Source organism: Oculina patagonica, chromosome 12 (assembly GCF_052425735.1).
Source record: "Oculina patagonica isolate OP01 chromosome 12, crgOcupat, whole genome shotgun sequence".
Classification (NCBI taxonomy): domain Eukaryota; kingdom Metazoa; phylum Cnidaria; class Anthozoa; order Scleractinia; family Oculinidae; genus Oculina; species Oculina patagonica.
In genome coordinates this window covers 1,825,863-1,966,625 of record NC_135769.1, presented here as the reverse complement: position 1 = coordinate 1,966,625, position 140,763 = coordinate 1,825,863, and the positions used below count along the sequence as shown (strand labels likewise).

Here is a 140,763-nt window from a genome sequence, read left to right as displayed (position 1 = left end):
GGCTGCTACATCGCCCTTCAAATAACGTGCTATAGCTCCTTTTAAATTTGCTAAAAATAATAACAAATTCCCTGAAAAAAGCGAGGATTCCTTAATTAATGACGATGTTTCATTCAATTGGCACCTACCAACCAATCTTCACCCCTTTTCTGAAATCTAAACTCTCTGTTAGTTTTCTACCATGTGCCATAAATAATATATGTTTATAGTGGTCATGCACTTAGCTTCATATCTCAACGAGATAGCTAGTTTACTGCATGCCACTGAAACAGAGGAAACAAATAATTTTAAATGAACATAACAAGGTTAAAAATCCCAACTGGCAGGAGGCAAACCAGTTGGCTATATACAAAGCGTGGTCGAGGATTTGAACTCGGGACAACCGAGAAACAAATCCAGCTAGTGGCAGAGGCAGGTCTTGAACCGGGGACCTTCGGATTACAATACCAGCGCCCCAAACCACTCGGCCACGCATACCAAACAGAACTGCATTCTAAAGCATAATTTGTTTTTCATCTTGAAATGAGGCTTGATTTGATTTTTTCACTTTCAATCAGCCCCAGCCGGTTGACGGGAACAAGTCAATTCGCATCAATTTGAGTGACGAGTTTGCTGCCGCCCTAAGAGGCTGTTTCCAAGATGGCGCATGGCAAGGAATAGATGTCCGCTGCTCTCAGCAGGAGGAGTACCGCACCCCGCACGGTTCTTACGTGCCCGAACGCTCGCAATCTTCCGCGGGATCATTGCATCAGCGGGTGCAGGCCCATGAACGCTATTATGACTCGGTTCCTGAACAAGAGACATAAGCGTGCTTAAAAATTCGCCCTCGTCTGAACGGTAGCTAGGTATATTGTCAATCGCTGGAACAAGCGCCTTAGTTTTTACTATGCAATAATTAAGTAAATTTGTTAGTCGCTAGTACACCGAATGTTGTGACGTCAGCACGGCGCAATGAGGATAAGTTAGTTGCTTAGTGACTTCTGTGGTGTTAAAAATTGAGCTTAGAAAATTGTCGGAAATGGGACATCACCAAATAACAAGCACCTATTCGAAATGGTTGGACACATATAGTGGTATTCAGTTGCAAGCAAAGTAACCAATTATTTGCCGAGAAAAGTAACTCCACTGTAACTGATGGCTCGCCACTGACAAGATATGATGTTTTGTGAGAATCGAGTTCAGTATTTGCTGTACCATTCGATCAGTAAGCTCTTTTGTGGAAAGTGGCCAAAGAATTTGCGCGCGTTCTCTCTGCTTTGTCGCTGTCACTGTCTTTGCAGTGACAGTGACAGACTCAGTTTGGTGGTAATTTGAAAAGATGACTATCAGAGTACCCATAACTTCAATGAAATCTGCTATCCACGGCGAACGCCGGTCACTCAGAGCAAAGATTTTTAATGTAGAGGTTTGATTGAAATTAGACAATTTTTGATAGTTAGGACTGAGTGGAAGTATTTTTTGTTTAGATGCTTTGCGATGCATGGCACTGACTTAGGTAATCATAAAAAAAGTTTTTATTTACATTAGGTATAGGTCTTCACAATTTAAAATACAAGGCCAATACTATAAAAATAGAATAAGGCCGATTTAATGGCCAGCTAGTAAATTGGACTAGTAAAACTAGTGCTCTTCAACCAGTGAAGAGGGTATACAAAATACCTCTAGTTTATGTTTTCGCGTGTTTTGTTATACAAGTAGATTTCTCGACGTCGATACATCAAGTGTGTATCAAAATTAAAAAGTATATATATTCTTATAAGAAAAAACCATTTTTTTCAACTCTTTCTTAATCGAAAGTAAAAACATTGGTGGCTGCATGGCCTGCATGCCTGGCCGAGTATGACAAAATCGTACAAAATCAAACGTTTTGGGCTTGGCCCTTCATAAGTGGATAACTGTATGTTGTCAATGACCTAAACTATTGTTCAAGATCTGGTACTATAACAATATATACAAGGTATAAGAAAGTGAATCTCTCGAAGCAAGGAGTAGGGAAATTCCAGTAAAATTCTTTAACGAGATTCAGGATACCCCCAATCCCGGCTGGTGCAAATTCAGTTAGTCTGCCAAAGTGAGCTCGTATCTGGGCTGCAAAGCCCTTCGTTAGTGGCAGATCAGTAGATGGTTTTATTTTATTAGTTTAAGCTTACGATTTCTCACATTTCTGTGTGTTTGCTTATTTTATATCAATCACATTGCAACGAGCATTATAGTTTTCCTTCTTTATCCGTCCGACAGATGTGATTTATTTCGCGCTAACTATCATCAGTGGGCCGGACTTGGAACTGGATATGTTTTCCAGCGTCGCTTCGAGTGGAGTACACACTGAAGGATGGCTATCTCGGACAGCTGCTTATACGCATGTCCCTAGGTCTGCACTGCTTTCTTGGGTTTCTAGGGTTGGAGCACAAGCATCGCAACTGACACCTAAAATGGACAAAAATGAGTTACAACTGGGTAAAAAGTTCGCTTTCAAATTTGAACTTAACCAGTTAAGCACATTATTTGAAAACAAAATATGGAACGGTAGTTAATAAATATTTCACGAATATAAATGACAAACTCTCAAAGACTTATAGGCACAATGTCGTTAACGCGTTTCTGGCCATTTCAAGTTTTCAGTAAATTGAAATTAAATTGCGTCAGATGTCTAAAAGGTGAATTCGTCATCTCTATATAGAGTTTTAATTGCACGCCAGTATTTGTAGAATAAAATTTTGTTGTTCTTGTAAAATACTCGCAGTAATTTGACTGATATACCTTCTTTTGACAACGTTTCCAATGCTTCAGAACATCCTTCAAGGCGCAAAGCATGGCACAGCTTTTTGGTGGTAGCGTTCTGAGTGAGAGGACTTCTCGACCACGCTAAAAGACCCTGATAGCATTTTTCTTCAACCTTGTTGTAATTCTCTTCCAAATTTTCAATGGCTACTTCCCCTGTGCCCAGATTTCGCAGAACTTTCTTCCATTTCGCTCCAACCTGTGCGCAAATGCAATGGCAGTGTTCCTGTGTTACTTGTTCGCTGGCGCTGCCCAGTGACGAGAAGAAATGGTTGGAAGATTCTGATACTTTGGCTGGTGAATCTACAAGAAATAAACATTTAAACCATCATCATTTTTTAAGCACTGACACTATGCAGACTATGAACTAAGGTATTTTGGTGTTTGCATTCTTGTTGTTTCTCACGGGCCGAACACAGCAAGCCAATGTGCAACATCCGCTCCAAAGTATCACATAAAAAGAATCGAATCCATGAGAACGCATATGTAGATCTCAATTATACCTGAATACGCCACCGCAAGTAAAAATTAATAACTTCTTAAGAGGGACCTGGAGAGGTAAAATGGGAACTGGGACTTCGGCCTATTTTTCTAAGAAAATGGGATTAGAGTCACTGGGACTGGAAATGACAAGCAAAAAACAATGAAACTGGAAATGTGATTTGGAAACATTTGGGAAAACAATACGCTGGGAAATGGGATTTGAGCAAAATGTTTGGGCTGGTAAATGGGATTTATACCACCTCCCCCCCCCCCTCCCTTCAGGACCCTCTCTTTATCCACATATATCAGCTCAGAACGAACACTGAGTTCTATATGAAAGGTTAAACTTTTAATCGGGCCACATGCAGAAATAATTTTACTGACTTATTTTCATGTGACAAAAGCCGTGTGGCTCACCTGGGCAGTGCTCATCCTGACTGTGGATGCCCTCATCTTCCTCTCGCAGTACCGACATGGTGCCTGCTCTTGTCACACAGGTGCTGCTGGAGGGTGTTTCACTTCCACTGCTTTCTACTGAAAATCGACGGGTCTGAAAATTGAAATGCGTCATGATCAATCAATTAGCTGGAATAAATATTATTGCCCAGGAAGATTTATTAGTAAATACAAGGACTCATAATACTAAAAAATTAAACATGCGCAAAGCAAGACCGTTTCTATTCCCCCATCATAGATTCAACCCAGGAATCTGTTTTATCTGAAAGCCAGTCACCACCACCACCGCATTCGTATTTATTTACTTTATACGTAAAAGTAAGAAATAGCGCTTTATCTAGCCTGCGTGCAGACATCTCGAGACAAAGGTTAAGTCTGCGTCGAGCCAAGTGTTCCATACAGGCCGGAGCTTATCCTGGTTTTTGTAGCATGAAGCGACAAGGAGTATTTCTATTCCCCCTGGATGGGATGCTAGTCCATCGCAGGGTTACCACCCAGCATTAGTTCAACGGTACCCATTTATACACCTGGGTGGAGAGAGGCACTATGAGAGTAAAGTATCTTGCCCAAGAACGCAACACATTGACCCCGGCCAGGCTCGAGCCCGGACCGCTCGATCCGAAGTCTAGCGCGCTAACCATTAGGCCACCGCGCCTCCCACCTGATTGCAAGTAACGCTTCAAATTACGGCTACAGTACGACTGCTTTACGTCTGCCTTACGGCTGCTGTTCTTTACTTTACCTGTCTGAGTAAGAATCCTGGATTAAGATTGATCGTGTGTTCTGGGGTGTGGTCTTCTTGCTGAAACTTCAAGTTGCATGAAAATACATCCACAGCTTGACCTATTGCCTTTGGTTTCACTGTGAACTCGCACGAGGTATGGGAACGAAATCCGTTCCGATAGGCCGTCTCGTAGGTGTATGTCTACAAGTAACAAAAAAATAATGAACCAGATTAAAAATTGGTTGTCAAGAAAACGAAATAATTCGTAGAAGATTTAAGAGCAAGTTTGTAGAAGAATCGAACAAAAATTGTTTTTTGCGGCAATTCTTAAAATACAGGGATTTCGCTCATCTTCTGCATGAAGGTAGTCCTTATTAAAACTAAAAACGTTATGTTGTTTTTTTCTTCAAATAGTTCTATTTTTCCGAGAAAAACGAAATTTTCGATTTGACATCCAGACTCGTCTAGACTCGATTGAGAGGGTACAAATTGGGTTGAAAATTGACCATTTTCAATCGATTCGTATGTCAAAACCATCACGCGCAGAAAAAAATAAATACAACCGGTCTATTGCATGACTCTTCCTTATCTAAATAAGCATAGTTTCAAGAGTTTTGGTTTAATCTAATTATTTTACGGTAAACAAAACCAGACTATTCTCACGCGAAATGAAAGTCGGTCGGTCAAAAGAATCGTCATTTTCACTATGTGCCTTATCTCAGAATTCCTTGAGATAAATATATTTCAACTGTAGAAGGATGATACTTTCAAAATATTTAAAGTTTTGTCTGGGTAAATGATTAAGCACTTGTCAAAAAATTATTCAAAATCGTACAAAAACGACACAAAATCACGCAAGCTTTCGAATGCGTGACCAAACGTATTACCACCGTATTTGTTCTTTAAATCAATTTAGTCGCAACACTAGCAATACCAAGGCATAAATCATAATAAATATGTTCACCTTTGCTTGATTATGATATCCTGTTCCATGCAATACGTTTTTTCCTGTCATTTCTTTAATGGCTTCCCGTTCAGTTCACATGCCGCTTGTCGAATCCGTCTGCGACTGGTGAATTTGAAGCAACCACCGATACGAGTTTAACCAAATATGTATCGTCATGATTAACAAGCCCTTTTTGTGTTACTTGGTTAAGCCATATTTCAGGTTATAGCCGGCAAAGCGTTTTCGATAAGCCACTTTGCAGTGCCCGTTGGCACCATTATTATTCGAAGTGAAGTATAAATTTGCATACTTTCGAGACAAGCGTGACAGTTTTTTATACTTAGGGGGTGGGGTGAGGAAGGGTCTTAAATTTTTAGATGAATCAAATGTTTGAAAACGTTTGGGGATGAATTGTCACAAACTAATACCGTATTTTACATGGGGATGTAAAAGAATTTCACAACGTCAAACCTGACCCCACGGGAACAAGGATACCAGTTTTCTGGAATATGACATTTGATATTTCTTTCCTACATCTCTATCTCCTTTAAGGCCGATTTACACGGTACGATTTTGTCGCATGCGACATGCTTACGACAGGCCTACGACATGACTTAGAAGTTGTAGGTTTGATTTACACGACACAATTCGTGTCGTAGCCTGTCTTAAGCATATCGCAAGCATGCCGCATGCGACAAAATCGTACCGTGTAAATCGGCCTTTAGAAGTCTTCCCTTTACTGTGATAAGCAATCTCGTGAGGAACTTTGCATGTACTGGAACTTTTTCGCCATCCAATTCCAAGCTCGGATCGATGAAAGGGACAGATAGTAAAAGCGCTAACATCCTGTTGCTTGTTAAAGATACCTGGTGTTAATGGCGAACAGGAAGTTATTCTCCTTAGAGCATGCTCTAAGGAGAATAAGTTCCTGTTCGCCATTAACACCAGCAAAAGACCATAGGGACTTATGATTTTCTATATCCTTGTAACATGAGCAAAGGGACCTCGGTTATTAATTTACTTTTATCGCGTCGATCATACGAGCAAGGACTGCCAACTATCGTTTTAAAAGAACAAGAAACTTCCATGAGACACCAAGTGCAGCGAGAACATGTGGAGTTTCCAACAGTTCACCAGACAACTGAAGGAAAAAGCACTTTACGGGGACTGTGTTGTGCCGGTTGCTCCACAAATGGTTCGTGAGAAAAAAGAAATCATTCAAACATCTATAATCGAGTTTAATAAATTACATTAGTCTCGTCTCCTAAAAGTAAACAACGTGAATTCTCGCACACACAAGGTCAATTATTTTACTTTGTTGTTTTGGAGAATAATGAAGTACATAACTGAATTATATGGTTTTTATAGAAGGAGCAACCAGCAATTAGTAGATTATAGACTACTACCAAACCGGGAACGAGAAGCAAACGACTTTTAGAAAGTCTAACTTTAATAGATTACAACACTCTTTCCTGACAGTGGCTTTTTGTCAATACTTTTACGGTTTTTCTCTCTTTGATTTTGACGATGGCGTAAGCAGAACTTATAAGTAAAGTAAATCACGTAGCAAATACGAGTTTGTGACAATTCATCCCCAAACGTTTTCAAACCATTGATTCATCTAAAAATTTACGACCCTTCCTCACCCCACCCCCTAAGTATAAAAAACTGTCACGCTTGTCTCGAAAGTATGCAAATTTATACTTCACTTCGAATAATAACGGTGCCAACAGGCACTGCAAAGTGGCTTATCGAAAACGCTTTGCCGGCTATAACCTGAAATATGGCTTAATCAAGTAACACAAAAAGGGCTTGTTAATCATGACGATACATATTTGGTTAAACTCGTATCGGTGGTTGCTTCAAATTCACCAGTCGCAGACGGATTCGACAAGCGGCATGCGAACTGAACGGGAAGCCATTGAAGTAATGACAGGAAAACGTATTGCATGGGACAGGATATCATAATCAAGCAAAGGTGAACATATTTATTATGATTTATGCCTTGGTATTGCTAGTGTTGCGACTAAATTGATTTAAAGAACAAATACGGTGGTAATACGTTTGGTCACGCATTCGAAAGCTTGCGTGATTTTGTGTCGTTTTTGTACGATTTTGAATAATTTTTTGACAAGTGCTTAATCATTTACCCAGACAAAACTTTAAATATTTTGAAAGTATCATCCTTCTACAGTTGAAATATATTTATCTCAAGGAATTCTGAGATAAGGCACATAGTGAAAATGACGATTCTTTTGACCGACCGACTTTCATTTCGCGTGAGAATAGTCTGGTTTTGTTTACCGTAAAATAATTAGATTAAACCAAAACTCTTGAAACTATGCTTATTTAGATAAGGAAGAGTCATGCAATAGACCGGTTGTATTTATTTTTTTCTGCGCGTGATGGTTTTGACATACGAATCGATTGAAAATGGTCAATTTTCAACCCAATTTGTACCCTCTCAATCGAGTCTAGACGAGTCTAGATGTCAAATTAAAAAAAATCGTTTTTCTCAGAAAAATAAAAATATTTGAAGAAAAAAACAACATAACGTTTTTAGTTTTAATAAGGACTACCTTCATGCAAAGGATAAGCGAACAATTTTTCATAGCATTACCGGACGTTGTCGGATTCTTCTACAAATCTCCTCTTAAACAACAAATCGTGTGAGGTAGCACTGTAGACTGAAGAATGTCAAACAACACCAACTGACGTCAAGGAATCTGTCTCCTAGCCTGCAGAGCAGGCGTTTTCTGTGGGCGCGCGTAGTATTAGTTCGCGATCGAGTAGATTCGCCGCCATGTTGGATGAGGGCGCCAGGGCAGAGAGAGTTTTCTGCCTCACTCCTACAACCCTAGGACACGTTTCTCCTATCCCCAATCCTCTCTCGAGTAAGAATCCAAGATGGCGCCCGATCAAAATGCATTCGAATGTGCCCACGAAATACGCCTGCTTTGCAGGCTATCTGTCTCCCTATAGCTCAGTGGTTAGGGATTCTAGCCATTCTCGTCCCAAGAGCCGCTTGTCCCTCTTAGCCGGCGAAGCCTGTGCACTAAAAACTTATGGCTCTGGGGACATATGATTTGATTGGCTGGATTTCAACAAAAAGGAACAGCCAATAAAATAAACCGTTTAAAACCCTTTGTTATACAAGAGTTTGAAACGATTGATTTAATTAGCTAGCCATTTGAAACACCCTTTGTTAAAATCTAACAATCAAGTCATGTGTTCCCATAGACTTGCCACAAGTCGACGTCACGAGTTTTCACAGTGAATAAGCTGGCGAAGCGAGCCTTTTAGGTCGCGAAGCGGCCGTGCGAGTGACGAAGTCGTGAGAGGTGGGGTTCTCCCAGAGCCACTTGTTACTTGTGCACAGTCTTCGCCGGCTAAGAGGAATAAGCAGCTCTGGGGATGAGAATGGGAATCTGACTGGTATGCGGAATAAGGTCATGGGTTCGATTCACGTCGAGGAGTCAGATTTTTTTTCTTCTTTTCCTACGCTGGTAACAACAGAAAATTACATCTTTCTAGATACCATTTGTCATTGCGGCTGTCCCTGTAGTTGTTGTTGGTCTTCTTCAATTAATAAAGTAATGTTTACCTGTGTACTGGGAGTGTTGTGCATTATCCATCCTTCTTCAAGATCAGTGAGTTGAACAGTTACATCCTTGGAATCATTGTACATTTTGAAGGGTACCTCATTCGCCTGCTTCGATCCAGAGAACAGATCTTTTTCTTTCGCCTTTACTCGCTTGTTAACATGAAATAAACAATAAAAGAAAACTGTTAAACTTTGTTCTGATTGAATTGCTTGAGTTGACAATTTTTATGGTTTTCCATCAAATTGCGAAAAAAGAAACGATAAAATCCGACAATCCTTTGTTTATCCTCGTTAATTTTGACTAGCGTTCAACGTCATGTAAGACACCATGTAACGACCCTCCGAAAGTAGCCACTTCAGACGAGACCGCTGCTGATCTTTTGCATGTATACTTATAATGTGTGCAAAGCGCGTGGGCTGCAAAACAGAGCCCTATCAATGCGCGAATTGAATTAGCTAACCTCAGGAGCCTGCTAACCTTCAATCAGTCGGGAGAATAAGTGCCAGTTTTGGCAAATCTTCGTTGAAGCACTCGAAGAATTTCCGAATTATTTCATCCAATCAAAAACTAGCGCGAGCGCTCACGAGTACTCCGAAAGCCGTCGCGCGTATAAATACGTCATGTTGCTTCAGTAGCAACTTCTGGGACGAAAATCTTAAGCTCAGTCACTTCTAGAAAAAGTGACTTCGCCAGCAACTGGCACTTGTTTCCCCGACTCGATAGTAATCTCCTAAATCGCGCAGAAGGGAATGATGAGTAGTAGTGTAGAAGAAGAAGCATCACCACTTATCTCGGGAGTAAAACCGGAAAAATATGACAGAAACTATGATGTACTTATCACAGTACGAAATTTGACGATCACTTTTACGTGGGATTTTACCCCAAATCCTAACATGTATATGTCCGCACTGTTAGCTGCTAAAACCCCTACCTTCTTAGAATCCTCGTTGTCACTGTAGATGTAAAATCTGAAGCAGATAGTATCAAGTTCTGGATTCGGTTTGCTGTAAAAAACTGTGGCTCGTTTCCTCTTTGGCCCGCCACAAGCAAATATGCACCAGATAGAGAAGGTCTTGGTTTTAATGTGAACGGAGTCTTTTTTCACCGTGAACCAAGATTTGGACTGGCAGTTTTTCTCCGATGCTGAGGGGACCTTCTCCCACTTGAGCTGACCTAAAGTTCGTCAATTAATGACAGTCGGTCAAAAATCTTTAGGACACTTGGGACACCACCCAGTGACAAATAACTCTTAATTTAATTTTCCCATCCCTCTACTAGAGATAGAATAGATTGAAGAAAATCAATATTGAACTGGGGTCGGGTAGAGGAAAGTAAAGAAAAGGATTATAAGTCAGCAAAAATTTGAAGTTTTTTAAGAGTTTTGATTGGAAGCTTTGCCGCGAAGCCGTTACTTAAACACAGATTTGTTTCAAGGCATGTAATCGTCTTTTGCAAACAACGGCAACATCCAGGCTACAAAAAATAGCTCAAAAGGGTTCAGTGCTACTTGACATTGTTTTTTCTTTTAAAAAAATGTTTTTTGTAGTCTTGCTCGTCCACATAGAGATATTAAGCTTAATAAAGAAACCCGTAGATGCAACGAAAAGTAAATTACCGTCGACAGCATAGTTCCCACATCTGTAAACAGATACCGATTCCTTCTTAACCTCGTCCAAATACAGGCAGTGTGGGACAATTATCTCCACCGGCTTCAGCAGGTTAATGTTCTCGGGTCCACAGTGAATCACTGGTGCAATAAGAGTCCTATCGGGTGTTTCCGGGATATCCCGTAACAGTGTTGTTTCATCGTAGACAACACGGTAGAAGAAACGCTGGTTAACTCCCTCGGGGACTGTCCCACTATCAACGTTGATAATGATATTAGAGTCTGGAGCCGACAACTTGCCGCCCGAGTTCGTGAACGTGGTCTCTGCTTGTGTGATAAACTTCGGGTACGGTCTGTAAGAGTACAGAAACAAGTCATTTTGTGAGTCATACTTGTTATGTCATATCATGTGACGTGATGTACCGACATGTCATGTCACTTCACTTCACATGACGTACCTTCAGTCATGTCATGTCATTGCCATGTCATTTCACGTCAGTTCACGTCATGTCATGTCATGTCATGTCATGTCATGTCATGTCATGTCATGTCATGTCATGTCATGTAGTGTATTGCCATTTGCTTAGTTTTACGGAATACAGAGGTGAATTCCACCGTCTTGAAAGTTAAAATGGCGCGCGCTTTTAATACAGTTTACACTGTTGTGTGTGCAAGAGAATCAAGTGCCAATACATTTCCTTATATTCACCTTGTGAATATTCTGTTGAACCGATCCTCTTAACTGTTAAAATTGAGTGATGAAATCGTGCTGGGAAGCTTACCATACCCCATCCCGCGCCTTATACATACAAAGCCCCCCATATGGGAGCCATCCTACCCCTGCCCCCGGTGGCGCATCTTTTTGTCCATTCATTTGTGAATCTTCCCGAGGTATATACAATTTGTTATTAAAATTTTCCGAAATATGCTCGAGATCGAAGTTTTGGCACAAAAACACTGGAAACCGATTATGGAGAAATCCAAGCCTGTCATCAGTGGAAACATGATATAAAAAGAAAAGACATAAATATATTTCACAACTGAGACGTTTATGTGTCAATTTGAGAGACATACCGTATGGTACCGTCGAGTCCTCCCCTTATATTAAAAACTTCAAACACCGAAGGCGTAGTATGATGAACATCTGCCACAATTGTCCGTTCAGATGGTAGGAAGGTGTGTAGAGTTTGGTTGTTGGAGTTGGGTGGTGAATCCTCTGATTCATGCTCAACTGTGACACTCACTGTCCATGGTGGTGCATGGTTTGCAGGGATTTCAGGATTCTGTAAAATCGTTACAAACAATAAAAAGCTTATAGATACTCAATGGAGAAGTCGTGTACAGGGCCGTAACCAGACCTTTAATAGACGAGGCAAAATCTTGCTAGTGGGTTCTGGGGGCAAACCCTCCAGAAAATTTTGAAATCTAGAAGCTATGAATCTCTTTCAGAGACATTTTTCATGAGGTGTTTCTTGAGAAAAATCAATCTTGTTCAGCTGGGGACTATTTTTCCAAAAAAACATATTCTGGTTTTAATCTTGGGTAAAAATTAAGACGAGGCAAGTGCCTCGTCTTGCCTCGTGCTAGTTACGGCACTGGTCGTGTAGTTATTTAACCTGCAGCAATAGCAAAGGCCAGTGTTCACCTACGGCGCAAATGACAGTGACTATGGAATCCTTAATTGACCTTATTTTGTCTTATAATAATAATAATCAACTTTATTTATAGAGGGTGAACACATAACAGTAAAAAACTGACAAACCAGTGGCCCTCTAATATGAAATACAATCAAGAACTAAAAATAATGCTAAAAATCTAACAATCCAAAATTACAAAATTTAGTTAAAAATACGCTATAATATAAAAACTAGGTAAAAATTACTCTAAAATGACGAAATTGATAAACAAACAAGTGCAATCACTGGACCTCACCTTGTTCCCAATGGGAACAGGTATTACATAACTGGTGTTATCTGAACTATACGAACGATGAGCGTATGCAGATTTTTTCACTCTGATGATGATCGAACAGATTGAAAACGTTTAGCATCAATTTTAACAGCTTTTACCTTAAGTTTTATTTTTAACCTTTTATCGGCGAAATGTATATATGATATAAAAGAATTAACTAAAAAGTAATCTTAACAAAAACTAAGTAAGTCTTAATCTTAACATTCTCTCTGTCAACTGCCAAACTGGCGGCCGCAACGATTCTTACTTTACACGTTTTGACTTTTTTTTTTATCCACTCACTTATTTAATCTGGGTGTTTGAGTTCATCGATGTGTTTTTTTTTTACATTACGAAAAACTGGTATATTAATGTTCCAATACGAAACGTTCGTATTTATCCCTCGATAGATTCAACCCTTTAGTAAAATGCCTTAATTATCGTCACCTGTTTGCTTAATAGTGTATTCATAATGTAGGGGGAAATGAGAAGTTTATCAATGTCGTTTATGAAGGGAGACGGGACTGTCATGGACCAAACAAAAAACCATTGGGTACAGTAATCACCTGATCTGCGTACACTCCCGCAATACTTGACACGGAAGTTCCATCACAACAGTTAGATGGCGTTGGACAACGGGGACGTCTGCATTTTGGCCGGGGACATTTGAAGAAGCACGCTGTATTGAAAAACCATAAAAAATGTTGAGCTTGCGGTTTTCGACAGTGAGGTTGCTAAGTTGTCTGACGTATCTACTGTGGTTCAAGATAACATTTGGTAAAATCTGGTATTGTATGTATGGATGATGAGTATAAAACGAAGGAAATAACCAGATTGCACCAAGGGTTAAAATCGAGCCTCGTCATATTCACCGACACTAACGTGACAACCTCTTGCGTGACAAGATTATATTTGTACGTGCATGGAACGTGGGTGGATCCGCACAGCCAGGGTAGTCAACTAGAGAATTCGCGGTTTCTAAAGCATCAACAGGCCAGAGTGAAGCCACATGTACATTACCTGTACATCTGTAGGATTCTGGTCTATTGCAGTTTTAATTATTCTTCAGGATATTTTTCAGCTTGTCCCAAGCAACAATAAATTTGTTTAGTTAAACTTCCTATTATCAGCAGAGGGATTGGGACTTTGGCCATGGCCATCACTAGACATATAATTAGTCTAAATGTCCTGCACTTCACTCATGTAGAGTACATGCCTTTATTGCAGTTTTCAGTGAAATGCGAACTCTGAAATTCGAAATTCAACCAACGATTGCGTTTTTCGCTGCCGTCAATCATAATTATGGCGACTGCCAACGAACCATGACAAACAGAAACAAACAAACTGGATCGAAATCTACCAATCACAATCAAGAGACGTGACCTTTTGACCCGGTTGAAGTGAACTTCTGTTTCCCGAGAGGTCAGATCAGATGATTGACGACAGCAAAAAGCATAAACCGTTGGTCGAGGATTGAATTTCAGAGTTCGTATTTCACTGAAAACCCCAATAATTGTCGGGTACAGATTTGTTTTGCTAAGCATTTAATCATTGAATTAAGACCTCACCTTTGTGTTCCCTGAACTGTCTCCATCGAATGCCAACTGCTATAACAGCCAAGACTATCCCAACTCCGGTCGCTACCACAATAATTCCCCAACGTGAATCACGAGAAGACTTAGATCTGCTCCTATCTCTGTCCACTAGAAATGGCATCTCATCAGAATGTTCAACTTCAGTTCCTGTAAAGAAAGTTTTATGACCGCCTTAAGTTGTTAAGTGCAGCTCAACTAACTCAGTGTTTAAGCTAATATGCCAAAACCACTGAAGTTGCGAGTTTTGAGCGAACAAATTACACCCTTCCCCCCAATAAATTCAGTTTTTAATTCTTCTACTCAGATCAAAAATCATTTATAGCAAGAAGACTTTCCTAGCCTTCAGATTGTTTTACAGGAAGCGAAAGAAACACATCTCTCCCCCAGTTTTCGCGCGGCTATTTTTCCATTCGGTTTTTGCGCTTCTCCGTGGACGTTCCAAAGAAACGTTTTGTAGACCGAAAAAGGTTATCTCCAGGCCCCAGTTGTTTAAAGGGTGGATAACGCTATCCACCGATAAATCACTATCCGGTGGATAGCAAAGTATGTTTTGTAAGCACTTATCCACTGGATAGCGATTTATCCCGTGGATAGCGTTATCCACCCTTTGAACAACTGGGCCCAGGATATCACCTATTATTATTCAACACATGCGCGCGCTGCCCATATATGGTCAAAATGTTAACGTTATCTGTCATCCGTACATAACAAATATATCCTGCGATATACGTAGTTTGCGAAAATTCCTCCGAAATCTTGTAAAGCGCTGCATAATTACAGTTTTTCTATCTGAAAAATGTGTTTCTTTGACAATTTGTTGAATAATAAAACAATTATCCTGCTCAATCTTGCGGAATATCGTCTGATTTTAGCCAACTCGGCCTACGGCCTCGTCGGCTAAGTATCAGGCGATATTCCGCGCGATTTCGCAAGATAATTGTTAAATAAAGGACATCAAGTGCTCTGAAATATTTCAAAGGGGCTTCCGTATTAAATAAAATTTATGTGGGCGAGATGTACGTCCTTAAAGGGGCTAGATCACGGTTTTTTTTGGGAACATCTATTTATTTTCGTTAATTAAGAGCTGTAGCAAAAGTCATTTATTGGCAAAACCACTGCCACATAACAAAAAGGGATGATTTTCGAGAACTGTAAATGACACTTTCATACAAATTGAGACAAACTTGAAAAAAGTCGGGCCGACGTTTTTCAAGTTTATCCGAACGCGATCCGTTTTAATCTTCTCGAATTTTGCCCATCCGTGCCCCTTTATGGCCATTATGTGTTTCTTTTGAGTTATTCCAGAGTTTTAAGAAGTTGTTGTGATATTTCAGTTAATTCTATGACTTGCTGGTCAGTCCCAAAAATTGCCCAAAATTGACATAGCCCTTTAACTTGGCGCTAAAATAGAGAAGTATCTCCTCACCGCTTAAGGTATGCGGAGTAATCCCCGTGCTATGTTTTTCGACCATTCCCCGGGAATTCATATTGAACACGTCTACATGTTCATCGGGTGGCGAGACAGACGAGTTTCCTCGGGGTTTCAATGAGATTGCCATTCTTGTCCTGTTTAGGTTAACGCTCCTCCGTGTAGTATGTCTGGGGCTGGGAATATTGCCATCATCTCCTTGCATTCCATAGCTGGATGGTTCTTCTGTGTTGGTGTCCAATTCAGGCTTTGTTGTCGGCTCTGGACGCTGTTCCTTGGGCGGAGACTCGACTTCGGCAGGCATAGTTGGAGTGAGTGACGGGTTAATCGATGTCTGCTCTCCGATAATCGACTTCGATGAGATCTCTACAGACAAGCTCGAGGGAACGTAAATCACTGGATGGGATCGGAGTGTCCTCTGAGGTGATGCGCCATTTGCCTTTTTTGAGAATGAGCTTGAAGGTGTTGGCTTAACTGAGGGGTACCCAGGATACCTGACGGTCGCTTTTGGAGGATTTTCATCCACTGTCTGTTTATGTTGATGCTTGGATTTTCTTTCGCCATCTGGCCATGGTTGCTCCACTTCTATAATCGTCATGGAACCTTTGGCGTTTTCATTTTCTTGACTCTTATTGAAGATCGAGAGATCTATTTATGAAGCAGATGTTACCAATTAATGCACCATAAGAAATGGTATTGAATATAAACAGGATACAATAATGAGCATACGGCGAGATTGTTTCTCGTCAAGAAAAGGTTCCTTCCCTGTCTGAATATTTACAAAAAACGTGGTTACAGTTGGCAGCAAGTTAAAGTCCCAGATTAAAAGCATTGACAGCTCTGCCCATCGACTGCCAACGACAATGTATATCTAAGCAATATAAGGAGGGGTTCTTTGTTTTCTGTCTCTTCCGTCTACTTAATTATACCCCAACTAAGAGCTAACACTCGAAACGTCAGCTTTCCGAATTTATCGAAATAATCGTACCTTCAATTTCGCCTTCGTTACATTCTATGTTGGCATAACCGGGCGTGTATCCCTTTGCAACAGAGCACTTCTCACAAACAGTGTCCCTTGTTCTTTCACAAGGCTTCAACACCACAAAGCCTGGACCACACTTGCTGCATTCTTTGCATACGACATTTGAAGTTGGAGTACATGGCTGCAACTCAAATTCGTCGTCCATGCAGCTGTAGCATGGCCGGCAACTACTTCGGCGGGAGTGGTTCTCTGAGTAAGTCCCTTCCACGCACGGTACGCAACGAGATTTTCCATTTTGTGGGCAGAAGGTTGAAAATCCAGGTGGGCACTTTTCGCATGAAAGTAAGGACGGCGTAGGAGAAAGATATGGGTCTGTACCACCAAGTGACTGCACAGATATAATGGGTAAAACAGTAGAACAGGGTTAGATGATACATTCCTGGTATAAACAACTGTTCATCTTAATTTAAAGTGGTGTTATTTCCTGAAAAAAAAAGCCTGCAATAGCTACCAGTCGTCAGACCGGTTGCAAGATTCCTGGTGCGCGTATTGCAGACGCTTCGCATTTCGTCTCCTAACCCATCCTCGTCTCCATAGCCCTTTTCGTTTCTCTTAACCGGCAGGGCCTTGGCACGAGAGCCTAGGATTCTAGATTCTAAGACTTCTGGTCTTCATGTATACAGTCATGATGTTTCAAGAGAATGTATAAGAAAGTCGTTACGTTTCTTACTTTCGTTCAAGAATTCTTTCTTTCAAACAGCCAATCAAACTGAATTCGAATAAATTCAAAAATCCCATGTCCCCAGAGCCCATCGTTTCTCGTGCCAAGGCTTCGCCGGCTGATAAGGAACGAGAATGCTCCTAACCATCAATCGCCACGCTCTCTGTTTCCTCCTTGAAAAGGGAACTGGTGACTAGGCATCCACTTAAACGGGAAGAAACTGTGCAGCGAAAGCGAAGGCCTGGTGAGGAGCGGATTGGCAACGCGGAACTAAGGAGTACGTGCCTTTGCACATGCAGCGAGACTTTCGATTTCTATTTGAAGAGTATTTTTTGTCCCACCGGAAACCACAGAATGAAATTGTTTGATTCATTCTTCTTAAGACTGTCAAACTTACTTGTACGAAAACTTAAGAAAAGTTCATCAACACATAATATTGCAATGCCTGGCTGTGATGAATAACTCTTTGAGTATTGTAATGTCCAATGTTTTAAAAAACTATTTTAAAGCTACTAACGTTATATCAGCTTGGTTAAGTCTTGTTACTTAATCTGTTGCTTAAAAACGGGATGTTTTGTAAACGTTATTTTTGGCTACAAGGCACATGTTGTTCTCCGTGATTTACGACGCAATTAATTCAGCATAAAACAACAGACGTCACTATGAGGCTCTGTGGTGTAAATCCCACAAAACTGTTAAGTTTATTCTGCAGAGCCTCGTAGAATTTAAATATATGGAAATTGGGCTATTACCGTGTTTACACAGCAAAATCGATCAAATCTAAGCCCCTGTCGAAGGTAGAGAAAACGAGCTTAGAAAATAAAGGAACTGTCGTTGCTGTTCAAACGTGTTCTGAAGTGTTCTGAATTTGGACTTTTAAAATCAATAGAGAGAAAAAATGTAAAGCAATATAGTTAATTGAAAGCGGTAGTCGAAAATTTGCATGTGTTTGACACAAGTATTAGCCATGCGTAACCAAAAGACACCTTTGACCGTTTCAGTTTGCATTTTGATCAGTATGGAAAGGATGTAATGTTGTTTGAGTTTAAAGTAATTTAATTTATTTTCCATTTATCGAAACTTCGATTCTAACTGAGCTCTTTATTTACGGTAATCACACTTGTGAAATCATATATTAAAAATTAATTTATGTTCAAATCAGTTAGAATGTGTACAGGAAGTTGTTCGGTTGAAGTGACCTATTAACGGCAGTCACAACAATAAAGCAGTGTTTTGATGTTTCGATTTCGATTTCAATGGATGATTTAAAGGACCACTGAATTTCTATTATGCCCGTTTTTTCAACGAAAAATGCGATAGTCGACCTCTTTAAGATGTCTCAAAACTTACAAACTAAATATTATAACTCTCAAGACTGGAACAACTGAAACCATTTAAACATTTTATACGCTGGTCCACATGTAATTCACCCCGCTTTTAGTAACTTTAGCTTGTAATTATTTCTCTTCGAAACAAACATGTACATTTCTTGTCCGTTTCAGGATCGCGTGATCTTGTGTGATTACGCGTGCAGCACGAAGAAATGTAGTGACAGTGCTTCGCGGAAGGCAATTTCGACACGGAAGATAAAATGGGTTGACTAATATACTTCCATTAGCGAACAAATCATTTGCGGTGATTTTATTACAGTGGAAATAATAAAGTCCATTGTACTCAATAATCTTTCGGTCGATCTAAATAACGCGATTCGAGCTGATTCGAGTTGCGAATGTCCCGGGGAACGTGCGCCCCATTCACAGGGCGCGATGATCAAGGCGACGCGATGTCGAATTTCAAGAGACTTCACGCTCTACAGACAAACACGGTTCTTGAGGAGACAAGTTTTGTAAACAGGACCAGTATACGCAAAGAAGCCAATAGAAGATATATAAATATCAAAACTGTTTGAAAATACTTACGAAGACTGAGTGTATTGCCATCAAACTGAATAACAAAGGCAAAATCTCATGCGCCATGTTGTTGCAGCTCAGAGCCTTTAGCCTTTTGCTCCAAGATCGTGCTGCACACGTAGTCAGCTGAGCACACGTACACTCACTATACACACGTGCACGCAACCCTCCTTTCGATTCCTTGGCGCCGTTTCCCAGGTTTAAGTGCTTTGGTGTTTCAGCAGTAAAATGCAGTTGTATAAGAATAAGTTTGGGTCAACAATTGTATTTACGCATTGAGGCTGTCCGGAAAGGGGTTTTCGGGGGTTTCCCATGAATGATGTAATGGTATTTTCCCGGTACGGTGTGGGGGGCAACTCAAAAAGAGGCTCTGCCCCAATCTCCAAACCCTTACTTTTATATAAGCTCGTTTCACAGAAAAGGCAACCCGTTCATGTTTCATAATCATTGTCAAAAATTGATACTGGTTAACCGAAGCATATCTCATGACACGATGACTGTTTGTGTTTGAGAACTTAGGCCTCAGTCTCACCCGCAAAAGTACAAAAAAATCGTCCTGTCTTATCAAAGTAGCCCACTTGCAAACCTGTGGCCGTTTGCCTATCTGAAGAACAGCTAAAAAAACCGGAAAGGCTGACCGTACGTTAGGAACCGTGAACTGAACTTTATTTTTGTTATCGTACTTAAACATTGTTACAAAATTGCTTGCCCCGCCACCGTTAGGCGGTTTGCACTATTAGAGAGGTTAAGCATGACGTTTACTTTTCCCCCGAACGGCAAAAATTCAACTTCTACCGTCTGCCGTTTGGCGTTCGTACGCGAAAATGAGTTGTTTTTTGTTCGTTGTGAATGAGGGTTTTTTCCCTATTTTTATGAGGGATTAATTTTAGAATTCGATATAAAAGCCCTGGGAACGACGTTGTATTGTAATTTCCGGCCCTTACAATATTTCGTCAGGCACGGCCTGACTTTATCTGTAGAGATATATCGCACCAAATGTTATTTGGTAAAAGAAGACCACATTTTTTATCTGAAAATTGGTCGAGATTTGGGGAACTGGCGGGACACTCCTACCAAATATTAAAAGCCGGTTGATTCTGTTAATTCTCTTTACTGGCGTCATACATTCCTTTTAATAACTAACGTGAATTTGCAAGGACTACCGTGACAAAATAGAAGTACCGGATCCTCTCACTGTAGAGGATCTAATCAGCTATAACTAAATTACCAATAATGAAAAATTGCAAGGCCGATTCAATACAGTCCTTTATACCATGCCATAGAAAATACAGCCAATCAGAATACAGGAAAGCCGTTGTATATTCGACGGTATTCAACCCAACCTTCCCATCGTGCGCTGCGATTGTATTCTCGACGAAATTTAGTAAGCGTATTTTCTATGGCATGGTATAAAATAGTTACACAACACTTTCTCGTGGTATACTATGGAATATCCCACTTGTCACTTGTATTTTCTTGGTATACACACTCGCCTAAAGGCTCGTGTGTATAAGGCGAGTGTGTATACCGAGAAAATACAAGTGACTCGTGGGATATTCCATAGTATACCACTCGAAAGCGTTGCATAACTAGTATATACCGTTGAATCGGCCTTGCAATTTTTTCTTTATTCCTTTTAATGACCTTTAATGTTAATTAGTTCTGGGAATTTGGCGGTACATAAGGACAATTACTTCTAGTTGATAGTTTCCTTTATTCTCATCACCTACCTGTTTGACACTGTATTGACGCTGCAAGGAGAAATTGCATATTGATCACTCCTGAGAGTCAGAAAGTTAAGCACCCGTACCCTTACCGATTGGAGCTGGAGACTAGTCTGCTGCGTGACCACGCCTTTTAAATCCAAGATGGCCGGCGCGCTCCCCGGGGAGCCCGTTTCGTCTCGTTCTTTTTCTTTGTTTGTCCTTGTGAATCGTTTAATCGAGCTTTATCCTTATTACCAAAGTACAACAATGATGTAATTTCTCGCACAAAAGGACTTTATCTCATTGCCTCTCGCCCACTAGCGCGTGACTTTGCTTTGTGTGATCGATGACCATATATGGTTGGGTAATAGAAGCCGACGAAGTGTCAAAGCCACGGCCTAAAAGCATTCTGTACCACTCTGTTCTGCAACACCGTGTAGTCAGCAAGTAGAAAGACGTTTCTCGCCTTTGCTGACCTTAATTTGCAGATCCCGAGAAAAGATGGACTTCATTCGCCTGGCTACAGTCATTTCGAGCATCGTTCTTGCTGGTAAGGGTTTGTTTGTGGTTATGCTTCGCTTCAATGCACTTTCCACTTCCTTCAGCTCAATTTCGCAGACTGAAATACACTCGGCCGCCGTTCTCATTTCCCTTTTGACTGTAATGCTAAGCAAAACTGACGCAGCGATTTTGTAATGCAAACGAGTTCGTGTAAAAAATGTTTTAAGATTCAGTGTTTTGTGAATAGAACCTTCGTAAGCTTTGGAATTTGTTCTTTAAAAAACATGAAATCCCGTGGGAAAGATTACCGGCCCATACAATCATACGTAATCTTACACTTAATTAAACTAGTAATAGTTCTCACTATAAAGCTGCCCCCGCCTTTTTATAATTTGTTTTTTCTCGCCTTTAATTATTAATGCCGATGGACTGCACAATTAGGCTTCTTTTTTACTGTGTCATGCGGAATTTCTTGTTGTGTGACACCGTTGCGTCCTAAAAATATTCACAAGTTCAAGTTGAATTATATTACCTAGCGCGCGGAAATAACACCTAGCGGAAATAACACATAACACATTATTCGTGATGATAACACACAAGCTTTTTCCCGGGCTTATAACATTCAAAATAAACTTACAATAATTTCCAGGCCAAAAAGCCTAAAAAATTCCACGAGTAACAAAATATGGCACATTCAAAGATTCGAGAAAACAACCCACTCTTTGGATCAAATAATCTGACAGTTTGTTAGCGATACGAATTACGTTGTACCTTGTACTACATGACAAAGTTCACGCGTTTGTTTATTACTCGTTGTAACTTGTAAGATGTATACGATACAACAAACCTCCGAAAGCAAACCTTACAAATGTAACGCTTGGAACATAGGTAGCCGGCACGTAGCCAAGAACACGAAACCAATTGCTCGAAATCTTTCGACGTATTACTAACATTTGCTTCAAATATCACTTAACACAACCAAAGCAGAGAAACCGCTCGAACAAATCTGTGAACACGCGTAGGCCAAATCCGGAAAACAAAACGCTGCTAGCAGATGGCGAAGCTCGAAACGCGAAGGTGACCAAACGCGACCTCGTGGTTGCAAGTACCCGACACCACCGTGCGCGCTTGCTAAAATATTACCCGTCACGACCGTGCGCGCCTAGGTTTGTCAAATCGAGAATGCTTCGCCCATTACAAACACATTTCTTACTTTTTCAACAAATATTCTTTGTCCTTGTATGTATACACGCGGGGAGTCCTAGGGTGCCTCCTCGGGTTTTGGCCTCTGGGCCAAAACCCTGCGGGGGCAATTAAGCTTATTCCAGTTTCTGTGCTTCACACTCAATGGCAGTCATGAATAGAACGAACTCACAAAATTGTTAGCATATTAAATTAATAAATGCCATACAGGGTTTTATTAAAAACTCGCCATGGTATGTTGCAATTCCTGAGTTTTTATTGGTTTACAGGCCATAGTATATGAGCTCATATACCAAGGACCACAAATATGGTAGGTTTACCTGTCAGCAAGAACAGCCAGGGAGCTCAAATACTGCTATTCTTTGGGTGTTTTTAATAAAACAATTATTCTAATTGGCTTGTTGGATATGAGATAGTTATAGCCAACTCGACGTTATGCACCATGTTGGCTATCTATCATCTCATATCCAACACACGCTCATGGAATAATTGAAGGGCTCGCTGCAAAAAGGGCGGTAGTGATTTTCCCTTGAAATGGACATTATCGAAACAGCTCCAAATTTCGCATGCAGATTTGTTTACGTGTGCTTAACACTGTCCTGTGTTTCATTTTGTTGTTCTTTCCTTCGTTTTTGAAAAATAACGTATGCAAAAAAAAAAAGATTTTGTAACTTACATTGTCCACAGTAATCTAGCACTAGACATTTTTCCATGCATCGCGTGTTCAAATCTTGCCTCGAGGCACTTTATTACAGTCGTCCAGGATGTAAAAACAGCTTTTCAGAAACCAACTTTGCTGACCGCCATGTTTGTCATATTTCATTTGCTCCCAGGCGGTGGCAGCGAGGGACTGGGACTGGCTATTCTATTGTGACGTCTTAAGTCACATGACATTGTTAGTGGTTTAAGAACAGAGAACAAAAATGGCACCTTTCTCGGGAAAATAAACTACTGGTTCGTTCGAGCGCTAGTGCATCCGCTTGGCGGTTGAAGGACATCATTAAGTCTGAAAACCCGTAAGTCCCAAAGCATTTCTCGAAGAAATGAGAGATGTTCGGCCTTTGTTTTGTACAATAGTGCCCTTTAGCGCTTGAGAGAGAAAGTTGTTTGACAAAGACCGGCGGAGCCAAGCCGTAATAAAGTCTACAACACAGGCTGATCTCTTGTCAGGAACTATGTCAGCGTGAGTTTTGCAGTGTCCGCTTGGGTGCTGCCGCGACAAAGTTGCTGAGAAGTGATGCAGGGCACCTTTCCTTACAAATTTTTTTTTCTGTGCCTCATTAAATATTCATCACTCAATCATTCAATCGATTCGTGCAAGCGAAAACCTCAGAAGCTTATCTTGTTTTCGCGGGATTTTGTAGATGTGTGATGATGTGAGCAGTGGAGATAGAAGTGAGAGCAAGCCAGTGGCACTTAACTGAAAGCAAAACTAGTATAAAGTGAAGACACCAGCAAACGTATTCAATCAATCAGTCTATCACAACAATCAATCTTTATTTCACTTTCACCTCAAATTACAGCTAATAGTAACAGATTAAAATAGTCTTTGCCCGAGACAACAAAAAGCAGCTAACCGCAAGCAGACTGCAGTGAAAGCTAGCCGCAAGCAAACTGGCGTGAAAGCTTACTGCACGAAAAGCGCGATCTAAGTGTTAAGGCTGACTCTGATCCTAAACTTAACTTGAAATGCTAACGATCTCGCTAACCCTATCCCTTATCCTTGGGGTTAAGCTTTTCGTTAGGGTTAGGCCCTTAACCCTAAATTTGAAATGAAACCCTAGTTTCAAACCTTTTGGGGTTAGGGTTAAGCTTGTTCGCTAGGGTTAAGCTTTTGCGTTAGGGCTAAGGCTGTAGCCCTAACTTGAATCTCTAACCCCAACCCGAGGCCTTGGGGATAGCTTTTGCGTTAGGGCTAGGCCTGTAATCCCAAAACTTTAGCTGGTTCCATTGTTTTGAGGAACAAAAGGTTTCCTTTGTTTATCATTTGTGAAAGAAAAGTCCTAAAGACGCCGCCAGCAAAAACCTTGTCTTTTGCATGTTTAATTTTTCGAAAACGAAGGAAAGACCAGCGAAATAAAACGCAGGACAATGTTTAGCACATGTAAACAAACTCACATGCGAAATTTGGAGTTGTTTTGTCCATGTTTGTTTTCAGCCAAAATCACTACCGCCCTTTTTGCAGCGAGCCCTTCAATTGTTAAATACGGCAGAGCTATATTCTGTGTCCTCGCAGAGGGTCTGGATATGGGGTGTAATAACTGTTGATTGTATATGTTGAACTGTCAGCTTAAAAAAATTATGAGTTGTTGTGTAATGCTTGAATAATTGTTGTGTTTGCAGTGCTTTTAAGTCCCACAGCAGTTGGAGGTAAGTCTGTGTTTGTTTTGATTTGTTAACTTCATAATTAGGGTATAAGCAGAAGTGGAGGACAGCCTATGTAAACAGCATGGGGGATGGGGAGAGGGAACTGGCTGGAAACTTGTTGTGTATTTTAGGGTTTAGGGGTTAGCTTTTAGGGTTTTTGGTACCATGCTATCATGTAGGGTGTAATTTCAGCTTTTCACAGTTTTTCACAGTTGCTACATACATGCTTATACCTGCCAACTCTCACGCCTTAGGCGTGAGTCTCACGCCTTAGGCGTGAGTCTCACGCCTGCGAGTTGAAAACTTCGATCTCACGCCAACTCACGCTTACGAACCAATTTCTTACGCCTAGTTGAAAAATGTGAGTTGTTACAACCATAACCGACAAACTTTCCCAAAATATCTAAACACAAACCAATGTGAGAAACGAGAAATCCATGTAAAATGAGTAAATGATGATACTTTCCCCGAAATCTCAGATTTTTGACAAGAAAAGCATTGGGAACGAGGTTGTCTTTAGCAAAACACGTCCACGGACTGGGATCGGGATATGTTCGAAATGTCTTCGGAATACTTCGGACGTCTTCGGAAAACTTCGGACATGGTTGTATCATCTTCGCAAATCCTGGCACTCGCTGGATTAAAATCTCACGCCTTTGACTCAGAAAAGATTGGCAGGTATACATGCTGTATTTCGTGCATTTACCTCCTTAGTAAATCAATAGGAATCATATGAAGAAATTATTATATAGTAATTATTTTTGCCAAGAAAAGAAAACGACCCTTCTGGGCTATGGCTATTCACTGGCCAGTGTCATACACAGTTATGTCACTGATCAATAAATAAAGTCTGAGTATATGAGTTCCTTGTATGATAAAAATGGGCTTGAACCATTCACTCTAACATGGATCCTTGTGCCATGTACCTTATTCTTACTAATTTTCGCGAGTACTAATTTTTGCGATTTTCCGATTTCAAAATAATCGCAAAATTTAATATCCGTGAAAAAAACATTGTGCGAAGTTTAAACATGCGAAAATTAAAACAATAACCGTATTACAGCAAGGCGTCCAAATGTGTGACCACTTTTAATTTATCACATCTTTCGTGCAGTATCAAATCAGAAGTCAACTCAGCTATCCACGGCTTTTGAGGATCGGGTAAAAAGTGGTCACAAGGCGAACTATCAAAAAATAACAAATATTCAATGTTTGGAACTGCAACTACATGTCTTACCTTGAAAATATCTTTTCGTCCTTTTTTGACTAGCACCCTCGCTCTGATTATTGTTTTCTTCAGGTTATAAATCGTCCTAAACCTCTTTAGTACAATCACCAAAGTTTCCGCTTGCAGGGTCCAACTTTGCATGTTTCCAGTTATTCCTATGTCTTTGAGGACTGATCCATAAAAACACTGACAAAATCGCGAAATTTAATACACTTTTGCTCTAATTTTTCTTGCAATCGCGAAAATTCATATACTTGCAAAATTCGGCTCCCGATTTTTCACCAAATTAAGTAGTTACGCGCAAAAATTAATAAGAATAAGGTAGGTTTTCTCTTTTCAGAATTCATTATATATAATTATGAGACAAAGTAAAGATGTAGGTACTGTACTTTCAATAGAAAGGAGGGGGGCAAAAAATCTTTTGGCTGTTTAAGTCTCATATTTTGCAGTTATATAGGGGTGGGGTGGGAAAGATAGAAGCACTCACTGGCTTTTCAAGCCCCTTCCCTGCATGGTGTTCAAGTAGATCTGCCACAGGCACTATTGGCTTAATAAAATCCGCTTTTCTCAGATGATACCAACTGCTGCACACAGTTGAACATCCCATCAGAATGTCACTTTCTTTGTGGAGTTGGGAGTCAGCCATTTTGGACAATAACAAGGTGGAGGTGTACACATAAGTACTATGCTCAAGTGGCCACATGTAAAGTCAAGAATAAAATCAGTAAGTACCGGGTATGTCAAATTATGTACATGATTACTAGCTCATTGATGGAGTTTATTAATAATTGTATTTTTAATTTAATTTGATATATGGAGGTGCAGTGGACTAATGGTTAATGCGCCTGGACTCCAGATCGAGCCGTCAGGATTCCAGCCCTGGCTGGGACATGTGTTGTGTTCTTGGGCAAGACATTTTACTCTTATAGTGCCTCTATTTACCCAGGTGTATGAATGGGTTCCAGCAAATTTAATGCTGGTGGTAACCCCAAAATGGACTAGTAAGGTCCCATTTAAGAGGGAGTAGAAATACGCTTAATCACATTATAAGCTCTGGCCTGTTGGGCCACTAGACTTGTACTACCGAATTAGGCAGACTGTTTTTTCAGAGCTGCACGAAACAGTTGCCGTTGGCGACAAAGACGTGTGTTTTGGGTCACATGGGTTACAGCTGTCAAATGAAAAGGTAAACGCACGTGAGCACATTCCTTTGCTCCTTGTAGAACACAATTTTGAAACGAACGGACCCATGACTCGGTACCAATCGGCTATTTCCTTAAACTGCCCTCGAAAATAACCCCATGCAGGGTCCCCTCCTTCAGCTATAATGCAATCGACTACGGTATGCTGCCTCGTAGGCTGTACTTTTTCCACGGATAAAAGACCTTCCCTTGCTATTAATAGAAAAGCCCGCCAACTCTCTTGCCTCAGGAATGTGAAGGAATGTGATCGCGTGCGCATACCAATGTGGCGTTAGTTTAAATCATGTGGGCTTAATTCAAAGACGAGTCTCGCCAACGGCAACTGTTTTGCGCGTCTCCGAAAAAACAGTCTACCTAATTCGGTAGTATGTAGACTTTACCCCCTTTTACCTGATGTAGTTTAAATGTATTTTTAATTTCATGGAAAGTTGAAATAATTTTTTTTAAAGTTTGTTTAACACCACAAAATTTTGGTTATAACAGAACTTTGGACCATAACATTTTTTCATACTTAATACTGGGTAGAGATAGGTATCAAGGTTTTAGAGTTAGTGTAGACTTGTACAGAGACACAGCACAGTGACCTAGGTCCAGGCCAAGGACCTGGGGGGGGGGGGTACTCCCTATAATGGCCTATACGGGGAGGCTCCGTCCGAAAGGGGTACCTTTTTCAGGCTTCAGGTATATAAAAGGGTAGGGATTTCAAAAGTTTAGGTATACGGAAGGGTATGGAAATCTGTCATTTAGGTTTTCGAAAGGGCCTTTAATTAAAATATTTTGAACAGATGCAATTTATGGCTGTATTATTTCAATTTATTAAGCGCTACATGAAAATGACAAGAAAACGTCATGTTTTAAGCCTATACCATGACTTTCAGGTATACGAAAGGGGTAAGGATAAGGGTATAGGGTAGGGGTAGAGCGGGGCGGGCCTCCCCATACAAAACGTTTTTGAGTACCCCCGGGGCCAAGGATCAATTCTGGAGCAGAAGTCTGATCAATAGTTATGCCCTAGTAGGCACAGAAATTTAAATATGGCTTTAAATATCTAGCGTCATAAAGTTTACATATGATACTACCTGTAGTGCTCTACACTGTCACAGTATTTTTACATATGTAACGTCAACTTGTTTTTAATCATCTTTTTTATCAGATTATGTGAAACTGTTTGGCCAACAGCTGACTCAGTCGTAAGTATTATTATCTGTAAAAGAAATGAAAAATTTCATGATAAAACTGTGATCCCTCTCAGCTCCTCTAGTCTTATATTCACTATTTGTATACGTAATGTAGTTCACAATTGAAATTAATAGTTATTTTGTGCCTTTAATGTTGTACAAAAAATTGTAACTTCAGGTTCTTAAGACAGTGTTAAAACAATAAATTATGACCTCATCTGTGCATTTGACCTTTGTTTGAAAAAAAAAACAGTTTATAAGTAAGTTTTTCTTTTCAAAGCATATCAACTGCAATAAATTTTATCAAGCGTACAATGTATGTTAAATAAAGGAACTCTTGTGCAGCTGCATCAATATGATAAAATCTGCACAAAATAATGCATAATGTGCAATAACATCTCAATTAAAAGAAGTTTTTATTTTTATCTTGTAAAACCAGGATAAAAGAAGGCTTTGAAAAACTTAGTGCAGAGCTCCAGGCAAAACTATCAGATGCAAAGGAGTTTGCAAAAGCCACTATTGAGGAGCTCAAAAAAGTTCCTCAGGACCTGCTTTCGTCACTACAAGTATGTGCACATGTCTTACTAGACATCCCTTGATAAATCATGTCCCCTCTACCCTCCCCCTCCTACCCCCCCCCCCTAAACAATCTAGTCTGATCTGTCGGGATATTTTATTCTTTGCATTTTGGAACACTGTCTCAAGTGTTTGATATATCTTCTCAATTGAAAAAAAAACTACATAGTAAACAGATAAGTAAAACAGATAAGTAAAATCGTAAAAATCTATGCTAACATGTATTAAGCTTAGCATCAAGAAAACCTGCCAGGCTTTCCTGTCGCAAAGCATTTCAATACAAATGGCCACACTATTCAAGATGTACAAGTCCGTAGCATCATGTTCTGCGATGGGAACAAACAACAAAAATGTCAGGAAAAGCGACTCATCTTCAATCTGTGCACAATTCAGCCGTGCTGACTGAATGTTAGTCATCGGGCGCTCATCGCGTTAGCAGCTTGCATTGGAACTTTAACTCTTTTTTCCTGGCCTTAGCAAATTGCTCAACGAAACAGCAACTTCACTTCCACTGATAAAGGGCTAAGCTCGAAACGTCTGGAAGCATATATTGAACTAATAAGACCAGATATCCCCCCAAACCTCTTTCATGGTTATGATCTTCTTTGTTTTAACTCGATGAATTATTAATGAGTTTGAGAAGAATTAATAAAAAATGTTTTGTTTCTGTTGCTTTGCAGGAAAGTTTAAGTGGCATGACAAGCAGCCAGTTTGATGGAATTATTGATCGACTCACCACATTCACATCACAGAATCTAAAGAAGCTCATCTCACACATGAACCTGGATGCATTTTTTGATAATGTTGATAAAGTTGCTGTAAGTTTGATTGACCTCAATGCTGCTAATAAATAGAGGATATTACATGGTTGCGCGGAGATATGAAATTTATCTTCGAGTGTTCAAATCGATATCTCACGAGTGAGTGCAGCGAACGAGTGGGATATTGATTTGAACACGAGAAGATCAATTTCATATCTCCAAGCAACCATGTAATATTCTGTTTATTATATAAACCTACTAATTACGATGTTTTTGACAATTTTCCGAAGATTTCCGACCATTTTCCGAAGATTTCCGAAGATTTGCGAAATATTGTCCGAAGGTCGTACGAATGTTTCCGAACATTTTCCGAAAATTTCCAAAGATATCCGAAGATTACCGAAGATTGTCGAGGAAGATCCGAAGATGTTTCGACTTAATATCGAGTTACTTTTGCTCATTCAGCATTGAAACAGGGCAAACTTGTCAGAAAATGTTTCGAAATCGATATCTTCACATGTGAAGAAAACATGTTATTTTCACGTGTGAAGATATGATTTTTTCGCGCGAAAGATTTCCTGGTATTTCACTGATGTTTATATAATAATTTGATTTATCTACACCTTTAACTAAAAAATAATAATATCTAGATGTACAGTTGACCCCTATTAAGGGGCCACCTTTGGGGAAATGGTAAGTGGGCGCTTTGCAGGAGGTGGCTGCTTAATATGAGTTCGCAGAAATTAGCATAAACAAAAGACAACTCAGAAGTGGGCTTGTTAATTTTAGGAACATTAAATGCCTTCATGTAACCCAGTGTAAGAAAATCTTTTTAGGGGATTAAGTTTAACTTAATAAGAAGAACTTGAAATATCACTCATCACTTTGTAACTTTATCTTTTTTAGAGCAAGGTCTGGGATCGTGAGCAAATGGCTGCCCTTAACCAAGCTGCATATCGTAAATTTGGTGCCAGTATTAATCAGTGGTCAGCCAAGGCCCTAGAAACTTTGAAGCGGCTACTGGCTGGATTTGAACCCAGTGAACTGGCGGAGCTGGTTGGAGATGTCTTTGATCAGGGGTAATTATAAGGCTGTTTACATGACAGAAAAATTTGGGTAGGGACCCATCAAAAATGGTCTGGACCCAACCATTTTTGTAGAGAAACAGTAAAGCTGTTGCCTCTGGGCCCGCGACAACAAGACTGTTCCTCAGTCTACAAAAATGGTGGGGTATGGACTGATTTTGTTTTGGGTGAATACATTGAACTCTCTCTTAAACGAACACCATTAGGACCGGCTCCAACTGTCTGTTTTAGAGAGGTGTCCATCTTACAGGGAGTTTAGTTATGGTAAAATGACTGAAAAACGGCAGAGGAAGGACCAACACCAGGTGTCCGTCTTATGGAGGTATCCATTAAGGGAGAGTTAATTGAACCCAAATTTTTCTGTCATGTTCACTGTAAATGGTTTTTATCGCTTCACTATAAGCTTGGGTATGATTTGATTGATTGTCTCAATAATAATTATGTTAATTTCATTTTTATTTATATAAATTCTTTCTTTTTTATTTTAATAAAATAATGTATTGTTTTGTCAGTGTGAGCTATATTTGCAAGGCAAAATTTGATCGAGACCAGAAGTCTGCCCTTATGATCCCGGCTAAAAAGGCTTTTGGTGAAGTGGACAAGTGGGATGACAAAGTGCTTGGAAGTTTGTGTAATCTGCTGGAGGCACTGCCTGTTAGGGACATCTTGAAGCTTGCATCTGATGTGGTAAGTACAGCAGCATAATTTGTTTATTGGAATAATAATAATTTCTGTCAATGAATTTCAGAGCAACAGAAATTAAACTTTTTTTCTGTTACTCTGTGTATTTTTGCGTGCTTTGGGTAGTTTTTACCATCATTCGCATCAATTTTGATACCTGACTTCAGAAATCAAAACACCCGCGGAAATGTTTCCAAGATTTCTGTCAATCAAAGTTTGAAGGGGTTTTCTGACAACATTTCTCGCAAGCGACCGCGAAAGTGAACTGACAATAAAAAATTTTTATTCCCTGGCCAAAACTCCTTAAACTGTTTTTAACAGGTGCAGATAAAAAACATTTTGCAGCTTAGTTGTCAAAAAGGGCTTTGTCTTGCTAAACTGTTGGAATAAACACCATAAAAAAGGTACAGAACTTTTATGTTCAGCAAGCCACTGATAAACGTATTGCAAAATTTCATCTGCCACTGTCGGCTTTGTATAAAAATTTTTTTTTGTAAAGATCTGTAAACCGTTTAGTTTCATTTGGTTTCCAAATGCAAAAGCCTTGAAATTGAATTAAGAACCTCAAATAAATCTTAATGTCTTTGCTGTGTAATAAAGTTGAATTTGACCAAGTTTCTGTAGTCTTCTGTCGGCATAAAATTTATTGATCACCGGTTAAACTTAATGATTGCTCATGCAAAACGTCATTTTAATCTTTGATTGACAGAAATCTTGGAAACGTTTCTGCGGGTGTTTTCATTTCTGAGGTTGCATATCAATGCAAATGGTGGAAAAGGCCATAAGTGAACAATATTATATTATATTATATTATATCTTATTATTCAACACATGCGCGCGCTGCCCATATATGGTCAAAATGTTAACGATATCTGTCATCCGTACATAACAGATATCCTGCGGTATACGTAGGTTGCGAAGATTCGTCCGAAATCTTGTAAAGCGCTGCATAATTACCGTTTTTCTTTCTGCAAAATGTGTTTCGTTGACAATTTGTCGAATAATAAAACAATTATTCTGCTCAAACTTGCGGAATATCGTCTGATTTTAGCCAACTCGGCCTACGGCCTCGTCGGCTAAGTATCAGGCGATATTCCGCGCGATTTCGCAGGATAATTGTTAAATATTATATTATATTATATTATATTATATTATATTATATTATATTATATTATATTATATTATATTATATTATATTATATTATATTATATTATATTATATTATATTATATTATATTATATTATATTATATTATATTATATTATATTATATTATATTATATTATATTATATTATATTATATTATATTATATATTATATTCAGTTGTCCTCAAAGAGGCTTTGTGTGCCTACTGGTGTAAGGACTGGGCAGGGGGAGAGGGACTAGATATAAGAAAGAAATATCTAAAGGTCCATGTGCCAGATGAGAAAGTGGTCTTGGGTCAAAAAAGCCAGTAAAATCAGCTGCCTTTCCCAATAAAAAATAACAAAAAACCTCTGTTGGTTCATTTTCTTTGACAGGTAACCAAGGCCATTGATGCGCTGGTAAAGAATGACTTCACCTTCCCTCAAGCCAAAGCCATCATTGCTAAGCTGAAGGAACAGTGGAAGGATGTGAAGACTTGGAGTGGTCCACAGTTACAAAAACTTGGAAAACTGCTCAAAGACTTCAGTGTGCAGGACCTCAAGTCCTTGTCAAAGGAACAGTACCAGGTAAGTGGTTTAATCGATATAGCTGTATATAGCTGTATATTACCAAAAGCTAAATAGTTCAATTCTCAATTCAGTTTTGCAGTTTCATCACGGAAGTCTTTCTTGACTTTAACTCGGCTGGTTGAGAAACAGTTACATGCACTGTAACTGTCAAATACTATCAAAAACTAAAAATTTAATTATCCTGCCTGCTAAAAGTGATTAAAAAATGATCATGAAGTTGGATGAAACCCTAGTGTGTGACCATTCATGTGGTGCTGTTTATTGTGCTGTTCAAAATAGGTTTTTTTAAGACTAGGTCAAACCAAAGTATTGAGCAGTATTTTCATGTGCTATACAGTCAACTCTCGCCTTGTGGACACCCCGCTATTACGGACAAAATCCAGATCCCGGCGAAACCTATAGAGGGTTGACTGGAAATGACTCTCGCTATTACTCTTTCATGGTACCAACATGGCAGTTTTTATTGTTTTGACTCTCGATAAAACGGACACCATGAACTTCTCATATAACATAATTATGTAAGATTGTAGTCTGTCTGTCAAAAGACTTCTGGAATGTTTAGTTCTGGATCAATTCCTTTCAGTAACAATACAAAAGACTTTGCCTTTTCACTTAAGCTTGGCTTTTTCCTTTAAGACTCCTTAGAAAATGTCAGAAAGGTCAAACCCACATCCTTCATTCCCAATGACTACTTAGCTGTTTCACCACTGTTGAAAAGCGCGCTCGTCATAGTCTATATTATTTAACCCATGTTAATGGCACTTTTCCCCCTAACATTCCACTTTTGCGGACTCTTGCTATTACGGACAGTAATCGGAGCCCTGAGCATGTCTGCTATAAGAGAGTTGACTGTACATGGTTGCTCTAAACTGTGGAGTCTGGATACCCAAAATATGTGTACTGGAAGGTTAATCAGACTTTTACCAAGCCATGTTGTAACTGTTTGACTGGTTTGCGTCATGTTGTCTTGTAGGCCATTAAGGATATTGTCAGTCAGCTGAAGCTTGATGCAGGACAGCTGAGAGTGTTAGCAGTAAAAGCAAAGGAACTGCTAGGTTCTCCAGACAAGTGGAACAAAGACAACGTCAAGGAACTTGGAAATCTGGTTGCAGGGCTTCTGCCATCTGAACTCAAACAGATTGGAGCACAAGTCATGAAGGATTCTTTACAGTATCTGAAGGAGGTCGACTTAAATCTTGATCAGGTATAGCTCAGTTTGTTAGTGTTTTATTTTTAAATCCAAGTAATTTACTCATGTATGTGTTATGAAACAAGTGGCACAGTTCGAGTAGTTGTACTGTGTTGTAAGAAGTTTCTTATAATTTAGTAATACTAGCATTTAAAGTTTTTTCCTAAGTTTCGTCTTATAAGATTTAATATCTTTTTCATTCAGGCTCAAGAGATTGTGGAAAAGCTGAAGGATTCTATTGATGTAAGTAAAGTGCTGATATAGAGAATCGAGCTATGTTAAGCATGACTAATTGAAAAGTTCTAGCTTCTTTTTATTTCTAAGAATTCTTCACGTGTTAACACTTGGCAAAGTTCAAGTAACACTTATTAATACACGAACGTGAAAATAAGAGTAGTACCTGGAGTGAGGTACTTAAAGGGGTGTTGTTTTACCAATATTCCGTGCTGTATGTGCTTATTACAAATGCTAAATTTCATTTTATTTACATGAGAGGTGAAAAATTATTTTTGTGTATTTTGCAGCTGTCCCAGCTGAAGAAAGAGGACGTGGTGGCTCTTGCAAAATCGATTGATGGCTTCTTGTCTTCAGATATCGGCAAGATGGCTCAAGTGGTAGTCGTTGCTGCTTTCCCTAAAATGAAGATTGTTAAAGACACTGCTATGCCGATTCTAAGACTATTTATTAAAATGGTAAAGGCTATTGCAATTGTACACACTTTTTTCCCCTTTGCAATTTCTACTTAGCGTCATCTCAATTTGCTTACCAATTAGTACTCTCGCACAGTTATAAAACAAAACTTCAAAAAAGCATTCACTTCTAAGGGTAGACGTGCAGTATCAGATTTTGCGCCGCCTCTCTCCCCCCCCCCCCCCCCCCCCGGGGGACTCCCATATGAAAGAAACAGGAATGCTTTTCGTCTGGCTTAGGGGTGTAAATTTCGTGTTTTAGTCTCACTTACGGTGTTCCGGGCAAAATACCAATATTTTTAGCCGTCATAGTCTCGTTTAGGGTTGCACACAAAGAAATATACGAATACAAGTTCTATTTTTTAGTGTTTTGGTATCTTTAAGAGGTTATAAAAGGCTTGAGCCACGCCAAGATTGGTCATTCCCGTCCCTTTCACATGGGAGTCCCTGCGGGATTTTGCGCGGGCATTTTTAAACTCGCGCTAGATCTCCAAGGGTGAGGCTTGCCTCTTTTACTAATGAAGATGCTATTTGGAGAAGTGCGGTTAGTAAGAGTGCATGAAAAACGCTTTGACAAACGCTTATTATAAGTTAGCTGATAAAATTTCCGCTATAACTTGAAAAACATCTTTTACTGTAGTTACAACTGTTTGTACATTGCGCGTTTTAAAACTCGTTTTATCTCCCCGAAAGTCATGATCGCAGACGGATCGCAGATAGGCCTTTCTCGATTATGCTAGCATTTTTTTCGGCATTTTTTGGGAAAACGAGCATTTTTTTCGTTTTTTCTTCAAAAAAGAATTGCTAGCATTTTTTGTCACTTTTCATGACTGTGATCCAGATTTTCAGCACTCAGAACTCAGAAGGATAAATAATCCTAAAGTTTCACAATTTTGATTACATAATTTGATTGTTTTCTGTCTGTTTCGACTGTTTGTGCGTTGTGTTACTTGTGTTTGTGTTGTGTTACTTGTGTGTGTGTTTTTTTATTTTTTTATTTTTTTTTCATTTTTTATTTTTTATAAACAAACAATTATTAAGTATCACCTGTTGTTGATATTAGCATATAATGTGAGAGTTTGTACGTTTTGTTTGAAATAAAACAAAGCATTTTTTGGAATTCAAGTGGCATTTTTTAAGGAAATCAGGCATTATTTTAGCATTTTTTGGCTTTATGCGAGAATTTCTAGTAGCATTAAATGCCAGTTTTACTAGCATAATCGAGAAAGGCCTAATCGCAGACGGTTGCTCGTAATTGCCTTGCTGGGAACATTACAAATGTTTCGTGCGATTTCGTGGTAATCATGAAACAACTGATTTGTTTTACTTCACAGTACCAGAAAAATCCGTCAGGTCTCAAGAACATTGCACAGCTTGGTCAGTTTGCTTTTGCTCTCAGTCGTGGAGAAGTTGATGCTGAAAGCGTGGATAACGTAATTAATAACCTGGATGAACTGGGACTTGTTCCTTGGGATAAAACTCAGGTAAGTCAGCTTTTTGGTTTATGAGAGACAGCTAGCCTGCGAATACAGCCGTCTCTTATCGCTCCCGCGACTGTGTGTGAAAAGTGACGAGAAGCGGCTGTATTCGCAGGCTAAGAGACAGCCGGATTACATGTTTGTTCATAGTACTCCCTGGCTTCCACCGTCCCAGGCATGTAAACAAATGAATATACCGTATATTCTCGATTTAACACCCCCTAGCGTTTATTGCAAACTTGGCCTGGTGGAGCCGGCGTTAATTTGACTTCTGCAGTTTGTTCAAGCCTGAAATTTATAACCAAGGGTTTTCATTCATTATTTTTGAAGCGATATATTTTGCCATTTTTCCTAAAGCTCTACACCTCAAATAAATGCTTGAGGGGCTATTTACCACTTTACCTTAGAGGCCGGCGTTTATTTGGAGCCCGGAGTTTAATCGAGAAAATGCGGTACAGACGGTACAGTATATGTAAATGTTAGAGCGGCCATTCTAAGTTTCGTTTCCTCGAAATCCTGTATGGCATGCGGAAGGATGTTACATTTTCCACCCGGATTAATATGCTCTAAAAGTGACATAATGTACGTACACTTTTCTCTCTGTCCTCTCAGGCTCTAACTCTTGTCAAGAAGATCAGGACAAAATGGGGCGACTTCAACGCGACTGATGCAGATGATTCCGATTCACCAAGTTGGGGATTTTTGAACATGAAGAAACTTGGACGCATTGCTCTTGGTATTGCTAAGGAGGAACTGCGTGATTTGCCCATCCGGGGAATTGAAGACGTCATCGACGTGTTGGGACGGGAAAAAGACTGGGACCGAGGACAGGTGGGTAACATTTTTTATGGTTCCCAATCCCCCGCTTTCCACTAATCCGGTTATTTTTCCTTTCAAGATTCTTATGGTGTTAACACGGCTGCGAGAATACTGGGAAATGGAGGATCTTGATTTCTCCAATTTCACTGACGTTGACATCAATTCGCTTGGTACGTTCCTGCGAGGCCTTGCCCAAGAGGAGCTGAAGAAGTTGCCTGAGAAAATCCTACTCACTGCTATCCGTCGGCTGGGAGAGGCAACTGGGTTACCAGAAGATAAACTGAAAGCAAGAGCTTACTTGGCCGTGGAGCTGTTTAAGGTTAAGTCTGATGTCTCTTTGTGACTTTTAATTGAAATGTGATGTTATTGTTCCATGGTCTTTCATTAGAGGTTTTGAATACTTGTATATTTTTCATCTCTCTGTGTTCGTTTTTCCACTGTATGCTGGCCACTGCATGTCCTATAAAAATCTGTTTTTTTTCTGGAAGGCAGCACACAGCGGTTAAACGCCGCGCGCGTGCGAGGTTCCTGTGCATTCCCGCCAAAGTCTTAAATTTTCCGAAAGCTTGCGCTTTAAAGCCAAAAGTTAACGCTGTCCCTGGGAAGTTAAGGTTTATACGCTGCTTATGGATGGGAAAACTGACAATTGATCTCCACTGAGTTTCCCAGCTTGAAATTTTCTTTCACCGTTCTATTTCTATCACAATTTCTTTCAAAAGTTTGCACACTCTCGAGTCAAATTCTTAGAAAAGTTCGAGGCGCCGAAAACCGGGCGTAACGTCAATTTTTGCGTTTGACCGCTGTGAAGGAAGGCGGAGAATTTAAAGTAGCCACGTTCCGATGAATTACACGTGCCGGAGCTGTTGGCTCTTTGATTGGCTAAGACTGAGTTTGGAAAACCAATTAAAAGACTGTTTAAAAATAGCGAATGTTTGAATGACTGCAATTCAATACACGGCTTGAACGTTTGAAAAATAAAATCGTTGGATAATGAGTCTTTTATGTTAAATTTTAAATGTAGCATCACGGAACACACTACAGTCATTTTGAAAATAATTTTTGTTTTTTAAGGTTACCGAGCACAAAACTTGAGTTAATAAAACCCGAAAAGTTACTTACCGGATAGCCAACGAAAGCAAAGAATTGTGAATTTTCGAATGCGTGTAGAAAATTGAAGGCGCCCGTTTCTGGATACAGAGAGCACGTTGTAAAACAGTAACAGTGAACTTTATTTTTGTAATTATTGACTGAGTGTGCTGTTATTGTTTCCATGTTAGAATCAGACAGGAGTTGATATACTGAACTCTTCTCATATTGAAGACCTTGGTTCGCTTGTGGCCGGACTTGACAGAAAAACCCTGCGAAAAATAGCCAAAGATGCGTTTATTGACAATCTCTACAGCATCGCTCGAGCGAAAGGATACGACGTGAAAAAACTCGAGGAGATAGCCAAGTTGGCTAAACAACACTTTGAAAAGAGGTTAGTGTAAATGTGTCTCGTTCTGAAAACGTTTTTTGTTTTTGCGACGTGTAGAGATGTCTTTAAAGGGACTGTCTCACGGATTTGAGCCAAATTTAGGCGTCGCAAATGACAATCAAATTTTGTAAAGTATAAAAATAACCTCTCAAAACACTAAAGGAACATTTCAATTACACAGCAAGTACAAAAGAAGGTCCGGATGGCCAAAAGTGAGGAAGATTGAAACGGATTGCAATATGGGTGTTTGAAATATTGTTGGGCTGAACAGTTTTCAAAGTTAGTCTCGTTTGCTTGTAACATTAAATTATAACGCCCGGGAGACACATTTGGTTGCAATGAAACTATGGTTTTGTCATTTGGATCCATGGGAGTAATTTCTTTACAAACTTAAGTTTCAGAGCAAGTATTTGGCGAAACTTAACAAAATAAACTTAACTCAGCCGTGACACAGTCCCTTTAAATGAGAGTAAACCTCGAAATAACAGATTTCGTAGGTCGAAAAACACCAACGAATTAATTCATTTGAGTCGAATTTTTAATTTAAAAAATAAAAATATACTTTTGTTTTCTGACAGTGATGTTGCTGAGTGGATTGGTGACCAGTGGCGCGATCTCGGCCCAGCCGCGTTGGGCCTGGATCCAAGTGACCTTGAACGTATTAACCTGGGCTCTCTCGATGAAATGCTCGACGAATTCGGAACGTTCAACTTCAGCAAGTCCCAAGCCAAGGCTCTTATAAAGGCGGCGAAGAATGCATGGGACGAAAGTGGTAAGAACTGGTTTGATCACTGAAGTTTTTTCTTATATCGTTGTGATATTTCCGAAGACGAGATACCTTATTATAGTAAATTAACGCACCCCTAAATTAAGGACTTTGAAATAAACGCGAATTGGAGGGAAAATTGTTTCTTAAAGAAAGGAAATTAACGCAAAGGACGGGACAATTTTTCAAAATGAAGGTTGTGATGTTAAAGATATTTTGGCTGCTGTATCGCTCTTCTGAAAGCAAGAATAAACTGTAAATATTGCAGATGACATATCTTTAAAGCTTTTACATTGTAATAGACTGAAAAATGGTGTACAGAGAAGAGAAGGATATTGTTTCCTAGTTTCTATATGTGTTCGGATAGTATCCGGCATTTAGAATGAAATTAAGGTCTTGGAAATTAACGCTTCACTTAACGCTCACAAAAAATAACGCGACTTAAATTAACGCGAATTTTTTATAATTCGCGTTAATTTCATGGAGGGCTAATTAGGGATTTCTGTTTTGATTTGCATCACAGATGCCGGGAAGTGGACTGGGCAGAAGTTGCGTCAGCTTGGCTCTCTGGTGAAGGGCCTGGATATATCTGATATCAAGAAGCTTGGTAAAGAAGCGTTTGAAGAGGCCGTTGGGGTCTGGGGAAAATATCTAGACGTTGACATGGAAACGCTGGAAGCCTTAGCAGAAAAGGCAAAGGAAGTAAGGCCAGAAATTGAGTAATGTTTAAATGTTTTAATCCGCTTCCATCGTACTAAGTGTTAGTCATCCGTTGTTGTTTTTTGCATCTTTGTAAAGGCTTCGTACATTTTCTTCATTATTTCGAAGGTTGGTACGTAGTTAGTGTCATAGTTGCCTCATATTGCACGCCGTGCCCCTCAAAATAAATCCAGATTGAACGGGCGTTTACCTTTTTGTGTTTATGTACAAATCTTTGATTGACATATAACGTTCTCTCTGTTTGCTTTCTCGTAGCATTTGACTAATGGAGACATCTCTAAGCTCACGGCGCAACTGGCCAAGAGGTTAGGACGCGTGGTACTGGGCCTGACACCAGACGACTTAGAGAAGCTGAAGCTTGACAACATCGATATAATTGCCGCACTTGGAAAATGGAAGGACTGGAGTAAAGATCAGGTCTGTGGTGTCTGTTGCTTGTTAAGACTTAATACTGAACAGCCCTTCGTGTACTTTTTTGTTTGATTATTATTATCATAACTGTTTAGTATACAACAGAATCGTCCCATTTCAAATACTCGAGTTAGGGAAGTGGTCAAAACAAGTGTTCTCGTCGAACCCACCTTGACCAGGGGTAGGGGGATTATAGAAGACACTCCCATTCACTGAGCCTGATGGACACATTTTTAGCCTAGTAATTTGAGATGGGGATATTTATATGAGACACCGTCTTTCTGTGATAGGGAATGGTGTACATAAAGACACCATCGGTCTTTCCGTTGAGTGGTGGGTCCTGGCTGTGTACAATCGCCTTTTTCTGCATTTTTTTTTAGTTTTTTATTCCTATAACACCAGGGACGCCGTTTTAAATTTACATATTGCTGAAGAAGGCTACAGCAGTAGCCGAAACGTCCTGCACATATTTTAAGCCAGTGTCACTTTTCAAAAATTTAATCTTATCATGCCTGGCTACAAACCAGATATTTTTAAAGATCTCTGTAGTGTCTCTGATTGGTTGTTAATCGCACGCTGATATTCTAAACAGCCAATCAAAGACACTGGGATCCCTTGGTGCCAGGTTCACACACGCGTTTGAGTTCTTAGTGTCTTCCATCTCGCATACACTTTCCTCTGTCTTAAATATAATGTTAAATAATCTTCGTATGTCTATTTTTTTCTTCCTAGTTGGAGCGTCTCAAACCAAAAGTTCGGGAATTTTTGAAGCAGGTCAAAGACGACGATGCTTTTATGAGCTTGGGTCAATTAGCTCTTAGTTTAACCAAAGAAGATATTGAGAGGATGTCGCAGACTGCATTCAGGTGCTCATATGCAAAGCTTCAATTTGTATTATACATTTTTAAGTTGTTTGTTTTGTTGTCAAGCGAACCAAATATTTAGTCTGGCGTTTTACGCAAGAAGGTAAACGTATTATAAAGAAGAACTCAGTGAAGCTCAAAATCTACTCAAATCTGCAACAAATTTGGGAAATACAAAATTAACTTTAAGTCCGGACCAAACGAGAAAAAGATTTGATGAGAGTTGACTCTCATGAGAGTATATCAACTCTACATGATATCAACTCTCATCGACTATCATCAACTCGGGCCAAACGAGAAAATACTCTCATCGACTCATGAAAAATTTGAGCACGTTCAAAGTTGATAAGAGCGGATGAGCTCTAGCGCGTGAGAGTCGATGAGAGTGCATGAGAGTTTCTGGCCAAACGAGAGTGAGAGTTCGAACTGTCGCCAACTCTCATCCTCATTTGGCTCAGGCTTTATGTATGTGGCCTTTCCTCAAAACTGCGATGAATAAATGAACTTTGGACTAATTTACAAAATAGAAACAAGATGGAAGGTAACAATAATATTTTCAGCAATATCCAAGGAATCCGCCGGGAAAAATGAGCTCCTTGACGTCTGTACATTTTGCAACCTATTTTCATCCCCGCCGTTACTACAGTCAACTATCTCTCGGACACCGTCGGGACCGGCTCCAACTGTCCGTCTTAGAGAGGTTTCCGTCTTATAGGGAGTTAATTTACAGTAAAATGACTGAAAAACGGCAGGGATGGGACGAACAACAGGTGACCGTCATAAAGAGGTGTCCGTCTTACAGAGGTCCGTTAAGTGAGAGTTGATTATAATGCGTTCCTGTAGTTTGTCATGATCTGTTCTCACATTCAGGTTTTTTATGATGTACAGTCGAACCTCTAATACGGACACCCAAGGGACAGGGAAAGGTCCGCTTTGTGGAGGTGTCCGTATTACAGAGGTAGAGTTTATGGAAATTTTGGTCTGTTTCGGGCCAAGTCAGTGAACTGTCCGTAACAGGGACTATTTGTATTATAGGGGTGTCCGTAAGAAGAGGTCTTACTGTACTCAATTATAAAGCGAAATCGTGTTAAAAGTAGATCTCAGTGTTCCTCTAAGTCTGCGTTGTCATCGCTATTTCTCGCCAGGCTTTTAGCCAGGTGGGAGTCCAGGAGTCCTATGGACGGCCACTTTTCAGAGAAAATATGAATAACTGTATATAGAGGCTTTTTTTTAGCAAATTTAGAAATCTTTAGATACCTTTCCACTCATAACTGCAGAAAAACACCTTGTATACTCCTTAGGCCCTCCTATGGGGACAAAGTCAGGCCTTAGAAAAATTTTGGACTCCCACTTTTTAAATCCTGACTAAAAGCCTGTTTCTCGCGGATGAGAAGCTGACACCTTCCTGGTATTTTTTCAGACTGGCACTCAAACAACTGAGTGAAATCGAGGGCTGGTCAAGCGAGCAACTGAAAGCAATCATTGCTAGAGCTAAGACGGTGTGGGCTCAAGCTGTTAATGAATGGGGCAAGGACCAAGTCAGTGAACTGGGAAAAATACTGAGTAAGTTATGATGTTACTTGTGTTCACAAATCTTCTTATTGGGGCGTTTTTTCAAAGTGACAAATATTGCAATAAGGTCTCTCTTCTGTCCGCTTTTCTGAAAGCGTTCTCATCCTTCTAGTCATTTTTGTTTCTTGCATACTGCTTGATATTAAAAGTATTTCGTATGTGATACATTTGTAAGGGGAAAAATAGCCGCGGCTGTTAAACTAAAGCGCGGGTAAACATTTGTGACAGCGCGGGAAAACACGTGCAACGGCGCGGGAGAACGTATGTAGCTGATGTAAAGCGCGGGAAAACATGTCTAACAATCTCTCTTGAATCCTTTACTTCTCCTCTGGAAGAATAGGGCCTTAGGGCCTGTCTAACAATCACATAAACCAAAATTCAAGTTCTTATTTATCTTATGGGTCTCATCTAGCAGTTACTGCCGAGAGCCTGGAACAGGCTAATTTAGCACACGCCAAAGACTTTTTTTCGAACCAGTTGTGAGGATAGGTATACGCATAAAGAGTTAACACGTGATCACAGTGGGATGTCATTTCAAATCTATTCATAACCAAGTATGACATTCTTTTTTTTACAGAGGCGTTGTCCACCGCTGACATCCCTAAACTGCAGGCTAAAGTGGTTGATGTTATTCCACCAGAAGTATTTGAGGACTTGAGTGTCTCCCAGCTCCAGGTGAAAACCTTTTTTGGGTAAATGTGATACATTACGAAGGGTGGCTTTGTATGGACACCTCTCCTAAGAAGATATTTAGTGGTGGTGCTACCTAAACACAAACACTACATTTTGACTTCTCACATGGGGGCACTTCTGTTCTTTAAAGTGTTCACATACAGAATCTTGTACTTACTTAAGGCAAGCATATATGTAAGAGTGCAATCTCCCTCTAACGACGCTTTTTGGAGCTTTGGTAAGAGTGTACTTCCGTTTTATTAGACCGACCATAAACAAAACCGGAAGTCGCCCCGCAAATCTTCTCGCATGTTTATAACTTCACCGTCTGTACAGTAGTAATTTGGAATCCTGGACATTATCTCCTTCCTAGGCCTTTTCAGCTGATCAGTACAAAGCCATGCTGACTCCTCAAGTCCAAGCCATCAGCTCGGCAAAAAGGGAAAGTCTGTCAATGGCTCAGCAAGACGCCATTAAGAGTGTGATAGATAGTGACCCAGATGAAGAGGATCCTTGGGGCCCGGATGAAGATGATGACGATGACGACGATTGCTCAGGTACCCCTCCCACTCAAAAAATATTTAGTAGATTCCGAAAATGTTGTGATGCTGTAGTAGTTACAATCAAACCAGGTCAAGTTTTTCAGGCCAAAAACAAAAGTTGAATTTGTTTTCATCCTTCCTTTTCACTATTCACATGGAAAGAACAATATTCAAAATAACACCGCCGATCCACCGATTTTGATTGAATTACACCCGCTTTCAGTGCTATGTGCATAGCAGCTTTCTATCGACATCCATCTTTCGACGTGCTAAACAAACAACACGGATAAAAATCCGGCAATCACAGCCCAATAGCATGACCTTCTGAACTTATAGACTCATTTGCATGAAACTAACACCTGTATGCATCGGTTTTAAATGGCTCGTTTTAAACAGCACGTTGAAAGACGATGACAAAAGATGGATGTAGAAAGACAGCTATGCACGTCAGGTAACACTGAAAGCAGGGGTAATGACCCGTCAGGTACGTGAAAATTGGACAGGCTCCTGTAAATAAGTTCGCGAGAAAGGTATTTACCAGGGTAGCTTAATTTTTAATTCTTTTCGGTTGTTTGTTTTTCTTTAGGAAATACGTGCTCTGGTTCCAGTCACGTGACTGTTACGTTTGCCAGCCTGATGGTTGCTCCAGTTGGATTGTTGCTGCGCTAAAACGCCCATGACGTCACCGTTATGTACTTAAAGCCCTCAGATCAAAATTAACTTTTATTCATCCTATTTAATTCAACCTGGCTTAATCGACTTGTTTTGTCTGATGGTCCATTGCAAAGACGTGAAAGGACTGGGACGACTGACTAACAAATTCAAATGAAAGAGTCTCCTAAATGTTAGTAACACAAACAAGTTTGCAAACGTTGGAAGCTTGAAAAATAAAAGCTGCCATTGGAAGAAAGGCCAAAAAATTATAAGGAACCTCTGCAATTTTTACAAGCCTGCCATTTCATTTTCTTTTAGCTGAGAAAACTCTCAAACTTGGGTTGCTTGTAGCAACACCGGGCAACATTTCACTTGACTGGTGGAGCTTTTTGTAATCAATTTTACATACTTGTCTCCTGTCCTCTCAGGTTTTTACAATGGGCTTTACGTTGCGTTGTCGAGCATATTGATTGTCAGCAAAGCGAGTTTCATTTGCTAAGCTGTTCTTTAGCCTCCTTTCCACACCACACTTTTCAAGTTATCCAAAATAGATTGTCTGTACGTCTGAAAAGCAATTCCAGTGGTTTAAATTGGAAGTTACGGCTCGGAAACGCCCCAAGGCGCCGGTTACGAAAATTTGCTGCCTTTTTGTGGGCTTTGGATGTGTTTTCAAATGATTGTGCTTAATATATCAAGGTTTGTATATCATTAGTATTATGATCAGCTTTTTGTATGCGCGTTGGTAATATAGAATGAAAAGAGAAGAAAAAAACAAAAGAAAAAAATTGGCGCTTTTTATCACTTACACGAGAACGATAAATGTGAAATGAAGGTACCGTAAACTACGAAAATAAGCCCCTTGCGAATTACAAGACAATCCCTTCCGAAATAGGTTGATTTTTCCTTATGAGTATTTTATTCCATTTTAAGCCTCAAACTGTAGAGCCTGTTTTGAATCAACTATCTATACAGTATCGTGAGATCTGTGACGTTCATTTAGCGACTTAAGAGCTTGTTTTTGTGTGTGAGTTCCATATCGTTTAGTTTAGTGACGTTAGATTTTTTTTTCATGAGCCGAATACCTTTGAAACGGTCATATTGAATGAACATTTAACGCAATGGGCTTATTTCTGGGCGTTTGCGGTGTTGTGGACGAACACGCTTTAAGAATTACTTTAGTGAAACCTTTTACCAGGGTACAATATATAATTTGTAAACTTTAAGGGAAGTATGATTGAGATGGGGTTTAATATACGATACACCATGTATTTTTTTTTTTTTTTTTTTTTTTTTTTTTTTTTTTTTTTTTTTTTTTTTTTTTTTTTTTTTTTTTGTGGTTTTTTATTATTTTTTTAAAAAAAGGAAAAAATCTTCCCTTTTTTTTCCTTTTTTTATAACCAACCAAATAATGCCGAAAATTTCATGTAAAAAGTATAATCACTATTTATCAATTTATTACGAAAATGAAAATGGTTTCTGTCGATTTCCTCGTTATATAAGTGTAAGACAATCATTTCAATAGGATTAATTACAATTGAGAGAGCTTTACAAAATATATAATGAATCATTTGTTAATTGTTTACACGCTATTTATGAATCCAGATGAAAGAATGAAACAATGTAGTATTTTTATATCAAATTCTTGAATATACATAACATAAATACCAACATTTTGTAATTTACTCAGGAATAAATATTTACCTAACAGTGGTTGTCGATTTTTATTGCGAATTGTGTAAACACAGCGAGTTAACACAGTTAATGTTCTTTTTGGAACTCGTAGAAGCATTGGAAGTGTTAACCTTTCTTATAAAGCCATAAAGATTCTTATCACTTAGAACTCTACTAGTAATCATTTTGAGAATTTGTATCAGAATGCAGTTGAACTTCGTACGGCTGCTTAGACCTCAGATTTTACAGCCGACTTGTTCCCAGTATCTCTCATCTTACAGGCCCAGGGAATGAGCTTCCCTAGTTCCCAGGGTCTCTTCTCTTTCCTGCTCCAGGGGTAGGGAAAAACAAAGAAGCTGGGATCGAGGTTGAATCTAGCCTGCGAGCAGGCATACCTTGGGGCACGCGCGAGTGGTGAGCGTCGCGATCGGCTGACGCCGCTCCCGTGTAGCTCTCGTGCGTGCCCCAAGGCGAGCCTGCTCGCAGGCTAGGTTGAATCACGTAAAATTATCTTCCTACACTCTACAAAGAGATGGAACAGGGATCAATGCTTTTACTCGGACAGCAGAATTCAAGAAATCGGACCACTTGAGCGCGGTGCCTTCACCCGCCCTACATGATTTCGATAGCTGTTCGATCTCTGTATCGGACAATTCGTCGTTCCACAGATTATAATTTGTCAGCAGACCCTTAAAGGACTGCACAGCATCGAAGCCACCACCAAGGCGATCTTGGTCTTGTCCTAGCACCAGAACACCGCCTCCTTCAATCTGGTGCCCAGTCTGAAATCCGGTTCCTAACTTTTGCAAGACGCCATCTTTGTACATTTTCCACAAGCCCCCAGTGGCGCACCACGATGCACATATGTGGTGCCATTTGCCATCGTTAGCAAAGAACGAATATGTCCTGTAGGCAAAATAAAAAGCAAAATTCGAAACGAGATTAGGACTTTCCACAAGTTGCTCGGGATTTTCCAAAAAGTTGCTTCTGATAATAAATGTTGCTCGAAAGTTGCTCCAAAAAAATCCGAAACGCTGCTTCAAATCAAGAGAATTTCTCTAAATATATACTTATTTCCCTTTTAGGGTATGATTCCTAAGCAGTTTTATGCAATTTTACAGCAAAATAATTATCTAAATAACATATTAAGGGGAAAATTTGTTAAATAACAGGCATTTCTTTAACTGAGAAAAATCGTGAAAATGTCGATGACGTCATGTTTGCTGCCGAGTTTTGTAATGTTTAAACGCAGAATGAGCTGAAAGTTGAAACGTCTTCAAATGTTTCTCGAAAATCTTCGGAAAACGTCGTATATCTTCGGAAACGTTCGTAACGTCTTTGAACAACACTCGGATAATCTCCGGAGCGGGACGGCTGTACACAGGCTAGAAATTCCTCAAAATGCAACAAGTTTCTCGAGAGGAAAAATGTTGCTCGAAGGGGAAAAAGTTGCTCGAAGTATGAAAAGTTGCCAAAAAGATGCCGAGCAACTTGTGGAAAGCCCTACACGAGATCTGTATACATGAAATCAGACAATTAATCAGTTTATCGTTAGGAAACGATTCGCCCTTCTTACTTCTTATATTAATACTATGACAGCGGCTTATATAATTATATCGAGAAAAATTTTCATTCTCATTTCACGACCGTAGACCCTGTTTTGCGTTTCGTGTCATAATAGTTCTGATGACCAGTTACAAAGCGGTATTATACCGAAAAATGCAAATTGCAAAGGAGAGCCGTTTTTATCTGCATTCTACTTGCAAACTTATTTATTACCTATTTATATACGAAGACGTTACTAAGTAAATATACGGGAAAGTTGGATGGGGTGGAGGGCTTATGTCCGGGGGGGGGGGGGGATATGACGGGCCCATATAAAGGTGGAGTATTGATTTAGAATTGAGAAGGGAGGAATAATTTTTTTGGGGGGGCGGGGGGTTTTTGGGGTAAAAAAAAAAAGAAACGGGGAAGAGGAGAAAAAAAAATAAGAGAGAAGAAGACCCCAAAAATGGAGAAAAAATTGCGAGACACGCAGTTTTTGAAGGACCATTCACCACCCCTATATAAACCAGGCCGGCTTGTAAGGGTTGGCGGGCGGGGGTAAATCTGACATTTCACGGTATGCGCTTAAAAAACGCAACCCTTCGAATTTCAGACGTTGCCATGGTAATCAACTTTTACGTTATTGGTATCTCATTTGTTCATTCTTTTTTGAATTCACAAGCCGAGCGAAAAGCCACCTAGTGGAAGTATTGTGAATAAAGCAAACGAAAACGAAACAAATCAGCATTTATGTACCTTCCTTCTCCCGCAACCATCAGAGTAAAGCCCGAAGTGCTGTAATCAAGAAGCACTTCATTGCTTTTAGCAATTGACAGAGCGTAGCTGAACAGAGTTCCTTGAGGTTCGGTTGATTGCATCCACAGACACAACGTTAACTTTCCACCTAAAGGTTTCATGTCAGTGATGAAGAGACCGTGTTCAACTCCTTTGTTGGGAAAATGTAAGTCGAAGTCTAAAAGAGGCAAGAGAAAAACATTTCATCTTACTTAGGTGGCTAATGAGGTACATTCGTGAGGAGGACAGGGTTGGGATGGCGGGGGGAGGGGGTGGGGCAGTACATGTTCTCTTGATCCCTTCAGGTCCGAAAATCGGACCGGATCCGTTCCGGACCGGTCCCATGTAAACATAGCCTAAAAACGTTGCATTTTCCCTCTTGTTCGCCATTAATAATTTCAATTAAATTGCTCTCTTATGCGCCAAGTTACCAAAACGTTCGCTTGTTCCCTTAAAATCATAATCCAACAATATTCCTTGTTCTCTTGAATTAGATGGTCCCATATTTCCCAATTGGCCAAGAATTGGCTCTCCCTTGAAGTCAGTACATCTTTTCCACTATTACAATGTGCTCATAGTTTGCTAACTCAGATGTAGTATAGTCTCTTTAGCTGTCCTTATCTGGGTCCTACGGAAAATTATTTTAATTTGTATTGTGTAAACAGGAAAGTTCAAATAGACGAAGGACATAAATGAATATTAGGAACGGACTATTCAATATTATTATTGAGAATATTAAATTATTATTAATCGTCCACTATTATATTAGAACGGGAAGAAAATTAAGCAAGCCCCACCTTTTTACTAAGGGGGGGGGGGGCTGGGCACTGCCAAAAAAAATCTTCGCAAGAAGAGTTATGAAAAAACTAGCCCCGCTAACGGGAAACTCAGGCTGCCCCCCTACTAACAGGCTAGAGTTTATGCTTGTAAAGAAAATTTTTGCGAAGGTACCAATGCTAAAAGAAACTCCTTACAAATACTAACGGAAAAAATTTACTTAGAGGAATTAATCCGAATTACTGTGTTTTAAAAAGCTGTCATTAAATCTGCGGTTTTGTATTTTTTACCTATCTTCTGTTCAAAGGGCTGGCTAGCAACGGGGAAACGGAAAGCAGACATAAGTTGAACATGCTTCATACCTGACAGTGGAGGCAGTATATCGCCATTGATGTAACCAAAGAAAATACCAAGGAAAACAAAGGTAATATTACTGTCGACATCTTGAAGTTTTCTTCGCCCTGTGTGCGGAAAAAAGCACGTTGTTTAATTTCCGCTTTCTTTTATATGGTAAACTGCTTCAACTTATTTAAAATTAGTGAGAAGTGTTCTGCACTGATCTTCTTTAAAAACGGTTCAAGTCTCATGCAAAACTCGACGATATTTAGAGCGCGTTCGTTTGGGAATATTCCGGAATAAAAATGTTTTCCGGAATGTATTCCGAGCCGGAGTGGAGATTCACGTATTCCGGAATAGGAAGAGCAGCCAAACGAACGCTAAGTCGCATTGTTCCAATTATTCTTATTCCGGATTGATCGCAAACGAACGCGCCCTTAGGCCGCCTAGCCCGACTACAAGTTAAAATTCCCGTTTTGTAAAAATACTTTTCTTCAAAAACACGTACGTTTAGGGTTTTATAAGATAACTCGACAAAGCTAAAAGGTATTTGAAACACTTTATTATAAGCACTGAAAGAAAGAAGAGACTGAATGACATGCAACGTGAGTTAGCCACACTGCGCGCGCTGCTTATCGCAAAATATTTTAGCTAAACAGCAAAATAGACTCAAACTGACTCTTTTTTACTGGACATTTCAAACTGTGGCATTTCAACTGACTTTTGTCAATCTATACAGATTAAGCAACGCAGATAAATCAAATTCTAAGAATAAAAATTTATTATAACTTTGAAAATTGCATAACCGTTAGAATTCGCTTTTTGTGCTCTAAATCTTGGCAAATTATGGTGACGGACAATACCACTGAGGCAAAAAGTTGCTTGTGGTAAGTCACTTGTATTATCGTAAAGCCAAAACAAGCGAAATAAACTGAATTACAGGAAAAATATCTGACTTACCATCGGAAAAATGAGAACCGCTCGAAACTTGATCGTTATTTGCAGGCTCGACTCTCCAGGCTCACGACAGCTTCGCGTCAGCAGTTTGCACGCGCGAAAGCACGCGCGAGCGTACGCGCAATCGACAGCAATCCTTTTGGCCAGCAGCATAAAAAACGTTGACTTCCGGGAGGCTTAGGAGGCTTAATCTGAATGGCTGCAGTAAAAGGAGGAGGACGATTTTTTGCCAAAAACAATAACAACTATGAAACAAATTCTTTTTTTTGTGTGCGTATTCAACTTTTGAGCGGGTCGAATGTTTTGATGAGTCAGTTAACACCAAAAATTAAAAATTGACATGATAACAATAAAAAGCCGTGAGCATGCTAAAGAGAACAAAATAGAACTGAATTTCTCTATTTGCATATAAAAGCCACCGTAAAAAAATCGCTTGACTGACCCTCGGACGCACTTTCCTCAAGAATAATCGGAAACCGGGTTTAAGACATTAGAAATCAGAAAAAAACTAGCGTATACATAAAATTAATGCTAACGTTTTACAATTCCCCCGACAGTAAATATTTTTTTCTCTTTTCACAATAACAGCGGTTGCAGTTGGCATTTATTGCCAGTTGGGCCATCCCAATAAAATGTTTCGTTTTCCATCGCCCGACCGACCCATTTTTTTTCGAAAAGTAAAAAAAAAATTCCAGATTCAAAAGTCAAAGAAGCAAGTTCTTCAATTTACAAGCACACGATCTTGTTTTATTAACAACAATTGGTATGATGTGATGTCTTTGTCTTTAATAAATATCGATACTTCGTTATTTATAGACTGTTGAGGAAAAACGAACGAAAAGGCTTTTTTAATTAGCAGCCCGGCCTTTTCTGGAACCCAGAACCCTTCAAGTGTTCATTCTTTTTTTCTTTTTTTTGACACACCGACCGACCCACCATCACAAGAGACGGGGCGATGGAAAAAAAGCCATATAAAAACTCAACAAAATCCAACATATTTCGTTAAGATTTTTGTCAACTCGTAGAAAGGACCATCAACTGGTGGAATACTATAAGTAACTCCTCCGCTGGGAATCCTTGAAACTCGAGAAGCTCGAAGAATCCGAATCAGAAAACAGAATACAGTTCGCATGTTCATCTGCCATCAGTCAGATTTTCAGCGCAGAATCTTGTAAACTTCTTTTCTAAATGTTCGGTTCACGACTGAAATAATCCACGGATTTATAACGCTGCTCAATAAACCCAATGCAGTGCAAGTCAAAGCTAAAGTTCTGTCAATCTCGTGCCAGGCGTATGCAGTGTTCATGACGATTTCAGTGACAAATACTGGAATCCAACATAAAACGTAAACAAATACGATTACAAACATGGTTCGTGTCATTTTAAGTTCTGCTGCTCTTAAGGATAAACCCGATCCGTGAAGTTCAGGGTTTTGCATAGTCGACGCGACATTGATTTGGTGACGTCTGACATGATGGAAGATCCTCGCGTAAAAAAAATATAAAAATTGAGATTGGTATCATTATAAAGCCAGCGGTCGAAGCGTAATTCGCCAGGTGCGACAGAATTACTGAATCCTTTACAGGAGCCGTGTACAACACACAGGTCACTTTGAAGGGATGGAAGTAAAATGAAAATAGTTTGAATGCATAGAAGGCGAGCATTGTCCCAAAAACTACAAGCCATATTGAAATGACAAACATAAATGTCGATTTATAAGAAAAAATTACACGGTATTTCTCTGGTTTTACAACACAGTAATACCGATTTACAGCAATCAACGCCATTAGATAGAGCGAAACGCCTACAAGGGCATACATCGCCACTGCTTGAAATTTGCAGACAGCTTCGCCAAACAGCCATCGGCCTGTCATGAGAACAGCGAGGATAAACGGCGCGACAACAGAGCAAGTAAGTACGTCGGATATAACCAGGGCGACCACAGCGATGTTGGTAGCTTTTGAACGAAGAGACGTGTTTCTGAAGACTGCTAAACAAACGCAGACATTTCCAGTCAAGCCTGTAATTGCGAAGACGAGAAAGATAAATGACTCAACAACCACTGTAATCGTTCCGCGAGATCGTAGTTCTCTTTCCAGCGCGGTGAAAACATCCAGACTTTGATTAAGATCTTTTTATTACGTAATCAGACTAGCTGATCGTCCAAGGAAATTGGCACCTCTTATCTTAGAACCTCTTACGTTCACAATCAGGCTACAACTACAGAAGCTTTTTAAGCTCAGTAGCTTTTAAATCCAACTGAATGCTTTTAAACCCAGTGTTACAGTGGGCAATGCAATGAAACAATTCTCTTTCTTGTTCAGCTGCTACTCTTAAAATGTTCTCTTAACTTGAAGCAGTTTGCAAAGGAAATTAATTAAAAATCGCGTTTTGTTTACCTCGGCTCTGGACAATATGTCCCAACAAAAAAGATCAATAATAATCACAACTATATTGCAACCGTATTTTATTGCCAACTTAGCACTATACAATATATCTCAGTCAGAGAGATTTTAATTGCATCGCTCCCGCAAACAAAATGCTTCAAATAGAGCTCCATGCATGTGATAAAAACTAAAAATTAAAACAAGATACAATGAGAATGAAAATTAAACTAGGTACAATATGAATAAAACCAACCACAGAAATTGCTTTTATGGGAAAATTCCTGATGGTGTACTATATTTGTGGAGAAGGCTTAAATTATATTCACTGCACGCGACGAAAACAATACAAACGGTACCAAATTTAAATTACATGTAGACGATTTTGTACTTTCTCGGCTGTTAACTATTCCAGGAGCGTCGTTTTAATTTAAAACATTTCGCTAACATCACGAATGAAAACAATAAAGAGAAAATAACCTTTTATATGAGTAGGAAAACATCATGCAAGAAAACTTTTCAAGGCCTGTCAGTGAAGTTAGGACCCAGTTCTCCTGCTATTCGGATGCTATTTTTCTTACGTCATGTTGACGTGTCAAACAAGTAAATAAATTAGCAGCAAAATGTAATTTAAAAAACTCTTGCCACGTATCTAACAATTTACTTTTCAATACATGATACTCATAGGCGTACGAGGCGGGGGGGCGAGGGGGGCTGCAGCCCCCCCAGTGCCGAAATTTTTTCGGGCAAAATGCTTAGAATTCGGGCAACAAGCCTAGAGAAAAAAAGAAAATAAGCCGAAAAATCTCAACATAACGTTCAAAACGAATCACACCAACAGAAAAAGTATTGGAAATACACCGAACTTTGTGATTCAAAAGTCCAAATTTCTCATTCATCTGCTTTCGTTTCCTCTCGCAAATTGCTATAATCATCTTTGATTTTTCTCGCAAATTCTGCATGACCCCTCAGTTTGATTCAGTTGCAATCAGCTTTTCCATAGTTTGAGCGTTTACGCGCGGTGGATCCAGTGTAAGACTTTGAAACAAAGCTGTTACAATGCGATGAAGTTAATGCTTTTGACTCAAGTTCTCAAGACTAGCTAAAAACTTTCAACGAAATGTTTTGACCATTCATCCCTTAATGTTTCACACGCTTTTGTTTAACTTTCAAGTGGGGGAAAAACAATGTAAATTGGCTCCCCAAAATAATACTTTAATTTTTGTTGAACTAGAGTGAATAAATAAAATATTTCCGAAGAAAAGGATAAAGTGCATTAAACTCTTCGGGCAACGGAATTAATCAAAGGACTTCAAGCAAGCAGGCTAGTTAAGGTTTGTACACAACTATTTAAATGCCGTTTTTGTCGTCCATTTTATATGCCTCAGTTATTCGGTTTTAACCCATGACATTTTTTTTCGGGCAATAAGGTCTCCGCCCCCCCAGGTCCGAAGGTGCCCGTACGCCTATGATGATACTTTGGATAGAACTTTTCTTGCCTTGCAGCTTTTCTTTAAAAAAAATCGCGGAAACAACTTTCTTTTGCCTAGGGCAAGCTTTCGTAAGATGCCGCTAACAAAGCAAAAGTCAAACAAAAGTCTCTTAGCACCAAGGTTATTTTGTAACCTTAAAAAAACAAACTTCCTACACATCAGTTAAACTTTTTTCGTTCACTTCTCAGTAGTTTTACATGTAATTTGACTTCGAATTCTTGTCAACGACCTCCATACTTTCAGATCAACTCAGTTGTACAATTTGTGTTCGATCAGGCTGTTTCATGCCTGCGTACACAAAAATATTTTTGCCTGCTAATATAACAATATGCCGACTTAGGGCTGATCCGCACTAGCGACAAGTCTGTTTTTATAAGTCGCAGTGATTGACAGAATTTGTCAAACAAGTCACATCGCCAGTGCGGACGCAATTTCGTAACGCGACAAGATTGTGCTGCGGCGAGCAAACTTCAAAGCTTCCGTCGGCTTGCTTCCGAGGCACGCCATTAGCGACAAACCAAGTTAAAATAACAACTTTTGTATGCATAAGAAGAACTAAATGTCAAATAAACGCAATGGAGTGCAGCATTAAATAAAAGTTAAGGCTTTTACGCTTTCGCGCCTTTTTCACGCAACGCTTTCTTCATGCTGGAAATTTCTGCCCTAGCAGAGCGGGTTTCGAAAAAGAAAAACGCCGTTATATGCAGCCATTATACCCTCCATTATCCAGTCAGCTGAAGAGAAATGCTATCTGAAACTGAAGTGTGTGATGCCACGAAAAAATATTAAAGAGCAAGAACGCCAGAATAATCGATATTTAGTTGCTTGAATTGGTGGTTGTCCATGGTTGAAACTCTAGTGGGCCCGACGTAAGGTAAAGCGTCACTGGCACGCTTTCACGTTCGTTTTTCAACTTGTTCTTGAAATGAACAACCAGTTGTAATGAAGTTGTCATTTACTTCAATACATGTGTGTACTGCAAGTGCGGATCAAAAATTGCTACGATGTTGTCGCGGTCATATTACGTGACGCGCCATGCTCGCAACAACAAACAACTTTGTCGCTAGTGCGGATCGGCCCTTAATTAAAGTACTTGAAAATGTTCAGTGTACAATAGTATATGCATTAGAAGATAGTTCATTTGTTATTTCATTCAAAAACAAAAACCAAGTCGTGTTAATCCAATTAAAATCTGCATGCATAGATCATAGCTTGGAAAAACGAGCTACCAGTTTTCGCCAAACGATCTGACCTCTTCCATAGAGGTAAGTCTGCATAACTCAGTGAATAACTTTTTAAGTATTCCGGCCGTTTTTTCAACACTATAAACTATCTGTAACGTAAACGAATCAGCAATTTACACACAATGATTTGTACAACGCAGCAAAATACATGAAACATCGGTTTTTGTGCAATATAATAACTAGTTTGAAAGGAATTTCAAAACACTCAGTATCTTATCTCGAATGTCATTACACCGGCGGAATATTTTCTTAATACTGGCCATATGAACAATACCTTCATCGCGTTTGGAATCCTAATGGCGAACGGTCTGTTAACTGGCTACATTCTGTGCATGATATATGGCGTGAAATATACAGAGACATGAAACACTCAACTCAGCACAATCATTGCATAGGTATCGTCATCAAGTGTATTTATGTCTCATTCTCAGTGGTAAAAACTATGCAAAACTACCCAATTAACTCTGTTCAAGCTGCTCCAAGTTATACTGATTAGATAATCTTTGGAAGCTTTTAATTTTCGGAAGAATTTAGCTCTTTGCATAGCTACAGTAATATACATACCTACCGAGTACAGTAATTAACAAAATGCCTTTGCTTCCGAACAATCAAAATTTCTCGATCCTGGTCCGATAATATTTATATTACAAACAGCCGTGCAAGTGCAGTCATGTTTTCAGTCAATTTACGCTAATTATATAATTATTATTAACGTGTTAACGAAAACAACAGAAATTAATTAGTAAATAAACCCCTTCAGGCGGCTGGTATATCGGAGGATAATGCCCGAGGCTGAAAGATTGTCGAAAAATGAACAGTTGGCCGAGAAGCGTAGCTTCGAGGGCAACTGTGAAATTTTGAGGACAATCTTTCAGCCAAGGGCATTATCCTCCAATATACCAGCAAGCCAGAAAGGGGTTTATTTATTTTATAACCCTCCGATTAATTTCTTCATCGCGCTTTATCGCCAGTAAATTTATAGGAAAAAACCTACGTAATAAACCCGGTGTAACTGTGGTTGAAACAAATGTAAGTTGATTGGTTTACGTAGTTTTATAACTGTAAATTCATTAAAAGTTAGAATTGAATAAGGTAAACTTCATTCGTTTGTTTTGTGTTTGCCTACAAAATCGGGCGACGGATATCAAATCGGACGGGGTATATTTAACAATTATCCTGCGAAATCGCGCGGAATATCGCCTGATACTTAGCCGACGAGGCCGTAGGCCGAGTTGGCTAAAATCAGACGATATTCCGCAAGATTGAGCAGGATAATTGTTTTATTATTCAACAAATCGTCAACGAAACACATTTTGTAGAAAGAAAAACTGTAATTATGGACCGCTTTACAAGATTTCGGACGAATCTTCCCAACCTACGTATATCGCAGGATATCTGTTATGTACGGATGACAGATATCGTTAACATTTTGACCATATTTGGGCAGCGCGCGCATGTGTTGAATAATAATCGCTGATACCCGTCGTCCGATTTTGTGCCACGTGATGCGTTGTGTCCAATGAGCGCGCGCGAAAATTAATCGGTGGGTTATAAGTTAAAATATCCCTTGAACAATATATGGATTGAGAGTGATCTTCGCACTTTTTCGACAATTAAAGCTGCCAGTTGCAAATTTAAAGGAACCTTGAAATGCTTTAAATTTCTCAGTTTTTTCTGAAACTTCTGTTTATTTTTGTAGTTGGCCTAATGGTTAGCGTGCTGGGCTCCGGATCGAGCTGGTTCGAGCCTGGCCGCTGGGTCATTGTGTTGTGTTCTTGGGCAAGACACTTTACTCTCATGGTGCCTCTCTCCACGCAGGTGTATAAATGGGTACCAGTGAACTAATGCTGCAATGGACTAGCATCCCATCCAAGCGGGAGTAGAGATACTCCTAGTCACTTCATGCTACAGAAACCGGGATAAGCTACCCCAACATTGTTGATTTCTAATTTTGTATTTAGTAAGAGTTCCGAACATTATTTAGTGACGATACATGGTATGTATCAACAGATTAACTTACTCAGTCAACCCCAGTTCCCTGTCCTATCGATTCCCCTTTACGTAATTAATTATAAGACACGTGACTAATCTCCATACTCCAAAGATAGACGATGCCAGAGGCAGCAAGAGAAAGGGGCAGCCCGTGTTCACCAAAAGAACTCACTGATGATGACAAAAAACTTGTCAGAGAGACCTGGAGAGAAGCAGCCAAACCAGAAGTCCAAGCAGGACAAAAATTATTTCGAAAGTAAGTTTAACAGCTGACTTTCTCGGCAAATCTTCAATGTTTGGGAAATGACCGAAGGCTGGCCATGCGATTAACCCTTTACGCTCCGATAACACCATCTCACGTACCTTTCTTTATAGTACTAGACGGAAGAATTTGTCTAACTTGATCACTTCCTTAATTTATGTAGTTCGTATGCTTAATAATGCGGTGTTGATATTCTTGATGAGAAGTTACCGTGCTCATCGCAATCTTAGTGCAAGTCGAGTGCAAGGGTTAACATGATTACTTAAATATGACAGTCAAGATCTCTTTATAAACAATTATTTAAACAACTGCAGGGGAACTAAGTGAAAAAGAAACACCTTTCATGGTAGAGCCGTAAGAAAAGTGCTTTTCACTCTGAGCTGCTGGTGTTGATCAAAATAGCAACGACCCTCTTTCGCAACAAAGCGGAACCAAAATAGACTTCCTGTCCCCCAGAGAAAAGAAGATTACGAAAGCTTTTGAAAGCATTGTCTAGCTCATTCAAGACGCCAGACTTGTTTTCGTTAAATCCACGACCTACAGAAACTAAACATCCACATATGGAATTGCGGTTGCAAAACATGCCAGGCAGATAAAATTCCTTTCCGTTTGAAGCTGCTACCTTATCGTTTAATACGATAATGAGGTCTGGAGGTCAAAGGAGTAATTTACTTTAGTATAATTTAAGATAAGAACTCTGCTTCAAAACTAAATGGATTTGAAAAGACTATTGCTGAAAAATGGCTTGGACTGAAATTAGACGCATGTATAAGTTCCTCAACCTTAGGTGGCTCTGGGTGGTGCCATCGAGCCAATGGGTGAAATCTTATTTTTTAGTAATTGAAATTAAGTGTGGCCATTCAAAATGAAATCTGTGGAGCAGTACTTTTATGTGGTGCTCTTGTGGTGCAAAATGTAATTCTAGAAAATTCTGAACTCCTGGGTGGTAAGCGAAGGATTTCTCTCGCTAATAGCAATGTTTATTTAGCGACTAATCACGAAAGATTCGACAGGTAATGTCGCAATAAACTTGAGAGGTTAATGTTAGATGAAAACAAAAACTATATCAATGAATAATCTGTACCTAATAGCTAAGAATTCAATATACCAAACAGCTGTTTTAGTGAGGATAATTAAAAAGATAATTGCTCATAACCTTGTTAACATGATCAATATAAAATCCTATAAAATGTCTGCGGAATGTCTGATTTTTGTGATGAGCACTGAGGGACATTGGCGGTTTTTGTTGGTTCTCGTCCTTGCTCCGAGGGCTTTCTTCGGGTTCTCTGGTTTTCCTCTCTCCCCAAAAACCTAACACTTCTAAATTCTAATTCGATCGGGAATACACGGTCTCACAAGTATAACCCGGCTAAGGCTCAAACCAGGACTACTCGATCCGGAGTCCAGCGCGCTAACCATACGGCCACTGCACCCCAACCCCCTCCCCCCTTACGCGTGTCCAGTTGGCTATATGTATTTTCTTTATCCGCATTCGCCACCATAACAGGTTTTTTTGAGTTCAGAATTCTTTCTTCGCTTTTTTTTTTGTCACCGTTCTACCAGATTCTTGTTTATTTTTATTTCAGGATATTTCAAATTTCTCCCGATGCTCTAAGTTATTTCTCCAACCCAAATGTGGAGAGTGACGAATTCCAGGCTCACATCACTCTGGTCATGAGCACGCTAGACAAAGCTGTACAAAATCTGGACGACTTGACCGAGCTCTTGCCCGCTCTTGAGAGACTGGGAGCAATTCACGCCAACATGGGAATCAAGAAAGAACAGTTTGGCGTAAGTATCGCAGGCTCGCTTCCGAGACAATAGATAAACCACGTTTTCAAAAGCCTTATCATCAAATCACATAATTCGTAAAATGAATCGCTGAAGGACGAAATCATTCGTTTGGGCCAGGGGAACGCGTGTGAAGTATTCAAAGAAGACAAAGATCTTCCGTTGCTTTCTTTCCAAATAATAACACAAGCACTCAACAGCACTCCAACATTTGTACATGTCACATGAGCATGACGTCATGTGTACCATCTTGCACCCAGTCAATTCTCTGACATGGCAGTTTCTAAGCAATAAACTGTTGTGATTAATTAAACAACTGTTTGTAAAAGCATTTAATGAATTATCGTAGTAATTGGGAAAGATCCTTTATTAAAATTGTACGTTTTTTCTGCAAAAGCTTGGACGATCAAACGGTCATGATAGTTGATGAGAGTTCCAACTATTACGCGCGTTTGAACACGAACTATCATGCACTATCATCAACTATCACCAACTATCATGCAGTTTGGACGTGCTCAAATTCGACATGATAGTTGATGATAGTTTTTACCGTTTGATCGCGGGGATATGATAGTGCATGACAGTTTATTGGTCAGCGGTTTAGCCAAAGACGGGCTCAATCCAAGATTCATGGCTGCCGCAAAGGAAATTCTATCGTTCGGTGAAGAAGAAAATCGAAATTTAGATTAATATTTGGACTAAAGTGAAGCTGAAAACGAGAAAGTGAGTGGGAAGAAGAAGAGTAAAAACAATGTCGAGAAAGCACTGAAGATATCACTGCCAGAAGCAAGAGATGGCGTGAAAGTATCGAAAACAAGGGAAAAAAACATGAAAACGTTTTTTGCACCGAGTGATAGTGGTGTTGAGAACTGCGCGAAATGCGCGAGCGCATTGCGTGATTTCGACAAACTATCGTCAACTATCATGGAGCGTTTGATCGCAAACATGATAGTCAATATGATAGTGAATGACAGTTGGAAGTAGCGAACTATCATCAACTATCATGACCGTTTGATCGAGGCTTTAAGCAAGTTGAACTTGCGACTACTTGCGTTACCGTTTGGCCAGGGCTTGTTTCTATTTTAAAAACGACTGGCGATCAAGAATACTGTCCATACTTACTAAGTTGGGGACACTGAATTTTTGTGTTATAAATTGCAGGTAGTGAAGGAAGCGTTGCTGTTCACACTTTCTCAGGAACTAAAGGACCTCTTCAGTGAGAAGTGTCATAAGGCCTGGGCACTAACATTTGACATTTTGGCGGATGCTATGGCTCTGGGAATGGCTGTTTAGTTACGGAAACAAGATTAAACCTGCAAAACCTGATTGGGGGATAACGTACAATTTTGAAAGCCCCCATAATGACCTTTCGAAGGAACCACCGATTAGTAATAGTAATTCCCAAACACATCGCAGACTACTTTAATGAAACAATCATTTCTGATTTTCTCAGAGAAAAATGGTCCATTTTTCTTCATTCATGCAGATGAACTTTTTCTATCTAGAAATTTGAAACACGTGAACACTAAGCTAAAAAAATATATATATTTTTTCCTTTTACTTCTCTGTTGCATACAGAATTTGGTCAGCTGATAGCAACCATCCAAGAGCTAATACACCCGAAAGGAACGACCTTGCTTCTTTCGAACGGGATTACAAGATATAGGTTGTTTCGACAGCACTTGTAAAATACATCAATCGATATTTACAATTCATACATGCAGGATGTACTTGCGAGCACATGAAAGTCGTGTTAAATTATACCAATTTCTTAGATAAGCTATTACAAGGAGAAATAATTATTCTGCTAAGAATGCATCAGTTATGACTTTGCTATTATAATACATATCTCCTAAACAGATACTGAGTCGTGGCACATTTGTAAGTTCGTTCTACTATAACTTAATTCTGATCAAAGCATTAGGGGTTAGCGAACACTAGAATTAGAATTCATTTGTTAATAGTTTCTACTGATGTAAAACTGATTGGCAAAGTTCTCGACGTCGATAGAACTGAAACGTAGATTGGTTTAGGGCACACCATTTTAAAGATCTCCAATAAATCGCTGCTTCAAACTAACATTTGCACAGGCGTAATAAAATCAGTCTTGAAATGAAGGTGAGCTGATTGTCCAGAGTGACTTCATATAACAATCAACCAATTATCTCTCTGAAAAGTCCAGTTTCTTCTCTGTGAGTTCAAATGACGTCATTTCTACATCCGGGGACGTTGAGAGGTCAGGCGATACGACTGACATGGGCGATGAAGCGTGAGATGACGGGGAAGCTCGACGAAGTGGTCTGACCTAGGAAATATCAAGTTAAATAGTTTCTTATTGATTGTTATTATGTAAAAAACAAAAAACAAAAACAAACAAAAAACACAAGAGAGTGTGTTTCATCACATTTCCATACACTGAGAAGAAAGTTGAAAATACGACGAACTTCGAGGCGTTTGGAAATGTGATGAAACGCTGTCTTGAGTGTTTGATTTATCTTCTTAATCGAAACTAACACTACGGAGAAAACGGTGAAATAAAATCCTAGAAATCCAAACTACCGTCATGGTTCTGCCTTCCTTTGTTTTAACTTGATGAATCATTCATGAGGATTAAAGCCTCGCTTCTAAATGTCACTGGCAAGTCAAGTTTTTTTTTTTTATAATTAAATCTAGTGCATGATCTTCTGCACGCACTGCAGACCTACATTTATGAGCTCTACGAGTTTATTGTCTCACCTGAGAGCGCCTCAACGGGGTAGGGGTATTGAACACCTTGAAGGCGTGTTGATTCTTGGCAGAACTGAAGAGCAATGCAAATAAATGATCAGAAAATTTCAGCCGTATCGTATACACAAAAATAAGAAAATAAACAGTTTTTGACAATAGTTACCTTTTCACCAGACTGTGAGGAGAAGGGCATTTCGCCTTTAAAGAACAAACAAGAAGATTCATTAGTAACGGCAAATAAAACTATATGAATTTTTATAACATTATGACATTTTGATGGCTAACCTCAAGCCACCTATGCAACTTTGGCGACCATTTGGCTTTCTAAAACCTACTGAAGATTATTTTCCCTAGATCGTCGCAAGAAGTACTTCGGAGTTTCTCAAAAGGTAACATGGAAACTTTTTACGCTTTCTCCTTGTTATGGTATCAATTTGTCTTTTGTCTATCTGAAAACAAGTCCTCGGGCAAGTTTCATGATTTGCATTAAAATGAAGATGCAGATGAAACGGTACTTTCATATGAATGGTTTCGCACGTATAGCGCGCCATAGCGGACAAAAATACTTGTTTTAATTCAAATACAGCTTCTGTTTTCCATTTATATCTTGTTATACCACATCTAAAACTTGTTTTCCAAATGTATCACTTGATGTTCCATTCATTTAAATACAGATGCAGATAAAACATTCTTTCATATCAATGGTTATAATCATATATAATCAAAGATTTATATAGCGCCATATCCATGGCTCATGGCGCTTTACAGTAAAAATATTATTAAAAAGTGAAATTTACTTAAAAAATTTACATCAGTGATAAAAGGAAATACTAACAAATAAAATAGCTAAGCTGTAAAAATGGAAATAAAAACTAAGAATCATTAAAACCTTTAATGAAAAACTAACTCATTAACTAACTAACTAACTTAACTAATTAACTGACTAACTAGCTGTCTAACTGAACTATATAATTTACTGGTTAACTGACTAACTAAAAGTCTAATTATAAAATTTGTTAAAAAGGTATGTCTTTATACAAGTCTTAAAATCTGATAGCGAGGCGCTCTCTCTTATATAGTTCAGGAGAGAGTTCCATAGGCTAGGTGCTACAAAAGAAAAGCACCTTTGGCCATAGCTTACTAACTTCAGATTTCGCACTAGGAGTCGCTTTCACACAGAGGCAACAGGCAACTTGTTATCATTGTGTTCCCTGAGCGATGCACTGTTATGTCAATTTTACTCACCCCCACCGGTGTTCGTCGTCCTGCTAACCGTGGACTTCTCCTCACAGGACTACCCAGAGTTCCCTGCGGACACACCACGTGACGTCTTCGTAACACATCTTTCCCATTGTTTGACCTTCTCCGGGACGCCTTATTTGGCTGACGTCTGGATCGTACTAAGGGTCTCCTGGGACTACCTGTTAAACAAGTTATGGCTAAGTATGACGTCATTTTTGCGCAATGGTTTTCGATTAGCATCACGATTCACACATAAGCTTAAAGGAGAAGTTCACTCCAGAATGGCCATTTATTTTCTTTACGCCAATAAAAAGTTTATACAAAGATACGTTATCCACCAAAATTTCAGCCTCCAACGTGCGCTATAACCCTACGAAATCTTTCTTTGAAGTAGCCCAAAACTTGACAACTGAACGCCGCCATCTTGGAGCTGGTAATGTATGCGTGACGTCAAAGAGCTCAGCCTGAAGTCTGGCGGGGAAATTTAAATACTCGAAACTCCTTATTTCTTTGTATTGGCTTTTGTTTGTCAAAATGTCTGTTTGTGCAGCACCATTTTGCTCACACAGAGCTCCAAGAAATACAAAAAGAGGTGTTTATTTTCACCGTCTTCCAATATTTAAAAGAACAATTGCTCAAAAGCGGACAAAAATATTTGTGTGTTTCGAAAACTATGTGGAAGACTGCTTCAAAGTAGATCAGAGATGCAGTCTCCGGCGTGGAAATACCCACAAAAGATAGAAAAAGCCAGACGCAATATAAAAACAATTTTTAGGAAGTCTTCTTCTGTACCTCCCTTCAAACGACATGCAAGCGAAAGGAGGCGAAAGAATAAGAAAAGAATGGAGGTTAGTCATTTTGCTTACCGTGTTTTCTCAAATCAAACACCTCCGGCGTTTATTTCAAACTTGGCGGGGTCCGGTGTTTATTAACGAAGTGCAATTTTTTGTAACTTTTTCAGTCCCAAGAACCACGATTTTTCTCGTCGTCCCGGCCGACAAACTGCTCTTGGGTCTCCGAGGATGATTTTTACCAACGTAACAGTATTGCATACGGCACGTGCATGTTGCAATCAAGATTTGTTACAAACCGAACTGCAGAACATAAACAACTAATGAGTCCATAAACGGCAATGTCGCCAACATCCTCCGCAGTTATAAACGTTCACTGTTATAAACAACAGTGCGTCAGTCATGACAACACGAACGCGAACATTGCTGTTTCATTTTGTTTACAGCATCCATCCTAGTTATTTTACGCCGGACTTTCCTTAAACATTATAAAAAAAACTACCAAAGAAGCAAACCGTACCAGTTTGTCGTAGCAGTCCTATTTAAGAGAATATATTTACTTGTTAGCTCGACCGCAAATAAACGCCGGAACCTCGATCAAACGTCCCCGGCGTTTATTTAAAAGTTAGCATTTTTGACTCGACGTTTATTAATACGAAGCCGGAGTTTAATCGGTGACCCGCGTTTAATCGAGCAAATACGACGACGGCAAATAATTACAGCATGAACAAAAATTGACTTAAATTGGCAACAACACTTCTCAGAATAGAAATAACAAAACGGGCTAAGTTGTTAAAAATTTTGGATGCAATGACTGGGTTGTACATGTAAATAAATATAGAAGGAGAAAAAGACAGAGAAAAAGATACAAACAAGTAATAAATAAGTTAAAATTTTGCTTGATCTAAAATGAAATAATTCAAACATTTCTAGCTCAGTCAGTTAACTACAAAAATGACATAAAGTTCACTTTGGGAGTTGCGATCTTATATTTGATCAAGAAGAGTTTCTCTGGGAAGTCCTCCCTGAAATCAACTAAAAAGTGAAATAACATAAACGCATCAAAATGTTGGTTGGTATTGCTCCTGGCTCTTTCTTTTTTGTGTGTGGGTATTTTCACGTAGGAGACTGTATCTGTGATCTTCTTAAAAGCAGTCTCCCGTATAGCTTTCGGAACACACAATTATTTGTGTTCGCTTTGGCAGTAATTTTTCGTCCCTACTCATTCTTATTGAGTAATTTTTCTTTTAGATATTGAAAGACGGCGAAAAGATTTTTGTATCTCATTTGTATTTTGACAAACAAACGCTACTACAAAGAAACAAGGAGTTTCGACTATTAACATTTTCCCGCTAAACTTCAGGCTGAGCTCTTTGACGTCACGCATACATTACCAGGCTCCAAAATGGCGGCGTTCAGTTGTCGAGTTTTGGGCTACTTCAAAGAAAGATTTCGCAGGGTTATAGCGCACGTTGGAGGCTGAAATTTTGGTGAATAACATATCTTTGTATAAACTTTTTATTGGCGTGAAGAAAATAAATGACCATTCTGGAGTGAACTTTTCCTTTAAGTTCACAAATCGCCAAAATTTGCAAACAAAACTTCGTAAGTGCCAAATATTGACTTTTTTTAGTTAGTCTTGAAGAAAGCAAATTTAACTTGCCGAAACGGCGATTTCAAAACAATTTTAACGTCGGTAGTCAGTAGAATCACGAAAAACCGAAAAACAGAGAATTTTTCGATTTTAAAGATGACAGGTGAAAGTTTCAGAGATACAGTTAAAATTTCATGACTACCATATTTCTTTATATAACCTCCCTGCGGAAGCAAAAATTTGAAATAATCGACCCCCTCCCCTCCCCTAAAATCTTAGACATCTTAGAAACTGTTATGTAAGCAAAAATGTCTGGCTCTAGCAGCCGAATATTTGATGTTCGACACAGGTTCCCCATAAATTCCTTCTTTTCAAGCAATCATCGGCTTACAAAACAATTTCCTTTCTTTGACTTCCCAGATCTGGATTCCAAGACTTTTCTGTGACTGCATTAACCCTTCCATTTACATTGTGTTAGCCTGAGTTTAAAATGATGTCAATTTATCAAACAAAATCGTTCTACAGTACAGATATGTCATAGTTATCGAACCTCTTCCATTCGGTGTTCTCCCTGCCGCTGAACAACATAACGCAGGCATCAGTACATCCGGGCTCTGGCCGCTGACGACTGTAAATGTGGTCATCTCTATATCATTGGTTGTGAATTTAATTTCGGGCTCTTCTTTGGATGAAAACAACCCAATGACGCGTTGAAAAAAAGGACGGTTCAGCCAGGTCTGTAAGAAAAAAAATCAAACAGATAACGGATCACCCAAAGTAGCAAACTTAAAAAATTATTTCTATCCTCTATCCTCCCGTCGGGAACTCAGATTTTTCTTTGCCCTATCTCGTGATAACTGAATTTCAATTTTTCTCATAAATGTTGGTGTTACCCGCTGGAAGTAGGGAGCGAACGATAACGGAGGACTTTTTTTGGATCGTGGGAAAATCCTAAGGATTTGGCGGTATTTTTCCGTTCATTTTTTTTACATTAATTTACGTTTCAATTTGGATCAATTTCGTCCGCTCTCAATATCCAATACAGTCGTCTCATGTTTTTTAGTTGATAAAGTTCTTTTATTATTATTGTTCATCTCCGAAAGGATATCGGGAAGTGGGGGAGGAACGGGGAGAGTGGGCTCAATTCGTTTTCTTGTAAGAATGGTGTATCACGTCTACCTTGAGAAGGTTGGTTGCTGAGTGTTCGTTGCTTCTTTCTCGTGTTTTCTGCATTGCAATCATTCAAACTTCTTTTAATTCTCTTAGCTGTGGAGATTAAATGGTTCTTCGTTAGGAAAAATGATCATTACCCTAATCATTACCATAAGATTCCTAATCGCTAAAACAACCGTGAATGCGTAAACTGACAATAACCGGAATTTGAAACGGGCTTCTATTTCGATTTGTTTTAAACGTCGCCCTGATTATAAACCAGACATTTTATCCACACTCGCCCCTCTGAAAGTTATCGTTAAAACCCTTCTCGACAAGTGCATGATGCTTAAGTTATTTAGCCCAAACAAATCATTGTTTCATAAATAGAAAGCCAAATAAATAGACTTGCACACATTAACGCAAAGACTTGCGACGAGGCGAAACTTCCCACCCTTGTATTATTCGCGCGGTTATTTTGTGAAATTTACCTTGCCGATTTTCCTTTTCTTCGTCAATCACAGCTTGAGTTGAGTCAATTTCCCACTTCAGGATCGGTTTCACTTTCCAAATCGCTGCAACAAGCTTTTCACGAGTTATCCTAAGTAAAGATAGGCAAGAATGAAAACACAATTACGCTGTACAAAAATACTTTGTAAGCGATGTAAGGCAATCCCTTCATTATAGATTTCACATCAAATTTAAGAGTAATGTATCATTCTGACAGGGATGTCGCCAAGGGACGGCTGCCGGCTAATTTAACCGGCTAAAATAGAACTTAAATCTGGCTGAAATTTCACATGATTTCAAACAAACCCTTAGTTAAACTTTTAGAGCTGCTGTCAAGGCCAGAAAAGCCAGCTGGGCTTGTTAGCTATATCCCTGCATTCATTATTTACCAATGTCAATGTACTTACAGACTTGCTGGAGGACGCAGTAAAATTGGCAACACTTGCGCTATTTCCGTCAACGGAAGAATCTCAACTAAAAAATGAATATAAGTAAGCTTGTAAACATGATAGATCGCTTTTGTAATTACTTTTGTATGTTTGTATGTTATGTACTACTGTGCGCGGTCATTCAGTTCAGAGCATAGCACACTGAAAAACAGGACACCCGTACCACTAACTCAGTAACGTAATACACAAAGAAACAAACCTGAAAGAACGTCCAGCAGTGCGAGGGCGACTTGAAAGATCACCGACATACCTGTGAACAAAATCCGATTTACCCTTGAGTTGGACGAAAATCTGGTTGAGAACACCACTTTTTAAGGCTAGGAGCACTGTTTGCCTTGTTTGTCTACACCGTCCAATCCTAAAGAGCGTTGCTCAGTAATTGCAAACGGTGAAAATTGCCTCTACAACTAGCTCACTTGCCTCGCGTTACTGAAAGAAAACTTGCCTGAAAAAGAAAGAAAGAACTGTACCTTCCAACAGAAGCAGGTCCCATATGGTGAGCACGGCGTCCCAACAAGGGAGGGATGTGAACAGGGCCATAAACCAGGGCGTCAGGTACATCAGCGGCGACACACCTTGGGCCTCCTAAAAAAAGGACCATGACATATCTGTTAAATATGCTGTCGAAATGACAAAGATAAATGTCACATTCTGATCAACCTAGCAGTTCCAGCATCCAGTTGTAATTTACTTTACCAAATGTTTGTATAGCTTGGCTCGTCTCTGTCTCATTAGTCTTTCAAAAACTGCTGCGTGCCTCTGAATTCTACAAACAAAATTAAACAAAGGATGAATTATGATATAGCGTCGAGTTTGTTGTCTCGCTACACAAGAATCGCCTGAAAGCAAAAGTCGATTTCAAAATTTAAACACAAAGCTTCCGAAGAGTTCATTAACTAATCTATGGTCAATATAAGCAACTAAAAGTAACAAGGGTTTTATGATCAGCTAGCAAGCTGTGCAACTCGCCGCAAGGACATCAAAAGTGGCGTTCAATTAATTTTGCCCGCAGATCATAAGGCAATAAAAAACTTTCAAGAGCAAGCCATCGTATTCACAGCTTTCAAATCGAATTGCGACTTTTGATACGAGAATTTTGTCACTTGAAACCCTTCCCGATAAGAGAATCTTGTTTCTTGATACAAGAATCTCGTTTCAAGATACAAGAATCCCGTTTCTTGATACAAGAATCTCGTTTCAAGATACAAGAATCCCGTTTCTTGATACAAGAATCTCGTTTCTTGATACAAGAATCTCGTTTCTTGATACAAGAATCTCGTTTAAAGATACAAGAATCCCGTTTCTTGATACAAGAATCTCGTTTCTTGATACAAGAATCTCGGTTCTTGATACAAAAATCTCGTTTCAAGATACAAGAATCTCGTTTCTTGATACAAGAATCCCGTTTCTTGATACAAGAATCCCGTTTCTTGATACAAGAATCCCGTTTCTTGATACTAGAATCCCGTTTCTTGATACAAGAATCTCGTTTCAAGATACAAGAATCGCGTTTCTTGATACAAGAATCGCGTTTCTTGATACAAGAATCTCGTTTCAAGATACAAGAATCGCGTTTCTTGATACAAGAATCCCGTTTCTTGATACAAGAATCGCGTTTCTTAATACAAGAATCTCGTTTCAAGATACAAGAATCCCGTTTCTTGATACAAGAATCTCGTTTCTTGATACAATAATCCCGTTTCTTGATACAAGAATCTTGTTTCTTGATACAAGAATCGCGTTTCTTGATACAAGAATCGCGTTTCTTGATACAAGAATCCCGTTTCTTGATACAAGAATCGCGTTTCTTAATACAAGAATCTCGTTTCAAGATACAAGAATCCCGTTTCTTGATACAAGAATCTCGTTTCTTGATACAATAATCCCGTTTCTTGATACAAGAATCTCGTTTCTTGATACAAGAATCCCGTTTCTTGATACAAGAATCCCGTTTCTTGATACAAGAATCCCGTTTCTTGATACAAGAATCCCGTTTCTTGATACAAGAATTGCATTTCTTGATACAAGAATCCCGTTTCTTGATGCAAGAATCTCGTTTCTTGATAAATCGCGTCTCTTGATACAAGAATCTCGTTTCTTGATACAAGAATCCCGTTTCTTAATACGAGAATCCCGTTTCTTGATACAAGAATCGCGTTTCTTAATACAAGAATCTCGTTTCAAGATACAAGAATCCCGTTTCTTGACACAAAAATCGTGTTTTTCGGTTCGAGAATCGCTTTTCTCGGTGCGAGAATCGCGTTTCTTGATAGGGTAGTAAACTTTTTTTTTCAGCGACAGTGTGAATGTACTTGCGTGGATCACCAGAAAAAGTGTACAATCAAGAGAGGTGTCCTCTTATGGGAGGTAACAAAATAAATGTAGTTTTAAATGTTTCATTGTCTTTGGAACTCACTTGCCCAGAGAATCGTTAAAATAGCCAGCTAAGTACTTTGGTCTTTCAAACATGGACACAAGACACCAAAAGGATTCCTGGAAAAAGGAACGAGAAAAAATAAAAAAAAATAATTATACATTGAATGTCTGCAACTATACCATTTTCCTTTCATTTATTTTTGAAAGTGTGCTATTAATACATGTAATAGTTTTTATCAGTCCAAATTTCAAATATCTTTTTTAGAAAACTTTCCCGTTAAGCAGATAATCAGTTCTTCCTTACCAAATCAAAACTTTGGGTGTTTTGCACCGTATAAATTTCCTGTCACAAAATTTTCGTTACTTCTCAAATTGTGTATTGGTAGGATACTTAACAAAAACTGTACTACAATTGTCTAATGATATCATGTTGTGCAGGGTAAATAAGTGCTCAGTCTCCTAGGTTTGGAATGGCCAGTCACTGTCAGTCATGTAATGAAGAACAGGTAAAATAAAGATATCACGTAACCTACATTGTACACACAGTCATACATTGCAGTCATACCTCTTCTTCCATATTCATAAGAAACATGCCAGCGATGTAGGACATGCCTGAAGAAATTAAAAACAAAAAACATGATGTTGCAGGTCGGTCAGTCGGTCATTGGACATTGGCCGACCAAAATTTGTTCATGTCCGACGAAATCCCAAGTGTGGTCAGACATGATGTCCAGACAATTTTTTGACGGTAAATCATTTTACGGAAACAATGAATAAAATTAAACCTTTTGTTTTTAGTGATGTCCAACCAAAATTTGTTGTCCGACCATGATGGTGTCTTAGTAAGACTTATGTCCTTTCAAGTAAAAAAAATTATTTGCAGTCCTGTGTTGATTCACTACATGTTCTAGAAGAACTTAGGCAAGTTTTTATTTCTCATTACATGTACATCTGGTTATGCATCTCAGCATAAAGAATAAAGGTTCAGAACAAGATGGATAATTTCTTATTATTCCCTCCACTGCTCCTTCCTCCCTCTGTAAGGCAGGAAGGGCGTGTATGACTGCAAGTCCCCAACACCCTATCCTCCCACAGAGACTTTCTTTGGGCTCATCTTACAGTCTTTCTTCCCCCACACAAATGAGGGAGAATAATGGCATGATAGGCCAAAAGATCATTTGCACAAGAGGCTTTACGGCCCCATCCTACACTCTTGAGCCTGTTTCTTCTCTTTCATTAATAGCGACTCGATTCCAATTTCTGTCAGTTATAACAATACTTAAAATAATGTACATTGAACGTCTAGATGAAGATTTTCTAATTATCATCACCTGACTGCTTTGTGGCGTATGGATATTGTCAGGAGAAATAGTATATTTCTGATCACATTAATATCAGTGCAGCCACATAGAAATTTTACATGGTTACCTTGGCAATATGACACTTGCGGATTGTACATTGCATAAACTGCTAGAACTCTAAACAGGGCTGCACGTCCTTCTTTTCCTTCGTTGGTCCCTTCTATAAACATCTTATGGCTTGGAAAAGATCTGTCTGGGGTAATTAAATGAAAATAATGTTTTCCTGGCTGTTAAATAATACATCTTTCACATTTCTGATAGAGTGTGCTATCACTGAGCAAACAGGTACATGTATGTGATGTTAAGGTGGTTGAATTAAGTTTCCGCGCACTCTTTAGATTCAGTGGTAATGCAAGTCTGAGTGCGCATGCTCAAGGCTTGGAGAATAGCAAAATTTAAGTGCTGCATGTGCGCAGTTGATCGAAAAGTTGTGATCGGGCGTTTTATTGCCCTACCAGAAAGGCGTGATTCCTAGCAAACCATTCTTAGATTTTAAGGAAATTTTGCAAGACTGTACTTTAGAAAGCAAGAAAACTGCTGATTACGAAAAGGAATTTTTAGATTTGGGGTTATTTTGGCCTAGAAAATTGGACGTAAAGTTTAGCTGTGCTTTTATCAGATATAAAGACACTCATTAAACATTAATTTCTTCTGTATTTTCTTTATGAATTATTAATGAGTTTTTAATGATTTATAATTAGCTGTGTTGCCATGGTAATGCATCATGGTCTAAAGTGGCATGCAAAAATTACAAATGCAGCACTTAGTGTACATGTATCTTGCTTACTTGCCAATTTTGAGCTCATTTGCTGCAACCGTTTGGTCATGAGTGCAAAATAAAGGATACCATATAGCCAGTAGGTACTTCAAAGATTGGAAAACTGTGTTCAGCCACCTTAACCAATGCGTGTTAACATTTCACATTGTGCTTTAAAATAACCTTTCTACTTAAGGAAACCTGAAATAATATTTGGGCTTTTTAGGTAGAAAATATTTAAAAATACCAAAAATAAATGAAAATATAGACTAAGTAACAAGGATGGTTAAGGAAGTTTGAGATTAACACACAAGCTACAAACGATAAACCAAAAAAAAACAGTAAGGCTGCACGTACATTTCTCAAAATGTGCTATTCATGATGTCAAGCTCCTTTGAGGGAAAGGTAAGGGGAGAGGTTGAATATATTTCCAGCCAGTTTACTCACCGATATCTAACATGATTTGCCTGAAGACAGAGATCTGTTTTTGAAGCTTCGTTTTCCACTGTCTTGTCATGATAGCTGTATCAGGGCTATCTATGATATTTTCTTTATCATTGTCAATCAGTGACCCTATCATTGTATGAATTAAAATATTAAAAAATATTCACCGGTTGTAAAATAATAATGTTGGAACAATGGACTCTGGAACTCTTGAAGTGTTATAACCAGCCGTGTCATGGGTATCATGAACAGATTTCTGTGGCCCACAGGACTCGCCTGCCATTGAGCCAAGTGGCCCTACAGGAAAATCCACTAGCCCTGGGCTATTGGACAGGACTTTCTTTACTGTACATGCTACTCTTCTACATTTGATATTGATTATTATGGATTGTACACCAAAAAAAGACATTCTTTACTACACCTCGGCCTTAAAAGTATTTTTTCCCTTACCAACAATCTGCCCCAGTCTTGAAATACAGTTGGTTCCTCCATATTCACTCACTCCCAAGTCAACAAGCAGTTGTCGAATCTCAGTTAAGCAGGCCTATGCATGCAAAAAACAACAAAAAACCCCAAAATATTATTACAATGTAGAGTTCGTTCATCTAGAGCTTCCCACTTCAACACCACATTGGATAGTATCATGATATTTACAGCGTACCTGGTAATCAAAAGAGGAGATAACTTTGATAGCCTGACTTCCAATCATCTTGTTCCAAACCTGTCCTCTCATATCATCTGGTATTCCCAGTTTTATGAACCGCCGCACCTGCACGATTAACAAAATAAATAAATAAAAATAAATAAATAAATAAATAAAAAAAGTTATATAAAGACCTATATGAATACATCAAACATGATTGGAAACAGAAAAAGTGTCTACGTATACTAGGAGACATTTATAGTGTCTTGATGTTCCAAATTATCATACATGAACATATACACCTACTTTAAGGCTAATTTGTGGCATAAATAAACTATTTTCCAACATAAGGTTATCATTGGCATTTCTGAGCACTGTTTACCTTACCTGCTTTGGAGAAAAGAGCTGATTTTCTTCCCAATTTTCAAGCATCTTTGACCAAAATGCTCTTCTTTTGGAACATTCTTCATCTGAAGGTTTGCTTAAAATGAAGAAGGTTAAATGGAATTAAAGGTTATAAGTTAATTACGCAGCACAACATTTTAAACGGTAGGTGTTGAACATTCAACGGCCTTCTGTTTAATTTATTATAATAAATTTATAAACACGATTCAATGTTACATGTAACACCAGTCGCAACAAATTTTGTTCAGCTCAACAACTGTATATGACAAAAACACATATAAACATTATCACTTTCTTACCTGTATTCATGAGTTCTGCAATCTTCTTCTGCAAATTCTGATCCTGGATTGTACACAGCAAAGCCATAGCGATCGTAAAACGATACATGACCAACACGCACGTCATCTGTAGCCACCGCCATTTTCGTGTCGGAGTGTAGTTTATGAGCTTTTGAAAGCTTGTTCGTTACTGTAAACTTTCTTATTCCCAATATTCCATAACAGGAAAAGGAATGGCTTTCTTTCTGGAGGGTGCAGCGGCTAAAAAATCTTTATCATGAGTAATTTAGCTTCGTTTCATTCGTACCAAAGACACCAACACATTTCGAAACACATTTGAAAACAACCGCCTTTGCCGTGAGTGAGGACTGGGTCGAGCAAAATTAGTTACCAGTGCCTTTTACCCACCCGGCCACCAGCGGCCTCGGAGGTTTTCTTTGTTCTCTTTTACTGTCTTTTCCTCTTTTTTTCAAACCGTTTGAGTCACGATGCGGCGACAATAGTAGAAGTTTATAACAGTTTATAACAGCTGGCGGTGGTGGAGGTTTTCTTTGTTCTCCGGTTTCTCAAATGTGAGCTGCGAAGCTCGCCGCCATGCCGCGCCAAGCGGCAACAACATACCAGTACGGAAAGACGACCGTCGCTGGCGGCGGCATAGCCAGCGGCGGTTTTATTTGCGCAGCGGCGGTGCGATAGTACCTTTCGTGAATTCGCCGTCATTACTGTGTCATCACGCGAGAAACCTGACAGCTACCAAGGCAACCTCCGGTAAAATCTATTAATCTGATTAATTTTACTACGTTCTGATAATTGTCTGGTTACCTGCGCTCAATTTCATCTCCGCTAGCTAAAGAGACTGCACCACAATTCAAACGAAAACCAACTTCGACTCACGGAAGAGCCTATCTGATTATTGACACGACATATCCCATGCTGATGACTAGATAAAATAGAACTACAGATCTTCTGTGCGAATCTCTGATCGACTGTTGCAAAGTTACGGATTTTCTTGCGCAAAGGACTGAATGAATCTTAGAGGCTTGTACGCATGTCTGCGGAGCAAAGTTACTAATTTAAGATTTTATGGCTCGAATCTCACACGACCTTCTCGTCGGTAAAGAATTAAGTGATCGAAGAGAGACCTATGTTTCTCTGCTATTCTTTGGTTCTTTCTTACTCGTTCGCCATTTTCTGTTTGCGCGTTTTTTTTTTGTCTATTATTAACAGACTATCGTTTCATTCCCCTCTGCTCATGCGCGCTTTATGACTACGCCTGACCAGGCCTCTCCGGTTGCCGCTCGTCTGAAAGCTCACACCCCCTCGGAGTGTTAGGGCCTGTTTACATGGAAGGCGGGTGCCCCGGCTAACCGAGTTACCCGGCTAACCGAGCTACCCTGGGCGAGCCAACCTTTCATACGTTTCTTAAGAAAACGTACTGAAGCCTTTACATGCTAGAAGGGTAACCCGCCTTGCCGGGGCACTCGGTCTACTTGCCCGGGGCACCCTTCTAGGCGGGACAGCTTTTTGCCATGTAAACGGTTATGACCGAGCTATCCCGGCTTGCCGGGATAGGTTTTCGCGCGTGTTTTTGAACTAAATTTGAAGTAAATGGCATAAAATGTATATATTCTGGACCCAAACAGTGCTATTTGATCAAAATTAGTTTTATCGGTCGGCTGGAAAATATTTCTTTGAGCAACAGCTAATTAATTCGAAATTTTCGTTGGAATGATTATCCTAATTCACGACACAACAAATTTAATTTCAATTTGACAGCCAAATACTGTTGAATTTCGATTGAATTTCGCCAGAAATGAACGCAGTAAATTTCTGAGAACTTGCACATCAAATTAAAATAGGTTTGAAGACGAAAAGCCTTGATTATTCAGTAAAAAGTCATATTTTTCTTCAATCATTTGGAGCTACAATGTTTTCCCACACCGTGTCACGCTTCAATGACGTTGTCTCATCTCGGGTAGAAGGGCTGTGAATTCTGCATGTAAAGGCGGGCTAGGTTTTATCTCTTCTAGCCGGGTAACTCGGTTAGCCGGGGCACCCTCCCTCCATGTAAACAGGCCCTTAAAAAATGCCCTACCCTACTTCGCTGTGTTTTGTTACCCACCGCGCGCGCGCTCTGACTATGACGTCATGAATTGAAATTGGCGTAACAAACCTTCATTAGTAAACAGTTAATTTGTTAACATAACCCGTTACACGAAGCTTCTTTCTTTCTCGTAAAAGTTTACACTTTTTTCTAGTTGTTCACGATGCTTTCGCCTTTTAACACAACAAATCTAATAACATATCAAGATCCCAAACATATGCCAGGGTAAGTAATGTATAATAACTAAAAGGAAAAAAAACTTTACGCGTAGCTAGTTTTCACTTGAGCGTCGAAAGTAATTCGCGTTTGCATTGGTTTTGCATAACTACGCTCAGGGATCGGTTTAAAACTCTCGTGCCACTTTCCCAGCCAATCAGAAGTAAACCAAAACAGATCGCGACTCGCTTGCGCACGTTTTTCCGCGCTTCGTGCCGGTTACATGCATTTGCCTCGAGTTTTGATTGGTTTACTGGATTGTCTGTGCTCTCAGTGATTGGCTAGGGTGATAAATATGGTTTTGGTTTTACGACACTCAATTGAAAATTGCTCTATTGACCAATCCTAAATCAATGATATCTTTCCAGATATGCAGGCTACTGTCCTCAAGCAAAATTCTGGCATTACGGCGACACATTTGGCAACACAACAGCGAAATGCTTTCAGGAGAGGCGAACAGCTAAGCTGAATAGCAGCGTGATGAGGCAGCCTGGGACGAGCGGAGATGGAAGGCCTGAATTCCCCACAGTGTACTCCAATAAACCCGACCTTGTTCTCGCTGCCAGAGCGAAAACAAGGGAAAGATGGCGCAATGCTAAGAAATACTCGTTGTTCAACGAGCACGAAAGAGGACGAGAAGTAAAAATATTTGACCAGGTACTAAATTCTCCTTCCTGTTTTAGTCCTTTTTAATTGACAAACGCGCAACAAATGCAGGTACAGTCGAGCTTTACACATGACCACTAAAAACTGCACGACCCTTTAAAAAGAATTACATTGACTTTTTTTTACTTCTGAAATAATACACCTATAATAGGAAACCGTGGACACTTGCACTCTTAAATTTCATTGCGGTTAACCTAACTCAAGTAGTGAGATAGTATTCGAATTTTAATACACCTGGGAATGGTTTAGACTACCTTTTTGTTTGTTTGAAGTTTCGCCTGAAGCATAAGTGTGATGCTAATACTTTCAGAGAAAATGAGTTCAGAACGTCAAATCTAGCGAACCAACCAATCGGATTACGAGTGACTTGATTGTAATTTTTTAATTATGTGATTTCCTTCCACTCCGTATTTTGATAATTTTAAGCTTGCCCAGAGCCATCGTGATCATTACATGGATAGAGGTGGCACAGTGCAAAGAGTTGAGCGTTTTGTTATCCCACGAAAACAAGGGTAAGTGGCGAATTTCAATTAAGGATGATATAAACTGCGATTCATGTTGTTGATAATTATAATGAATTTACATTATTATTTACGTGTGGAGCCGTCTCAAATCAGCCTGGTCTAGAATTTCAATGTACTGAGCGAAATCCCTTTCTTGTTTTGGCGAATCTGTCTTGGTTAGAAGCACTCTAAACGATTTGCTCCCTCGCTATTCTCCTTCCCGCCACCCCTCGTGCATGCTTCCCTGAAAGACAAGATAGACTACTGAGGACAAGAAAACTCAAAACAAGAATAGCGCAAGCACTCTTGATGAATCTCGGTTACTTATCACATTTCCATGAAATTGTCATGTATGTTGCTTAACAGCGTGTCTGACAAAAAACGCGGGCTCAATCCATTCTCCCGCAGATAGAGCAGTTTTCAATTGAGTGTCGTAAAACCAAAACCAAAGTAATCACTCTAGCCAATCACAAAGGACGCAAAAAATCCAGTAAACCAATCAAAACTTGAAGCAAATACATGTAGCCAGCACGAAGCGCGGGATAATTTGCGTGAGCAAGTCACAATTGGTTTTGGTTTTACTTCTGATTGGCTGAGAAAGTGGCGCGAGAGTTTTAAACCAATCACTGCGCGTACTAATGCAAAACCAATGGAAACGCGAATTACTTTCAACACTCAAGTGAAAACCGCTCTAGTATTGCGACTGAAAGAAATACAGTTATTATTCTCTAGATCGACAAACTGTATTGTTAAACGCAAACCCTTTGTATTGAAACATAATGTTTCCTCTTTTTTTTGTAGACTGAAGTTCACAGACAAGAACAACTTTCTTAGCAACGGCGTGAAAATAAGTTGTCCCTTGTGTGGAAAACTTGTAGAAACAGACAACAGGAACTGTACAGCGCATCACGGGCTCCCTGTCAAAATGAGCCCCCCTTCAACATGCACCTGGAGGGACCGGGCAATGAGGGATGTGTACTTTGAGAAGAGATGAAATGCAAAACCTCCCTGGCCCATGCGCATGCGCACATATATATATATATATGATCTGGATTGACGGCCGGCCCAAACGCAAGTTAAAACGAGACTTAGCAGAAAGTTCTGGTTGTCGTTGTTGTATTTATTGTTCTAAAATCATGTCTTAATGTTACTTACTGCCTGGCCTCCAAATATAATACCTTGGTTTTTAAGCTTGAAATCGGCTGTTGAAATACGAAGTTTTCTCACTGTTCTCTCATTGCAGTTTAGTAAATGTATTTTTTCGAAAAAATTACAAAAAGTTGTACTTTATAACCGTAATTAAACTGAATACAGCAAACAAATAAACAACGCCGTCTTAGCACTCGTCTGACATTAAATTCACACTAGAGCGGTTTTTACTTGGGTATCAAAAGAATTTCGCATTCGCTTTGGTTTTTGATTTACTCATCCAATCAGAGGTAAAACCAAAACCGATCGTGATTCCTTCGCACACGTTTTCCCGCGCTTCGTGCCGGCTACATGCATGTCTTTGCCTTGAGTTTTATTGGTTCACTGGATTGTTACCAGTGTTCTTTGTGATTTGGTAGAGTGATAACTTTGGTTTTGGTTTTATGGCACTCAATTAAAAAGCGCACTTTATAACAGCGCGGCCGAACTCCACGCATACTGAATATGATTAATGCTGAATCTGGCCGGCTCCCGGTGGCTGCAGCTTAGTCTCAGGGCTTCATCTCTACGGCGAACATAAAGCACGAACAAGATCCCAGGAAAGAGCGAGTCTTCATCATTTACGTAGAAATCATGACGTCACGAGCTATTGAGACGAGAGCGACTGGGTAATGTGGGTATTAGACTAGGTTGGACGCATTCGTTCTCAAGACGCATTCAGAATAGGGCGGACAGGCGGTCATGGTTCATTTCATAGGTTTTTAAACTACCGCTGGTCTTTCTGTTCGTCGCTTCAAGACCTTTAAGCCCTGGCCAAACGGTAACGCAAGTGGACGCAAGTAGTCGCAAGTTCAACTTGCGTACAAACTTGCGTTGGGTGGCCAAATTGACTCGCAAGTGTACGCAAGTTGTCAAAGAATCCATTTAAATGCTATTGCGCGCGCTGCAATTATTACAGTATTTGAAGTAAGCAGCAAAACTTGCGTTGACTTGCGTTGGGTGGCCAAACGGTGAAAAACTTGCGTTGACTTGCGTGCAAATTTGATCTCGACCAAAGTGAATGCAAGTCATCGCAAGTCAACGCAAGTGCACGCAAGTCCTGGCCAAACGGAGACGCAAGTAAACGCAAGTGGCAAACTTGCGTCCACTTGCATCTCCGTTTGGCCAGGACTTTAGAATGTGAATCATCTTAACCCTACACTAATAAGGCGGCTGCTTCGTGGATAATGACCATTGATGTTAAAGGCGATTCCGGCATACCTAACAGCAGTAGATGCTGACCGGAAGTACGGCGAGCCTGTGTCGCCGCACCAACTGTTACATATCTTATAGCAGTTTGTATAACCGGAAATGAAGAAGCCAGAGTAAAAATGTGTATCACAGATCAGTAACTGATATTCATAACTTGTGTCTGCTACGCCCTTCCCAAGCCACCGTGCTGGTAATTGTGCTCCGTAATTTTCCGCGGCTATAAGAGTGGAATTCAGTTTGTAGGTAAAGAAGGCTTTTTGTCCTGTTGCCTCGTCCACAAAAAGAATCTCGCGAAACTGCAAGCAAAGAAAAATATATTTAAAACAGGCAACTTAGCTACAGTTATGCTCTTATTAGGCCTAAAGCGAGCTCTTGTTTAATTCCCTTAATTTTTCCTAAGGTCCGCTTCTTCATCTTTCTTGTTTTTAATTTTTCAATTATTGAACAAAGACGGTTAAATTCCAAAATGCCGAAAAATAACACTGTTGTGCTGCGCTGGCGAGCAAAAGAAGCATGTACTCTAAGTTGAACGATTTTCAGATTATACCCCCGGGAACGAAAACAGAAGTGAGCAGTCGAGAAGGCACTTTAAATGATTAAGAACCCAACTGAGACAACGAGGAATATAAATTGGGATAGTTAATTTTCATAAACACAATCACATTAGTGTTTTAAAATTAATAGCTTTTACAAAAGGCTCTCCCCGGCCTGTTAGTATAAAGATCTGGTGCAAGATTAGATGTCGCGAAGTTAGGTTTCACAACATGGAAGTTAGGAATATTCTTGAAGCCAAAAAACACATGAAAAAACAAGAAACCTGCACTGAACAAAAGACATTAACGTTTACCGGAATGTTGTTACAGTCAGTTCTGTAACCATTTGTTCCATAAGGCAGACTCGCGTCATACGTCACTTCCGCTTTTGGATTGACTATGTTATTGGTTGAGTAGCACATTGTCCATCCCCCGCTAAATGACGTCATATCACAGTATGCCCAGAACGTGTTGAGCCTGCTATCAGGCTGTATGCGGTACATTCCATCGGGAGCATGCGGAACTACCCTCTTAATGTCTTGGCAGCTTTTTCCTTAATTGTAGGAGGAAAAGTACACATTGTGAGTAGTGATAAAAGAGACTTGTTAGGCACTTAGCATAAGAACGTGGGTTAGTGCAGTAAAGTTGCATTCGACGGAAGCTGGCCCGCAGTGCCGGAGATTATCTCAGCAGTTTCTTTAGCATTAAGCGACAAGGGTACTCCCCCTGGTTGGATGCTTGTCCATTACAGGGTTACCACATAATTTCATTTTATCAGGTTGCCCCACTTGGGTGGAGAAAGGCACTGTGAGAGGTTATTGTCTTGCCCTGGAACACACATGCAGTGTGGAGGTCATGCAGTGACCCCGGCTGGCGTTGGAACCCCTCCCCCCCGGGGGGGGGGCGCTTGATCCGGTGATTAACACGTTAACCATAAGACCACTGTGTCTCCTACACTGAGAAAGTGAATAAGCCAATGAATGAACATCGACCCTGAAGTATTGCTTCAGGTTTTAATTGAATATTTAAATAATTTCTTCAGATTTTTTTTGTTTAGCATGTTAAGATTTACCTGTTATAAAGCAGTTTTCGTTACTGTCAAACGGGCGACAACCCTAAATAGAAAAACAAAAAGAATATTAAAAACAAACACCTTCTAGGAACCTAGTGGCCGTGTTCAGCGTCACGTGACATGCATTGCTTCCGGCGCAGGTATTAAAAAAACTATTGCAATAAATCTGTTACACGATTACTACTTTCCAATAAGTCATAAACGGCCGCTTAAGGACTTTCGAGTTCTGACCAACTTATTCAAGTGATTTTGCTAGAATTGATATATGTAAACATAAAGCCGCCATTTTCTATTTCTTTTTATTAAAGTAAGAGAGAAACCTGAAGTAATGTCATTTGTGTTTACATTGCCTCGTAATTTCAATTATAAAAGCTTATAAAATTTAATTTCTGACAGTTTAAAAGACTATTAGAACGGTATGCATCACAATAAATTAAATATCCTATTACACTCCAATTGCAGGTGTCAAATTCACTGAACTGTCTGTTTATATGCATAGGCCGGGCTACAAATAACGACGATATAACTTCCCTTAGCAAACATTCAGTTCAAACACATTAAAAGACAATTTCTTTCTGCAAATATTAAATTTGCAGTTGCTAAATTGCATCTTATCACCTGTCTCAAGGGATGGCAGAGAAACCTTTGGGTTCTTCCTTTAACGAATGATCTACAACTTAATGAAATGCTTTTAAGAAAAAAAAAACAAAATATACCTTATTGTTACTTATTTTCGCGGGACTTAATTTTCGCGACTTTGAAAATATCGCGAAATTAAAGACCCCAAAATTGTTTTAGCGTTACTGACGTATTTTTTTGCTTTATCGCGAAAATTAAGTCCCGCGAAATATACCCGTTCCATTTTCGCGAAATTAAGTTCCCGCGAAAATAAGTAACAATAATTTGAAACTAAGCTTAGACTTATTTTGCAAATGCTTTATAAAATCATCTAATTTACCTTAAGAAAGGTCAAGAAAATGACGCCCTCCTGGTCGTGAAACTTTGTATTTTCGTGGACGACGGAGCTGTTATGCTTGTTCAGTTCACAAGTTCCTTTGTCGTCGTTGTTGGTCGATACCTTAAAGTTTGCAGAAGAACACCACTCGTTTCTCATACATTGTTGGCCGCATGATAACAAACTGGGAGATTCAAACCGTTTGACAACGTGCCCCTCAAGGCGCTTATTTTCTCGCGTTGTAAAGTATGACGAACGGGAAAGCGTGGAGCTCGCAGTTGTGTCAGCAGCGACAACGAGAAAGTATAGCATGCCTTGGAACATGGTAAATAACATATAAACGGTTGCATTCTCCATCATTGACAGAAGCCAGTATTGAAAGTGAAGTTTCACTTATGGCTTTACTGACGTTCTTATTAGTATTCATTACTTCTGATGAGCCTGCGGTAATTGTGCTGTATAATGAGAAGCCATGATTGGTCAATTTTAGTCGGAAGTGCTCGGTAGTCTTAAGAAATCATCGTTAATTTTAAATTTGAAAGGATTTACTGATGCACAGAAAAAAAAAATGAAATAACAGCTTTTACAGCTGAAACCCCAATATCGTAAGCAGAGTTGAGGAGCATCTGTCTCTAAATATAAACAATCCTTAGGCAGGACGAACATTCGAATTTTCTCTTCTGCAAAAAAACCTTTAGGTGAGCTGTTATCAAAAACATTGCCTCATTGAACTTACTTTTCCCTTGATGGGGTTTATTTTTATGACAAATATGAAATAAAGCCGCGCACGACTACCATGCAAGTCAGAAAAAGCCGGGAGGGAAGGGTGGGTAGGATGGATCCTGCTCATCCTGCCATCTTGATTGAACTGTGGTCTTAACGGATCTTTTGTGAACAAGAACGTCGTGAGGCTTACAGTAAACCAACGAGATATGTGTGAAATTGAAAAATAAGCCACTTAAAACAGACGCATTTCAGCGCAATCGAGTCGCATTGTATTAAAATTGCATTGTGTTGATATCAACAGTTTTAAATACAAATTCATTTTCGCCAGCTTAGTCGCCGGCTTGTTTTTTTTTGTTTTTGTGAAACCGTGACAAACACTACATTGCAGCCGATTGCAACTTTTGACGTCACGTTGCCTGATGTGATATGTTTACAGCAAATACTCCCGTGTTTCATTTTGTCAATAAAGAACACATCCTTTCTGAAACATCTATTCAGACTCAAAACATCCAGTTGAAGTTAACAGAAAAACTGAAATTTTTGTTCACAGATGAAATATGTTGCCAAAAAATAACCAAGGTTTTAGTCTAGAATTATTAATTCGTCGTCTTCATCTGATTCGACAATGTGAGCTGTTGTCGAAAGTTTTGCGCGTTTGGCACAACTGACGAAGTCCTCATAGTCATCGTCGACAATTTCCGAATTATCGATTGACTCTCTGGTACTCTTTTTGTCAGGCTCCATCGTGTTTTTCTTGCTCAATGCACCTTTCTTTCCTGCCATGTTTGATGAATCCAGTGATCTCTTGCTTGTCTTCTGTTTGACCTAAAGAATTCAAAAGAATACAGATTAACGTAATTTATTGAAAATATTACACGGTGGCGAGAAGATGTGAATTTTATGTTCGAGTGGCCAAAACAATATCTCACGAGTCAGCGCAGCTCACTCGTGAGATATTGTTTTGGCCACGAGAACAGAAAAATTATATCTTTGAGCCAACGTGTAATGTTCTTTTTGTTATATAGAAAATCTACAGAAGTGTCGAAAACACAAACCTTTATAAACTCTTGCATTTTGGCGGCTGGAATTTCTTTATTATCTCTTCTTTGGTCTACTTTGTAAGAAACTCCTTGAATTGTTTTGAGTCATGTTAATTTTTCTTCTTCATGTTTGTACTTCTCTACTCCTTAGCGAACTATTGTTAGTCGGCTTCAGTGAACTAAACTTCTTTACCACTCACCATCTTCCAACCGGCTTTTGGCAGAATTTAACAGCCGTGCAATGGCGCGAAAATGAAGTCATCGATATTCTTGCTAATGGGGATATGGAAAATACGCCACACGGTCCCGGATGTAATTTCGTATGGATTTCATCAGTTTGCACTTTGGTAGGGATTGGTGACGAGCTATTGTTTGTTCTCTATGCCCCAGGTTCTGGACCGTCATTTACAAATCCAACTAACCTTCTTGAAACGAGAATCCACTTTGAAATCCATGAATACCTTTTTACCAGCTTTCTGTACCAGCTTCGCCTTAGGACCAGGCAAAAGATAGCTTATGGTTGAATAAGGAGTGAAGTGAAAATCCTCTCGCAACACACCTTCCAACAACAAATTAACTATCACTCGTTCACAGTCTTCGCGGGAAAGATCTGGGGCCTTGACGTCACGCATGCGCAGGCTTGTTTGTCCCTTGCCGCACCAGGCGTCTACAAGTTTAATGGCCGTAACTCGTTCTGAAAGAGACGCTGCTTGCTGCAGAATCTTGAGGACATCTTGGCAGTAATTCGTTATGTCACGGGTTTCAAAAGGAGAAGAACCTGTACCGAAAAAAGAGAGATGTCACGGATTTTAATTGATTTTTGAATAGCAAAAATTTATATTTGTGTCACAGGAAACCTAAAAATAACAGTCCATTTTTATTAAAAATTGCGCAACATTAGAGCACTGAAACTGTTAACGAGCATCTTTGGCTGCGGATGGCTCGGATGGAAACGGATTGCAATTTGAGAAAGTTAGGCAAACGTTTTCAAGTTGTTTCCGCGCGTTTTTGAATTATCGATATTTATAGCCATAGCTTGATTTCTATACGCAAATTAAGATTATATATTCCCTAAGATGTCCATGGGGGAGTGGTCAATTAAGTATATTATTATTATTATTATTATTATTATTATTATTATTATTATTATTATTATTATTATTATTATTATTATGTTTATGTAGCGTTTAGTTGCCTACCACTAATTTCAGAACAGTTTAAACCAAAAATCTGCAAATCCCCGTGACATAGTCCCTTTAATATTTTAACATGTCACTATAAATTTGATTGACGCCTCTTACCATCTAATTGGTCAGCGGTGTTTTTGCAGTTGTCACACATCTTGTGGCATTCAGCTGGGTTCCAGGACTCGCCAAAATGTCGGCCAATGAGAGCACGCCGGCAGGTTTTCTGTTGTTGGCAGTAAGCTAACATTCCGTATAGATTCTCCAAACCTGTAAAAAGAAGCACGACGAAAAAACAAGAAATGAGAAGTTTGCAGCTATCAGTATGGAAAGATGTTTGCAAGCTTTACCCTTTCACTCCCGAATTTTCTCCAAAAAAAGAACTTTTACAACCGTTAAACTGAATTTTTGGTGCTATGATCCAGAATTTCCCTTAACTTTGCGAGAAAAGTACTTTTTCACACTGCAGCAACCTTTTGATAAAGATTCCATGTAAAATGGATCGTGTTTTTCTTTGATTAGCTGTGTCAGAATGCAACCGATTTACAAAGTGAACAGGCTTGTGAAAAGGTCATCTTAGCTGTATCAGATTCTTATCACAAAAATCCACTGACGGACAAAATGATGACGTCACAAGTGGTTCAATGACTGCGCCTCCAATTAGCGCGTTTGGGAGTGAAAGGTAATGCAAGAGTTCTGCGTGAAATTTAACAATCTTTTCCTCTTGCACCTTTCATTTCAACTTTAACTTGCCTGTTTGCTCTGTGAAGACCATAGTACTTTGCTGAAAGACATCAAATGGTCGATAGAACAAAATACAGTGAGATTCTTTGTCATCTCGCCCCGCACGCCCGCTTTCTTGATAGAAATTCTCCATAGATTTGCTCAGGGAATGATGTATTACGAAGCGCACATCAGGCTTATCAATACCCATTCCAAATGCCACTGTGGCTACCACCACCTAATAAATAAAACAAAAAAAAAATAAATTTAATATAATTAGAGGGGAAGCCACATCACCCCTAGCTGGTTTTCATGGGGGTCCTCTATTCACTGGGAGGTCGAATGTTGGTTTTTCAGGAGGGGGAAAAACTGGAGTACCCGGAGAAAAAAAGTCAGAAGTAAGGAAATAACCAACAACAGACTCGACACACTAATGGCACACGGCCATAAACGAACATGGAAATCTACTTTTACTATACAACCAGAGTAGCTTGCCGCCACTAAGGACTTATTTAGAATTAATTAAAACGAAACTCCAGGTTACTTGTATCGCATTACTTGTCCAGGCTCTATGTACTTCACTGCGAGACTGGCCATCAAGATCACCATGGTAACATGCTGCCTTAATTCCACGCGACATTAGACTTGAGGCAATGGTTACTGATTCCTTCCGAGAGAAACAATACACAATGCCTGAAAATGAAGAAAAGACCAATGTTAGCTGTAGCAGAAGTGGGGCTTCCCCAGACTCACAGGTCTGCAATGCGTGCATAAGGCTAGCAAGATCTCTCTGGATGCACTGCATGCCTACAAAGCTAGTAAATAATTGCAGCATTTCAGCATGTAAAATGGTGGAGATGAAGTCAAGAACAAAACAAGATCCAAATAAAACTGGGCAATTAAATAACATTATAAGGCACAAGTTGAAATAGTAATAAGAGACTACCTGACTGCCCAGAAAACTTCTGTGTCAACAGTTTCTGAATTTCATCCATACACTCATCATGCTTTGATGGTTTGTGTCGAACCTTAATAGCATGTGTTAGGAAAACAAAAACGGTATTACAAAATGAGAAATACAGTATTTACTGTAGACTACAATAATGATGGAAGTGTCAAGAGACTTTTTTTTATGTGTGTTTTACACATATCTGTAATATATGTACCCTATACAAAAACTACTTACAATGTGTAGTCATGATGTAATGTATATAAATAATTCATATATGAACTGCGGATGTATGGAGTGATGATCATCGCAGGATTGCTTAATGGAATTCACTGGGATGATCATCACTCTCTCAGTCTCCCGTTCATTTTTCCCTCTCCTCCTCTCCCTCACATACCTGCTCCCAGTGTCTTCATCTCAGGCGCACTTCCGGTCACCCCCGAGCCATTCTTCACTCGATCATTCACTCTCAGTGTAGTCAGTTGTAAACACACACCGTAACGTACTTGCATATACATGTATGGTGCAAATATTCTTAAAAAATTTCATCTCCCCAAATCAGTGTTGTGGTTGGGATTCACTTGCACAATCCTTCCCAGCTACACAACACAGAGGATATGCGATAATCTGATAATTATCTTTAAATGTAGTCTCGGGAAATGTTGCTATTCTCAAAAAGTGTCTAAACTACATTATTTTAATAAATAATAAACAATAATAATAATATTAATAAAACCTTTATTTGAGTGTCAATACTGAAATAGCAGTAATAAAACCACTAAATGGGGACACTTTAAAAGAAAAAAACTTTAAAGAAACATGGAAAATTTTAAGCACAGTGATGAATGATTAAGATGAAATTTTCAATTTTTTATGAACTTGAACGTGAGCAAGGGACAAAAAAAATCTGAGTCCCCGATGGGAATTGAATCCATTGCTTTCCAGATTTGGTTGGGTGCTCTAACCACTGAGGTATAAGAGACTCGTGGTGAGCTGGCCATCCAGTATCTAGGAGCCATGATGGGTTCGATTCCTGTTGGGGACTCAGATTTTTTTCTTTGTCCCACACTTGTGACAATCATATTATTTGAACATTTTCATCTTTACTGCATTATTTTAGTTTTGATGTTGTTTGAAGTACATAATTGAGGACTGAGAGGGTTTGCAAAATTTATGTAAATAATAACTGCTTGAAAATGGAAGATGTAAATTACATTCAATAAAGAACATGTAAATAAGATCAGTTCAAACCTCATAGAACAAGTTAGGTCTATTGAAAGATGCTTTGAAGAGCACACAGTCTTCCTGGAGGCCAAGAATCTTCTTGACATCATCAACAACTTTTGTTGTTGCTGTAGCTGTGAGTCCCAGGATAGGAACCCCTGGGAACTGACGCTTTAGAATCCCAAGGATTTTGTAATCAGGTCGGAAGTCATGGCCCCACTGACTTGTGCAGTGAACTTCATCAATTACAATTCGTGACAATCTACCACCTATCACATAATGGAAAAAGAGAGTCTAAAAAATTATGTTTAAAAGATGGAAACTTTACTATTTGGGGGTACCGTATTTTCTCAAATAAGCGCCCCCGGCTTTTTTCCTTGGCTTCGTGCCCGGCGTTTTTTGAGCCGGCGTTTTCGGGGCCTGGCGTTTTCCTCTTTCTCCTTTCTTTTTGTTCCTCTTCACCAGCGCAGTTTGTCGGTGGATTGTTTTCTCTTCTCTCCCCGTGTTCCTGGGTATCTGATTCCCGTCACTCGTGTTCGGTTGTGACACAATTTTTCTTGTTGCTTGACCTCATCGCCGGCCTCAACCGCCCCCGGCATTTTTTACTGCATTTTGCCCGGCGTTTATACGAGGCCGGTGTTTATCGATTATTTGGAAGTGTGCCCCATTTTCTCCTTTGTCTTTTAATAGAATCTAGGACAGACCTCTTTGCTCCTATTATTACATGTAACCCTCTCTCTAGTCACCCCACCAGCAAAATGATGCAAGGTTTGTTTGCCTTCTAGTTTTTTTTAAGCAAAGATGACACTTTCCAAGCCTTGGAAAAGACATTGAATCTCCAAGAGACTGGTCATTATGGGAAAAAAATTGAAACAGCAAGACCCATGAAATGTGACTGAATTGGGAGACATGTACTTCTCGGGACCACTCGCCATTCCTTCCCGACCAGCCCAAGTATCTAACAGTTGTATATTGTGGTTTAATTTTACCCTTGGTGCAATCTCGTTATTTCCGTTGTTTTATATTCTTTATCATACAATACCAGTGGGTCAATTATTCTCTTGCTGTTTGGCGGTTAAAGCCAATTTTAAGTGTCAGTTTGCCGGATCAAGAAATTGTGTTGGTTTTAGTCTTTAGGAGAAAAGGAAAGCCTTTTGCAGTCTAGGTAGAACAAAATATGGTGGTTTGCGGAATGTACAATCCCCTATAATGAGCCCCCCCCCCCCCCAGGGTAAATTCACGACAAGGAAAATGGCCAAACTGTATCAAGGGTAAAATGGAACCACAGCATACTAATAGGGACTATTCGCGACAAATTTCGACAACCCTTTTGGAATAAACTTAAATTCTGAAATTTGTGGTAAGCAACTTTCCTTCAATTTACATTACCTTTGAACATCAAAAGGAGCTTGTAACCTTAATTTGAAACAGAAATCGAGCACGGCATAAATATCGAAATTTCAAAGACGAGCAGAAACATTTTGGGAACGCCTTACCAGTGGCAGGGCCTCTATAATAGACCCTCTTACCATACACAGAACTATTATTTTTAGGTTCCCTGCTACACAAATACAAAGTTTGCCTAGGGTCAGAAATCTGTTAAAATCCACGACATAGTCCCTTTAATCTCTTTGATAGTAGCAAACATCTTTCAATGTGACATGATTTTTATACCTTCAAATGTTTTCTCTAGTTTAGCCATAAACCTCTTGCTTTTGGCAATTTTCTCAGGCGTGACATACAACAGTTTCAATTCAGACTGTCTTGTCAACCATGGCCTGGTGAACAGCATTGACTTCGTCTTTGGAGCAATTAGAATTTAAGAAAGAACTGTTAATATTGAGTTCGTTCAGAGCCATAAGCTGGTCCTCTATCAAAGAAATCAATGGTGAAACAACAAGGGTAACTCCTTTTGAAATCACAGCTGGCAGCTGAAAGCACAAGCTCTTTCCACCTCCAGTGGGCATGATCAAAATACAATCGCTCCCCGCCATTGTTGCATTTATGCACTCCAGTTGCAGAGGGCGAAACTTTTTGATCTTGAAGATTTCATCCCTGGCAGTTTCAACTCCTTCAGACCAGGAGAAATTGTTTGTTGACCAATCTTGGCCATTTTCTTTTTTCTGTGCAGAAGAACAAGGCTCCCATGCGTCTAAGCGATTGCAAATTTGTGATTGTATCAGCTCCTTTCTTGACTGAAGAAATTGTTGTCTTTCGAGTAAATGTTCGATTTGCGACTCAATTTCCTTGAGTTCTGTGTCAATTTCGTCCAGCTCTTTAGAAAGTTCCATGACAAGTGAAAAAAGCAAAAATTATACAGGCACCTCGATGGAAATAAAGCAATTTTCACAGTGACCAGAAATGAGACATTTCGTCCGCCATATTGAATTTTATGTTGAATCCGCTGAGGCACAAAACGAGGGCTCGACTTCTTACTCCACAGATTGGCACCAGCCCCTCTCTCTTCATGCTCAAGGGATGTCCGATGGATGTCCACTATGTCCACATTCCACTTAATGTTTTAAACTATTATGGCATGCTATGCTAAGTCGTAATCCTTAAGGCGGGGATATACCCGAATATGAACGGAATTTTAGGAGGTTTAGAGAAGGGGTGAAAAAAAAAATAAATTGAAACACCACCAGACAGTTGACCCCCACGCAAGAGAACTCCAGTTTGTCAGGGGACTGTCTGGTGTCCATCTACCATTTTAATTTTTAAATCACATTAAATCTCCAACTATTCCTTATTTCTCTACATTTTACTAACCCTTTGAGAAAAACTACCTCCTCCCAAACATCCCCCAAAATCACCCAAAAATTTACAAAACACCGCAAAACTGATAGGTTCGAGTTTTGAGCATAGACGTTTTGGATTGTTTGAAATGCGAACGAGATACTCGCATAAAATCAAAGTAAAGCGGTGTACAGAATACAGCCACAATAGAAAAGTTAACTGATGTTGTTTACAAAAAAAGCTTGTTGTATTTAGGCCTCGTACGCAAAATGTACCACTTGAGCAAAATTCGCAAAAAGTCACTGCTGCAGTGACTGTGATACAACGTTCCATTTTGATTTTTTTTAAGAGCCAGCATATTTTTCAATTCTTTGCCTCGATATTATGCTAAAAGGTATCCAACCTATGTGGACATTCCTAGTTATGATTTGACTCGAGAAGTTATAAACTTTTGGAAATATATGCCCATACGGGTGGAGTTTTCCAAACCATCTAATTTTCGTGGTATTCCATTTAGCGAAACTGGCACCGTCCACAAAATTAAAAGAATGCTGATCTTTACAATTTTTTCATTTCCAGCAGCTGATCAAGACATTATTCATTATTTATTTTTTTCTTGTCAGGAGCTTACTGATAGGACTTGAATTCAATTTGTTCAATATCATCAGATTCTTTACAAAAAATAAAACCTATAGAAAAGTAAACCTTGAACCTTGAGTACTATTACCCTTTTTCGTGATAGCGTTACGTTAAGTAAGCAGGACAATCGTCGCAAGATATTATACCAAGTGGGCTCAGACGTCCCCTTCAAGTAAGCATGGACAAAACAGAGCAGTGCTGAAGGCTGTGCCGATAAGTTGACGTGACGTGAACAGGGCTGGACTGTTTTCTTTCTGATCGGTGTGAGCTCATATGCGGGGGAAAGTACTTCGGTCCCGCCAACGACAGTGCGTACAATTCAACACCGTTTGAAGTATTTCGTTCGTGTTTTCTGATAATGACCTCAAAAAGCTTGACCTATCCCATTAAATCCAACCAGCAAAGTGCCACGAAAGACCCATATCATAAAGCGCTTAGTATCAAGGGTGTACGTCATGCATGACCCTCCTAATGTCAAACTGATATATAAGCCTCGCAATATGACGTCAGGAGCGTGGCGCAGGCGTCGCTGAATAGTATTAGTTCGGGCTTTTAGTTTCGTAAATTGGGAAAAATTCTTATTCTTATTTGCTAATTTTTAATTCTTATTTACTGTCTTTTTATGGATATACTTTGCTTTCTATAGTTTTTAACGTATATCAATTTTGGGTCGGAAGATTACTGGCAATGAGAGGTCACGCAATTTTAGATTCTGTTACATACAGTCACGCTATGTCTGATATATATGGACACGGTATGTTTAAAGGGATATTGTCGCCGAGATTTTGTGCTACTTGCAATTGAAAATCCAATGAAAGTGTTTTTATTTATTGGAAATCCACCTACAGTGGCCTTCGCTAGCTAAAACGTACTGTACTAGTCGTGAAAAAGTTGTTTAAAAGTGGTGTGGCCACTGACATGTATTAAATAAAGAAGAAAGTGCCCTAAAACTTAAAAAGGTACGGCCGACGTTTTCAAGTTTGGTAGTGTTTCTTCAGAAGAAAATCACATAAAACCGCCATTAATTATAGCTTATTCACATCTTGGAGATTGAATTTATGCCTTTCTTTTATTTTTCTAACGTTATTTTGTTGATCAAGGAGTGCACCCTTAAAGTTTTTAGCATACTTTACACAAAAAACTTAGAAGGCACTGTCCAAGGAAAGTTCGGTAATAGGCTACTGTTTGCAACTAAAGAAAACACGAAATGAATATTGAGTGCGAATGGTATTTGAAATAGATAGTTTCTACCATTGTCAGTTGCTTTCAATTTTTATCTGGTATCAAATTTTGACTACACACGGGAACTTGTAAACAGAATATGCTATGGCCGGAACATGCAGGTGCAACAAGAGAGAGGAAGGAAGGTGCAGAAGGCAAACAAGGAAAAGGAGCAACATGTCCAAAAATAATAATTTTGAAAGGAAGACTTCCTGCACTGATGAAAATTTACCTTGGGTCTGATATTTTCATAGATACAAAAACATGAGATCATCCCCAGCTACAAACAAACTATAGCTACGGGCAGTATATCTTGGGCTATCGATTTCGTTCAAACGGCTGACAGTCCCAGGTGTATTGAAAACACTTCCATGCAGTAGCCATGACACAAGGTTGTTATATAAATCATACGTCTAAAGATATAAATAACCGCTTTCCATCCTTTAGCTGGTAATATATAGACCATGCAGGAAGGATGATGACGAGGAATATATAAGGCTGGTTCGTTATTTTTCGGTTAAAGTATTGGCCTTTCTCGATCCGTTGTCCGCAACGGACTTAGTTGATGCTGGGCCTTGGTCAGTCAAAATTTTCGCTCTTTCAGTTAAAATAAAAATAGTTTATCGATTGCCAATATTAAAACGGAGGATGCGGAGGTATTGAAGCGGGGAAATTCACGGGAAATTTGTGTAATTTGTTCGTTTTTACTGAGCTAAAAATAATTGAACATTTAGGTATCTAAGTGTCGACGCTTTACAACCCTTGACCGTTTTTCAGAGTGGACCTTCGGTCTTAATTGAAATCACGAGATGCGTAAAAAATAAGTCCGGCAAACTGACGGCAGCGAAGGATTCGGCAAAGGCCTGAATCAAACAGCGTGACCTGTGGAAGCCCTTCAAAATTTAAGTGGTATGTACTCACAAAACTGATAGTCGAAAATCATAACATGATATGTCATCATGATTACTGATCAGTACCCGGGTTAAACACGCAAGAACAAATTTGTATAACAATATAATCAAGAAATAGTCATTTTCTATTTTAGGCTAATAAACTATGTCCTGAACGTTAACTGAGATTTGTAAGATCTTATTTTAGCTAAAAACGGCGTCGTTTAATTAGCATTTCAGACTGGATATTGGCTTTGATCCGGTGTTTTTTTTTTGGGTCTCCCACTTCCACTCGGAACAAGACATGCCATTGGCTCTTAAATCAATAGATAACAGGAACTGTCTTTTTTGGTTACGATGCACGCTAGAAAAAATAGCTCCAGGCAAATTATTTTGTGCCACCTGTGGATAGATTGAGAAGTTGCTTGGTTGGCAATATCAAACAACTGTTAACTCTTTTAAACAGTTTGATTTTTGAATGACAACGGCAGAAATTAAACTCGCGGTCAATATTCTAAAGCAAATTAAATTTTCTGTCTGTTTTCATAGATTTGCTGGAGAATTATTTTATGATCGAGCTAAGCCTGCATGAATGTCTTGCATGAATTTGTTATTAAACGGATTCAGAGAATTTAGAAATAGGTTGAAGGCAAAGAAAAACTTATCAAACAATTCCTTTTGTTCACTAACGTTATTCAACCCGCAAGTTTAAAAGCTCATACTTTGCGGGCAGATTATTATATATAAAGACAGCTACACTCTTGAAGCCGATACTGTATTATTCAAACAATTTATTTGTATAAACCGGCGGAAAATCGCATAAACAGTTTGTTTCTGGTTAGCATATCATGACAACGCTTTTCATAAAGCTTGTGGTCAATATTAAAGAATGTTTTATCAAGTATTTTTACCTTTTTCATTCACGTGCAAATTTCGTGGTCAAAGAAAAGTTCATTCTTGCGATAATTGGTAAAATCAGTAAAAACGGTTGGCAGGAACTTTAGAATTGTTTACCGCTGGGAGTCAGGGTTACCACCCCAAATATGTTGTTCATTTTTAAAATAAACTTTAGACAGTGCTAACGTGGGGGTCAGCTAATCCGATCTGTGTCTGAGCCGCGGAAAAACGTATTTTTGCCATTTGAAGAAACAATTCCTTACCAGTCATAACATAGTTATGTGTCCTTTTTATCACTTGGAAAACATTTTGTACATTCTTCGTTTTTTCTTTATACTAAGAGAAAATGCGTCACCTCATTTTCTCTTGCTTATACACGAATACAAGAAATAGTTTCTATGCTTTTCCTCGCCCTAGCCTCGCATATACTATTATTCTTTATTCTGGCGAGGATTTCTGAAATCCGGTCTACTTTCCCATAAAAAAAGAGATCAGAAAACACCTTTCTTTCATTTGCAACAATGGTATTTTATTTTACATAGTAGCAGTGCTCAACAAAAATTCTAAAGGCACTTTTTTTTCCTTTGACGCAAATTAAGTTACGCTTCAGTAGGATTGTATAGACTGTGTTATACCACCTACGTATATCCTTTTCCGAGTCCGACTCCCGAATTTTCTCTAAACTAAAACTGTGCCTCCTTTGGCAGGTATTTATCATTATTAAAATGCTGTTAGTTTTGTCTCGGTTTAATTATTTTTAACACAATGACATTTATATAGGTTTGGTGGATCTTTTCAGAATGGTGGTCAAAAACCAGCGACTACGCGTTTTCAACAGAGCTTTGCGTGAGCTAGAATTTTTCTCAAATCGCGCGTGACTAATTGCTTCCGCTCATATATTGGGGTCAACTATAACTAACCTATAAACTGAATATGGTGATACGGTGACTTGCGTATTTCATTACATCATCCTTCCGACATATTAGCCCAGAACAATGACCCCTGCTGAGAGGCATCCTTCTCGAAAGAGTATATAAAAGCAAGAGTTAGCTGTTCTTTCAGATGCAACCACTTCACAGCTAGAAGGTGAACACATTGCAAAGAAACGAGAAACGACCCCAGCAGTTACTCACACAAAATGAAAGGAATTTTAATTTTCGCTACAGTCGCTGCTGTCTTAGCTCTGCTTTGGAGAACTGTTCCTGGAGAAAAAGAAGATGCGTGGCTCTCTGAGATAAAACAAGATCTTGCTAAAAGAAGGTTAGACTTTGCGTTTTGACTTGGCGACTGAATTTCCTCAAAGAAGTTCGGAAAAGAGTTAGAGAAATAATTTGTTTAATTCTGTGTCCGCATAAACGGTAGTTTCAGACATTCAGTTCCTTTTGGCTAATTTTTTAAGTCGTTTTTAAATTTTTCGGAAACAGACCATAAATATTTACTTAAATTAACGTTGTTTTGTATGAATTTCTGTTGCAGTTTGTCAGATCTGATTTTCCCGAAGAAATTTGCTGAGCGCGTAAAGCGTTCTGGGAGAGTGAAGCGATGGTGGTGGTGCGGTCCGGATAGAGATCCAAAACTACCTAGCTGTCCTACAGATGATTCTAAGAATAAACAAAGAAGATTGAACTGATTGGCAACGTTCAACCATGATGTAAGTCGCCATATTTGCACACTTATTCTTTCTTAACACTTAAAGGGACTGTGTCACGGATTTTAGCCAAATTTCGGCATGTGAAATGACCATCAAATTCGGTGACTAAGAATAACCTCTTAAAACAGTAAAGGAACATTACAATAACACAGCAAATACAAAATAAGGTACGGATGGCCGAAAGTCATGACGAAGATCGAATTAAATTCTTGTAACTTTAAAGAGAGATACATCTGGTTGTAATGGAGTTATGTTTCATGGCGAGTATTTGGCAAAATTTAATAAAAAAACTTATCTAGATCTCAGCCGTGACACAGTCTCTTTAACTTTCAATCACTAGAATTACAGAGCATCGGTTGAATTCGTGCATAACAACATTTTAACGGACAAATTTTGCACTACCTGATAAAAGAACCGAGAATTGCCAAAATGACAGTAGTCTTCTAAACATTTCATATGAGTGTGTGTAAAATTAAATACACGGCTTTGAACCGTTTGAGGCCGAATTTTACCAAGGATTATTGAAAGAAAGAAATATTATAAATGACTTCGAAGTACGTTAGAAGAGATTGAAGAAAAATGATAATGTAAAATGGTCCTGATATAAAAAAGAGGAATGAAAGAAATTGTAAAAATAACCGTTCTGACAAACAAGGTGTCTAGTTGCTGAATCAACAGATTGAAATACGAAACTGAACTCAAAAGCTGATATAAGAACGACGTCATTCATTTGGAGGAATCCAGTCTAAGCCGGGCCGCAAGAAAAAAATTCTGTCTTCTTCCTTTAGGCTTGGATTAATTCTGCTCGTGTATATTGGACTGTTCATTGCTCTTAAAAAGTATCTGTTGTACTTGTAATTAATTCTGCTCTAACAAAGTTCGTAATTCTGCTCTGCTTATTTGTTTTTTCCTCGTTATAGTCAAACTTTTTTGATTAAGGTAATTGCCCATACTGCGTAAACGCCCCCAAAATAGCGTCTTGTATCCTTATATTCTTCTTGAAATTCTTCCGGCAGAATTTATTCCCAATCAGTATCTGTCACTTCAAAAACTGTTGTACAGCATTTAGAGGTAATAATGTATTGATATAGAACTAAACTTTAACTAATGTTTCTTTTTACAGACGCGGAGATCGTTTGTCGATATTCAAAGTGAAGCAATCCCACGCAAGGGCCGCCGAATTGAACACATTCAGGAAATGACGAGACAAGAAGACGTATAGAATATTTAAGGAACTACATGTTTGTAGCCATAATTTAACTGGATACCTGTATATATTTTGTAAGAGTTTATTTATTTTTGTGACAAGTGTAAGTAGATTTCTATATTTGTATGTGTTGCTATGAGCTATTTATTGAGTATATGTAAAAAAAAAAAACAGAAATAAACAAGATATTGCTAATATCCCTGGCTTCAAGTCGTTTAACGATATTGGTCATTTAAAAATTCGAAAGTTGTAGTTTTAATTCCCTATCCTAAATTTTCAGTGTTCAGTCTACAAAAGCTTCAGTTCCTAGCTGCCGTGCAAGTCTCCCTCCCTTCTGTTTGCTGATAATATATTTTTTTAATTTAAAAAAAAAAGCTAGAAACATAAGATAATAGTGAGCAGCCCGGCCACGAACTTATTCAAAGGGCCAACGCCACAAATGGCACATTAAAACGACATAGTCCTGATTTTCGATTAACTTCGTTGTTCGTCGCCTGTTTCAATCTTCCTGAACTTTATTTAACCATCCTTTTTCCTTTTGGTTTCCTAGTATCTCTTTGAACCGAACTTTATAAGATTGGTCCTTATCGATCTCCATCTCCATGTGAGACATCACGAGGTAGTGATTTTGAAGGGATAACCCGGCATGACCTTATAATTCTTTTAAACTGTCGCTCTAAAATGAGCTGGGTTACGTTCAAAGCCGTCAACTGTTGTAGTACGCCGGAGCATACGTTATTATTTAGAATTTGCATTTCACTCAGGGTTAACAAAAGATTTTAAGATAGTATTCCATTTAAAATAGGGTGAAAGTGGTTAAAGAACAACTGTCTGTCACTAATGGAGAGACAATGAGTTCTAGTAGGTGAATAGATTCTGACTTTTTCGTTGTTGTAAAACGCACTCGTGACAATATTCCAAATACACAGCGGTAACCAGTGAGATCCGCAATCAAAGAATAATGAGTGTATTTAGTTTAAATTAAAACTTAAGACTGACTAAGTCTCTTTCAAAGAGACAATCATGTCAGACGTTGCGTATTCTAGCAACAAACTTTAAATTTGGGCGTGTCTTGATTTCAATAAACAGATAGTAAAAAATCAGATTAATTAATACAAATAACTAAATATATGAAATACCTGACACGAGGACAAAAATAAAAGCGTGGATTATAAATAAAGGCATAGCCTACAGGAATTGTCTCCACATGGCTATACCACAAATAACTAGTTGATTTTTTACTCGTTTTCTCATCATCAATTTCCTAATCGTAGTTACCATCTTTCATTCCTTTTTTTCCATCACTCGTTCAACCAACTGTTAGTTCGATCCCTATGAGGTAGGGGGATTACACCAGTAAATAAAATTAGATAATATAACAAGAATTAATATCCTCTGTTTTCTGCGCAAACTACGATACACTTTATAACATATGCTGAGCTTCTTGTGCGCGAGCGGACAGATGCAACTCTTTTCTTAATAATAATGACAAGGTGGCAACTCTTTCACTAAACGATTTGCACACGCTTTACGAAATTGCTTTGAACTCTTTTCTTTCTCGCCTTTTTGCGACCAAAATCGATACAAAAGAATGCGGATAAATTTTGAATACGCTCACCTGTCTGTTTCCTGAAAAGAGCGTTTTCCAGAGAGAATTTGAGCTCCCTTTTAGATGTTTTCATAATCTCCGAAGTTTGTTTTTGTTTCGGGGGGTATTTAATAATTATTGAAACTAACATTTGATTCTATTTCCTTCATGTCCAAGATAATACAATATGGATCTGTCAATATTTTGGTGTGCGCCCTTGTTTTGTTTAACACGTACGTACGATCGCGGGAACTATTCTTCTGTTTAATTAAACTATTGAATACACTGCCCTTATACAGATTTCTGACTGCTTTATACTTTATACTGCTTAGTTTAATAGTGAACCTGAACCATATATTTTTTATAGCCAATTAACTTTCTGTTCCCTGGGGGTTCTAGAAATTGAGATTCCACTATATATATTGTCTTCTACAGAAAACATTTCTTCATTTACACAAATACCGCATACCGAAAACAAAAGCAGACAGAAGAAAAGGAATGACGTTACTAAAAAAACACTGCATGCTTCTTTCGCTAGCTAGCATGATTTAAAGCTAATAGATGGAAAATTACGCAATAAAACGTGCGTTAAGTCAAGTCATCTTATAACATGTATTATGTTTTCTTGTTATTTTTAAGTTAATTGATATATCATTATTCATGATCAATAGAATAATTTGAATGTGTGTTTGTATATCATTCAGTAGAGAAGTTTGTTTGCTAATCAAAATGAAAACGAGCCACACTTGCTGCTCAAGAGCCAATATTCTCCTGTGCTGTAATAGTGTATGCTATTAATTAACAGTCTTTTCATGCCTTGTAGAAAACAACGCCAGTATTGCTAAGCTATACAATTTAAGACATTACATCATACTCTCCTTTGAAAGGGTGTTAAGGGAACTGCTAGAAAGAATTCGCCTAAATTTTTCAAGATTGTTCGTCATTCAACAGATCCAACCCAATTACCTAATCCATGCTCGTTCGCTAGTTTTTGTACCGTAGTCAGGCACCGAAAAAGCTGAATTAAATTTGAGTTTTTACGCAATTAAAATGCCCGGAGATAGCTTCTTTAAAACTGTCGCAAAAACACAAGAAGACTTAGAGAAAGAGCAATATTCTCTTGCATTTATCAAACTATGTTATGATAATACTAAACCGCTTAAGAAAGGTGAGCTAGCCTTGTTTCCACTGCTGGCATGGTAATATGGAAACCAACACATTAAACAAGTAAAGAAGGAAAAGACTAAATAAACTAACTGTTGCCACCCCCTTCTATTACAAGAGTGACAAGAAATTTGCTGACTAAATAATTATATTTAAGGAAATGTTGTCATGTTGGATGTCTGCTCCAGTAGAGAATTCTTGAACACGATTCATCGTTGGAACTAAATGAATGTCCGTTAAATGCAAGTTATTTTCGGAGTTGGGAGTGAAAATATTTTCCTTATTAGCTGCAAAAATTTGCTATATCAAGTTATCATTACATGCGTCAAGTTCTGAGTCATCTTTTTGGAAATCGCGGTCAGGAACGGTTTGCTTGGATCGTGGATATTGGAAAGTTCCGGAAGCTTCGTGCCAGAAAAATATTTTCTGAATTAACCTTTGACGTGCGAAAACGGAACACCAGAAATAATTTCGCCTTTTAAGCGAAATATTGCTTTGAATTCCTACGTGATGTTTTTAGACAAACACAAAAAAGATAATTTTCTCTTGTTATTAGACGACCGGCAAACATGTTCGATTCTGATATTGCCTGACAGCAAAGGCAATTATTTGAAATTATCTCTCATACGTACGTGATATGAATTGCTTTGAAGAGTCTTAGCGACAAATACAATCAATTGTTTATATACATTTAAAGTCCTGTGTTTAGTTGTTTAACTTTCTATTTATAAGGTTGTAGAATAATGTGTTCTTTTATAGACTTGAGCTTGCAAGTTGAGCCTTCACTATGAATGGTCAGCAATAGGGAGCTATGGCTCGTTAATTACCTCATGTTTTGAATGCGCGCGCAAATATTGAAAGCACAATTGTCTTCCAACACACTCTGTATATGTATACGCATTTTTTTCGGTTTTTGTGTTTCTTGAGAATCTTTGCTAAGGAGGGAAACTTGAAGACAAGATTCTAAACACTAGAACAGACAGTTGGACTGATGGTGGAATCTGGCAGCCGTTCATTAACCATTCGACGTGCCATGCACACTCCCAACCTCCCCCTCCCCCCCCCCCTCCCTAACCATTTATCAAGAAATACCTCACGCGTCTAAATACGCAGGTTGGGTCGTTGTTTGAGCTCATCAGTATTATAATTCTCGTATATTTCTAAAACCTAAACAACCTTAATTTGATAATGCGGGTATCAGTATAAGGATGTTTTTAGGGCGATCAGTGTTTGACATAATAAAAATTTGGTTTGTATCTGATTAAAATCGGTTGGTAAAAAACGTATAAAACTGAATTTTCGGTAACTCTCTGTTACCTTCATCAGAGTTAAAATTGGTTCAGTTTTTTTTTTAAACTCTGATGAAGGTAACAGAGAGTTACCGAAAATTCAGTTTTATACGTTTTTTACCAACCGATTTTAAGATCAGATACAAATTAAACCAAATTTTTATTTAGTATAAGGAATATTATTGTTTCACTGTTAACGCCTAAGAAACGTTGTGGAAGAAAATGATTAGGTAAACCGTCAAATGTGGGTACCAATATGAGTTTTACAAATTATCAGAGAAGAAGGCCTTAAACTATTTTTGGTGGCGACATTTGGCGGGCGAAAAAACTGTTGTGGCTTTCGAAGGAGGGTCCGTAAATCGGCTTACATTTCAAGCACTTAGTGGATTATAATTTTTAAATTTCAAAATGGTCAGCTACCAAGACCCACCCAGAATTAATAAAAGCGATAAGATAACAAGTCTTATATGAAGCTTTATATAAAGAGTTTTTACACGGGCCATTTACCATGACCTTTGTGAAGAAAATCTTGCGATAATGTAACGGCAATGTTAGAGACAGCAGACATATATGCCTGCAAACGTTTATTTTCTTGCTATGTTACCCGAGAAAACCAATTGACTGCTTCTATCAAATGGGAAAGTCTCATAAATTGCACTGAACGCGAAAATATCATGGACAGAAGTACAGTTTATGGCGGAAATGTCGACGACCCTATTTGTCTAGTAACTGTCAAGCATATTATCTATCTTGTCTGTTCCTTTAATCAGTTTGTTTTATCCTGTGCGACTTACGTTACACTGGAAAACTTCTTTTCGAAGTCAAAATCTGTTACGACTCCTCTGAAGTCCGTTTGTCGTAAACTACTGGAAAAAAGAACTTTTTTATTTAGAAGGAAGAAGAAAAGTTTAACGCTGAAGGGGAGGAACTATAAACAAAGGTTGGTTAATTAGAGTAGCATTCATTTGTTTGCTTTGCTGATCGCTTAGTCAGGTAAACTCCTTTAATGCTGTTTCGAGTATGTTTCGTCTGGATGTCGTTCTCTTGTTATATTTTGGGTTTAAAACTTTACACTGAAAGCGCGGAGAGTTCTCTACGTTCATGTGTATATAAATGGACACTGACAAATTATTGGAAAATATTGACGACGAATATACTACAGGAAGCAAAGCATCTCGACCAGGGCGGGGGGGCGAACGTCCTCAGCCCCCTCCCCTGCCGTATACAGAAACTGGAGTATTAAAACGGCTCGCCGTATACGTTAGTCGTTTTATTTGACTTTGGACATAAGCATAGTATACACCGTATTCATCAGTGAAAATCCTCAAAGGAACTGATCTTAAGGTCATGATGAAGACTTTGTGGAGCCCAAAGGCACTGATCCCAATTACGAAATGTCTGGAAAGCACCCTCCCCCCCCCCCCCTCCCTCCCACCTCCCGACTCTTTTCGATAGTTTCCGCAAAATTTCAAAAGCATCATAAGTAGCTTTTTACAAACTACAGGTTAATCACAGATTTTGACTTAAAACTACCTAAACGTAAAGGATACATTTTCCAACAAATCACAGTACATTATGTTGCATGCAGTTTTAATCTGCAAACGGATCTGCCTCAATTTCCTTTAGCCCACAGGAAGAATGTTATCAACCGCTGAATCGACATTTATGTGGAAGTGCAATTTCCGGCTTTTGGCTAAAGTTAAATATTTTAAATGCTACTGAGATACTAGTGAGAAACGTCTGAACTGATAATTTTTAGTGTGCCTCCAAACTGGAAGTGTTTGTTCAGTTTCGGACTTTCCTCAGATTTTAGAAGTCAATCCATTTTGAGCGCTGGTCAGGAATTTCCTTGAGACCCTTGAGCTATTTTGCTGAAGTTAATTTTCAGTTTGATCTTTCTTCAGCTTGTTCTGCTAATTTTCGCGATTCGATCTCAGTGCTTTTAATCTTTGGGAGGTCTTATTTAAGAGGATTGCAATGAACGTTTCACATTTTTTGCGCTGTACCGGCGAAACGGCAAGTCTCTGTAAAATCAAATTAAACTACCGGTAAGTCTCCGAATGGTCCTGTGAAAATAGTAATAATAAGGCTGTAGAGCTAGTCCCAAACCTAAGGAAAATGAGGAGCTAATAAATCTAGCGGTCTGGTTTCGGCAGCATAAAACGATGATTATGATCTATTTACGATTAAGGACATTACTAATTCCTTGTATTTGGATACGTCCAGCGTAGGTAAAGGTAGCCCCACCCCCTTCCAGGTAGGTAGGTAGGTAGGTAGGTAGGTAGGTAGGTAGGTAGGTAGGTAGGTAGGTAGGTAGGTAGGTAGGTAGGTAGGTAGGTAAAATATAGGTAAAGCCCGCTGTCGAGCCAAGGGACTAATCAGGCCGGATCTTATCCCGGTTTCTACAGCAATGAGCGGCTAGGCGTTTCTTTTTCTCCTTCCTAGATGAGATGCATGTCCATATATAGCAGGGCTGCCTCCAGCAGTAAATTCGCCGGTACCAATTTATACACCTGGGTGTGGAGATAGGTACTATGAGACAAAAGTGTCTTGTCCAAGAACACAACGCAGTGTCCAGGCCAGGGCTCGAACCCGCGAAGTCCGGCGCACTCGGCTAACCATTAGGCCACTGCAGCCCTCCTTAGGAAAAATATGCCTGTTCATTATTGCATGTGCGAACACAAAAAAAAATAACTCTAACAATACAAGTTATCAGCTAGATGAGGTAAAAACTTTCACTCTAACTAAGAGAGTCGAAGCTAGTTGGTAGGCGACAAGCACTCAAGCCGTAGGTGTACATAAGCAAGGGGAAAGGGGGGGCCCCCCCCCCCCTTTAATACCTTAAAAAAATTTTTTAAAAAAAAAAAATAAAAATTACCAATATATAAACCCCCCCCTTTAAAAAAAACCCCGGGCGCCCCCAAAATAAGAAGACCCCCCCCGTATAACACGTACAAAGAAGGATTCAGTGTAGGTAGGTAGGTTACGTCAAGGGCCCATTAACCCCAGTTATTAATAGTTTGCAAGGATAGCAAGCTACAGTTCTTCATTGCAAGACAAGCTCAGTAAAGAACAGACTTAACACAGCTAGGAAAACTAACTAGTAGGCCCGCGCTAGTCTGTTGTGAAAACAGTTAAGAATGAAGAATCTGGAAAATCAACAACAAACATTTTATATTTAGAAGCTTAAATAAACAGAAAATCGCCTGAGATAAAGAAAATAAGAAGATTTTCTGATAAGGGTCGCCAAACGTTAAACGCACAGTTTGATTATGATAAAAATAGTTCATTGATGAATATGCCTCTTCTTAATCAAGTGCGAGATAAAATCGGCAAACAGTTATCGCTTAATAGGTGATTTTTAGTCGTCATTTCCTTCGAACTTTCTACACTATACTGTGTAGTGAGATCTAGAACTGTAAAGTTTGCTAAAAGCGGTATCCTTTGGTGTTTAAGTGGGGTTAAGATAAAGCGCCGAAGAACTTGAACACCTTTGAAGTTGTGCCAAGCTTTTAAGATCAAACCCTAAAGTACTTCAATCAAATCAGAGATAAACTTGAAACTTGAAAGCGGACTGGGCTCTGGTCTATTATTTTCCAATTAACAGCTCAATAGCATTTTTTTTACAAAATCTTGCCCAGATTTTCAAACAAGCTCGTCCATTTCTGAAAAGGCTAGGTCACAGTCAGGAAGAATTTAAAAACAAATTGTACTGGAACTTAAGGGTACAAAGTAATTAAAGCATGAGTACATTAAACGAAAATAAGTCTATAGTCTGTGTGCGACTTTGGGGTCAGATGTGAACGTACTCAATTATCGAACTTTCGGCGAAAATATCTACTTATCTCACCGTTTTAATATTCATGAGTTCTTAGGTCTAGCAGCCGTAATCAATCATGAAAGATGACGTTTGAAAAGAGACACGGAACCTAGATTTTCAAATTTTCACATCTTAAATTACTTTTTAATATGTTTTAAAGTCCTTATATCTTTTAACAGGCACCTGATGAGTTAATATACAAGTGGTATATGGTGAAACCGGCAATTTGCAACGAATTTTGTTCTGTCGTATGCAACCCTATGCAAGAGAACATGCCAAGTTATCATGCTATGGACATACGGAGGGCAGATTTTCTAGAACGCCCCGGCTCGCTTCGCCAAAATAGCCGTAACCTTTTGACAAATTCAATATTACATTACAGCGGAATTTAATCATGCAAAAAGATCGTTTTGATACACCTTCCAGAAGGTGGCAAAACAGTGTTTCCAGCTCACGAAAACCTCCCGTCAAGGCACAAGGTCTTTGATGAAGGTAAGACTCGAATAGAGTATCGCCCAGGTTTAATCCTATTATACAAGGAAAAGCTCCGAGCGTTATTAAGGTCGGTATTGGGCCGTTGAATTACCGTGTAATCTGTTTAAAATGAGCGGTAGACTTAATTTCAAGCCCTATCATACCACAATGTCAGAATTTATAACGGTCCTAACAACCGTCAGTACATTTGTTACAAACCCCGAAAACTTTACCCAAGTACAGATAAGTTTAGTGGGTGCGTGTATTTATCGACGAATATTTTATATAATTTATTCTGTTTCAAGACTTATTTTGGAAGATGACATTGCCAACTACTGCTGTTTTCTTATAGCAACTTTGCTCAAACTCGAAAATGGAGAAATTTGTTCCTTCTGCACAAACTTGTGCGGTTGTAACAGAGAAGAAAACATACATCTATACAAATACTGCTGAACTCATAACTCTCAACGATAAATTGTCATTTTCTGAGTTGGCTGGGATGGATAACACTTGGTCTTGGGTTCACCTCATAAAACCGATCTTCTTACAAAACATTCACTTTGAGATAAAGATCAGTTTAATTTGGCTTGGCGGCCGTTCAGTCCAACGGACCTTTTAAGCTTTAGTATGTTATTTATAACGGATACAGTTTTGTCTTTAAACTCGAAGCATCCGAGCGAAGTATATAATGTGATACTACTGAGACTTAAGCCGACATTTTGCATTTGGTTTCATTTATTATTGAAATTTCTTAGTATTACGAACAGAAAACTGTATTTCAGTGTATAAAATTATCGTTAACAACAACATATTTTTTGGCGAGATACTATGCTAAACTTGTTTATAAACGTATCTGGTCTGGACTACTTTATATTTATACCTTCGTGTCGGGGGTGGAAGCGGAATCATTGGACTTTGGATATTCATGATTCCTGTCTTATTTTACCTCGATATTCATATTCATTTACAAATTTTATTCAACTATTCATGATTCATTATCACTCTTTTCACACAGCTGTCAAAATAACGTGTTACCAGCTTCTGTTGTTTTTCACTTACAGGCTGGTTCGCATTCTGGTTCCCTCTGCTAACAGAGTCTCCTTTTCCAAGTGGAGACACTTCTGGCATGGATAATATGGCGCGAAGGCCATGGACAAATATTTTCAGTCATCAAATTATTTCGAAATACTCATCTGTCAAGTGGTAACAGTACTTGATCCACTGTGAATCGGCCAAGGGTACAGTCGTGTTTCCATTGCTTTCCGTATAGGAGGGTCTGGAGATATGCTCCCTCTGGATAAATTCTGAAGCCATATATCCTTTCACTTGCTCAGAAATGCGATTTCAGGCCATTTCTGAAAGATATTTGTCGAAGAATTTACACTGGAAAGTTTACTTTTTGCTACATTCTATATTCTACAAGCAATCAATATCGATGGAAGCATTCATTTGCTATTATGCATTCTTTTAAGACCATCTCCGTTATGTGCATGATTCCCAAGCTGTTTACCAAAGCTTACTAAAATACGTGATTCCAATACCAATTTTACAGCTATCGATTCATGATTCATGATTAACGCTATCCACTCCCGAACCGTCGTGGCTGTATTTTATTGTTCGATTTCATGTCTATTTCCGGGTTGGGAAAAGCTGGGCTCGAGATAAATTGCGAATGCAACATGATTTTCCTTTGAACTCCATATTCCAAATGTAGAAGAAAACCTCAGCTGTCGGGTGACAATTCTGATCTTAGCTTTCGGAAACTTTAAATGTTCCATCTGATTTATATACTCGAGTTTCCGAAACATTCGATTGCAATGGATAAGCCACCGTAAACATTTTTCTTGAACCGGTGCAATGAATTTTCAGTTATACACGCGAAGTGTCAGAAGGTTTTATTACGGCTCTGTTGCAGTTCCATATAACTTAATTTGAAACAGTATTCGATCTAGGAATATTTAGTTTATGTAATCTATGTGAATATAACTGACCTGTCTCCAAACTGAAAGTTTCATATTTCTCCTGTTTCGCATTCTAAGTATAAGTACAGTCAACTCTTCCTAAAACGGACACCGTCTGGACCGGCTCAAACTGTCCGTCTTAGAGAAGTGTCCGTCTTATAGGGAGTTTAGTTACCATAAAATGACTAAAACATCCGGCAGGGACGGGACCAATCCCATGTGTCCGTCTTAAAGAGGTGTCCATCTTATAGAGAGATGTGTCCGTTAAGATAGAGAGAGTTGACTATAATTCAGTTCAATGGTTTCTAAGATTTTGGTAACGAATCAAAACATCCTTTAAATGGTCAATTGCTGTGTTCTGCTTTTACAGTGTATCGATACAGTAAGGAAAAACACATTTGGCCACTGGACTAGCTCAAGTAAAAGTGACATTAAGTTATAGTTATCAGTGCCTTTTAATTAAAAAGCCAATTTTATTTGTTTACTTAACTAATTAATGGCCTGAAGCTAAAATGTTAATGATTAATAAATGTTTTGTTTCCTTAATAAATTGTTAATTCCTGGCAGGTTAAAGTAATAATAGTATAAACTGTATTAGCTCAGATCTCTTGTGATACAACAACCTTAGCTAAAGCAGCTAAAGTGTTTAAATCTCGAGCATTCATAAAACATCGAGCCTTTTAATGCAAAGGGCCAAGTAAGGTCAACTCCAACGAAGAAAAGCTTCTAATTTAAATCAGCTGGATATATTTTGTCTCAAAAGAAAGCACATACATTCCACTTCATTTGAAAAAGAAAAACATTCTTCAATTACCATAATATATTATATAAGGTCACTGGAACACTACTGTTGTACTGCGAGCGGCTCTCTTCGGGCCGGTTGCTGCGGCGCCGGGCGCGTCTCTGGTTCTTCTGTTGCCCCGGGCCGCTCGCGCCCTGTTGTAAACGTCAGATGTCAGATGAGTGTTTTATCAGTCTTCAAGCTGCAGCTAATTTTCAGTCACCGGAATTCTTGTTTTCCTGACATATTATTTCCAGAAGAGGCCTTCAAAGTGGAAGGGCTTTTTTTATTGCCAAGACAAGTCAGAAACAAGGTTTGTAAGAATTCTATGAATTTTGAACCATATGCAATCCAGCCTTGATCACTGGATGTTCAAGCAATGTGTACACCGGCTGTTCTGTGACTCAGATGATAAAGTTGCTTTTGAATTCTTTGATTTCCTCAAGCAAAATCGTTAACTAGCTTCTTTAATAGTTACATCTGTAAATTTCCAACATTACTAGTCGAAAGAATTTTATTATACCGTGGAAAAACTGTCACTTCTGACCAGTTCTTGTATTCTCGATACCTCTCTATGTTGACTTGCATCGATCCTGTGAGAAGAAATTAAATAATGATCACTAGATCAATGCTAAGTATGTCGCATGTTTACAAGAAAAAGACAAGAAATTGTCGTGAACCACTCGCTCAGGTTTTTGAATGTTTCAGAAAACATTGATATAATTTTTCCTTTTAATAGCCTTGGAACAAAATGAAACGGAATAAACAAAGAATGGTAAAAAAAATCAGGGCTTGGTGTGGGATTAAATGAACTTTAAAAAATACCTCTGCATGCCGCGATGCTTTTTTTCTGTCTGGATCTGACGTCTTTATGTATAAGATATGTTCTATTGCGCGCTAGAGTACGGTATATCTACAATATACAACAGTGTTAGTTTTAGTTTCCTGGCAAGAGAATCCTGCAGTCTATATAACGATAAACAGCGCGGACTAAATATAGAGGTGCTACTTAAAATATCTCTTAGCCAAATGGGCGGAGCTTCAACGTTCCGCGCGCACAAAAGAAAGGTTAAAGATTACGCGCCTCTTTAAACAAATAGTCATACAATAATGACTATGTTATTAACTGCAAGAACGGGACAATAATTCTCAGTTTTCATTTGCTTGTAATTTATTTTTTATTCCCTATTGATGACTTTTGGATAAGTATGAATACGATTTTCAGCCTTTTAATTTCGCTATCGAAATGCTATTTTTTGGTCATTAAGTTGCTACGTATGCTTCTGTGATACATTCCATAGGTATAGGTCAGGGCCTCAAAAGAAAAATCGTTTTGTCTAGAGTCTTCGCCCGTAACAGATAGGCGATCGATTATGTCATATATAACTTCCACTTTATAATAAGTTGTTTGGTTCGCTACCGTTCGACAATCTTGTCCGGGCTCGCCTTGCCGAATATATTCAATGCCACATGATTTCTGTGTCCAAACTAAATGGAAACATCATCAATTAACATTCAATTAACAAACAGCCATTGAGACTCGAAATAAGTTTATCATCTAAGTAAAAATTCCAAACGTAAATTAACCGCCACTTCAGTTATTTACAAACAGCTGTGGTATTTCAAACCCTTTCTTTTTGTTGAACTTTTAGTTCGTGGTGTTTTTTTTATGAACATGGCTGGAAATCTATACAGTTTTGAAGATTCCCGCAAAATGGTAGGAATCAAAATGTAGACATTCATGGCCGGGTAAAAAAAGAATGTTTTTTTTTGTGGAAATTTCTGAATTCTTTCTTTTTCTTTCGTTGGACTGAGCCAGAACTTTCTCTGTCTTCTTTCTTTGCAATTTCTTTATAATTCCAAATTTAGTGCGAGGATCATTTCTTTACTTTACCTCTCATCCGCAATTCATATATATGAATTCTTTCATATACTCGGCTAAATTAGAAAATAAATTGCAAACTGTTCAAGGTGGTCGTTTATTTTTGCGTTGCAAAAATAGAAAGCAGTGTTTTAACTGGCTGTTCCCCAGTCGCTCCTCTTGTTATGCTGTATTTATCTTCCAGCAATAAACTCAACAACGTGTTATTTATTGGGACACAACTAGTTTAGTTTATTTTCTTCGCTGTATTGATCTGAGAACACACTCTCTTTCCTGCTCTTGGTTTCACTTGCGCAATTTACTAAAACTATTTTTATTGCTGTTGTTATTGTTGGAGGTAAAACGAAGAAATGTTTATGACCGTGCCCTTAGAAAGGTTTTTAAAAAATTAAAATAAAATCTAAATAAAGCAACTTTGTTTTACGAGGGTTGCACATAACAGTCTTGCGACTGACAAACCTGTGGCCCTCGGATTCCTGATCGAATTGGAATAGAGAAGTGTTGGGTTTTGTAGAGGGATGAAAATCGGAGAACCTGGAGAAAAACCCTCGGAGCAAGGACGAGAACCAACAACAAACTCAACCCACATATAACGCCAGGTCCGGGAATCGACCGGGCCACAATAGTGGGAAGCGAGTGCTCTCACCACTGCGCTATCCCTGCTCCCCATTTTAACATTTTAACACAAACATATTTTCCTTTTCCAGCTCGCCACAGAGATGGCAAAGTTCTTGCCGTCAACCCTCTTACTTTTGGCATATCTATCATGCATCACTGCGCAGGCTCCAATTCAAATGCCGGAATGCAGTTCCTGTTGGTGTGACAGCGCGGGCAACTGCCCCGACCCGAAGTACGCATGCCCACCGGTGAAAAGCTGCAAAACGGGTGTCGTGAAAGATAAGTGTGGCTGCTGTTATGTGTGCCTCAAGTCGATCGGGGAGCCGTGCAGGAGAGAACCATTTGAGAAAGAAGATGAATTATGTGATAGAGGATTGACATGTGTGCCAGGCGACGATTCGTGGTACTGCGAGAATATGAAACCTGAAAACGTTAAAGTGAGGAGATGCGAAAAAGGTGGGTTGGAGTTGAAACGTAAGACCTTCAGTAATCTGATTGGCTAAAAAGGCGTCGTATATTGATTAAAAGTCAGGCCCGGGTCGCGCATGGTTTTCCGCGTATCAATGATATCGAAATTTTAAAGTACTTTTTAAAAAAATATTTGAGCACAGTGGTGGTTTGAACTCAACTAGGAGGGTATATGGTTATTTTCTTATTTCGTTTCCTCCGTTCTCTTCAAAAATCTTCGGTTTCCTTCCAAAACTAAGGTCGTACAGAATAAAAAACAAAATACGGCAGTGAAATAAAGAGAATATTGTAACTGCCATTACGATTTGGGCGGTTCCCATTTTAAGTGTCGAAAGTAATTCTGAATTGCATTGCTTTCGCTTTACTATGTTTTGTGATTGGTTTAAAAAGGTTCGTGTCTCTTTCTCAACCAATCAGAAGTAAAACATAAATCAATCGTGATTTGCTCACACGCGTTTCCCGTGCTTCACGCTGGCTACAAGTATTTGCTTTGAGTTTTGATTGGTTCACTGGATTGTCTGTGTCCTTTATGATTGGCCAGAGACGGTGATTTCTTTGGTTTTGGGTTTACATCAATCAATCAATCAATCAATCAATCGATCTTCGATCGATCGATCGATCGATCAATCAATCAATCAATCACAAATTGCTTCAATCACTGATTTTAACTAAGCAGCCAGTTTAATTTTGGGATTTAAAAGTGTTTCTCCCACAAGCCGAGCAGCAGTAAGCAGTTAAAAGATCGACAAACAGACCTCCTCTTTAAAAGCTATTAGTTCCAATTTTAACTTATTTTATTTCATACTAGATGGGAAAAATAAATGTTTCGACCTTGTCACGAGGAAATACTACCGGACTGGTGAAATCTGGATACGAGGAGATTTCGCATGTACAGCTTGTGTGTGTAAAAGAAATGGTCAGTTCAACTGCTGGGCAATGCAGTGTAATATTCCTGGCTGTGAGGATCCTGCTCGTGTTGAGGGAAGGTGCTGCAAGTTTTGTATGGACACTGACTGGAATAAAGGTTAGTCCTGTGTTGTCGTGTTACCTCAAAGATGTTATAACCCTCTCAAAACGCTTGCCACGCACACATTTCATTCATTTTTTCATTTTTTACGTCAATTCTTGGGATGCCTGCCTTTAGTTAGTTAGTGGACGCGAGAAAACCAAGTAGATTAGGGCACAGGACTTGAAATCTGGAGGTCCCTGGTTCAGAAAGTAGGGACTCAGGCATCCTGCCACTAACTGGAGTTGTTCCCAGACGTTTCCAGTTGAAACCCCTCCGCCGCCCTTTTTGGAAAGCTGGGTGGTCATGCACACTCCAAGCAGTTGAGATATACTTATATAGAGTTGTACTATTATGGATATTTTGTTCATTGACAGCTATAGGGTCCTTAATAATCCCAGAAGTATTAAGACGGAATCCACTAGGAAGTCGAGTAATATTTATTAAAGTTGGACAAAAATCAAGTACCAGAATAATTTAAATCCTATTGCGTTATTTCCTACCCTTAATAAAAGGTAAAGATGCAAGTAATTATCCGTGATAACATCAACAACAATTTCTTATCAGAGTCTGAGAAAATGAATTTCAAAGTTCACAAGGTATAGGCAAAATCTCACGTGTAGCCATTTTGTAAATTCGTCTTAAGCGATTCAGTGGAATCCAGCGGAACTTCGAAATTTGTTTTCGATGTTTGGTGTTATTAGAAAAGATTTCTTTTGATAAGATATTTGAAGCAGTAACAAAAAAGTTTGCAATAAGGTGGAAATAATTCTGGTACAACAATTTCTTATCAGATTCTGAGAAAATGATATTCAAAGTTCACAAGTTATGGGCAAAAGCTCGCATCTTTTAAGCGATTCATGGGAATTCAGTGGAACTTCGAAATTTGTTTTCGATGTTTGGTGTTGTTAGAAAAGATTTCTTTCGATAAGATATTTGAAGCAGTAACACAAAAGCTTGCAATCAGGTGTAAATAGTTTTGGTACATAATTTTGTCCAATAACTACTCGAAGTCCTGGCGGATTTCCTCTTAAATACAACGACATTGTCAGCGACTTACCGATACCCCGATGTTGTGAAGCGAAATGAATATGAGTATAGCCGATCTTGTCACCTTTCAGGCGCTCAGCTCGTAACTCTCGATCTGTATGGTCTTGTCTTTATGATGAGATACCCACGCCTGATCATTTGTGCATGATTCTTTGGACATAACACAGAGCCTTTTATTCCTTAGTTTGTAAATTCAATGGAAAGAAATTCTTCCAGAGTGAAATTATTGTGCTACAGGATCGCAAGTCGCTCTGGTAAGTGTAGAATTAGTTGAAGTTACATATGATCTACGCAGAGATAGAGCAGTTTTCAAAAAAAGAGTGCCGTAAAACCAAAACCAAAGTAATCACACTGGCCAATCACAAAGAGCACAAGCAGTCCAGTACGCCAATCAAAACTCGAAGCAAATGCAAGGAGCATTTACAAAGCGCGGGAAAACGTGCGCAAGCGAGACACGATTGATTTTGGTAAAGTGGCACGAGTTTTTAGCTAGTTTTTCAAACGAATCACTGAACGTAGAAAGTGAAAAACGCTGTGTACATGATAATTTTTTTTTCACCACAGCCTCTTTCCTTTTTTGTTTCAAGCAAATGTGAAGAGTCGGAAGGATGGGTGTGTCAACACGACAGTCACCAACAAATGGAACCACTCAGTGGTAAGTGAAAAAACTTCAGGCTGTTGAAGAAAATTATCGGCGCGAGCACTTTTTTGATGCGGAGATACGGGTAGCCTGCAAACAGGCTCACTTTTAAAACCAATTTCTAGGACATTATTCAAGCTCGGCTTTGACAGCACCTTTCTCTGACTCAAAATCGATCACTGGCAAGGTACGGAGTTCGAGACTGGGTTCCAGCAGCGACCTTGAATTTTGCTAAGCCAAAACAAAAAGCCAAAATATGCCCCTGATGACAAGCACAGGAAACGCGCGTACTAAAGCAAAAACAACAACATTAACAACAGCGACAACAATAACAGCAACAAAGGGGAGCAGGGATGGCGCAGTGGTGATAGCGCTCGCCTCCAACCAATGCGACCCGGGTTCGATTCTGGCCCGGTGTTATATGTGGGTTGAGTTTGTTGTTGGTTCTCGCCTTGCTCCGAGGTTATTCTCCGGGTTCTCCGGTTTTCCTCCCTCCTGAAAAATCAACATTTCCAATTCCAGTTCGACCTGGATAGAGGACCCGCGTGAAAACCAGCTAGAGCTGATGTGGTTTCCTCTCTAAATATGGCAATTTATTTTAAAAAGATAATATAAACGAATTTTCTCAGATTGGATAAGAAAACCCCAGAAACCAGAGGCAAACGAAATTCGCTGATAGGCACGTGTTTCTTTTGGGATTAAAATCTGTCTAAACTTCACATACATGCTTAGCCTTAACACATAGCCTTCAAACGAGTAATATTCAAATCGTCAAAATTTTTACATGTTTTAACAGAGACTCCACAATGCGCTCATCCGCTGACAGAAGAAGTTTACAGGAAGGGTGAAATTTGGAGTCTTAGTGAATGCGCGCATTGCTTGTGCGGAGAATTACAGACCGGGAATTGTTCCATACTTCGCTGTCCCAGACCACAGTGTGAAGATCCGTTTAAAATCAGAGGAAAATGCTGTCCAGTGTGCCCACATGACTATGCTAGAGGTTGGTTAATTAATGTGTATGTGATGGTACCTTAAGACTGGAGCTGTTCCGTCAAACCAAGGGTACTTGCCCAGGGCCCCGGCGGGGGATACTCCCTATTGCACTACAAAGGGAGGCTCCGCCCTAAAGGGATGCCGTTTTTCAGGCTGGCCGGTTTATGAAAGAGTAGGCGATTTCACGAGTTGGAGTATAGAAAAGGGAAAAACAAGCTGTTATTTAGATACAAAAGGGCCTTTCAGAATATCCTGAACAGATCCATCGAACAAGGGTTATTCGAGTTAAAAGGAGCGCAGTATTTCTATTAAGGTCTAATAGGTATATGAAATGGGTACAAGTTTCTACTGATGAAGGTCTATAAAAAATAAAAGAAAACCTTTTTTCGCCGCTATTTTATTCTAATTTTTGCCACATGGATACTTTCAAGAGTGGATCTTGATACTTTCTATTATTCCCACCGTTTTTTTTTATTTCATGAAGACATCATATTATAAAAGTAATAGCGTAACGAACACTTACATGGTTCTTTATCGCATTACTGTTTATAGTTTGCCACTTTGAAGGGGAAAAGTACTTTCACGGAGAGCTAATTGTTCTTCCTGACAGATGTACCTTATGGTAAGCAGTCTTGTAACTACTGATATCGACAGTCTGTTACAAAAACACGAGAAGAAAAACAATATCTAGTGTTGCAGATTTAATTTCTAACAACTTTAACACACTAGTTGAACGTAGGTAAAAATACCACTTGCTAAGGTCGCCAAACGCGCGCCAAATATCAACATTGTTCTTTTAAATTGAAGGATCTGAGGGAGGCCAGGTAAAGCCTGGTTTTCACTAGTGACGCAAGCACAAGCGCAAGCACAAGAATAACAGCTCTTATTTCTTAGCGAAAACGGCTTCCACGCAAGCATAAGCACAAGCCAAAAAAGAGGATCAAAATTTTTCCTTTTCTCGTGCTTGCGCTTTGCGTTCGTGAAAAACGAATCATCACAGTAGCACAAGAAAAATGTTTACGTCTGACCGTGTCTAGCCAATTAAAGCACGCGTTACAGCATTTGCAATTGAACAAAATCGCAGTTGATTTTGATAAACGTTTTAATTTAATATGACGTTTTTTTAAGACAAGTTATTTTCCACCTCGCTAGCTGCGTTTGATTCAACAAGTTGAGAATCCTTGTAATACCAAACTTAATGTACATTTATCATAAAATTCATCATTCCCTTGATTGAGTTATTTTTTTTAACAGTACGTGCAGCCGCTCAAACTGGCAGTGTTCAAGCAGCAGATGCAAATTCACAAAAATAATTAAAGGTAGGACTAGAAAGGTTTAGCTCTGTTCAGACGTTATTATGACGTACAGCTTTGGTATTTCCCCTTTGTATACTCGAAGTTAGAGGATTTTTGACACGCACTGCGGTCTAACCAATTAAAATTAAGTTGTCTACAGTTTCAACCGAGTTGTTGCAACAACAAAAAAATACCGTCCTCGTTACCAATCACATGTTTATTACAGGAGCCAGCACAGAGTAAACGGAAACTGAGATATGCCTTTTTTCTAGGAAAATGGGGCTGGCAAATGGATTTTGGACAGTTTGAGCTAAAAAATGGATTTATACTCCCTCCCGCTTCAGGACCCTCAAATTTAATAGGCTTAAATAAATCGCGCTTGCCCTATCTTCTTATTGCACCCCTTTTTGTACTGTATTCACTGTTCATAAAAAAAAGAATAACTACGTGTTATTATGCACTTAATCAAAAGCCTAAAGGTGGATTTCCACTAGGCTCTTACCGAAAGTGCTAGCACTTTTTTTGGCATTATTTTGCTTCGCGAGCATTTTTTTCTACATTTTATCCCAAAAAGCACTGCTAGCATTATTTTGGATTTTCGACTTTGTTAAAAAGCACAATCTGACTTTTTTTATGGCGTCCAAAGCCTCCCAGATACATTTTGGCCTCACTTTAGTCAAAGGAGCCGAGGAGGCCTGGGGAATATGTTTGATAGGTCAGCGGTTGCCTTCTAGAAACCCAGTCCATCACACTCGTTCCAAGATGGCGTCATCCACGTTGTCATCGAGGAACAATGGAAGACAGCCAGCCAAGTAGGCTTTTGTACATTATGCTTTTATTTCCCCACTAAAATGCTCCATCATAATGCTCCATTTTTCCCACTAAAATGCTTGGTCTCCCCCAAAAAAGTCACTAAAATGCTCGGATAATGCTCATTACGCAAACGGTTTTTTAAAATTAATTTCAAAGTTTTCAACATGGTGTTAAAAGTTAACACTTACAAAAATGTACAAGTGTTGCAAGTAACAACAACAACGTATACAAGTTCATAAATACAGCCAAAAAAACATACTCCTCGAAATCATCTACGAGGCTAAGTACAGAAAGCAGTTGACTATCTATAGACACTTATTTTTTGTTGGATTTTGGGTTTTAGTCTTAATTTTCTTTTAATTTCTTTTTTATTTTCTCGGAAAAAACATTTTTCCGGAAAAATGCCACTAAAATGCTCGAATAATGCTCAATGCTTTTGCCTCACTAAAATGCTCGAAAAAATGCCAGCATAATGTACAAAAGCCTACAGCCAAGGCAAAAAATGAAAAAAAAAGTACTGAAAATCTGAAAAATGTAATATTCTGTTTTAAAAAAATCGGAAAAAAGTGAGCATTTTTATGTAAACCACGAGTACTTTTTAAAAAAATTAGCATTATTTTAGTTTTTTTTTGGTAAAAAACGAGCACTGCTTTAAGCATTAAATGCTTTTTTTACGAGCACTTTCGGTAAGAGCCTAATTTCCACTGACGCGTAATTTTTTACGTGCGTGAAAAAATTTAGGGACAATGTATGAACTACTTGCGTAAACGTTTACTCAAGTTTTGTCTCTAAATTGTTTCACGCACGTAAACGCACATAAAAAATTACGTGTCAGTGGAAATCCAGCATAACTGACATTCATGCTCGGTTTCAGTGCTTCTCACCGTCACACATGCTTATACTCTCCGCGCGGTTGCTATCGGATACCATCTTCTGCTTTAAGTTGCGAAAGTTTTGCTTTTGAGAATTATTACAATGTGCAACAATGTGTTCTATGAATATTTTTGCAGAGCCATTGTTGATGAGACCAAAGTGATAAACATGGATGTAAATCAGTTTGCCTGCATTCAGAAAATGTGAAAACTTGCCCGGCAAAGTGGCAACAGCAGGAAGAAAATGTGTGCGCCGTGTTATTATTACACAATAACTAAAATATTGTTTATTTTATTGTTAACTTTCATGGAGTTACAGGACCGTAGCCAGAAAAACATTATGGCTGAGGCGATGTCCATGGTTATAATTCTCTTCCGAGGTATTTACTTTCTCCCTTTAAAAAACAACAACAACAACAACAAAAACGAAACAAAAGATCGAGACTGAGGCAAGTGGCTCCGTTTGCCTCAAAGCGGCTACGGCCCTGAGTTAACTTCTACTAACTGTCAAGAGACTGATGTGATGTTTAATATTATTTCAATAATGTTTTGTCGGCTTTCGGCTAGAAAAATACCGTTTAAGCTCTAGCCCTGCAAGCTCCCCAGGGCTGCCCTAGGGAGCTTGTTTCTTTTTAAGACTTTTTTTTTTTCAATTTGGGGGGGGGGGGGGGTGTGGAGGATTTAATAAAGGGGAGCTCTTTAGTTTACATATCAAAGAAATAAAGTGGAGTTGTTAATGTTTTAGTGCTGTTTGGTCACATTTCCACAAAATAGATATCGTGGATGGTAACCTTTAAAAGCGTAAATTTGTTTTGTTTTTGTCATTTCCTTGTTCATGATTTGTCATGATTCGATTAACCATCCATCTTGTGTGGAGGTGGGACTTAAAATAGAGACGATGGTTTAAAAAATTAACTTCCAGACCGAAGAGGGGCTTTTAAAAAATTGAGAGGGGTGGGAGGGAGTTATAGAGGTTTTACGGTAAATAGACCGTATGACGAAATGAGTGCTGGAATATAAAAGCTGAAAAAGCTCACTAATATTCTGGCTTTCAAGACAACTACAGGAAATTATTGTGGGAATATAAAACAGTTGCCTTTACTAAACAACAGGGTAGGTAAATTAGGCCTGAAAACTTTGTTTCCTTTTAGATAGTAGATTTTAGAACGTTAATATAATAAAGTATGAATTTGTTGAGTTGCGTTTGTCTTTCATGATGTGCTATTAAGCCTGGTATCTATGGGCCAGTCATCACTTTTTTTTCATTCAGGGTGGGTAGAGTACTCGTAGCAATAAGCTATCTGCCTAAGCCTGTTATGTGATTACGCCGATCATTTGAAAACAAATGTAATGATAATTTTTCTGGAGATTTGTATTTCTGACTGGAAAGATTTGTTCCTATCATATGCAGCCTTTAAATTTCTCCAATTTTCCAATATGGCCTTAAAATCTGCAGGTCTCAAATACTGGCAGTCACGCTCATTACACTTTGACTTTTGGCATACAGTTTGTTCCACAACCATTTTTGATTTACAAGGTTACTTGATAAGTTGAAAGGGTATATTGTTCTACCTTTCAGTTGAGAAAAAAATATCAAGGTTACCAGGCAAAGCAGAACCTATGAACTTTCTAAACCACAAATCCCACCTTTTTAATGGACACACCACACCTTTGCCCTTCCTTTAGTAATTGATGTACCTTTTGTTAGATAATTTTTAAACAAATTATTTTATTAAAAATTACATCATAGTTTAGACTTACCATATATTTCTGAAATTACACGGCCATGGCATACAAAATAATAAATTATATAACTTTTCTGTCTCATCTATGACATGGTTTATACGTTTTGAAAATGCTCCTTTAATGCAGCTCCTATGATTACTGCTAGAGCAGTTTTCAATTGAGTATCGTAAAACCAAAACCGAAGTAATCACTCTGGCCAATCACAAAGAACACAGACAATCCAGTGAACCAATCAAAACTCGAAGCAAATACATGTAGCTGGCACGAAGCGCGGGAAAACGTGTGCGAGCGAGTCATGATTGGTTTGGGTTTTAGTTCTGATTGGCTGAGAAAGTGGTGCGAGATTTTTTAGCCAATCAGTAAGCAAAGCAATGCAAAACCAAAGCAAACGCAATTAACTTTCGACACTCAAGTGAAAACCGCTCTAGTATATAATATTACCGGTAACTTTATTATTTATCTATAGCATGGTTTATACTCATGCCAACAGCATCAATAATTTCTTTTAAATAACTTATTTTCTTACTGTTACCACAAAAAGGATATGCTTGGCATTGGCAACTTATACATGTATGTTAACAAGTAAGGATTCGTAACAGTTTTATTGCAACATGTATCGGTGAGCTACATGTATCTGGCCTTCCTAGATGGGATTCTATCAAACGTCCAACACATTGACCACATTAAATTTAAAATTGACTTCAAGAAATTGAAAACAAGAATTGAAACTATATGTAAAGGCAACCTAATGACCACATTTTTTGGACCAACAGCCAACAGGTATGATATGATAGGCAAGGGTAGTCATACATCACTGCTCTTATCATGCAACTGGATGTGATCCAGACTGACTGTACCATACGTCAAAACCAAAACAACTGTCAGTACCATGTAGGAGATATGACATTTCCAGTTATTGGACATTAATTTTCAAGAGTTATGGCAAATTTCACACTCAGTGATACAGTCAAGTGCCTATCATAGTTTAACAAGAAAACACTATAATACTGATCATAAGCCCAATTCTCCCAACTCTTCGAGCTTGTTCTCATATTTAGTAGCTAGCACAGCTTGGCATCTCTGTGGTGACATGATATCAAATAAAACGTCATCATTCAACAAGTCAATTGGCGCTACCTCATAACACTTGTACGGCTGCCAGGTCTTAAGTTTCTTGGAAATCACTTCCCATGCTTGTGAATCCTTGCCATCTTTGACAAGAAGTTTTGCCACATCCATGACATTATCAAAGTCAATTTGGCGTTTGCCCCAAGCAGAGTCATTTTCCAGATAAACACGGACCATTTCCTCTTCATAATCATACAGTCTGGCATTAAGAAACCTAAAACACAATGACACAAAATAATTTAAGACAACTGTTGGTTTTGTTATTATTAAAAAGCTGCTTACCCTTGTTCATGTTAGAGTGTGTGAAATGACTTCTTTCCTTGCTTTCTTGCATGTTTACACTTACACAATGTACACCCACTAGCCTGCGATCAGGTGTTAATTTTTCATGCTTTTATATATATTTGTTTATCTCTTAGTGACCGTAAAGGGAATATTAGACATGGATAAGAGTGCAATTATAAGCACAAACTTGTTATTGGAAAGGCAATGGAATTTAAAGTATGAATATGAATTTAACACATTGCCATTACTTTTTCTATTTAAAGGGGCTAGGCCACGACTTACACATGCACACTGGAAACCAACAAACTTGTAAAAAAGTTGGCCGCTGTGTTTCAAGTTGTCTGTGATCGGCAGGTATTTTTTGCAGGTTAAAATGACCTGTTTATTCAAGTTGAAGTCGAATAAACAGTAAACCCCAATATATTTAGGTTAACTGCAAGCAACCTAACTGAAGCGCTAAGCAGACCCACTCACACACACGAGTCGATTTTTCAAACTTTAACCTGCAAAAATACATGCCCATCTGTGATTCCCTTGAGTTCAACACAATCCATTCCCTCCTTCAGTAATGCAACCTTGAAAAGGTCTAAGATCGGGCGGATTATAGTTACAATTAAACACGAATTTTATATCTGTTATATTATATGGTCCATCTCTCCGACCAGCTATATAATCAGTATGGAAAATTTGGGTTAACACATGGACCTTGAGCAGGTGAAGCTGACTGACAGGTGTTTTCTAAAAACAAATTTATTGGAACACATTGAGTTGCCCCCTCCCCACTCATAGCTAAATGTACACCCCCCCCCCCCCCCTCCCTCCCGTAACAAAACACACCTTATCTTTGCAACATGTTTCAAATCCTTTCCCAGCACTGGATCCTCAATAGTCTTCTTGATCTCTTGCTCGTACTTCTTTATCTTCTCCTCTTTGGAGAGTTCTGGTTCTTTCTCCGACTCGCTTTCAGCGGGTTCCTCGTTTTCTTTCAAACCCACAGCGACAGCCATATCGTCCAAGCCTTTTTGGAATGACTCCACAGCCCAAACTTCTGAAGACAAAGCGGCCCTTGCCACAGCTCCAGACCATTCCAACATCACCTCAAATTGGCTTTTCCTTCCTGTTATCTTCACTGCTCTTGTGATCAGCTTTCTCATCGCTTCTTGGAAAGGCCAGTAGTTGTACGAGATGTGCGGATTCTGCAGCAACACTTTGCCATGATCGAGCACTTCGTTCCATTTACCTTGAAATGCGAAAATCTGGGCTAAGGCAACGGAAGCCTCTGGAATTCCTTTCTTGGACAGGTTCCTGAAATAATCCTCCGCTTCTTTTGACTTGCCATTTAATGCGAGCTTTTGACCTTCCGTTATCGCTGCCTCGTTTTCTTCGTCCATGTTTTTGTTGAACTCGACTTGCGCGCGAAGGGCGCGGGCACTAGTTAACCCATCATACTTTGCGCGAGAACGTGTGCTCCACTGCGCTGAGTCAGCGAAAAAGTGAGCGGTTGCGTGGCAACCGGAGCGGAAAGACAAGATATAGGGCTTCGGTAAAAAATAGAGGGCTGTGGACAGTCTAGGGCTTCAGTACAATTCTTCAGACCTGGGGTTCCGAGGAATGGAATAATCGTTTTTGTCAGACTCAGTCGCGAAAAGAAGCTTTTCGACCGCAAACCTGGAACTCCCCAGGGCTACACATAACAGACCCTACCACTACCCTCCCCCTCTTCCCAGAAACCCCTCACCCCCGTGTGCTCCCTCAGTTGGGTACTCCCGTGCATATGATATAGCACCTCGTAGTGTTTTGGTTGCAGGTAATGGGCTGATGTCATACTAAGTTTCAGTAAGCCTCAGTGTGGTCTGATCTATGACTGATCGGTCTGATCTGATCTAGGACGTCACCTCCAATCGTTCAAAAACTGTGTAATATTCCCGGAAGCTCTAAGGATATAAAACATGCCAGCTGCAATCTGCTGTTTTGCATTTTTTTGCATAATGAATGCCAAGTTAAATTACTTAGTTTCGGCTTGTTTTGTCAGTTTTGTATACACATCCTGCTGAAAGCGTTGGTTTCGTGATGTACAGATTAAATCAGAAACGGGTAGAATCTCATATAGCGCCAAATAACGTGTAAATGGAGAGCAGAAAATATAAGAAAAAAAATCAAGAGTTGGAAGAGTTCCATCAGAGTTTAAAAATTCATGACAAAGCCATGCCCATTAAAATTTCAGTTTTTTCTATTTTTTAATGCACGTCATTATCACATCTTCCGTCATAAAACTGTATTTTGATCAGTTACAGTGCATTTATGTCAGAGTATTTCTGACAGTTTTCAATCACTGTCAATATATCGAGCAAAATACTATTTCATTGATCTAATTTTACTAGTCTGGTTTCTGATGGAGTCACGTACTGCCCTCATTGATAAAAAAAGAAATACAAAGGCACAAATCGGAAAAAGGTTGTTAACAAAATTATGTATTGAGCGGACAAAAATAAATTTATTTGGTTTTGCCGGCCCAAAAATAAGAACCGGATGGCCATTTAATCTTCGCAGATAAGCATGAAACAAAACATAACAAAACTGAAAATAATTTTGACCAAATATTTCGGTTTGACGTGCTGGAAACGAAATATACTTTTATCAAAAGTTTTTCTCTGCAAAATGAGCTAGCGGCATATTTTTTTACCTGCTTCCTTACAAGAAAAATCCCCAAGTAAATAATCAATGAATAAATAATTTAATGTGAATATTATTAAATAGAAAAATAAACAAACAAACAAATAAAACACGCGAGTACGCCCAGTCAAATCAAGGGTCTTTGAAGGGGGTGGGGGTGGGAAAATATGTCATAAGCGGGGATATTGCGTGCATTCTGGTCTTGTGTTGAAAGTTAGTTAAAGAAGAATGGGTGATTGAATATTCAAAAGGTCACTCGGAAAGAACTGAAAGAATATTTTCACGTTTCTGTGTCTAAAAGGCTTGGAATGAGGAAGAGAATGCAACCACGTGACCTAAAACGTCCGACGTGCATCGTGGGTGATTTATGCTGAGCTAATATATTTCACACGATCAAAGGTGCTCCCCGTCGCACGGACTATTATTCAAATACTCAAATATAATGGTGAAAATTATATAGCGTACAGCTTTAGAAACACACTATGGATTGCAGAGAGGACGAGGAAGGCCCTCAAAGAAGCCTTATAGCGCCAGCATTACTATCTTTACCGGCCAAAGATGTGCTTAGTTACACCAAAGTTAGAGACCCGCTTTCAATGCGTTTGAATATTGTGGGCGCTTTGAAAAACTGGAAGGATGTCGCCGATTTGCTCAGTTATTCCCCAGAAAAGATCCTGGGTTACTTCGCACATAATGCTAGACCTGGACTACTCTTAATGGAAGACTGGATGTACAAAAGAAATGGCCGTTTGGGAAAACTTGTAGATGTTTTGACGGAGCTCGAACTTTACGCTTGTCTGGAAGTCATTCACGAGTGCGCGGAAGGTATGATTGAGTTGAGAATTTTTTTTTGTGCATGTTTTTATGTGTTTAACTCGACGTTCATTCCTTTTGTAATCCATAAATTGTACAAGGATTACTAGAAGTTAATCTTGGCAGTTTTCATGCCAGATCAGAAACGTTTCGTCAATCACGAAATTCGCTCATGGAGTAAGCTAAGTGGGCGCATTCGAGTGTAAAAGCATCACGCGTAGAACATGACTTGACAAAAGATTCTGGAGTCTTCGAACGTAAGCGATCGAAATACCCCGTCTTCGATCAGTTCGCAGTTTAGTGGAAACGTTGTTTGAAATCTTTAAATTTAAAGAAAGGGTTGATCGTAAGACGAGTATGAATGATTGCAAAGAACGCAGTAATTAAAGAGTTTTACCTTCCTTCCCACGCGGCTACAAATTTGTCCGACATTTTTAACAGTTTTTAGTAGTAATTAAAACCCTTAAATTGGTTTGTACATTACTGAATGAAAAATTAGACACGAAAATACGATAACAAATTATTTTGCCACCTGAAAACAGCATCTCAGTGTTAAAGTGTTAATTTATGCCATTTGCGTCCGTATAAAAGCTTGAAAGCGAACGATCGAATGTACATGCAATGCTAGCTCTTCCGTTTATGGAAATTCATTTCTTCGCAACATTCATGCGAAATTTTTTTAAGCGACTTTCAAGTTTAGTAGAATGTAAGTTCAAGTTAGTTTTAACTCGGTGAAAAAAGCGATTTCCAAGTTAAACGGCAGGGTTCATTTTGGGGAAAATTAGCTTGGGTAGATGAGAAAAATTTCAAGTTTGTCTTTGTTTTCTTAGAATGTAAATGAGTACCTTTTTCGTTTTTAAACAGCACGGGATCTTGTCGTAAATTGTTTGTATTTTGACGTTTTTAATAGCGTTTGCATACCCAACTTTGATCTCTCTTAGATCTTTCGGAAACTAAGGGTTACTCGCGGAAATATTGTTCATGTTTTCGTAACAGGTTTGATTTAACTTCCGGTTGTTGTGAAATTTTTTGTCTCTAAGATTGACAGCTCAGAGCTTCTTTGTTCTTTATCTGGAAGACTGAGTTAGGTCTTTTCCACTTTTTCTGTTCATTTTTCTTTCCTGTAAATCTTTTCCTTATTTCTTTATTTTCATGTTATCAATATTGCTGATGTGTCATGTAGAGTAGGTTTTAGGGGACTAGAGGCGCATTTACACGACAGAGAAAATTTGGTACGGACTCATCAAAAAATTAGTCCGGACCTGACGACTTTTGTAGAGAAACAGTCAAATCAAAACGGGGCCATAGGCGCCTATGGCCCCGTTTTGAATTGACTGTTTCTCTACAAAAGTGGTTAGGTCCGGACTAATTTTTTGATGGATCCGTACTAAATTTTTCTGTCGTGTAAACGCCCCTTAGGTCTAGATCTTTTTAGACCTCATTGTGAGCAATTTCCCTTAGGAAGCTTGTACAAGTTTAGTTCGTACTGCACAGTCTTGGGGTTTTGAAACCCCCACCCCTCTGAAAAATTCCAGTTAACCCCCATACTCTCCTTGAAAAAGTTTGGTTTTTAGGACCCCTTTGACCTGGATATAGTATTTTCTGAAACTGCACTTGAAGTTTTTTCTGAGTCTGGACAATATAATCTGTAGTTTTATTTAGGAATGATTGATGAGCTGAAATGCTTGTTTGGAATAACATTGAGGTTTTTCTACTCATTATTGTTGTTTTGCAAGGTTGTCTGGCATTAATTATAGGGACAAAAATTAATTTTTTGTTCATAAAATTTTTATTCTGGCTGGTAAAATATTTGTTTGTGCGAGGATTATATAAAAAACAGTTGAAGTGGGAATTGTGCACTTGTGGACTAGAAATCATCTTAATTATATGCAGCCTAGGTGTTAAATCAAATAATGATACATGTATAATTCTTCTTCAGAATATGAGGCAAAATTGGTAAACACCAACATGCCGAGAGAAGATGACGACGACAATGGTGGCTTACAAGGGGGCAGAGAACGATATGGACATGATATTGACACTGCTCCGTCTAGTACGAGTAGTGATTTTCCTGCGAGTAGCACATTGGTTTCATCGTCAGACTGTAATAGTACAGAACAAACAACGTCTATGCCTTCAGAATGCTCGACAACTTCAAGCTTACCACCATCTCTGCCCTACGTTGTTACTACAAGTTTGGACACTGAAATTGAGAATCTTAGTTCTGGGACAACTGACTGTAATAAAGAACCTCAAGGAAAGTGTTTTAGTAGCGACAACTTGAAAATTGGAGGAGGTATAGTTGAGGAAAGACCAGGGCTCTTTAGATATAAGTCATGGTCACCTTCGGGTGAACATGAACCGGACAAAGACGAAAGAAACTTAAACCGTTCTATTTCTCATGAACCAAAGGACAAAAAATCCAAGGAGGGAAAGAAATCTTTCGGGAAGAGGTTTGTCAGAATGTTCTCAAAGACAAAGCGTCACAAGAAGTCACAAGAACAATCTACCGATGAGGGAAACTCTAATACTGCATGTGTAGGCAGTGGGGAATCCAGTCTGGAAGCAATGGTTACATCCTCCACTGCTATGGACGTTTACAGTGAGGCTGCTGAGAAGCCCTGTGCAAATTTGTCTCCGCTCAAAGTCACAGAGGCACGGAAGTTGTCAATTACAGATAGCTTGAGTTCTGGCGAATCCGTTTCCTCTCCAGTATCTCCTGGATATGAATCAGGTTACATGTCTTCAGAAGGTATGATTTGTTGATGAATCTATTTTAATTATGGGAACAACATCTCTGAAACTTTCCCCTCTCATCTCATTTACCACCATTTGCATTTTATGTTCAGCCAGCCGTGAAACTGATTGCGTCATTCAGTCTGGCACTGTTGGCTTTGTATAAGATTGATTTTTCATTAAGATCTGTTTAGCTTCATTCAGTTTCCAAATACAAAAGCTTTGAAATTGAAGTTAAAGTCTCGAAAAATCTTTAAAAATGTACAAATTTGCTGTTAAATTTAACCAAATTTCTGTAGTCTTCTATCGGCATAAAACTTATTTTATCGCAAGTTGAACCGTTGTGATCTTTTGTGCGAAACGTCATTGCAAACTTCGATTGACAGAAATCTTGTAAACGTCTCCGCCGGTGTTTTTATTTCTGTGTCGTGTATCAGTGCAAACGGTGGTAAAAATTGACGATTGTATTGTCCAAAGAAGATTCTGAAAAATTCCCCCAAAATAAGAGAACTAATATTTTTTTCCTTGAAACAAGTCCTCAAAGGAAATGTATGGATCAATGGAAATAGTATGGATCAAGTCAGTGAAAGCTGGAATTTTTTGCAAACCCTGGGTTGACCAACAGACCGACCCTCCCTCCCAGGGGCTTACGCGGCATCCCAACTGTTCTTGAACATCCGAGGAAAATGAAAATTAGTAATAAAAACTGGGAGTTAAAAAATGGGGGTAAAATCACAGTGTTAGACTAATAATTGAAGCCAACCCAAAGGAAATATCTATTGGGAGGTTTGAAAAAATAATTGAAAATCAACTGTACATGCATGTACTGTATTAACCATATATAATAAGACATTGGTTAATAATCTTGTGTTTTGTTTTCCTGACATAGGCCCATGCCCATCTGTGAGTTCTGGAAAGACAATTTCCATTATTCACTATTCTGACCTGGAAGACAAATCCTTTCAAGAGGAGGTCTGGAAGTTGTACAATCATTTTGGTCTATCTTTGGGTTACAAATGCCATTTGGACAAGTTAGAGATCATTAAAGTGGCAGAAAACAAGTTCCGCTATGCATTGAGAAGTGTTCAGGGAAGTGACTTCGTGTTTATCTGCGTCTCACCAGAATTGAAAAGAATTTTTGATTCATCGCCTGAAGAAATCAGTGATAGTCTTGAAGGTTGGTTTGTAGTTGTTATCTCCAAGAACTTTACCCCTTTTAGTCTAAAAGTTAAAATCAGTTATTCTCTACTGTGTTTTTCTTACAAGTAATTTTTGTTACATGTAATTTAAATTTTCATTATTAATTTGCCATAAGGCCCTACCCTCTTTGTTAAACTTGAGTTGATTCAGATGTTGAAAACAGCTGGGCAAGGGGGGGGGGGGGCCCCCCCCAGTCATGTTCAGAGCTGGTCAATTTTTGCAGTGTTTGGCCCTTAACGAAATCCTTGTGTGAAAATTAAATGTAGGTAAACAGATATGTCAAACAAGACATACATGTATCTCAGTCCCACTTTAAGGGTTTCCTTATAGCAATGTGCTGCTGACAGTTTAATGTGCGAAGTAAAATAATATAACCCTCTTGTCTAGTGGTATACCGTATTTACTCGAATAAGCGCCGCAGCGCTTATTTAATTTTTCGGGCCTCAAGTGCGGCGCTTATTCGAGGGCGGCGCTTATTTAAAATTTAGATGCCGCAAAGAACCTAATCTAAACGACACTTCTACAAAAACTAAAAGAAGGGTCTTTTGATTGTCAGTATTCATCTCTTATGGAAGAAAGTAGTTGCGCTTGCTGTCCCGACAAAGTTTACGGCCTCACAACGTTAACAGAACTGCGTATCAGAATTTTGGATGAAAAAAAAAAATAGGCAAGCGGTAAAACATAAAAACTTTGAACTGCGAAACATTGCTTTTGATAAAAAGGAATTTCCAAGGCTGTTTTAGAGTTTCTTTATAGTGCTATTGTTGGTTATACGGAATTCCTCGAATAAACGCCGCATCGGGACTGCGGCGCTTATTCGGGGGTGGCACTTATTAACTTTTTTGTCCCAAATGCGGCGCTTATTCGGGGGCGGCGCTTATTTGAGTAAATACGGTAACCTTAGTTTAGTGGTATAACATAATAAATTTATAGACAATCTCAACTTTTTTCCCCCAGGCGATGAAGAGTGTATGCTGCGACTTGAATCCGATCTGATATTAGCAGACCTGGCCATCAACGCCAGCAACAGGAAAGGCAAATTCATGACCATTATGCTGAAAGGATCACACAAAAGTGACGTGCCGTCCTTCATGAACATATACATGAAGTTCCACTGGCCAAAAGATGAGCGAAGAATCAGGTGCATAATAGAAGGACAGCCTGAGATTGTCCCCGTCCCTGTTGGCAATGTCAAGACTGACCCACCCTCCCTGGTGGTGAAGCCAGCCAAGCCAAACTAAGTCATCAAGGTTTGTTGAATTGTGCTTGTGAACTTCATTTTAAACCATTTCAGACCAATAATTATTGCGCTTTATTTTTGAAATAATTAATTGACTTATGCAGTGCGGTGACAAAACTATCTTGTCAATAAATGGCATAAACCATGGAGAAACAATAATCTTAAGATATATGATTTGCAAAAAAAAAACTTGAAGTGATTTTTTTTCTTGCATGTTGTCATAGTTGCTGTAGTTGTGTAAGTAATAGGCCATTTCCGAGCCTCTGTTTCAAAACGAGTCTATGTGTGAAACCATTCATATTAAAATGAGTTTCACATACATGTCCATTTTAATGCAAATCAAACTCATTTTCATTTGAATGGTTTCGCACGTAGACTCAAACTTTTCAAACAGAGGCAAACGGCAACTCGGAAATAGCGTATTATTTGTTTGTTTGAGGGTGTTGCATACAGGTGCAGTCTCCTCTAATATTTTGTTCATGTTTTAAAATTTTATTGTTTGTTCTCTTTGCAGGGGTGAACTGAGTATCATCTATCATGCAACACCTGTAAATGTGCATGATTAATTGTCAGTTCTCAATTGAAATGGAGGAAACAGCAATAATTATTTACCTCATATTGCTGCAGTTATCCTGGGTGAAATAATTATTTAAATAATGTACAAATACTACTGTATCATAATAGCATTTCAACCACTCATCTCTCAGACAGGGTATTCAAAAAGAGCTGGTAGTCAAAAAAATTCACTGTCTGCTTCAGGCCATTTCACATGATTTTACCATAATTTTATAACCTTTATGAATTAGTGATGATAACATTAAAATAACGACAAAGTATCGATCAGGTACTGAATAGAGTCAATTTAGAGAGAGTTTCAACAACAAAACTTGATTCAGTGTATGTGAGTACAGGGCTGCAAATAATTTTTTTCACTTGAAAGGACATATGTCCTACCAAGACACCATCTTGGTCAGACAAAACAAAATTGTGGTTGGACAGACTTTCATTCATTGTTGCTGTAAAAAAGATGATTTATGATCAAAAAATTGTCCAGACATTATGTCCGACCACACTTGGGATATCGTCGGACATTAGCAAATTTTGGTCGGCCAATGTTCGATGACCGACTGTTATTTGCAGCCCTGTAAGTAATTGTGGTCACCCAATCATGAATTGTACAACACCAACGTGGCCCTGTGTGGTTTTTGATCACGTGCACCTGCCAAACTGACCCTGACTTGAGCATTATAGATGTAAGTGAATAAAACTTGAAGCACCTCTGTATAACCTAGCCTACGAGCAGGCTCTCGTTGTTCATTGCTTTGCCACTGGCATGAAACCCTAAACAAGAGACTGCCTACAGGCTGCTGTTTATTTCAAGGCTAATGTTTAAGGTGCTAACCAGGTTTAATAAAAATCTATAATTTGCAAAAAAATTTTGTTAAATTCAAAATTAATTTGAACTGTACTGACAAGTACTGTTTGCTGTAAATAAAATTCTGCATGGCACAGTAACTGAAATCATAGTTATTGGGAATGTATTCTCACTTAAAACATTTAAGGGAGTTCTTCCTTTGTACGTTTTGCTTGAATTTACATTTCATGTTAATAAAATACATGTATCAAGGTTTATGTTAGCCTGTTCCAGGCACTTGGTAGAAAAAAAGCAAGTGGAATAAGTAGCCAAAACAAAATTGAAACTAACAGTGAGATCGCACACGACTAGAACAACAGAATGATGACAAGGAGACGCGAGCACAAGACGTAGAGTTACACAACGTGACCATAGTCAATAATTAACCTAGATGAAAGTCTGGAACAGGCTAGGTTTATTTGTACCAGTATTCAGGAAAATAACAATATCAAAACATGATGCATGTAACTTCAAGACGAGGTTAATTTGCCATGCAGGTTTGCAATGTAATTATTAGGCTGCATGCGTATTGGTCGCAATGTAATGTACAGTGCAGCTTCACAGGGATGTAGCTAAGAAAACACTAAGCCAGCTCATCAACAAGCCCAGCTGGCTTTTCTGGCCTTGGCAGCTCTAAAAGTTTACCTAAGTTTTCGTTTTCATGTGAAATTTCAGCCAGATTTAAGTTCTATTTCAGCCGGTTAAATTAGCCGGCAGCCGGCCCTTAGCGACATCCCTGGTTTTATATAAGTACTTTTTAGTTTCTTTTTAGGCCATTTTTTAGTAACCTTGTTCTGTGAACAGTACTGAATTAGAAAACCACTCGAGTTAATCCTCACTTTCCCAGCAATGGAATTTTGTGGAATCATAAGACTTTAAAATTTTGTTTAATTAAAATAAGGTGGATTTCCCCAGTCACACATTAACTATGTTACTGTGTGCATAAATTAAAAACAAAAACAAAAAAACAAAAAAAATGTATGAACAGGTGATGCCTGTTAAAGCTGAAGTTCAACAAAGTTGAACTTTTTTCACAGATACAAGCTATCCATTCATTTTCTCTTTTTCAATGTACACTCAACACAAAACATATAAAATTGGAGTGTAGGCAATGCGTGATAAAAATATGTACATATCATATATAAACTTGTCCGGCAATAATTTTTTGAGAGAACACAGTGGTCATTTTATATATCCATTATATCACTGTACAAAAATGTTATTTCACAAAATATATTCACATTATTCAGTGGTTTGACAGATCATACATTTACATGCCCGTCCTGTGGTTTTTGCTAGCTGGTAGCTGTCTAAGCTCTTTAGAACCGGTCAAACCGGTCAAACCGGGATGCTATATAGTGTAAACAGTCTGTTATGTTAGAAAGCTCTTCAAACAGCCGGAGACACGGTAGATGGTGAAGAAAAGGCACAGTCCTTATTAACCTGTGATCTGGGGCTCATTTCTCGAAAGCCCCGAGAACGTTCTGGGCCCGCAAAGCCATTTTTAGCTCGTCTGTATCTTAAAAACAGAGTGTATAGGCCTGAAACTTTGTATGAAGGGAAACTGTTCATATAATTTAAAAATATGTGAATAAAACATCTCTCTAATAATTATTATGTAAGATTTTGCTGTGGCTTTCCGGGTGCGAAAACTTGTTGGGAACTTTGAGAAATGGGCCTCTGGTGTTTGTTTTCTTAATAAGAGCAAAAAAATTCAGTGGCGAGAGGGAATAGTCTCCCCTCCTTCCCCTCTCCACTTTTATGGGGTGGATCCATTTTAGTTTAGTTCCCTGGTTTCTTCTCCGAGTGAAAACAGATAGCCTGCAAACAGACTCTGGTGTAATGTTCTTTTGTCCTTATACTGATTTCTGACTTTTCACCTTTTAACAACTACAAGTTAAAATAAATGTAGGTGGTCATGAGAATCGAAGGTCAGCTGAGGTCATTTAAGGTGGAAAACCAAAAATGGGGATTTTGCCAAGTAGAGTTGTAGAATTTCTGTTAAGGTAGTAGGGACATTTTTAGTGCTAACATTGTAGGTTTGGTTATTTTCACAATGTAATTGTGATCAATAATAAATGTGAATCCACTGATCTTGGTATTCCTGTGTTACTTTGTTATGTTGGTATTCCTGTTTCAGTAAACAATAAGAGTGCGAACCAGAGTTTTCGATGGGGGAAGAGTCAACGAGGCGCAGCCGAGTTGACTTTCTCTCATAGAAAAAAAGGGTGAGTGGTCTAATTGTTGGCTGAGAATTTCGATAATGAATGGCGTAGTTCTACAGAGAATCGTACCGGTGCCTCTCGTTGGTTGCTTTTTCCAGGACGGAAAGTCAATCGAGCTTAGGCGCGAAATTTAATCCGCGTCATCGGATGACATACCGTTCCCAGGCCCATACTTTTCGTGCTCGTCCCCGAGAGAAAAAGGTTACCTACACAGGCTGACCACGGATCTCGTATTGCTATCAGTACGGACACTACGAGTTACTACGGAATTTGCGCAGTGCGCGCGACGAGAGACAGCTGTCCAGCCATTCCAGCCTGAGATGGCCTGAACCCGTAACTGGCTGCGCGATGGTTCCAAAATGCCCCCAGACGCTTTTGTTGGTTTTCGCATACTAACGATGGTTTTTGTTGACTCATCAACCCACCGAAGTAACCACCATGAACGAGGAAAGTTATAAACTCTGAAATTACATGAAACCGTGATGGAGAAGGTACAACCCGCCTAGATTAGCTCTTGATATTGGCAGGCTGGGTCCTTTAGTTTTAATCAAAATATTTTTTTAAGATAGCATATTTGATTAATGTTAAAGTTTTAGTTAGCGTTATAAGAGGAAGATGATGAAATCGGCAACCTCATCAGGCCAAGGGTCTTCGAGTTCTTAACATTCAAATATACCATAAAAGCTCTGTTAAGCTTCATATCCATTTTTTTTTTTAATTTCCTGTCTCTGAAAGGCCTTGTCACTACCTGCGTTATCTAGTAAACTTCGAAGTAAAACGCATTTGTCCAGTTTACAACCCAGTTGATCTTACGTTTGATTTCCGTCGCTTCTTTCTTCTCCAGAAAGGGACTAAGTACCTTCGGGAAGGGGATTGTGGGGTTATTTTGCGGAATAGTTGCTACAAAACGCAGCCCTGCCTGGAAATGGTAGTTGTTTGGTAGGGGTTTCGTTTAGACGCGGTGCCCTGATGGTTAGCGGTCTGAGTTAGAGCGCTAGTAGGAGTCACTGTGTTATTTTCTTGGGCAAGACACTTTACTTTCACATTGCCTCTCTCTTCACCCAGGAGTAAAAGACAATCTTTAATACAAAATGATAGGGGAGGGGGGCTGCCTGCGTGGTGTAGCATCCCATCCTGGGGTGGGAGGGATGGCAATTCTCCCAGTTGCCACACAATTAGCCACGTGGCGTCTTCGATCCTTTGGATTGGAACAGGACTTAACCTCGAACAAGGTGCCCTTGGTCTATGTAAAACCGTCAGTCCTTTGAGTCAAGGTCGCTGACATCAAAGAGAGTTTCATTTTCAATGCTCGTTTTTATTTCTTGCTACGTCAAGGGCTTACAGTGTGATCTTAATATAGTAGATCATACAGCTCCTCTTTGAGTTAAATGTATCATTCTATTGTACTACTGAGTGATAAATATAACTTTAAATGCCAGTCCGATCCACATCTCCACACTCGTGGTTTCGTTTTTACTGTCGAGTCGTTTTTCTTCTGTCAGTACAGTCGTAGAAATGACACTCATAGTCTTAACACTGAGTGTTTAGACTACAGGTAACTGTCATTTCTACGAGGATGTATCACAGGCGGTAGTTAATACCGTTTTGTCACTTATATTAGCGATCATTAGATTGGACTACAAGTACGAGATTGAGTACGAGAACGAGTTTTCAAACAAAATTCGTGTGCCTCCTATAATCACTTATCACACCAATCTTATCCCTAACGTTTATTTTTGTGTTAGTCAGCAACAGGGAAGAGTTATAGTTTGGGGGATACAATCGTGTCGAAATTCCAAAGTCGTACTCGTACTCGATTTCGTACTCGTAGTCAAATCTAAAGGTCGCTAATTTCTTACAGACAACTGCATACAATGTACTAAGGAAGAGTCTTGACTAGTTTTGTCTTTTAAGGTCCGTGAGTTTGTGTGGAATACGCGGGTTTGATCTTCCTTGTGGCTGTTTCTCATTTATCAAGTGTCACCTCATCTCCTTCGTAAAGATCATCCCCACCAAATGACGCGCCATCGACATTCACCTGTTAAATACGAAAACGATAAAATATAAGATCGCTTTTACAAAGAGTCAATTTACATGAAGTAAAGCTCGGTTATTCACACGCGCCAAAGCCCGGCAATTAAGTACACGATGACAGAGAACAGGGCCGCACCTCTTGCAAATAAGTGATAACTGAAGTTGATTTAAAAGGATTTTTTGAGGGTGTGGTGGGGAGTGGACAGGATGAATAAAAGCTAATAAACTTTGCTTTTTCCGAACCTTTTATTGCCATTTTCCCCGGCTCACGCAATGCACCTTGGGAGGTGGCTTCCTGCCGTCTCTTTTCCCGCCTACCTATCATACTTATTTATTTACTTACTTATATATTTATTTATTTACTTACGTTTTCAAGACCCCATCCATTGAACCACCTTTTCATTTTTCTCCCTTTTTCAATCGAACGCCTTTTCTTTCCCGGCACATCGCCTTCCGCTTCAAGAGCGACCTGCACACTGGAGATGGTTCCCACGTTTGGAAATGGAATGTAGAACTTCTGTATACTGAGACACAAAGAGATATGAGATCGGTTGGTTAGAAAAAAATACAGATAGCAAACAGAAGCAAAAACGAGAACATAGCAAAAGAAATCAGTCCTTCTTTTTTTATTGGTTGAGCGGGAAGCAAAGAAAGGTTCTATGAAATGCTGGCCGCGCGAAAACTGGAAAAAGGCAAGCGGCTCGCTGCAGTTGCAACAGGCCACTGTTGCACCGCTTATAAGCTCCCCCACTTTTAGGCCCATCCTGACCTGTAGACAAAAGATACATACGATTATGAGCCCCCCTCCCCCCCCCCCCCTTATATAAGCTCCCCTTTCCCAATATCGTTCCAAATACTAGAAATGAATGTGATTAATTATGAGTTTTTAAAGCTTAATTCAAAATCAGTTAATGAAAAATGTATTTCGATCACCGCTGCTATAACTAATTTCTTAACGAAAGCCTCCCTCCCCCCCCCCCCCCCCGCCCCGATATAAGCCCTCCGTTTATAAGCCATCGGCTTATAAGAGTAAAATTTTACGGTATGCATCCCTGACCGGCTTGCGGAAGGTCATAGGTTTGATTACCGTCGGCGACTCAGGTTTTTCTTTGCCCTAAGATGGTGACGACAGAAATTACTTGTTTCTCAACAATAACTTACTCGCCGGCCTCGTATTCATTGTCATATTCCCCTCCTGAAGTGATGAGCTGCCAAGGAGTGGTTCCACTGCTTCCCACGAGTTTCATGTACACATCTCCGTCAGTCCCATCGCCCCAACCATTTCCCGTTGTCACAGTGATCGTGTGATCAACGACTGAAAACAAAAATGTGCAGTTTTATTTGCGTACCGTACACCTTCAATTCCAATTGATCATACCTTATTATAGGAAATTAACGCTTCACGAAATTAACGCGAATTTCAAAAATTCGCGTTAATTTAAGTTGCGTTAATTTTTGTTAATATTAAATACCGCGCCGTTAATTAAGTGGAGCGTTAATTTCCATAACCATAATTTCCATTATTTTGGCCGCAATTTCTCGATACAGTCAAGACGTTCTTGATCTCTAGGAAAACTGAGGCATTATTTCATCAGGGTAGGAATCTGCCAGTATCAATGAAACTGCAAAGAACGCTGGAGGCGGTCAGATTCTTTCGTTTAACCTCTACGTTTAAGATATCACGCCTAGTTTTGAGATAAAATTGTTCCTGTTGTCTCAACAAGTTTTTTCTTTGTGTTCGTCGCGTTAATTTCCTTTATTTTGAAATGTTACACCCTCTTTCGCGTTAATTTCCTTTATAATTATTGGAAAGTAATTAGGACCGTTCTGAAAACTACTATATAGTGAATGACAGCTTTCTAATTAACAATTAGATTACGAGCCCGAGTTTTCTATGAGCGAATAGTCAACGAGGCGCAGCCGAGTTGACTATCGCTCATAGAAAACGAGGGCGAGTAGTCTAATTGTTTTAGTAGAAACTCTAAAGGATTGCAGTCCAAAACCTACAATATTGTGCACTTTGAAGACAAAAATCAAGAAAATTTAACGATTAAAGAGCTACGCGCGCGCGACTGTTTTCTATCGACGATTATAGTTCACCACTAAATTTTCTCCAATTCTGATTGGTTTAAATTGAACACGTGACGCGATAGTGCCCGCGCGCCGGAGGGCACTATCAGCCCATAGTGCCCTCCCGTGAAAAATGCCCGGATCGATAGTGCCCGCCCGAGCGCACCCGTGCCATTTTTTGTAAACAAGCGTGCCTGCAGACAAAAAAACCCAACCAAATTCACTCATGGTGGGTTTCTCGTCTGGTTTTGTTTCGTTTGTCAAATGTCGGCTTTCAATTGAGTTTTTATCCCCAAAAGTAAAAATTATTCACGATCTTGTTTTTGTTCGCGCGGAGATTAGTGGTGAAAATAAAGACAATAGAGTTTTTTTCTCAGAACTCGGTCTGATGTCCCGAATATGTTCTACTATTTTCCCGGCTTCGCTTCTCGGGCTAATATTTTTTAAGAACATCAAATTTCCGCGGGGCAACTATCAGCCGATATTCCTCGACAGAAACACTCTATTGTTAAAATAGAAAACAGTGGGAGAACCAATCAGATTCGCAGATTTCCAATAGAACACAGCTGAGTTTCTACTAATAAAAGATAATTATTACAAAGCCCCTCCAGATACAAGCCCACGCATGCCCTCTTATGAAGTTGTATAAGCCCAGAGCTTGTACTACTACATACTGACTGGCATTTTACGAAATGCCAGTTACTGTGCACGATGCAAGATGCACGATGCACGATGCAGTGTAATCAGAGCAACTTACATGTCTTAGGGTTACTACAAGTGTAAAAAGCGTTGATCTTTCCCAAATCGTTGGCGTCCATGTGTGAAACTGCTCCCAGTTTTTCATCAGAGTCGGATTTGGACTCCATAGTGACTGCTCCGTTGTTGCCAAAGGCAGTCTTCCCGTATTGCATGAGCGAATGCTTGTCGTACGAGTAGCCGAAGTTGTTCTGGTTTCTTGTTGTAAACTCCGATCCCCACCCTGCCGAAAATAAAACAAAGTGAAAATATAATTTCTGAGTCAAGCTCGAGAATCTCAGTTTTTATAGGCATGTGGCCGACGACGTCGTTCAAAATGATGGATTTTTTTTATAATATCACACTTCTGTGTAACAGAGAGGCCCAAACTATGCAAACAAGAGAAACTGGTAATTTCTTTCGATTTACCTGGTAAATTTTATTTCTTCCGGCCCTTATTTTTAGTATCAACAATTAAGTGAGAGGCATGAGTAAATTCCCTGGGTGAACTGGATTCCTGACCAAATCGAGCTTGTCCCCAGGACACTTTTCCCGGCCACTTTTGAAAGGAAAAGCGCCCTGGAGACGAGTTAATTTGCGACCGGATGAGTTGCTTGCTGATTACAACTTCATACAGCAACAAATCACTCAGTGAATAACATACCGGTCTGAATATTGTCTTCGTATACTGTAATATGCTGATCTCGATCCTGCCTGGTATGCTCGTGGTAGAACCCCAAAAGATGCATAATTTCGTGGGCAATCGTTCCTCTGTATTCGCACCCAGATCCCAGGCTGACAGTCTGACTGGGATTGGCTTGGTACCCTATTAAGGACGAGCACCTATAATGAAGAAAATAATAAATTTAAATGCATATACTCCCAGCTCTCAAGCTCCAACGTGCAAAGCACGAAGTGCCCGCTCTGATTTCAAACTTATTCACTTATTCTACTTAAACAGCATAACATTTTAGTGTGTCAATGTTTAGACAAGT

At 39.1% G+C, this 140,763-nt stretch overlaps 12 protein-coding genes, 1 long non-coding RNA gene and 2 pseudogenes across 17 annotated transcripts in view; 7 read left to right on the top strand and 8 right to left on the bottom strand.

The window, feature by feature from the left end:
• The window catches only part of LOC144633781 (uncharacterized), a 4,253-nt gene extending 2,736 nt beyond the window's left edge, over positions 1 to 1,517 (top strand). Inside the window, exon 3 of the mRNA XM_078492654.1 lies at positions 558 to 1,517. Within this exon, the coding sequence (XP_078348780.1) occupies positions 558 to 806 (249 nt within the window). The 3' untranslated portion in view covers positions 807 to 1,517. The remainder of the gene's footprint in view (positions 1 to 557) is intronic.
• LOC144633760 (uncharacterized) lies at positions 1,497 to 19,464 on the bottom strand. Its single transcript, XM_078492628.1, has 13 exons — positions 19,198 to 19,464; positions 16,564 to 16,945; positions 15,573 to 16,223; positions 14,120 to 14,293; positions 13,118 to 13,230; positions 11,676 to 11,884; positions 10,611 to 10,954; positions 9,927 to 10,168; positions 8,995 to 9,144; positions 4,463 to 4,645; positions 3,682 to 3,814; positions 2,761 to 3,084; positions 1,497 to 2,427 (listed from the first exon to the last, which is right to left on the bottom strand). Exons 1-13 carry the CDS (start codon positions 19,252 to 19,254, stop codon positions 2,354 to 2,356), a joined length of 3,036 nt encoding a protein of 1,011 aa, XP_078348754.1. The 5' UTR covers positions 19,255 to 19,464; the 3' UTR covers positions 1,497 to 2,353.
• Positions 19,465 to 21,192: 1,728 nt separating this feature from the next.
• On the top strand, positions 21,193 to 46,506 carry LOC144633757 (uncharacterized). Its single transcript, XM_078492623.1, has 24 exons — positions 21,193 to 21,444; positions 24,942 to 24,968; positions 26,765 to 26,917; positions 28,549 to 28,585; positions 29,013 to 29,139; positions 29,830 to 29,967; positions 30,817 to 30,989; positions 31,508 to 31,682; positions 33,197 to 33,388; positions 34,365 to 34,595; positions 34,785 to 34,823; positions 35,105 to 35,272; positions 36,604 to 36,753; positions 37,360 to 37,578; positions 37,646 to 37,885; positions 38,844 to 39,046; positions 39,622 to 39,815; positions 40,333 to 40,511; positions 40,785 to 40,946; positions 41,673 to 41,806; positions 43,224 to 43,366; positions 43,953 to 44,050; positions 44,421 to 44,604; positions 45,176 to 46,506. The coding sequence occupies exons 1-24, from the start codon at positions 21,396 to 21,398 to the stop codon at positions 45,256 to 45,258; spliced, it is 3,498 nt and encodes a 1,165-aa protein (XP_078348749.1). The 5' UTR covers positions 21,193 to 21,395; the 3' UTR covers positions 45,259 to 46,506.
• A 249-nt stretch (positions 46,507 to 46,755) lies between these two features.
• Positions 46,756 to 51,373, bottom strand: LOC144633799 (neuronal pentraxin-1-like). The gene is made up of 4 exons (XM_078492674.1): positions 51,328 to 51,373; positions 50,394 to 50,492; positions 49,216 to 49,432; positions 46,756 to 47,820 (listed from the first exon to the last, which is right to left on the bottom strand). The coding sequence occupies exons 3-4, from the start codon at positions 49,374 to 49,376 to the stop codon at positions 47,430 to 47,432; spliced, it is 552 nt and encodes a 183-aa protein (XP_078348800.1). The 5' UTR covers positions 49,377 to 49,432; positions 50,394 to 50,492; positions 51,328 to 51,373; the 3' UTR covers positions 46,756 to 47,429.
• Positions 51,374 to 51,947: 574 nt separating this feature from the next.
• On the bottom strand, positions 51,948 to 55,924 carry LOC144632044 (neuropeptide Y receptor type 4-2-like; annotated as a pseudogene).
• A 511-nt stretch (positions 55,925 to 56,435) lies between these two features.
• LOC144633800 (neuroglobin-like) lies at positions 56,436 to 61,805 on the top strand. Its single transcript, XM_078492675.1, has 4 exons — positions 56,436 to 56,466; positions 58,554 to 58,693; positions 60,286 to 60,490; positions 61,652 to 61,805. The coding sequence occupies exons 2-4, from the start codon at positions 58,557 to 58,559 to the stop codon at positions 61,781 to 61,783; spliced, it is 474 nt and encodes a 157-aa protein (XP_078348801.1). The 5' UTR covers positions 56,436 to 56,466; positions 58,554 to 58,556; the 3' UTR covers positions 61,784 to 61,805.
• Positions 61,806 to 62,651: 846 nt separating this feature from the next.
• LOC144633765 (uncharacterized) lies at positions 62,652 to 75,546 on the bottom strand (annotated as a pseudogene). Its single transcript, XR_013567099.1, has 19 exons — positions 75,241 to 75,546; positions 74,924 to 75,017; positions 74,555 to 74,662; positions 74,344 to 74,437; positions 73,897 to 74,022; positions 72,760 to 72,885; positions 71,897 to 71,943; positions 71,372 to 71,448; positions 69,652 to 69,721; positions 69,426 to 69,540; positions 69,155 to 69,205; positions 68,914 to 68,980; positions 68,488 to 68,597; positions 68,024 to 68,110; positions 67,395 to 67,581; positions 64,463 to 64,638; positions 63,381 to 63,415; positions 63,227 to 63,290; positions 62,652 to 62,795 (listed from the first exon to the last, which is right to left on the bottom strand). The product of XR_013567099.1 is annotated as an uncharacterized LOC144633765 (transcript).
• A 1,852-nt stretch (positions 75,547 to 77,398) lies between these two features.
• Positions 77,399 to 79,879, top strand: LOC144633798 (ciliary microtubule inner protein 2C-like). The gene is made up of 4 exons (XM_078492673.1): positions 77,399 to 77,548; positions 77,908 to 78,196; positions 78,632 to 78,717; positions 79,510 to 79,879. Exons 1-4 carry the CDS (start codon positions 77,487 to 77,489, stop codon positions 79,700 to 79,702), a joined length of 630 nt encoding a protein of 209 aa, XP_078348799.1. The 5' UTR covers positions 77,399 to 77,486; the 3' UTR covers positions 79,703 to 79,879.
• LOC144633784 (uncharacterized) lies at positions 79,803 to 84,189 on the bottom strand. The gene is made up of 4 exons (XM_078492658.1): positions 83,672 to 84,189; positions 82,714 to 82,756; positions 81,956 to 82,194; positions 79,803 to 81,404 (listed from the first exon to the last, which is right to left on the bottom strand). The coding sequence occupies exons 1-4, from the start codon at positions 84,026 to 84,028 to the stop codon at positions 81,042 to 81,044; spliced, it is 1,002 nt and encodes a 333-aa protein (XP_078348784.1). The 5' UTR covers positions 84,029 to 84,189; the 3' UTR covers positions 79,803 to 81,041.
• A 683-nt stretch (positions 84,190 to 84,872) lies between these two features.
• LOC144633764 (ATP-dependent DNA helicase Q1-like) lies at positions 84,873 to 91,899 on the bottom strand. Its single transcript, XM_078492632.1, is given in 9 exon segments — positions 84,873 to 85,219; positions 85,857 to 86,212; positions 86,736 to 86,888; positions 87,372 to 87,579; positions 87,886 to 88,034; positions 88,288 to 88,369; positions 89,542 to 89,783; positions 91,189 to 91,276; positions 91,278 to 91,899. Coding segments are annotated over 9 exon segments (2,049 nt in total). The 5' UTR covers positions 91,806 to 91,899; the 3' UTR covers positions 84,873 to 84,976.
• Positions 91,900 to 96,981: 5,082 nt separating this feature from the next.
• Positions 96,982 to 98,853, top strand: LOC144633804 (uncharacterized). The gene is made up of 3 exons (XR_013567105.1): positions 96,982 to 97,157; positions 97,374 to 97,548; positions 98,672 to 98,853. It is a non-coding gene; the product is annotated as an uncharacterized LOC144633804 (long non-coding RNA).
• Positions 98,854 to 103,591: 4,738 nt separating this feature from the next.
• LOC144633780 (kielin/chordin-like protein) lies at positions 103,592 to 120,666 on the top strand. 4 transcript variants are annotated; one of them, XM_078492650.1, is made up of 9 exons: positions 103,592 to 103,736; positions 112,422 to 112,788; positions 113,609 to 113,824; positions 115,041 to 115,110; positions 115,444 to 115,511; positions 116,293 to 116,496; positions 117,042 to 117,111; positions 117,744 to 117,808; positions 119,608 to 120,666. In XM_078492650.1, the coding sequence occupies exons 2-9, from the start codon at positions 112,434 to 112,436 to the stop codon at positions 119,631 to 119,633; spliced, it is 1,074 nt and encodes a 357-aa protein (XP_078348776.1). In that variant the 5' UTR covers positions 103,592 to 103,736; positions 112,422 to 112,433; the 3' UTR covers positions 119,634 to 120,666. The 4 variants fall into 4 exon arrangements, with proteins under 4 accessions (XP_078348776.1, XP_078348775.1, XP_078348777.1 ...); XM_078492649.1 differs by lacking the exon at positions 103,592 to 103,736 and adding an exon at positions 107,005 to 107,108; XM_078492651.1 differs by lacking the exon at positions 103,592 to 103,736 and adding an exon at positions 107,067 to 107,178.
• Positions 120,667 to 121,178: 512 nt separating this feature from the next.
• LOC144633788 (uncharacterized) lies at positions 121,179 to 124,054 on the bottom strand. Its single transcript, XM_078492662.1, has 2 exons — positions 123,466 to 124,054; positions 121,179 to 122,557 (listed from the first exon to the last, which is right to left on the bottom strand). Exons 1-2 carry the CDS (start codon positions 124,017 to 124,019, stop codon positions 122,227 to 122,229), a joined length of 885 nt encoding a protein of 294 aa, XP_078348788.1. The 5' UTR covers positions 124,020 to 124,054; the 3' UTR covers positions 121,179 to 122,226.
• A 1,630-nt stretch (positions 124,055 to 125,684) lies between these two features.
• On the top strand, positions 125,685 to 134,315 carry LOC144633768 (uncharacterized). The gene is made up of 5 exons (XM_078492635.1): positions 125,685 to 126,126; positions 128,054 to 128,866; positions 129,740 to 130,027; positions 131,008 to 131,300; positions 131,805 to 134,315. The coding sequence occupies exons 1-4, from the start codon at positions 125,784 to 125,786 to the stop codon at positions 131,289 to 131,291; spliced, it is 1,728 nt and encodes a 575-aa protein (XP_078348761.1). The 5' UTR covers positions 125,685 to 125,783; the 3' UTR covers positions 131,292 to 131,300; positions 131,805 to 134,315.
• A 1,908-nt stretch (positions 134,316 to 136,223) lies between these two features.
• Positions 136,224 to 140,763, bottom strand: part of LOC144633774 (embryonic protein UVS.2-like) — a 13,512-nt gene continuing 8,972 nt past the window's right edge. Inside the window, exons 7-11 of the mRNA XM_078492643.1 lie at positions 140,433 to 140,611; positions 139,791 to 140,012; positions 138,125 to 138,278; positions 137,331 to 137,487; positions 136,224 to 136,967 (exon numbers count right to left, since the gene is read on the bottom strand). Coding sequence (XP_078348769.1) covers positions 136,896 to 136,967; positions 137,331 to 137,487; positions 138,125 to 138,278; positions 139,791 to 140,012; positions 140,433 to 140,611 — 784 coding nt within the window. The 3' untranslated portion in view covers positions 136,224 to 136,895. The remainder of the gene's footprint in view (positions 136,968 to 137,330; positions 137,488 to 138,124; positions 138,279 to 139,790; positions 140,013 to 140,432; positions 140,612 to 140,763) is intronic.

Bases quoted from the DNA above. Each gene is read 5' to 3' on its own strand.
- LOC144633798 (XM_078492673.1), top strand. From the start codon at position 77,487: ATGCTTTCGCCTTTTAACACAACAAATCTAATAACATATCAAGATCCC. The intron at 77,549-77,907 runs GTAAGTAATGTA...ATATCTTTCCAG, and splicing joins GATCCCAAACATATGCCAGG to ATATGCAGGCTACTGTCCTC. The intron at 78,197-78,631 runs GTACTAAATTCT...GATAATTTTAAG, and splicing joins AAGTAAAAATATTTGACCAG to CTTGCCCAGAGCCATCGTGA.
- LOC144633799 (XM_078492674.1), bottom strand. From the start codon at position 49,376: ATGAAACCTTTAGGTGGAAAGTTAACGTTGTGTCTGTGGATGCAATCA. The intron at 47,821-49,215 runs GTACATAAATGC...TTTTGCCTACAG, and splicing joins ATGGTTGCGGGAGAAGGAAG to GACATATTCGTTCTTTGCTA.
- LOC144633800 (XM_078492675.1), top strand. From the start codon at position 58,557: ATGCCAGAGGCAGCAAGAGAAAGGGGCAGCCCGTGTTCACCAAAAGAA. The intron at 58,694-60,285 runs GTAAGTTTAACA...TTTTTATTTCAG, and splicing joins GGACAAAAATTATTTCGAAA to GATATTTCAAATTTCTCCCG. The intron at 60,491-61,651 runs GTAAGTATCGCA...TATAAATTGCAG, and splicing joins TCAAGAAAGAACAGTTTGGC to GTAGTGAAGGAAGCGTTGCT.
- LOC144633780 (XM_078492649.1), top strand. The intron at 115,111-115,443 runs GTAAGTGTAGAA...TTTTGTTTCAAG, and splicing joins CAGGATCGCAAGTCGCTCTG to CAAATGTGAAGAGTCGGAAG. The intron at 117,112-117,743 runs GTAAGCAGTCTT...TTTTTTTAACAG, and splicing joins CCTGACAGATGTACCTTATG to TACGTGCAGCCGCTCAAACT.
- LOC144633788 (XM_078492662.1), bottom strand. From the start codon at position 124,019: ATGGACGAAGAAAACGAGGCAGCGATAACGGAAGGTCAAAAGCTCGCA. The intron at 122,558-123,465 runs GTGTGTTTTGTT...ATTGTGTTTTAG, and splicing joins AAACATGTTGCAAAGATAAG to GTTTCTTAATGCCAGACTGT.
- LOC144633784 (XM_078492658.1), bottom strand. From the start codon at position 84,028: ATGATGGAGAATGCAACCGTTTATATGTTATTTACCATGTTCCAAGGC. The intron at 82,195-82,713 runs GTAAATCTTAAC...CCTACAATTAAG, and splicing joins CGAAAACTGCTTTATAACAG to GAAAAAGCTGCCAAGACATT. The intron at 81,405-81,955 runs GTAAACGTTAAT...CTTTGCTTGCAG, and splicing joins CTGACTGTAACAACATTCCG to TTTCGCGAGATTCTTTTTGT.
- LOC144633757 (XM_078492623.1), top strand. From the start codon at position 21,396: ATGGACTTCATTCGCCTGGCTACAGTCATTTCGAGCATCGTTCTTGCT. The intron at 34,596-34,784 runs GTATAGCTCAGT...TTTTTCATTCAG, and splicing joins TCGACTTAAATCTTGATCAG to GCTCAAGAGATTGTGGAAAA. The intron at 43,367-43,952 runs GTAAGTTATGAT...TTTTTTTTACAG, and splicing joins TGAACTGGGAAAAATACTGA to AGGCGTTGTCCACCGCTGAC.
- LOC144633768 (XM_078492635.1), top strand. From the start codon at position 125,784: ATGGATTGCAGAGAGGACGAGGAAGGCCCTCAAAGAAGCCTTATAGCG. The intron at 126,127-128,053 runs GTATGATTGAGT...ATTCTTCTTCAG, and splicing joins CATTCACGAGTGCGCGGAAG to AATATGAGGCAAAATTGGTA. The intron at 130,028-131,007 runs GTTGGTTTGTAG...TTTTTCCCCCAG, and splicing joins AATCAGTGATAGTCTTGAAG to GCGATGAAGAGTGTATGCTG.
- LOC144633760 (XM_078492628.1), bottom strand. From the start codon at position 19,254: ATGGCGCATGAGATTTTGCCTTTGTTATTCAGTTTGATGGCAATACAC. The intron at 16,224-16,563 runs GTACGATTATTT...CTTCATAAATAG, and splicing joins TAACGAAGGCGAAATTGAAG to ATCTCTCGATCTTCAATAAG. The intron at 3,815-4,462 runs GTAAAGTAAAGA...TTCAATTTTCAG, and splicing joins CAGGATTCTTACTCAGACAG to ACCCGTCGATTTTCAGTAGA.